The sequence below is a fragment of the Nycticebus coucang genome, chromosome 3, assembly GCF_027406575.1.
Source record: "Nycticebus coucang isolate mNycCou1 chromosome 3, mNycCou1.pri, whole genome shotgun sequence".
Lineage (NCBI taxonomy): Eukaryota > Metazoa > Chordata > Mammalia > Primates > Lorisidae > Nycticebus > Nycticebus coucang.
This window is the reverse complement of record NC_069782.1, coordinates 77,309,070-77,453,248: the sequence shown is the minus strand read 5'-3', so window position 1 is coordinate 77,453,248 and position 144,179 is coordinate 77,309,070. Positions and strand designations below refer to the sequence as shown.

The 144,179-nt window shown below is 45.5% G+C and overlaps 3 protein-coding genes across 3 annotated transcripts; all 3 read left to right on the top strand.

Moving 5' to 3' along the window:
- Positions 1-38,243: 38,243 nt before the first annotated feature.
- Positions 38,244-40,695, top strand: SLC18A3 (solute carrier family 18 member A3). Its single transcript, XM_053584777.1, has one exon. It carries the CDS (start codon positions 38,721-38,723, stop codon positions 40,317-40,319), a length of 1,599 nt encoding a protein of 532 aa, XP_053440752.1. The 5' UTR covers positions 38,244-38,720; the 3' UTR covers positions 40,320-40,695.
- A 1,677-nt stretch (positions 40,696-42,372) lies between these two features.
- On the top strand, positions 42,373-100,310 carry CHAT (choline O-acetyltransferase). The gene is made up of 15 exons (XM_053586030.1): positions 42,373-42,445; positions 44,742-44,845; positions 47,874-48,065; positions 48,633-48,751; positions 50,098-50,151; positions 53,854-54,034; positions 56,125-56,302; positions 78,565-78,734; positions 81,056-81,156; positions 81,868-81,996; positions 84,374-84,496; positions 87,383-87,524; positions 87,650-87,712; positions 95,361-95,498; positions 97,356-100,310. Exons 2-15 carry the CDS (start codon positions 44,780-44,782, stop codon positions 97,623-97,625), a joined length of 1,926 nt encoding a protein of 641 aa, XP_053442005.1. The 5' UTR covers positions 42,373-42,445; positions 44,742-44,779; the 3' UTR covers positions 97,626-100,310.
- Positions 100,311-113,115: 12,805 nt separating this feature from the next.
- On the top strand, positions 113,116-135,402 carry C3H10orf53 (chromosome 3 C10orf53 homolog). Its single transcript, XM_053586029.1, has 3 exons — positions 113,116-113,212; positions 134,640-134,759; positions 135,338-135,402. The coding sequence occupies exons 1-3, from the start codon at positions 113,116-113,118 to the stop codon at positions 135,400-135,402; spliced, it is 282 nt and encodes a 93-aa protein (XP_053442004.1).
- The last annotated feature ends 8,777 nt before the right edge of the window (positions 135,403-144,179 follow it).

The following is a 144,179-nucleotide window of genomic DNA, read 5'->3' as shown; positions in this document are numbered from 1 at the left end:
ATTACACTGAATGGAGTAAAACTGAAAGCTTTTCCACTCAGAAATGGAATCACATCAGGTTGTCCTCTATCGCCACTACAATTCAACATAGTGCAGGAAGTTCTAGCCAATACAATCAGGTAAGAGAAGGAAATAAAGGGCATCCAAATGGGTACAGAGGAGGTCAAACTCTTGCTCTTTGCTGATGATATGATCTTATACTTAGAGAACCCCAAAGACTCAACCACAGGACTCCTGGAAGTGATCAAAAAATAGAGCAATGTCTCAGGATATAAAATCAATGTCCATAAATCAGAAGCCTTTGTGTATACCAATAACAACCAAGATGAGAAGCTACTCAAGGACATAATTCCCTCCACAGTGGCTTTAAAAAAGTGAAATACCTAGGAACATACATAACAAAAGAGGTGAAAGTCCTCTACAAAGAATATTACAAAACCCTAAGAAAAGAAATAGCAGAAGATATTAACAAATGGCAGAACATACCATGCTCATGGCTAGGAAGAATCAACATCGTCAAAATGTCTATACTACCCAAAGCGATCTACAGATTCAATGCAATCCCCATTAAAATATCATCATCATAATTTTAAGAATTGGAAAAAATAATTCTTTGTTTTTTATGGAACCAGAAGAAACCCTGTATAGCCAAGGCAATTCTTGGTAATAAAAACAATGCCAGGATATCACCCTATCACACTTTTGGCTATACTACAAAGCCACAGTGATCAAAACATCATGGTATTAGCACAAAAAATAGAGACATTGACATTTGGAATTGAATAGAAAACCATGAGATGGAAGCAACATCTTACAGCCAACTGATTTTTGATAAACCAAGTAAGAACATACACTGGGGAAAAGAATCTCAATTCAATAAATGGTGTTGGGAGAACTGGATAACCACATGTAAAAGACTGAAACTGGACCTGTACCTCTCACCACTTATAAAAATTGATTCAAGATGGATAAAAGATTTAAATCTAAGTCAGGAAACAATAAAAATCCTCGAAGAATGTATGGGGAAAACACTCAAACAATGTTATGAAGACTTCCATGGCAATTGCAACAACAACAAAAATAAACAAGACTTGAAAGTAGGATGTTGGTATTTTAATAGGGGTGGTGTTGAATCAGTAAATTGCTCTAGGAAGTAGAGACATTTTAACAATGTTGATTCTTCTCAGCCATGAGCATGGTATGTTCTTCCATTTGTTAATGTCCTCTGCTATATCCTTTCTTAGGGTTTCATAATTTTATTTATTTTCTGCATTTTGTATGGAACCATAAAAAATCCTGTGTAGCTAAGGCAGTTATTAGTAATAAAAACAAAGCCGGAGGCATTAGCATACCAGATTTTAGGCTGTATTACAAGGCCATAGTGGTCCAGACAGCATGGTACTGGCACAAAACTAGAGACATAGACATTTGGAATTGAATAGAAAACCAGGAAATGAAACCAACAACTTACAGCCACCTAATCTTCCATAAACCAAACAAGAGCATCCATTGGGGGGAGGACTCCCTATTCAATAAATGGTGCTGGGAGGATTGGATATCCACATGTAAAAGACTGAAACTGGACCCATACCTTTCTCCACTCACAAAAAATTGATTCAAGATGGAAAAGGACTTAAATTTAAGGCATGAAACAATAAAAATCCTCAAAGAAAGAATAGGAAAAACACTGGAAGATACCGGTCTGGGGAAAGACTTTATGAGGAAGACTGCCATGGCAATAGCAACAACAGCAATAATAAACAAATGGGATTTAATTAAACTGAAAAGCTTCTGTACAGCCAAGGAGACAACAACCAAAGCAAATAGACAATCTACCCAATGGGAAAGGATATTTGCATATTTTGAATCAGACAAACAATAACCAAGATCTATACAGAACTTCAATTAATCCATAAGAAAAAAACCAACAATCCTATACATCAATGAAGAAGAGAGATGAAAAGAATCTTCTCTAAAGACGACAGACCAATGGCCAAAAATCATATGAAAAAATGCTTATTATCCCTTATTATTAGAGAAATGCAAATTAAAACTACCCTGTGATATCACCTAACCCCAGTGAGAATGGCCTATATCACAAAATCTCAAAACTGCAGATGCTGGCGTGGATTGGAGAGAAAGGAACACTTTTACACTGCTGGTGGGACTGCAAACTAATACAGCCTTTTTGGAAGGAAGTATGGAGAAACCTCAAAGAACTCAACCTAGACCTCCCATTTGATCCTGAAATCCCATTACTGGGCATCTATCCAGAAGGAAAAAAACAAAACATTTATTATAAAGACACTTGTAGTGGGCTGTTCATCGCAGCCCAATTTACAATTGCCAAAATGTGGAAACAACCTAAATGTCCTTCAACCCACGAATGGATTGGTAAGCTGTGGTATATGTATACTATGGAATATTATTCAGCCATAAGAAATGGAGATTTTGCAGCATTTGTACTAACCTGGATGGAGGTGGAACACATTATTCTTAGTGAAGCATCACAGAAATGGAGAAGTATGAATCCTATGTATTCAATTTTGATATGAAGAAAAGAAAATAGTGACTAATTCTCACATAAATTGGATTTAAGTTTGACCAAAGTACATTACTTAAACATTAATTTTTAATTCAACTTGTTAATATGTTGTTTAGGATATTGCATCCTTATTTATAAGTGACATATGTTTATAATTTCCCCTTTATAATAATATATTTTCTCCAATTTTAATATCAGGTGTACCCAGATCAAGTAGAATGATTTTGAAGTATTTCTTCTTTTTCTATTGTCTATAAGATTTGGCATGATCTTTTTTTGAAATTATCTTTTACTTTTATTTATAAATATTAGTTGTCTATTTTTTGAGACTTAAAAAAATAAGAAGTTAACTCATGACTCTGTACTGAATCTCAGAGTCAAAGCACTCTATAATAGACATATTCTTATTTGACAATGTGAATGTTACTTTCTTTGCAATATTATTATTATTGCTCAATATTTCGATGCAGCAACTTTCTGATTCCTTTTCTGTATGTATTTATATTCATTCATTCTTTACGAGGTTTTTTGCTTCTAGTCCTTATTTTAAACATTGTTATTGTTATTAAAATTTAAGCCTTTTTGATTTTGTGAAGGCAAAAAAATGGAAACCTAATAAAAAATAAAAATAAATAAACAAATAGGACTTAATTGAACTGAAAATCTTCCCTTGCAGCTAAGGAAACAACAACCAAAGCACATGGACAACCTTTAGAATGGGAAAAGATATTTGCATATTCTGAGTCAGACAAAAGCTTGATAACTAGGATCTATAAAAGAAAAAAAATTAATCAGCAACAAAAAAACCAACACTCCCATAGATCACTGGGCAAGAGACATGAATAGAACCCTCTCTAAAGAAGACAGATGAAGAGCTAACAAAAATATGAAAAAATGCTCATTGTCCCTAATCATCAAAGAAATGCAAATCAAAACTACTCTGAGCTGTCACCTAACCCTAGTGAGAATGGCTCACATCACAAAGTCTCAAAGCTGCAGATACTGGCATTGATGTGGAGAGAAGGGAACAAACACCTTTATATGCCTGGTGGGACTGCAAACTAATACAATCTTTTTGGAAGGAAGTATGGAGAATCCTCAAAGAACTCAAATTAGATGTCCCATTTGATCCTGCAATCTCATTACTAGGCATCTACCCAGAAGAAAAAAAATCCTTTTATCATAAGGACATTTGCACTAGACTGTTTATCACAGCTCAAATTACAGTCACCAAAATGTGGAAACAGCCTAAATGCCCACCAACCCAGGAATGGATTAACAAGCTGTAGTATATGAATACCATGAAATACTATTCAGCCACTAAAACAGATAGAGTTTTTATATCAGCAGTTCTCAACCTGTGGATTGCAAGCCACAGGAACTGTATTAAAGGGCCACAGTATTATGAAGGTTGAGAACTACTGCTTTACATCTTTAGTATTAACCTGGATGGAGATGGAACACATTATTCTTAGTAAAGCATCACAAGACTGGGAATGTAAAATTCCCAATTTGCCAATGTACCAATTCTTTTCAAAATCTTCCCCCAAAATTGGGGAAGAAGGGACACCTCCTTACTCACTCTATGAGGCCACATACCAGAAAGAAGAAAGCTACAGACCGATATCCTTTATGAACATAAAAGCAAATATTCTCAATAAACTAACTAACAAACCAAATCCAACAGCATGCTAAAAGGAGTATACAGCATGACCAAGTACAGTTTATTTCAGGAATGTGAGGATGTTTTGATAAAAGAAAATCAATTAACGTAATATACAATATTAAGAGAATGAAAGGGAAATAAATCTGACACTCTACCATGACAACGACAGTCAGAAAACTTCCTAGAAATAATAAATGGCATTTACAGAAAACCTAAATACTCAATGATGATAAGCTGAAAACTTCTTCCCTGCTATGTTTTGAATGCATGTGTCTCTTTCAAATTCATATGTTGGAAGTTAACCCCAGGGGAACAGTATTGATAAGTGAGGGCAGTGATTAGGCCATTAGGGCTCCATCAATTCGTGCTCACATAAAAGGGCTTTAGAGAGAGTTTGCCCTTCCCTTCTACCATGTGAGGACACCGTGATCCTCCACCCTGAGGACAAGCAAGCAAAGCACCTTCTTGGAACCAGAAAGTGAGTTCTTATCAGACACAAGTCTGCTGGTGCCTTGACCTTGGGCTCTCAGCCTCCAAAAGAGCAAGAATCAAATTTCTGTTCTTTATAAATTGCATAGGTAATATATATATATATATATATATATATATATATATATATATATATATGTTTGTTTGTTTGTTTGTTTTTGCAGTTTTTGGCCAGGGCTGGGTTTGAACCCACCACCTCCAGCATATGAGGCCTATGCTCTACTTCTTTGAGCCACAGGCACAGCCTACATAGATAATTTTTTAAGGTATTTTGTTATAACAGCAAAAATGGACTAAGATATACTCCTTAAGATCAGGACCAAGGCAAGGATCCCCCCTTTCACCACTGTCACTCAACACTATCCTGGAATTTCTAACTACAGCAAATAGGCAAGAAAAGAAGTATCCAAATAGAAAAGGGAGAAGTAAAACTATATTCATAGATGACATAATCCTATATATAAAAATTCCCAAAGAATCCATTTTTACAAAACCTACTAGAACTAATAAATAAGTACCATAAAGTTGTAGGGCATAAGATCAGCACACACAAATCAATGGTGTTCATTAGCAATGAACAATCCCAAAATGAAATTAAGAAAACAATTCTGCTATAATTTGAATGTTTCAGTCCTCCAAAACTCATATTGAAATCTTCCATGTAACAGTATTAGTAGACAGGGCCTTTATTTTTTTGTTTCATTTATTCATTATTTTTTTGAGACAGAATCTCACTCTGTTGCTCCAGGCTAGAATGCCAAGGTATCACAGCTCGCAGCAACCTCAAACTCCTGGGCTCAAGTGATCCTCTTGCCTCAGTCTCCCAAGTAGCTGGGACTACAGGTGTGCACCATCACACCCAGCTAGTTTTTCTGTTTTTAGTAGAGATGGGTTCTTGCTCTTGCTCAGGCTGGTCTCAAACTCCTGGGTTCAAGCAACCCAACTGCCTTGGCCTCCCAGAGTGCTGGAATAACAGGTTTGAGCCACCACACCTGACCTAAACTGGGCCTTTAAAAAGAGGTGATTTGGTCATAACCACTCTGTCCTCATGGATGGATTAATCCATTCATGGACTAGTGGGTTAATGGATTAGTAGGCTACAGAGTGTTTTAGTTATCACGAGAGTGGGTTTTTCATAAAAGGCAGTTTGGCATGCTCAGCTCCTCACCATGTGAGCCCTGTGCTGCCTCAGGGCTTTGTGGAGAGTCCCCTCCAGCAGAAAGGTCCTCACCAGTTGTAACCTCTAGCCCTTGGACTTGGCAGCCTCCAGAACTGTAAGAAATAAATTTCTTTTTAAAATAAATTATCCAGTCTCAGATGTAGTATTTAGTTTTAGCAACAGAAAATGGACTAAGACAGGAAGGAGGCGGAGCAAGATGGCAGCCGAGTAACAGCTTCCTTGCATCTGGGCACCGTGAGTCTGGGGAGATAGGACTTCAGGCATCTCTAGCTGGTGGGATCTGCCTACCATCACTCCTATGAGGATACAGGGAGTCAGCGAGAGACTTCTGGACCCCAAGAGGAGGACTAAAACAGTGGAAAACCGGCAAGTGGTCGCGTGTGTTCAATCCGTCTAAACCCGCCCACAACTGTAAGTTCAGTAGCAGCGAGACTGCAAACCAGAAAGGCCTTACCTGTGAACTGTTTTGATGTCCTTGGACTTGGCACTGAGTTGAACTGCCTTGGGGAAGGCCTGAGCGGGAGGGTGGAGAACTTTGGCCGTTGTCTAGGGCCCCAGTCTGAGCCGCTGAGCCAGACGGAGCTAAAACTGTTTGGCGGTGGGTCACACGGAACCATTGTCAGTGATCTGCCCCGGCAAGCTCCGCCCTCAGAGTCGCAGAGCTAGAAACCAAGTAGCCTAAGGGTTGGGTCTGAGCCGCCTTGCAGCCCTAACCCTCAGGGGCAGAGTGAGACCGGTTTTGGCACACTGAGTAAGTGGATAGCCACTTCAGCAGTGATTCCAGCGAGAAAGCTGGGAAAGCTTCTGCTCAGCAAGTTTACAAGTTCAAAGTGCCTTTTAAGTGGGCTGAAGAGAGATTTAGGGTGTCTACCTGCTGAGGTTTGAGAAATCAGCAGCCTCCAGTCGTATCAGAACTGTGACTAACATCTCATACCCCAGAAGACCACGTGTTGCCCAGACAATATTCAATAACATATACAAACTGCTTTGTTTTTGGTTGTGTATTTTTTTCTTTCTTTCTTTTTTTTTTTTTTTTTGTTTGGTTGTGTTTTTTTTGTTTGTTTATTTTGACGTTGTTGATGTTCTTTTGTTTTTTAATTTCAATCTTTTCCATACAGATCCCTTTTTCTTTCTCAATTTTACTGGTTTAATTATAATTTCCCATTGCTGCCTTTTTTAATAACTACAACTTCATTTTTGCTAGTGTTTCTACCACTATCACTTGGTTTTTCACCCAATTTTATCCCTGTAAAGTTTTCTGTTTGCTTGTTTTGGTTTGATTTATAGCATTTTTGTCTTTCCTCTCTACTTGGTGGAGGTGGGGTACTGTGTCTGATCAGGTTAGCAAAGAGCTGCTGACCTCAAGGGAACCACCCCACTGGCCACCCCCAGAAGGTGGGGGTTTTTTAAGGTTGTGTCAAAGTACCCTACTGTACACCTATATTGCCCTGTCTCCCTCTTTCTGTGCCTCTCTTCTTTTTGTCAATATTCCTTATCCCCACCCCCTCTCCTTTCTCTATCTTTCTTTTTTTTTCTTATCACTCGGTTCTCCTTTCTTTCATCCCCTTTTTTGCTCTTCAACCTTCTCACCCTTTTGGTCCTGTAACCCTTAGTCCACAGGCACAAGAACTTAAAGAGCAAGAGGAAGTGAAAGGAAAATTAGGGCAAGGAAACAGATAAAAGAAATCACTCATGAGGAAGAATCAGCAGAAAACTCCAGGCAACATGAAGAACCAGTCCAGAACAACCCCGCCAAGGGACCATGAGGTAGCTACTGCAGAGGATTCCACCTATACAGAAATGTTAGGAATGACAGAAAGGGAATTTAGAATACACATGTTGAAAACAATGAAAGAAATGATGGAAACAATGAAGGAAACTGCTAATAAAGTGGAAAATAACCAAAAGGAAATCCAAAAACAGAATCAAATCAGAGATGAACGATATGAAGAATATAAAAAGGATATAGCAGAGCTGAAGGAAATGAAACAGTCAATCAGGGAACTTAAAAATGCAATGGAAAGTATCAGCAACAGGTTAGACCATGCAGAAGAAAGAATTTCAGAGGTAGAAGACAAAGTTTTTGAGATAACTCAGATAGTAAAAGAGGCAGAAAAGAAGAGAGAGAAAGCAGAACGTTCACTGTCAGAATTATGGGACTTTATGAAGCGTTCCAACATACGAGTTATAGGAATTCCAGAAGGGGAAGAAGAATGCCCCAGAGGAATGGAAGCCATACTAGAGAATATTATAAAAGAAAATTTCCCAAACATCACCAAAGATTCTGACACACTGCTTTCAGAGGGCTATCGGACCCCAGGTCGCCTCAACTCTAACCGAGCTTCTCCAAGACACATTGTGATGAACCTGTCCAAAGTCAAGACAAAAGAAAAGATTCTGCAAGCTGCCAGGAGTAAGCGCCAGTTGACCTACAGGGGCAAATCCATCAGAGTGACCTCAGACTTCTCTAATGAAACTTTCCAAGCAAGAAGACAATGGTCATCTACCTTTAATCTACTTAAACAGAACAATTTTCAGCCCAGAATTCTGTACCCTGCCAAGCTAAGCTTCAAAATTGACGGAGAAATCAAATCATTTACGGATATACAAACATTGAGGAAATTCGCCACAACAAGACCAGCTCTACAGGAAATACTTCAACCTGTTCTGCACACTGACCACCACAATGGATCAGCAGCAAAGTAAGAACTCAGAAATCAAAGGACAGAACCTAACCTCCACACTGATGCAAAGGATAAAACTAAGCAATGGACTCTCACCAAATAAGACGAATAGAATACTACCACACTTATCAATTATCTCCATAAATGTTAATGGCTTGAATTCCCCACTGAAGAGACATAGATTGGCTGACTGGATTAAAAAACACAAGCCATCCATTTGCTGTCTGCAAGAAACACATCTGGCTTCAAAAGACAAATTAAAGCTCCGAGTCAAGGGTTGGAAGACAATTTTTCAGGCAAATGGAATTCAGAAGAAAAGAGGAGTTGCAATCTTATTTTCAGATACATGTGGATTTAAAGCAACTAAAGTCAAAAAAGACAAAGATGGTCACTTTATATTGGTCAAGGGAAAAATACAACAAGAAGACATTTCAATTCTAAATATTTATGCACCCAATTTAAATGCTCCCAGATTCTTGAAGCAGACCTTACTCAGTCTGAGCAATATGATATCTGACAATACCATCATAACAGGGGACTTTAACACACCTCTTACAGAGCTGGACAGATCCTCTAAACAGAAATTAAACAAAGACATAAGAGATTTAAATGAGACCCTAGAACAACTATGCTTGATAGACGCATATAGAACACTCCACCCCAAAGATAAAGAATATACATTCTTCTCATCACCCCATGGAACATTCTCCAAAATTGATCATATCCTGGGACACAAAACAAATATCAACAGAATCAAAAGAATTGAAATTTTACCTTGTATCTTCTCAGACCATAAGGCACTAAAGGTGGAACTCAACTCTAACAAAAATGCTCGACCCCACCCAAAGGCATGGAAATTAAACAATCTTCTGTTGAATAACAGATGGGTGCAGGAAGAAATAAAACAGGAAATCATTAACTTCCTTGAGCATAACAACAATGAAGACACAAGCTACCAAAACCTGTGGGATACTGCAAAAGCAGTTTTGAGAGGAAAATTCATCGCTTTAGATGCCTACATTCGAAAAACAGAAAGAGAGCACGTCAACAATCTCACAAGAGATCTTATGGAAATGGAAAAAGAAGAACAATCTAAGCCTAAACTCAGTAGAAGAAAAGAAATATCCAAAATCAAATCAGAGATCAATGAAATTGAAAACAAAAGAATCATTCAGAAAATTAATGAAACAAGGAGTTGGTTTTTTGAAAAAATAAATAAAATAGATAAACCATTGGCCAGACTAACGAGGAATAGAAAAGTAAAATCTCTAGTAACCTCAATCAGAAATGATAAAGGGGAAATAACTACTGATCCCACAGAGATACAAGAGATCATCTCTGAATACTACCAGAAACTCTATGCCCAGAAATTTGACAATGTGAAAGAAATGGATCAATATTTGGAATCACACCCTCTCCCTAGACTCAGCCAGGAAGAAATAGAGCTCCTGAACAGACCAATTTCAAGCACTGAGATCAAAGAAACAATAAAAAAGCTTCCAACCAAAAAATGCCCTGGTCCAGATGGCTTCACTCCAGAATTCTATCAAACCTTCAAGGAAGAGCTTATTCCTGTACTGCAGAAATTATTCCAGAAAATTGAGGAAGAAGGAATCTTCCCCAACACATTCTATGAAGCAAACATCACCCTGATACCAAAACCAGGAAAAGACCCAAACAAAAAGGAGAATTTCAGACCAATCTCACTCATGAACATAGACGCAAAAATTCTCAACAAAATCCTAGCCAATAGATTACAGCTTATCATCAAAAAAGTCATTCATCATGATCAAGTAGGCTTCATCCCAGGGATGCAAGGCTGGTTTAACATACGCAAGTCCATAAACGTTATCCACCATATTAACAGAGGCAAAAATAAAGATCACATGATCCTCTCAATAGATGCAGAAAAAGCATTTGATAAAATCCAGCATCCTTTTCTAATTAGAACACTGAAGAGTATAGGCATAGGTGGCACATTTCTAAAACTGATTGAAGCTATCTATGACAAACCCACAGCCAATATTTTACTGAATGGAGTAAAACTGAAAGCTTTTCCTCTCAGAACTGGAACCAGACAAGGTTGTCCTCTGTCACCTTTACTATTCAACATAGTGCTGGAAGTTCTAGCCAATACAATTAGGCAAGACAAGGAAATAAAGGGAATCCAAATGGGAGCAGAGGAGGTCAAACTCTCCCTCTTTGCTGACGACATGATCTTATACTTAGAGAACCCCAAAGACTCAACCACAAGACTCCTAGAAGTCATCAAAAAATACAGTAATGTTTCAGGATATAAAATCAATGTCCACAAGTCAGTAGCCTTTGTATACACCAATAACAGTCAAGATGAGAAGCTAATTAAGGACACAACTCCCTTCACCATAGTTTCAAAGAAAATGAAATACCTAGGAATATACCTAACGAAGGAGGTGAAGGACCTCTATAAAGAAAACTATGAACTCCTCAGAAAGGAAATAGCAGAGGATTTTAACAAATGGAAGAACATACCATGCTCATGGATGGGAAGAATCAACATTGTTAAAATGTCTATACTTCCCAAAGCAATCTACCTATTCAATGCCATTCCTATCAAAGTACCTACATCGTACTTTCAAGATTTGGAAAAAATGATTCTGCATTTTGTATGGAACCGGAAAAAACCCCGTATAGCAAAGGCAGTTCTTAGTAACAAAAATAAAGCCGGGGGCATCAGCATACCAGATTTTAGTCTGTACTACAAAGCCATAGTGCTCAAGACAGTATGGTACTGGCACAAAAACAGAGACATAGACACTTGGAATCGAATTGAACACCAAGAACTGAAACTAACATATTACAACCACCTAATCTTCGATAAACCAAACAAGAACTTACCTTGGGGGAAAGACTCCCTATTCAATAAATGGTGTTGGGAGAATTGGATGTCTACATGTAAAAGACTGAATCTGGACCCACACCTTTCCCCACTCACAAAAATTGATTCAAGATGGATAAAGGACTTAAATTTAAGGCATGAAACAATAAAAATCCTCAAAGAAAGCATAGGAAAAACACTGGAAGATATTGGCCTGGGGGAAGACTTCATGAAGAAGACTGCCATGGCAATTGCAACAACAACAAAAATAAACAAATGGGACTTCATTAAACTGAAAAGCTTCTGTACAGCTAAGGAGACAATAACCAAAGCAAAGAGACAACCCACACAATGGGAAAGGATATTTGCATATTTTCAATCAGACAAAAGCTTGATAACCAGAATCTATAGAGAACTCAAATTAATCCACATGAAAAAAGCCAACAATCCCTTATATCAATGGGCAAGAGACATGAACAGAACTTTCTCTAAAGACGACAGACGAATGGCTAACAAACACATGAAAAAATGTTCATCATCTCTATATATTAGAGAAATGCAAATCAAAACATCCCTGAGATATCATCTAACCCCAGTGAGAATGGCCCACATCACAAAATCTCAAAACTGCAGATGCTGGCGTGGATGTGGAGAGAAGGGAACACTTTTACACTGCTGGTGGGACTGCAAACTAGTACAACCTTTCTGGAAGGAAGTATGGAGAAACCTCAAAGCACTCAAGCTAGACCTCCCATTCGATCCTGCAATCCCATTACTGGGCATCTACCCAGAAGGAAAAAAATCCTTTTATCATAAGGACACTTGTACTAGACTGTTTGTTGCAGCTCAATTTACAATCGCCAAAATGTGGAAACAGCCTAAATGCCCACCAACCCAGGAATGGATTAACAAGCTGTGGTATATGTATACCATGGAATACTATTCAGCCATCAAAAAAAATGGAGACTTTACATCCTTCGTATTAACCTGGATGGAAGTGGAAGACATTATTCTTAGTAAAGCATCACAAGAATGGAGAAGCATGAATCCTATGTACTCAATCTTGATATGAGGACAATTAATGACAATTAAGGTTATGGGGGGGAAGCAGAAAGAGGGATGGAGGGAGGGGGGTGGGGCCTTAGTGTATGTCACACTTTATGGGGGCAAGACATGATTGCAAGAGGGACTTTACCTAACAATTGCAATCAGTGTAACTGGCTTATTGTACCCTCAATGAATCCCCAACAATAAAAAAAAAAAAAAAGGAAAAAAAAAAAAAAAAAAGAAAATGGACTAAGACAGAAAATTGATACTGGGAAGTGGGATTGTTGCTATACAGATACCTGAAAATCTGAAAGCAGCTTTGGAATTGGGTAATGGGTAGAGGCTCGAAGAATTGAAAGGAGTAGACTAGAAAGATACTGGATTGCTGTGAACAGAGTGGTAAAGGCAATTCTGGTGAGGACTGAGACAAGAAGAGCTGTAAGAAAATCTGCAACTTCTTTTTAAAAAGAATATTTGATTTAAATATATATATTATATATACATATTTTAATATAAATTTTTTTTTTAGACAGAGCCTCAAGCTATCGCCCTGGGTAGAGTGCGGTGGTGTCACAGCTCACAGCAACCTCAAACTCTTTGGCTTAAGCAATCGTCTTGCCACAGCCTCCCAAGTAGCTGGGACCACAGGCACCTGCCACAACGCCTGGCTATTTTTTGGTTGTAGTTGTCATTGTTGTTTAGCAGGCCCAGGCTGGATTCAAACCCACCAGCTCTGGTATATGTGGCTGGTGCCTTAACCACTTGAGCTATAGGCACCAAGCCAAAAAATACATGTATGTTTTTTTGAGACAGAGTCTTACTCTGTTGCCCCAGGGTTGAGTGCTATGGTATTATCGTAGCTCTCAGCAATCTCAAACCCTAGGGGTCAAATGATCCTCTTGCCTCAGTCTCCCAAGTAGCTGGGATGACAGGCACCTGCCACAATGCCAGGCCAATTTGTTTATTTTAATTTATGTATGTATGTATGTATTTATTTGGGACAGAGTCTCACTTTGTCACCTTTGATAGAGTGTTGTGGCATCATAGCTCACAGCAACCTCAAACCCTTGAGTTCAAGCGATTCTCTTGCCTCATCCTCCTGAATAGCTGGGACTACAGGTGCCTGCCACAATGCCCAGCTATTTTTTTCTATTTTTTAGTAGAGATGGGAGTCTCACTCTTGTTCAGGCTGGTCTCAAACTCCTGAGCTCAAGTAATCCACCCACCTTGGCCTCCCAGAGCGCTAGGACGTCAGGCCAGAGATTCTTCTTTTTTAATGAAGTTGTTAACAGCTACACATCTCTCTCTGACCACTGTTTTGGGGGCATCCCATCAATTTTGACAGGCTGTGTTTATGTCTTCATTCACCTCTAATTATTTTTTAGCTTCTTCCTGATTTGGAGTAATCTGCAGTTTTTTAAGAGTATGTTGTTTGCACGTATTTATGAACCTTTCAGTTTAACTTCAATTACTGATTTCTAGCTTAATTCCATTGTGGTCAGAGAAGACATTTTGTAGGATTTCAAACATTTTAAGCTTCTTGAGGGGTTGGTTCATCACCAAATATGTTCTATTCTGGAGAATATTCCATGTGCACTGGAGAAGAATGCGTATTCTGCTGTTGTTGGGTGGAGTGTTTTGGTCCAGTTGAGCATTAGTGTGGTTCAAGTCCTCGATTTCCTTCTTGATGCTCTATACATTATTTAAAGTGCACATTCAAAGTTTCTGGCTATTAGAGAACTATTTCTCCTTTTAATCCTGGGTTCTGTTGACTGATGTATATGTTTATTATTATTATATATCCTTGATTCATTGTACCCTTTACTAATATGCAATGACCTTCTTTGTCTCTTCTTGTAAAAAGATTTTTTTTTTGTACTGATATTGGTGTAGCTATCTTAGCTCTGTTTTGATTATTATTTGCATAGAATTTCTTTTTCTGGGCTTCTGTGTTCAGTCTATATGTGTCTTTAGATCTAAAGTGATTTTCTGTAGATACTTATATTTGGATCATATTTTCTTAATCTTTTCTGTCAATCTCTATCTTTTGATTGGAGAGTTAATCAATTTTCATTTAAAGTAATTACTGGCTTGGCGCTCAAAGCACAGTGGTTACCGTGTCAGCCACATATACCGAGGCTGGCGGGTTTGAATCCACATCGAGCCAGCTAAACAACAATTGACAACTGCAACAAAAAAAATAGCTGTGCATTGTGGCGGGCACCTGTAGTCCCAGCTACTTGGGAGGCTGAGACAAGAGAATCGCTTAATCCCAAGAGTTTGAGGTTGCTGTGAGCTGTGATGCCAGGGCACTCTACTGAGGGTGACATAGTGAGACTCTGTCTCAAAAAAAAAGGTAATTACTGATAAGGAAGTCATGATCAATATGTCCTCACATTTTGACATTTTTTTCTGTATGCCTTACTTTTTTTTGTTTCTCATTTCCTCTATTACCGCTTTCTTCTGCTTAATTAATTAATTGAAGTGGGCAGTGTACTGTTTTTAGTCTCTTCTATTTCCTTTTCTGTATTATTAAAGGTTGTTTTTAATGCTTACAATGAAGATTACTACCAATATCCCAAATTTATAACAATCTAATTAAAATTTTTTTTATTAAATCATAGCTGTGTACATTGATATGATCATGGGGCATCATTCACTAATCTAATTTGAATTGATAACAAGTTAGTTTCAACACCGTACAAAAACTTTGCTCGTATACACACGCCTCTGTTGCCTCCTCTTATGTTTTTATTGTCACAAATTGCACCTTTAAACATTGTGTGACCACTAACGTATTTTTATAGTACTATTTTAGGCATTTGTCTTTTAAATCATATAGGAAACAAAAAGAGCAGTTGTATACCAAAAGTACAATAATACTATTTTATTTTTAGCTATTTCATTACCTTCACTAGAGATTTTTATTTCTCCTTGTGGCTGTGAGTTACTGTTCAGTGTCCTTTCATTTCAGACCGAAGTACTCTTTTTAGCATTTCTTGTAGAGTGGGTAAAGAGTGACAAACTTTATTATTTTTATTTATCCAGGAATGTCTTAATTTCTCCTTTACTGTTAGGATGTTTTGACTGCAAATAGAATTCTTGGTTGACAGTTTTTTTTCTTTCAGCACTTTAGATGTGTCTAAAACCTCCCCCTGATGATTTTAATGTGCATTCAAGGTTAAAATCAAGTTATCTGTATGGTGATGGAGAACTAGGATAAAATGATCCTCAAACCCTGAATAGCCATGTGAAACAGACCCTCCTGTTGACTAGTAACATTCACTTGGGACCTATGTGTGAGAGAGAAATGTCTCTGTTCTTTAAGTCACATAATTGTTGATGTTCTCTTTAGAGCAATTTTAGCCCGCCTGATATAAGACTCTACAAGGATAGGACACAGAGTCAGAGGTTCACCTTGCTCTGCACCAGTATTTCCAATTTAAGTCCCCTAAGGTGGCCTCTCCACCCAAGATTAAGTTCTTAGGCACAACCCCCAATCCAAGCCTACCTGCTCTACCTCAGCTACCATAAGAAGGGCTTCAAACTGAGAGAGTGACTGATACACTAGGAGACAAGTGAGGGCTACAGATGAATGGAGAAGCAGGTGAAACAAGAAAGGAGTAGGTAAACCCAAGAAACTGGAGGTCCTAGTCAGAGACTGGGAGAAGGGCTGGTTCCAGAAGTAGAATGGCACGGGTTGGAGTGAGCACATGACAACGGCCATGGCTTTGAGCAGCCACTACTTGGTAAAGGAGGGAGCCATGGGGAAGTCAAGCTGCTGTGAAGCAGTAAGGAGGATGACAATTTTCTCAGTTTAGTCCTGTCTCACACCACTCAGCCCTTCCCCATTGAGTATTCATGGCCCCACAGAAAGAGGGACAATACAAGCAGATTATAAAAAAGGAAAATTTCCTGGCTTTGAGATTCAAAAGCTAAGAAGACCCTTAGATTCTGCATGCTGCCATCAGGGAAAACTTCACAAAGGAGGAATTCATTGAAAAGTGAATAGAATTTCATGGACAAGACGGGGTAAGGTGAGCAACTCATCATCAAAACACAGGAGGAAAGGCTCTTGGGTCTTGAAACTGTACAGCAGGGGCCATGGTGCATTTTTCCCTGGGTTCTCATTACCCAGAAGAGAAATTGACCCAAGGTAGACACTTGGGCAGACAAATGTGGGGAAATGCCTTGATAGATGAATGAATGTAGCATGGCCATTTCGAGCAAGGTAAAGATGACTCAGGGAACCCAAGAAGCAAATTCAGTCTCTAATACAGTCAGCGTAGGCTCAATTCATCCTTGTCTCACACTGGTCTCTCTATATGTAATGCCCAACTCCAAGGCTCGGTGTGATGAGCTCCAGTCTAGACTAGAGCCCATGTGCTATGGTGGGTGCACCTCAGCTCAGCCCAGCCTCCACCTTGCACCATCACACTTGCTCAACTTTGTGTGGGTCTCTCACTGGCAGGTTCCCTCTCACATGGGCTGTCCCTCCTCCTGGAAAATTGGTGCCCTCTTCTCTACGTCCAATTAACTCTGATTTGCTCTCAGGTCCATTTGGGAACACAAAAGGGAGTCTCCAGTCCTCTGTATGGGCTTCCTCCCCCTGTCACTGCCCTGCTGTTAAAAGATTGCTTCTCCATCTTTGTATTTTGTCTCTCCCCTCCCCTCCAGAACATGTGAGGGATACTCCAAATGCCAAAGAAACAATCCCAACCAAGGTCTCTCAGGCAAGAGAAACAGCATTACCTAAAACCACAGATTTAAATGTCACAATAGGATACACTCACATATCAGCTGAAAACAGGATCCCAACAGAGGTGAATGGGGGTTGCTTCTCTGCTTCTCCATGTCTTTCTACAGCACCCACCCAACTCACCCCACCCAGTCCTGCAGTTCAGCCCTCCCCAGCCCAGCATCTCACTCCCATAGTGCCTCCAGGAAGCATAATCTGGAAATGCATTATGTTGTTGACATGATATACAGCCCTCAATTTCCCAACTCCAGACCATTGTCATCACTTCTGTGGAACTGGGTAACTAGTGCCTTGAATGCTCTTTGGCCCGTACTCACTAGTCAGCATGAACTTGTAGTCCAGGTGCTCCTCCAGCCCTGCAATGAGAGGGACAGCACTGGCTGTTGGTTGGGCCTCTGTCAGGGCCAGGCATGGGCCAAGTCTGGGCTGGCTTCTATCTGGCCTTTTGTGGTTCCAGGGACCCCAAAGGTTGTGCAGGGAAGGTCTAGGGAATTGAGAGTATCAGTCAAGCCCAAGGTTGGGACAAAAGAGCAAATATAACAAGCTTATCCATGTCCTCTGAAACACCATCCAATGTTTGTATAGAACAAGGAACAGGGATGGCTCCTGGACTACAGAGGGCATTGCAAGAGGTCTCAGTACTAGGGAAAAGGGCCACCGTGGAATTTCAGAAGAAAAATGGCAGCCTTAATGTGTGTGTGCACATGTGTATGTGCGCACATGGAGATAAGGAATGTGAGTGATTACACACACCTGAGGTAAGGACCTAATGCAAGCCTCTAGACCACATCAGTCCTAGACTTGGCTTAAACATCATTCCTTAAGAAGCCTTCCCTGTTCTCTTCATATTTGTCCTCTGAGGCCCAATTCCTGATCTTCCCCCATAGGGTCAAAGCTTCCCCAGAACTCCTTCAAGAAACTCCAGAAGGGTCCAGAGTAAATCCTCACTGAGACATGCTATTTTCCTGTCCACCTCCATCCCCAAGGCATTTTTTTTGGGGGTAGAGACAGAGTCTCACTTTATGGCCCTCGGTAGAGTGCTGTGGCCTCACACAGCCCACAGCAACCTCCAACTCCTGGGCTTAAGCGATTCTCTTGCCTCAGCCTCCCGAGTAGCTGGGACTACAGGCGCCCACCACAACACCCGGCTATTTTTTGGTTACAGTTTGGCTGGGGCCGGGTTTGAACCTGCCACCCTCAGTATATGGAGCCGGCGCCTTACCAACTGAGCCACAGGCGCCGCCCTGGCATTTTTTATTATAAAAGACCAACCCAGTGTTTGTCAAATTTTTAATTCCTTAAGATGATCCTCCAGAGGAATAAAAGTCAAATAACAAACTTAGAAAAACATTGGGTAAGCCAATTGCAATTTCAGAGAAGTTCTGCAGTAAAACACAGCACAACATCAGTAACAAATCCCCCAAGGTCAAACGTGCTTCTCTGTGTTTAAATGTAACACAAGTTACTTCCCTTTATCCTGATCTTTTATCAGTGTCTGAGATATGAGTAGCTCCATAGAAATCAATTTAAAAAAATGATGCACCCACTGACAGAAACTGAACAACTTGGAGAATTAGAAATAAGGTAAACCAAAGTCAAATTTTATTTTTTTTAATTTATTTATTTTTATTATTAAATTATAGCTGTGTAGATTAGTGCAATCAAGGGGTACAATGTGCGGGTTTCATATACAATCTGAAATATTCTCATGAAACTTTTCAACATAGCCTTCATGGCATTTTCTTAGTTACTGTATGTAGACATTTGTATTCTGCATTTAGTAAGTTTCACCTGTACCCATTCTAAGATGCACTGTAGATGTGGCCCCACCCATTACACTCCCTCCAACAAAACAAAGTCAAATTTTAGTCACTTATTAGTTTGGCATTTGGTGTCAGCACTTCCCCATGCATAAATAAAAATAATAATGCTGTTTCTTGCTATGGTCTGAGCATGTTCTCTCTAAAATTCATGTTGAAACTTAATCTTATATGCAAAAGTGTTACCAAGTGGAGCCTTTAGAAGGTGATTGGACCCTGTAGGCTCTGCCCTCATAAATGAGATCAGCAATGTTATAAAAGGGATAGCAGGAGTCAGCTTGGCTCTCTCTTGGTCTTCTATCTCTTCCCCCATGTGAGGATACCTAAACGGCACCAACTTGGAAGCAGAATGGGCCTCACCAGACTCCAGATATGCTCATGCACCTTGCTCTTGGACTTCCCAGCCTCCAGAACTGTGAGAATAAATTGTCGTTTATAAGCCACCTACTCTATGGTGTTCTGTTCAGCAGCATGAATGGACTAGACACACTTGAAGGAGGCCCAGTGCTGAGCACCACTAGGAAGTGACTCTCCCTCTTTGGGGGACAGATGGACTATAGATTATGTCATTGTTTTTCCAGGAAGCACACCAAGACCCCTGTGTGTCTTCTGAAAGGTTAACCCAGTCTGAGGGAGGAGAATATGTATTTTCTGCCTCAAAAGATCGTTCAAAACCCCTTTCTAAAAACATTCCTGCTCATTCTATTCATGGGCCAGTTCAAATAAATTACATAATAAAGACGTGCAGAGTCCATTTTTAAAATCCTCCTTGCTTACTCTTTTGATCAATATCTCAATAAATAAATTGAAGGGGAAACTTCTCTCTTAATGCCCCACATAAGACTAAGGAAATGGTTTATGGCTGTCACAATGGGTCCACAATTTTATTCTACAATAGGTGATAGAGATCAGAATATTTTTCACCTTTTGATGAAATACCTTGCCCAATTATCTTCAAGGGGCTTGACTAAGGCTACAGGAAAATCCAACATGTCCCTGCCATTGCTAGGCAAGCCCCCAAGCTCCATGACAGGGCCATATAGATCACCTCCAACCTGTACTTGCAACCTGGATGTTGTGTGGGACTGTAAAGATCCAGCACAAAGAAAAAGTAAAACCCTCAGATTGCACTCAGCCTCTGCTATTTCTATTTCAGGGTGAACAGAGCATCAGAATACAGTCTAGCCTGGAGAGGGGACAGACCATGTCTTTGCAGGTCCTAAAATACTTACTATATGCCAGGGGCTTTGCAGTTACTATCATACTTGATCCTCAGGAGAAAAAAAATCAGTAACTCACTCAAGATCACTTGCCAAGTAACAGATCTTGAATTCAAATTCGGGTCTTCCAACTTTGATGATTTCTCATTTACTGGTTCTTCTTGGCTTCTTCATGGAAGTCAGTTCTTAAGCCTGAAGCAACCCACAAAACAAGACATTTGACCCTGCTGTTTTAACACCAGTGACATTTGACCAAATTGCATGGGTAGGAGGGAAGAGAAAAATGCATTAGAAATAACCAGCACAGGCCATGCTCAGTGGCTCACACCTGTAATCCTAGCTCTCGGGGAGGCCGAAGTGGGTGAGTTGCTTCAGCTCACAAGTTTGAGACCAGTCTGAGCAAAAGCGAGACCTTGTCTCTACTAAAAACAGAAAAACAGAGGCAGGAGGACCACGTGAGCCCAAGAGTTGGAGGTTTCTGTGAACTATGAAAAATAAAAAATAAAAATCAACACAGAATATAATAGGTAAAAAAGCATAGATAAAACTATTAATTGATAGTAAGAATAGTCTCTAAAGAAAACTCACAAAGGTAGTAGTACTGTCAAAATTTGGCGTGGATTTTTAAAGCCCAATGTATAAATCAAATATTTAGTGAGAAATCTATAAGGAAAATAATTTATCCTAGTAAGGATACTTTTGGTGAAATCAAAATTAAATTGGACAACCAGAAGGATGAACATATAATTGGCACAAGCCAGAGGTAGAGCATGTCATTCTCAGGAGTGGCCAGACGGTGGCAGCAAAGACCAGTGATGGAATTGACTCAGCTGTGGTTCTGGAGGTGTGGTCTTCCAACCAGCACACGGAGGGAGAAAATAATTCCAGGCAAGGGCACACAACACCCTACTGGGAACTTTAGAAATGCAAATCCAAACCCCACAGAATCAGAAACTTCTGGGAGTGCAGCTCAGTAATCTGCATTTTAACAAGCTCTGAAGGCGGTTCTGATGCACACTCTGTTTTAACTACTTTGGCAAATCGCTGTAGCCAAGCACAGGGCTGTTTTCTCCAAAATCAGCAGGCACTGCTGTAGGAGTTGATTATATGGTGGTTTGGTTTTTTTTAATTTAGCCAAACAGCAAAATAAAAGAACTAAAATGCAGCCAACTCTGTGCAGACTCAGGAGCCTGTCACTTCAGGTAAACCTGTGTCCACCATCGCTTGTGCTGTGGCCTGTTGCAGTCTGCACCCTTGGCTACCTTCCTGGGGGCCAGAGAGCAGGACAAGGCGGGAGGCAAGGTCAGGGCACTGTGTCTGCAAGGTCAGCACTGTGGCCCCCTGCCTGCAGCCCCGCCCTAGCTTCCTTTCCTGCCTTGACTCTTCTCATGCTGTTTCCTGGGAGGAAGGATTTTCCTGGTTGTCTTGAGTCTCCTGGGAAGAGACCTGGTGATCTATCCCAGGGAACAGGGTCTGCATTTCTGAGTCTTGGCTCCTCCCTGGCCCAGGAACTGGAGGTAAATATTGTGCACCATGGAGTTCTCTCTTTCCATAGTTCCCCAACTGACAAATCACAGGGAAAATCCAAACCCCACCCTCATTTTCTACCGGCTCTGTCCTGATTCCTCCAGTGAAAGCCTGGGTGGCACCCACAGCCACACCCTATGAGGGTATCCCACCAGTGGTGACTGAAGGGAAGTGATGAGATGATGACATTGCCCAAAGGAAAGCCTTAGAGCAGACGTCTGTTTGCAGCATCCACCAGAGCATGGGCTCTGGAGGAGGGAAGACCTGGTCCAGTCTCACCCCATCACTTTCTGCAGGGTTTGAGCAAGCTGCCAAACCTCACCAAGCATTCATTTCTATTGAGGCCTCAATGGGCAGATCTGTAAAATGGAGCCAAAACTACATTTCTCACAAGTTCACTAAGTGATCAAGCATATAAATACCTAGCAGTGTGTCATACCTAGCAGGCCCCCAGCACATGGAGATATTCTTCCCTTCCCTCGAGAAGTTGTGAGTTTCCTGTGCCTGCAGTTTTGGAACAGAGAGGGTTGCTATTTTGTCAGAAACACTGTAGAGCAAAGATCACAAACTCCACTGCCTACAGGATGCAGGGGACTCACAGAAAACAGCGCAGTCACTGGAGGGGGCTGTGAGAAACTAGACGAAGATGAGAACGTTGCTACTTAGCTTTGCAGGCTGTTTCCAGGTGGGAATGGGGTCTGTGTTGTCAGATTTTTCTTATTACTTAAGAGACACTGGGAAGATTCAACTGCTTGAGGTGAAGCCCAGGCTATGACTAGCCACTTAAGGACTCCAGCAGAGGAGATCCATGCCCAGATCGCTTGTGCTGTGGCCTGTTGCAGTCTGCACCCTTGGCTACCTTCCTGGGGGCCAGAGAGCAGGACAGAGCCTGGCTTTGCAGCTTCACGCCAGCGCTCACTAAGGAGAGATCTTGGAGCCTCTTCTTCATCTGTGAAAGGGAGCCAATCACCAAAATGATTTTCCCTGGGAAATGGCAGAGGTGAAGGGGGCTTGTTCCTCTCAGCTGCTGAGAACAAAGCTCATCTGATAAAGACTAGGAATGAGCCCTTAGTGCCCAATGAAGTCAGGTTTGCCCCCTTGCAGCAATGGGGAAGACTGCACACTGGGGAGCTGAGGAGCAGGTGGGGTGTCCCCCCAGAAGAATGATGGGGGAAGACAGATGGGCAGTACAGGGGTGAGGGTGAGGACAGAGACAGATTTACCTAAAGCAGGGCAGCAGGTAAGTGCTGTGTGTGTATGGACCTGGGCTCATGTCCTTGGAAACTACAGTTAAGATCAGTGTAGAAGGCTGTCCTGAAACTCCCTACCTGGAGCTCTCTCTGCACCTGGGCTGGAAATGGGGACTCTTTGAGCCACAGTGACCCCACCCACCCCCCACATGGGTTCTCCAGAGAGGACTGGCACATCTCATTCTCACCCATGATTCCAAGACCTCCATCTCTGGCCGGCTATGATTTTAGGGAACAGATTTCTTAGCGCTCGCTGTCCTTTGTGCTCTCAGATGACGTCCTAATGGCAGCAGCTGTCCCTCCAGGCACTGCACAGGCTCAGAGCCCATTGCTGGAGCCACGGAGCTTAGACCTGAGCCCAGCTCTGCCGCTTTCCAGCTCTGTGATCTTGGCTTATCCCTTAAATCCTCCAAACTTCAGTTGAGGGATAAGTACAGACCTACAGTTTTTCATCTGTAGTTCCAAATTCTAAAGACCACTGAAAGCCTAAAGAGTTCTTGTAACCTATATGGCTCCAAACCCTGTCCTGACCTAACTCATCTGGTGGCAAAACCGGACCATTTCTATTGATGGTCTTTATTGATCCTGCAAAGTATGAATATTTGTACAATTTTCTGCAGAAAATATTAATATGTTGGATCATGGGGCGCTGTCCCAGGCCCTGTGGAACGTTAGAAAAGTATATGCACCATCTTATTTTCCTAAAATATTTAAGATTCCAAATTCCAAGAACCATAAGGAAAATAAGATACAAGAACTCTTTAAGCTTTCAGTGGTCTTTACAATTTGTAGGTTCAAGGAAGAACTAGATCAGCAGGTCCCATCCTCAACAGGTGGGTGACCATAGGCCTTCAATGTCTGGAGTCAGCTGTAGAGGTTGGGGTGGGAAGGTGGAAGCTATAAATCTGTTTCAGATATGGATTTACTGATCTTCAGTAGCTCATAAGGTGGCCAGGGGCATGAATGTGACACTGAATAAGGCTGTTCCATACAGAGGCACCGGCAAGTGCTCAGTGATGCTGAGGGCTACCCCTGAATGTGGCGAGTACTGAGTACGTCCTCCCCCTTAGAGCTCACTGTCCTCTTCAGGGTTCCTGGGCTCTCACCCTCTCGTTGTCCCTCATGGCCTCTTCTGGGCATTGCTTGTCCTGTGCTGTCCTCGTGGGGTGAGGCCACCCCCAGATCCCTCCTTCATCTCTCCAGAACCCAGGTCCTCCTCCTGCTCCCCAAGTTCAGAAGCAAGCCAAACGGATTCTGTGCTTGACAACTTTCACCTTCCTAACCCAACCTCTACAGCTGACTCCAGACACTGAAGGCCCATGGTCACCCACCTGTTGAGGATGGGATCTGCTCGTCTAGTTCTTCCTTGAACCTACAACCTGGGTTACCCAGGGGGAGGCACGATGGCTTCTGGGCAGCTCTGGGTTGTCTCCTGGGATTTCCAGGCCTCCTGAACAAGCCATTTGGAGACCCTCTGTGCTCCCTTCCCTTTGGACCCAGCCTTGCCAGCGAGTAAAGCTGGGATAAATATTTCCCTTCCAGAAAGCCTGGCTTTCTCCCATCCAGAAAGTCCAGCTGCTGTGGGAGGTGTGGGCTCTGATTTTTACCAAGATGGAGCCCACCCAAGCTTCACACCCTGGTAGCTTTCAGGTCCACTAGGGCCAGGCCCCTTCTAAGGAGGCTGTGGCCTTTCAGCCATCAGGGTCTCAAGCAGGAGAGAAGAACTCAATAATCCAGGAGGGCACAGAACCCCTAGGCACCAGGGCCATAGGGACATCTTAGTCAAGGCTTTATTGAGACCCTGGACAAACTAAAGCAAGGCTTGCAAGGCCAGTGGCTACAAGGTCAGAGGTCAGCCTTCCTGGGCTTTCATGGCTGGGGCCACGTGGGTCCTGCTTTGGCAAATTCACAATCCCAGCAGTGGGCAGATGCCCTGAATCCTCCTCCTCACCCACCTCTCTGTTCCCTTTTGCAGCGTCGCATGCGACTGGCTCAGCCCATTCCTTCCTTCCCACCCGGGTCTTCCCACCTTCATTATACGTACCCTGCATCTCTGGGCTTCCCCAGACGCTGGCCTTCTCTGGGCACACTGTCTCTTTCCTGCCCCCCCTCTGGGTTAGTGGGGGCAAAAAAGCCCTTCAAGGGCCTTTGAGAGCCAGCACCTGCCACTTCCAGGCCCCCATGGAGGGGGCCATGTATCCAGTCACCCAAATTCCAGCTAAGGCAGAGAGAACCCAGAGGCTGCCTCTGTGCTAACTTTCAGCAGGTCGGTAGGAGTGTTATTCTCCTCCCAAGATTAGCAGAGCGTCAGGAGGCACCCCTGTTATTCTCCATCCTCAGGCCCTCCTCCACTCCAGCTGAGCAGCAGGTGCTGGGCCCCAGGCAGCTGGATTCTCTCCTTTCCACCTGACAGCTGTACACCTCCCACATCCCCCTCCTCCCCACGTGGACCTCCTGGAGCGTCCATTCCAGGGAGGGGAGACAGATTGTAAACATAATCCACAAACTATGCCACATGTCAGGTGGGGACACACACACACACACTGGGAAATAATGAAGTGGCCAAGGGGAGTGAGGTTTAGATGAGGTGGTCCGGGAATGTTTCTTTAACAAGGGTGGATGGCAGGGAGATGAGGGGATGACATGGGCAGATGGATCCAACACCATGTAGACTGAACATCGCACAAAGGAGTCTGGAATTTGCTCAGTATCTGGGATTAGATGAGAACGTTCCAGGTCATCCAGTCTGCTACCAGGTGGCATCTGAGACATTCAGGTAAGAATCTTTTGGTCGTTTACAAACCATGACGGTGCACTCTGCCAGTCTGGTGGGGCGAGGAGCCTACAGTGGTAGGACATCCTGCTGGGGCCTCACAGTCCAAAGGAGACAAGTACGCACCCTTACAGGGGATGTATGTGTGCGTCATCAGGAATCTAGTATGAAACTAGCTTTAAATACAGTTTAATTAATAGCATCATAATTACCCAGGGAAACAATGCTCTGGCTATTCTTGTTGACAGTCAAAGCAGATCACGGTTTCAAATGAGTCGGAATGCCTGGGCAACATTCTCCATGGCCACTACCCCTCCTGCCCAGTCCCCACACATCCGTGGAGAGATGGAGGCCACACCCGAGTTCCTGTCTCCAGCTCCACAGTCTCCAAGTCCCAGTCCACATCACCAGCTGGAGCTCTAGGTATATTCAGGGTCTTCTCTGCCCCTGTTCAGACAACAGTCAGGCCTTGCTGTAGAACCCGACTGACACAGCCAGTATGTCAGAGGTAGGGTCACTCAAGTGTGTCCCTCGAACCTACCCATACCTCAATGGTCCAGTTCTTTCCATCAAGATATAGGCATTTTGGGCGGCGCCTGTGGCTCAGTCGGTAAGGCACAGGCCCCATATACCGAGGGTTGCGGGTTCAAGCCCAGCCCCGGCCAAACTGCAACCAAAAAATAGCCGGGCATTGTGGCGGGCGCCTGTAGTCCCAACTGCTCAGGAGGCTGAGGCAAGAGAATCGCTTGAGCCCGGGAGTTGGAGGTTGCTGTGAGCTGTGTGAGGCCACGGCACTCTACAGAGGGCCATGGGGTGAGACTCTGTCTCTACAAAAAAAAAAAAAAAGATATAGGCCTTTTGCCAGCCCCCCCCCCCCACCATGACATCCCAGGAGTCTGGGGGTCAAGATCCCCTCAGGCTCTCTCAGCTCAGCAGCCTAGACTTTTTCTCTCACAGAAACACCCTCTCAGGGCTTCATCTTGCCATGTGGCCACTGTGTAGGCCAGCGAGGTTCTTCGGGTGTGTTTTAACATCTTTATATCTCAACAGGAGGCGATCAGAACTCTGGTCACTTTCCTCCTGTGGGAGTGTCCAAAATGAGCCTTCTATGATTTGTTCCTTCCTCCTGTGTCAGGCTGGACAGCTCTCAGTGGGTCACAGAACGTGTGTGAAGAATTGGCCATTGTCGGTGCACATTCTCCAGTGGTGACTGGGATGTCCTCGTCCTGAAGCCTGCTGTCCACTGCTCAGTACTACCCATGTGACTTCCAGCCCTCCTGGATAATGCTCTGGTCCCCTCCTTGCTCTGCCAAGTACACATTCTGCCTATTGTCCTTGCCCCAGCCCCATGATGGCAAGTGAGCAAGGGGTCTCTATACCCCTTGCTTTAGCACAAGCTGCTGTCCCTTGCTCCTGGGGCAGCTCTGGCCAGAGCCACCTGCAGCTATAGCTGGACTCAGCAGGAAAGGTGGATGCTTTAGCTCTTTCTGTCCTGCTGTCCCTTCCCACAGTTGGATAAGAGCTGGAAGCCACCCCTTGTGCTGAATCACCCACTACCCAGAGCCCTCATCAATCATCAAAGTCACTCATCATCAAGAGTGACGAGAGCATAGGCTGTGAGACCTGAGTTCAAATCCTGGCTCTGCTGCTTCCTAGGGCTGTGACCCAGAGTAAGTTGCTTTATCTCTCTGCATCTTCATTTCATCACATATTAAATAGGAGAGGATAACAGTAGGCATGATAAGGGTGTCCTGAGCAGCTGCAGGTAATAAAACCAAATTGGTAGGCTGTGAACAGCATTTAACATGAACACAATGGATGACAGAGTGCACCTCAGCTCAGAGGGGTTGTGCACACATCTGTATGTATGTGTGACTCAAACCATTCCAGGTGTTTTTCTGCCTGAGGTCGCATGGTGGGCTGGGGAGATGTAAGATGGATCAAACAAACATAGGTCAGAAGCCCTTCGTGATGATGCGTGGAGTATCCACATGTGGGCCAGCTTTCCATGGTGAGAAAAACTTTGGCTGGGAAAGGGGTAACGAGAACACAGTTAGCAGTGGGGCTGGGTCCTACTGACCATCGTGGGCAGGCAATGTCCCTGTGGCAGGGAGTGGAGGAGAAGTATGAGGGAACAGGACCCATACACCCAAGGCCTCCACAGCCAAGCTGAGCTGGTGAATTTGACCCCAAGCAGTGGGAATTTAAAGCAGGAGGAGGATCAATGTAACAACTAACTAATGAGTTCCTATAATGGAAAAGACCTATGTTTTAAAAAGTTGACTCATAGGCGGTGCCCATAGCTCAATGGGTAGGCTATTTGGCTGGTTCAAACCTGGCCCTGGCCAGCTAAACAATAATGCAACTGCAACAAGCACAACAACAGCAAATAGCCAGCTACTTGGGAGACTGAGGCAAGAGCATTGCTTAAGCCCAAGAGTTTGAGGTTGCTGTGAGCTGTGACGCCACAGCACTCCACCCAGGGTGACAGCTCGAGACTCTGTCTCGACAAAAACAACAAAAAAGTTGACTCATGGAGCAGTTTGGGGGATAAGGAGCCGGTGTCGACAGTGGGGTCAGGAGGACCTACCCGCCAACAGGCTATTGCACCAGTCCTGGCAAGAGCTAATAAGGACAGAGGTGAGAATGTCTGAAAAAAAGAAGAGACAAAAGGCCTGGTCCCCACAACCAGGGAGGATGGCAGCATTGACCCTGCACACGATTGAGAGACCGTGAAAACAGCAGGGCTTTGAAGCCCACAGAAGGAATTCCACAGGCCCCCAAAGCACCAAAGCCACATGACTAAGTGGATAAACACATGAGCCTGAGTCAGATGGCCTGCGACCTTGGCATATTACTCACCCACCCTGCGCTAAGGATTTTCAATTGATAAAATGAGGCCCAGAAGAGGACTTACCTCACAGGGGTGTTAAGAGAGTGAAAGCTACTGACAGTGAAACCTTCCACTGCATCTGGCATCGTGACTGCTCCTGACCTCTCTGTCACATCACAGACTCTAGCTGGCAGCCTGAGAAAGGCCTGACTTCCAGTCACATGGATCTATGTCATTGGAACTGGCTGACTTTGCAGACTCTGCTATCCATCTCCGGGCCCACACTTACCACCCACCCTGCCTGCAGTGACAATGGAAGCACAATGGGCACGCTCAGCCTCCCCACTGGATGGGCCTTCACCTTGCATCTCCACTGTCCGCACCCAGGGACCCTCCAAATGGGAGCCTATTCTCAAACACTTTGAGACAAAAGATCTTGAACCTGTGGCCATACTAACCAAGTACATGAAACCGTCCTTACAGATTGATGAAGGGGTGCAAGGCAGAACCAGAGTAGGAACAGGCCTAGCTAAAATAATGATAATCGGTCACTGTCCCCTCTGTAAATAACACCACCTGTTCAGAACCTAGGGGCGTTTTTTGAGGTATCTTCCAGATCCTGCATTCTAGTGGATTCATTGACCCACCTAGACCAAGAAACTAACTCAACTGGCCTTGGACCCCCACTCAAGGAACTGCCTTCTGGTAACTGACCCACCCAGACAGTAGCCCATACCAAAGGACTACTGATTCTGCTCTGAAACCAGCTGACTAACAGACTACCAAGTGGTCTTTAAAAATGCTGTTCCCGGCTTGGCGCTTGTAGCTCAAGTGGCTAGGGCACCACCCACATACACCAGAGCTGGCGGGTTCGAATCCAGCCTGGGCCCGCCAAATAACAATGACAACTACAACCAAAAAAAAGTGATGTGTGTGGCGAGCGCTGTAGTCCCAGCTACTTGGGAGGCTGAGGCAAGAGACGCACTTAAGCCCAAGAGTTGGAGTTGCTGTGAGCTGTGATTTCACAGCACTCTACCCAGGGCAACAGCTTAAGACTCTGTCTCTAAATAAATAAATAAATAAATATGGTGTTCCCCCGATTCTCAGGGAGTCAGATTTGAGAAAAGTCTCCCATCTTTTCACTTCATGCTGTGCTGTGTGGAATAAACTTTCTCTGCTGTAAACCTTGCCGTCTCCACATTGCCTTCCTCTTGCACAGCGGACATATGTACCTGGCTGGACAGCAACACACACAGAGTTGATGGTTACTATCTCCCCATTCAGACTGGTTGACTCCAAAACGAGCATCTCCCTCAGATTTTCCCTGAGCCTTTCATGTGCCATGGTGTGCCAGGTATGGGGGCATACATGTACAACAGATCACAGCATGTGTCCACGTGTACCTTCTCCTGAGGCAGTCCCCTCCACATCATCCTCTGCACCAGCATCCTGAGTCCCCTTCCTAAATCTACACTTTTTAAGTCTGAACATGGAAGTGACCATGGCTAATCAGTGCTGCTTTCAGACCACAACAAGCTTTGGAACCCAGGGGAGAGGGCTGGCAGCCTTCATCTATCTCACTGGTTTTCCTACAACAGCCAACTCTAACTGTAAAATGCAGTTTCTCTGAAATAACGTTTTTTCCTACCTGATTAGTCGATTTCTTGGTTCTCCCCCGGGTGCATCTGGGGTATTCTTCAGAAATGTCTTCGGTTTTTTTCCTAAGTGACACTTCATCCCTCCCAGGCACAACAGAATTTTAGCACAATGAGGAAGTCCTACTTCCATTTCAAAGTCATGGATGCAGGGTGTTCTGTAGCAAGCAATGAGATTCTCATCCATCTCAGCCCCTAACTCAAGGGTTCACACCCTAGTACAAGAAACAGACCCACAAACACATCGTCGCAACATCGTGTGATATGGATGATAATAGGCACGTGGTCATGAAAGGAAGGAGGGAGAGCTCAGTTTTCATTGGGGGGAGAGTGGGATGTGGCAAAAGTTTAATGTGATATAAAAGATGAGAGGAAGTCATCTGGGTAGACAGAAGGTGGCATCATCAACAACAGTATGTATCGACTTGCTCTACAGGTAATTTCATTCCATCCTTACCAAACTCTACGCGGTATTGTCAACACGCCTATTGTATAGAAGTGTAGGTAGGGTTTGGAGAGATTAAACAACTTGCACAAGGCCAGAGAGTTTGAAACTTGCAAAGGAGAGACAAACTCTGTAAGGTTTTAAAATTGACAGACCCTAGAGAAAAAGCAAAACTAAACTGAAGCATTAGACTAGATTTGCTCAAGGTTAGAGAGATAGAAGGTGATGGAATCAGGAATCAGAACTGGGCCTCAGGTTGAGACCACGGAAGTAGATGGATTATAGAGAATCTTTTATATCAAGCTAAAGAATTCGAACTCTGCCACTGATGAAAAAGACTATCAAGCGTTTTAATTGATGCAGCAACCTCACATCAATTCTAATGTAACCTGCTCAGTAAGTATTAGCCATAAAATCTTATTAGTGAAGAAATAGCAATAATTTTCATCCACAATGGACATGGCTGGGGCAAAGATATTCTATTTTAAAATGTTGAGAATTCTTACAACTCAGGAAGAAAAAGACAAACTACCTGATAGGAAAACAAGGAAAGTAACAGGCAGTTCACAAAGAGAAAATACAAATGGCCAATAAACATATGAAAAGGTACTCAGCCAATAAAACAATTAAGTAATTAAAATGATAATGAGTGCCATTTCTCTCCCAAAAAGGAAAAAGACGGATGCAAGCAAGTGTTGGCTCAGGTATAGAGAGTTTTGTACAGATATTCCCTGCATTCATATGATTCTACTTACAATTATGGTACATTATAAGGTGCAAAAGGGTATGCATCCAGTGGAAATGGTATTTCAAATTTTAAATTTTGATGTTTTCCCTGGGCAGTGATATGCGGTAGGACGCTCTCCCACTGTGGGGGCAGTGGCCATGAGCCCCAGATCCCAGTCAGCCATGTGATCACCAGGGAAACAACCAGGAGGTAATCCACTGGAGACTGTGTTGCCAGATGATTTTGCCTAACTGAGTTCTAATGTAAGTATTCTGAGCATATTTGAGGTAGGCTAGGCTGAGCCATGGTGCTTGGTAGGTTACATGGATTAAATGTATTTTCGATTTACTGGTGTTTCCACTTTACAAATTACAGTGGGTTTATCAGGATGGAACTCTGTTGTAAGCAGAGGCAATCTGTACTTCCATACAATGCTTAGGGGCTGGGAGTATACATTTATATAGCCATTAGGAGGGACAATCTGGAAATTTCTTTGAAAGTTTAAAACGTGAGCAGATTGCTGGAATCCGCCCACCACTCCCCGTTGTCAGTGTTTTGGTTGGAAAAGTATCTACACAAGCATGAGGAAATTCACAGCAATACTGGAATATCTAAAAATCAGAAATAACCCAAATGTCCATCAATAGGGAAATAGTTAAAAGTATGGTGGTATGTTCATAACAAGAAATATAATTTAAAAATTACAGCCCAAAATTGGCAGAGTTGATTATAGGCAGGCCACTACCATGAGGAGTGATAACAAAACAGGGATTGTCTGAGCCTGGAAATGGAACAGCTTTAGCTTATATGGACACAGCAAATCCACATCTCTCAATAAAGCAGCAAATTAAAGCAAAAAAAAAAATACAAGAAATAAGAACAATTGAGCTATTTCTATAAAGACTAAAGTGGCTGTAACGAGCAGGAAATGAGAGAACTGCAGAATGATACAATATAACATTTATATTAAAATATACTTGTTTAAGCCTGCTATTAATGTTAAATTTCATATACATGTATGGAACTCATATACATGTATGGAAAAGAGCTTGGAAAATACAAAACAGTAAGCATGATAGCATCTGAGAGGTGGCAGAGGTGAACAAACATTCACAATCCTCTAATTTCTATGAGAAGAATGTATCTATAGATACATATGTATTACTTATATGATTAATTTTTCTTGGAATAAATGTAGAATTGGATTTAAAAACCACTGACATGTCAGTTCCTATGCAAAGTACTGTGGCCAGTGCTATGCAGAATGCCTAACAAGCAAAATACAGATCTTGTCTTCAAGGAGCTCTCAGGCTTGTGGAGGACGGGGGCAGCTCCAATGCCATGTGAGATAAATTTCAGGGGAATGTGTGTGTGTGTGTGTGTGTGTGTGTTGGGAGTGTGTTCACAATATTTCAGGAATCAGGGAGGAGTTACAGCTATCAAAGGGAGGCAAAATGGGCAGGAACTGAGAAAACGCTGATTCAAAGGTACGGAGGAAGGAGCTCCTGTAGTCTGTCAGGGAAGACAGTGCTGGCAATTAAGGCAGGAGGCATTGTGGAAGTCCGTCGTGCTGGGAAAGGGGGCTGAACTCTAGTCATAAGAAGCAGGGTTCCCTGAGAAGTCTATGAGCAAACTAGGAGCTTGCCTGAAACTTTACAGAGGAAAAAAGTTAGTATCCCTATAGGAGTAGACTGGCCAGGTCAGGAGGCAAGGGACAAGTAGGAGGGGATTGACTGCCCCAGCGTGGGGGAAGATGTAAAGTCTGAGCTGAGCAATCAGAGGGTGATAACAACGGAGGGGAGAAATGAACCTGAGACTTTCATTGGATCAGTATAAAAAATAAGTGGGAGGAGCAGAAACCAAAGGGGTTTTGATACTATGCTGCCAACCAATGATTTGTAGAAAGTGTGTGTGTGTGTTCCTCTGATCAGAGGAAATCAGAAAGAAAGCAGGTGAGCAAGGACCCCTTCCTGGGACCTCATAGAGGACCCCAGGGGCCCACTCGCAAAATAGGAGCTGCAGTGCTTTTCTTTCCCCCACTGAAGTCCCACTATGTTGTGCATAAGGCAGGCCTGGGCCCAGAGGACAGGCTGGCCAAGGGCAGCCAGGCAGACACGTAGTCCTCTGGCTTCCAGCCATCAGACTCATAGGTTTCCGGGAAAGGCTGACAAAGGGCCACTCTGTTCCTTTGAATCTCAGAATATGTGACTGGGGAAGCCTAAATTAATTAAGTGATGCTGAGGCCCAGAGGCCCTCCCAAGGAAGCGCAGAGGGAGGGGCATAGAGAGGCCTGAGCAAATTGCACCCCAACCCCCAGTGCTGGAATCCAAAGAGGCTCCTGAGCTTCAGTGGAGCTAAGCCTGCACTTAAGTGCTTCCAGGGAGACAAAGAAATAATAAATCAGGAACAGGCACCCGGCCCACATGCTCTACCACCAAACGCAACCTCCTTCTCTTACAGAAACATGGTCGTTTCACTTCTCTGGGACCAGATGTCTTAGTGAGGTGACAAATGGCAAAGCCCTGGAATTGACATAGTCCCATGACCTGCTCAGAAATGAGGCCAGGCTGGGCTGGTACCTCCATCTGCAGCATCACACACCCACCCCCTGCAACCTGCCCAAGACCCCCCATATACACTCCAGACCTCACCCATGCTCCTCAGAATAGCCATCCTTCAACCCCTTTCCCAAACTCCCGTAAACCATGGCTCCCCATTCCCCATGGCTCTCCAAACCTCCCTTATGGCACTGGTCCACAATGGAACAGATTTTATTCTATCAAACTGGGGACACAATTGTATCCAGTGGATAAAATAAGAAGAAAGTTTATCAGCCAGAAATCACCAAGCTGTCTCTATCTACACAAAATAACAATAAATAACAATAATTAACAGCTTGGAACAAAAGCAAGACCCCCGCCTCCTCAAAAATTAGAAAAAACAGCCGGGCACGGTGGCAGATGCCTGTACTCCTAGCTATTTGGGAGGCTGAGAATGGAAGATTGCTTGAGCCCAGGAATGTGAGGTTGCAATGAGCTATGATCATAGCACTACACTCTAAGCCAGGCAACAGAGCACAATGCTGTCTCCAAAACACAAAACAATAATTAAGTTCATACTAAGTATCAAGAATTGAGTTTGAAGCTTTCCAGTAAGTTATCTCATTGTCCTCAGCAGGACAGGATAGCTGAGAGCTGGATGCTGGAGCTAGATCACCTGCAATGCCGTCTCCACCACTAGTGAGCTCTATGACTGTGGATAAATAATTTTATGTGATGTCCTCACCTATAGAAACATAATATAAAGGATGGTGAGAGTATTAAATGAGCTAATATATTTTTTACAATGCTTAGAACAGTGCCTGGCCATTGAAAGTACTTCCATATGTGTAATAAAAATAAGTTCCTTCCTTTGCTGATTTAACTTACATTGAGTACCAGATATGAACCCTGTATGTAGCAACAGTTGCTATGTCTGGTTGGGAAAAGGAGGAAAAAGTGCTTCCATTTTCTGTTACAGGATTGGATGGGAAGTTTCTTTTTGCCTGTAAGTTATGCAGGAAAGTTATCTGAGATAGGGCAGTCTTGGAAAAGGAACTTACCAAGAGTTCAGGTGAAGAGGAAGCCGCAGATGAAGGAAGAAAAGGGACAAGTTTCTTGTGGGAGGCTGGTTGGCAAGCAGCGGAGCCTGAGCCAGCACCCTGGACAGCTCCCCGCAGGCCTGAACAGCAATGGAGGTTGTTGCCAGGTCCTTCCTGCCTCAGCTCAGACCCTACACAGATTTTTGCTGAAGGGATCTGTCACCTCTCTGCAACCCCTACACTCGGTCCTTAGGGGTGATAATGAATGGGGGGGTTGCCTTCTGATCTGGAAGTTTGGGAGTGAAGAAGGTTAGTGTCCTGGGGCCTCCTTAGGGAGCTAGCCCAGGACCTTCCTCCTCCCAGGACCTGCCCCTCTCCCCTTACACTGCCAGGCCATGGCCACCTTGGAGAGGGAGCAGCAGAAGCACAATGTGGCCCAGGGACTAGGGAGGCAGCATGAGGATCACAGGAAAGGTCCCACAGCCTGGCAGCTGGGATATTAGGCATGCGACGCAGCTTCTCCATGGCCAATAAGGCCAGGGAAATAGCTCCCACACTGTACCAGGACTGTGGAAGGGTGAAGCAAAGCTGTACACACAATGCCACTGGCATGAAGCAAGTACTTAAAAATGAGTCTATTTCCTGGAGAAAATAGACTGGAGAGTTAGGTTTGAGTCCACAGGTAACTTGGCTTCAAAGCTCATGGACAACCATGAATTTTGTTAGCCAGAGGGCTGGGAGAGGGGGTCTTCACTTTGAAGTCCCTGGAAAAGTTTCTTTTCTCTAAGATTTCACTATTCTTCAGCCACTAGACAGAAAACTTCTGCCTCAAATCCTTCTCCTGCACCCTCCTTAAAAAAAAAAAATGAAACAGGGAAAACACCATATACATAAATAATAATCGCCCTACAGGCTGGGAGACTGACCCTTTAAAAACATAATGGGAGAGTCAGAAGAGCCCAAAGTTCTCAAACTTCAATGACTGGAGAGCCAGGTGAGTGACATAAATGTGTGAAGCCAGCAGAGGGAAGACTGGGGTGAGTCAGAGAGCCTCTGTGTACTGACTAAAGGGCATCAAATAAAATATAAGTTTCCCATCCCAAAAGAGCCATTCTGAGCACACACTTCTGTTGAGGTGGGCAGTGAGTGGGCCCTCACCTAAACCCTTACTGGACAGAGGCCAAGGCTGGGGTTCAGAGCCGGGCTGTGACTGAGCCAAGGTGATCCAGACCCAATCTCCAATATGGGGGCTCTTTACCCCCATCAGACAGAGTACAGTTTAGCCACTGCAGGGCTGGTGCCAGCAGCTCAAGCAGATGAGTTTCTTCCCCTTTCCTGGGGTGGCCAGGTGGGTGGAGGGTTGAGCAAAGGTGGCAAGGCCGCTGCCTCTCACCCTCACACCCTGGTCTCCATCATCTCACCTCACAGTCATCTCAGGGAAAGAAGCCAACTTTTTAACACTTTCTGGGTCCTCTGTCAACCCACACAGAGCCCCGGCTAACAATGCCCACCCAACCAGAGGAACCAGCCCAGTGGCCAGGTGTTTCCTGTGGCTTTTATTTCTTCTTCACAAGACCCACAACTGTGAATTGAGGGTAAACCCACACATTTTACAGATGATAACAACACAGCAAGTACTTACATTGCTCTGACTATGCGTTGGACACTCTAAACAGTAGGTACTATTATCATTCCTTATTACAGACAAAGTAACTGAGGGGAAGAGAGGTGAAGTCGTGTCCCTGAGGCACCGTAGGCAGAGCTGGGAGTCATCCTAGTTGGCTGCCTTTGCAGGTGTTCTTTGCACTGCATCCTGGCCCCCTGTATGGTAGGGGTCATGGTGGGAGAAGCAGCTGAGTCTAATGCTAGTTTGCTTCTGAGACTAAAAGGATGGGAAGGCACCTCTCTCATTCTGGAATAGAGAGACAAACTGTAATCTCAGAACACACAAGTCTTTCCCAACCTCAGCTGCCCTGGAGCCTCTCTCTTGCCAGTCCCCAGACTGGAAAAAAAGGCCCGATATGTCATTCAGGGTCAACACTCTTCTTGGGGCCCATCAGGCGCAGTGGACAGCCTAGGCAGTTCAGCCTATCAGCTGAGAACCCCAGGCCTCAGCAGGTGTGGCATTCTTGGAAGGTGAGCTTCCCCTGAGCCTCTGGTGGCAACAGAGCTCCTGGGCCCTGTCCAGAGAGTGGGAGCTGCACCCACGCAGGATTGCTTACAGCTTCATAAGAGGACCCAGTCATATTACTCTCGAGCCCTCCCGGGTCTTGGTGGCGGCTCTGGAGATGAGGAGGGGGTAGTAGAACAGCGGGAGGAGGCTCGCAGTAGCAGAGGAAGGGCTCTGTCTGAAACCAAGAGGGTTTGGGAGGAGTCAGAGTGGGGAGGGGGTGAAGAGGAGCGAAGAAAGAAGAGGCGGAGCTGGGGGACCTGGACAGTTAAAGAGGAAAGGGGGAGTCTAGGCAGCTGGAGTGTGGGGAGGCAGTGCGGCAGGATGGAAGGGGCTGGGCTGATACTCCAGACCTCGGGGGGGGGGGGGCAAAGCAACTTCTCCCCTCAATTCCCACACGCTCATAGTCGCAAATTTGCTACTGTAACATTCTACCAAAGTGCCAGGGTCGCAGCCAGGCCCAAGAGTCTGTGAGCCGCCCCCTCCTTTCTGGGGTGGGGGGCGCGGGAAGGGGCGAAAGGAAGGGTTGGGGGTCTCCGCCCAGCGCCTCTGGGATCGCGTGGCTCCACAATCCAGCTGCGAGAACAGATGGACGCAGCCGCGGCTCACCTCGGGGGCTCCCTGCCCGCTGTGCACCGAGATCTTGGCTGAGGCGGAGATTTCAAGCCCCCGGCTCCCCCCTCTGGCTACCCACTCTCCCAAGGGGCCGCGGGAACCTGCTGCGGCTCCCCCTTCTCGGGAGGAGACAAGCCAGCACTGAGCCCGCAGGTCCAAAACCAGGAGGTGGGGGCCGGCAGAGGGCCTGCTCCCAGCACCGGGCACTCATCCCCAGGGTCCAGGACTCTTCCTCACCAAAACCCCTTCCTCTGGATTCCAGCCCTGGCTTATCTGGGGAGCGGACCCCAGCCCGGCCACGCCCCGCCCCCGGTCTCTGCCCCGCCCCCAGCCTCCTCCCCGCCGACGTCGCATTAGCTTGAGCGACGCAAGTGGCCCGGGCACCACTCGGGGGCTGGGACTCGCCGCGTCACAGCCCCGAGTGGAAGGGAAAAAAAGAAGCAGCAGCGGAGGAGGCAAGAGCCGACGCGAGGGGAGGGGAGCGCGGCGGCGGGGCGAGCGGGCGGGAGGTAGCAGCATGCCCCTCGGCCAGCGCGGGCGGCCTCTCAGCGCGGCGGGGGCTGCTCCGGGCGCGCCCCGGGCGCAGTGCGCCCAGACTCCCGCTCCAGCCCCTTGGAGCGCCCGCCTTCCTGGCCGCCCCTGAGCCCAGCAGCGGCAGCTCCCGGGATCGGCTAAGAGCAGCTGCGGCTCTTCGCCAGACGGAGTCCTTGCCTTTCCCGGGGCGTGGGGCCATGAGTCCCGTGGCCACCTGAGGCACAGGGGCCGCCTCTCGGGCAAGGACCGCGCCCCCGAAGTCGCGTGTCCTCGTCTCTGCGCTGCAGGACGCCCGCACCCAACCTCGGTGGAGGCGTCCTCGGAAGAGCCAGCGGGGTGAGGGCATGGAAGCCGAGGCACAGGCGGCCCAGGCCCGGGCAGCGGCCACCAAGCTGTCGGAGACGGTGGGCGCGGTGCTGCAGGAGCCACGGCGGCAGCGGCGCCTGCTGCTGGTCATCGTGTGCGTGGCGCTGTTGCTGGACAACATGCTATACATGGTCATTGTACCCATCGTGCCTGACTACATTGCCCACATGCACGGGGGCAGCGAGAGCCCCACCCCAACCCCCGAGGCGTGGGAGCCCACCTTGCCGCTGCCCACTTCAGCTAATGCCAGCGCCTACACGGCCAACGCCTCGGCGTCCCCGACGGCTTCGTGGCCTGCCAGGTCGGCCCTGAGGCCCCGATACCCCACGGAGAGCGAAGACGTGAAGATCGGGGTGCTGTTTGCTTCCAAGGCCATCCTGCAGCTTCTGGTGAACCCTCTGAGCGGGACCTTCATCGACCGCATGAGCTACGATGTGCCGCTGCTCATCGGCCTGGGCGTCATGTTTGCCTCCACGGTCATGTTCGCCTTCGCTGAAGACTACGCTACTTTGTTCGCGGCTCGCAGCCTACAGGGCCTGGGCTCGGCCTTCGCGGACACGTCCGGCATAGCTATGATTGCTGACAAGTATCCAGAGGAGCCGGAGCGCAGTCGAGCGCTGGGCGTGGCGCTGGCCTTCATCAGCTTCGGAAGCCTGGTGGCGCCGCCCTTTGGGGGCATCCTCTACGAGTTCGCCGGCAAGCGCGTGCCCTTCCTGGTGCTCGCCGCAGTGTCGCTCTTCGACGCGCTGCTGCTGCTAGCTGTGGCCAAGCCCTTCTCAGCTGCTGCTCGGGCTCGGGCCAACCTGCCGGTGGGCACACCCATCCACCGCCTCATGCTAGACCCCTACATTGCCGTGGTGGCCGGCGCGCTCACCACCTGTAACATTCCCCTCGCCTTTCTCGAGCCCACCATCGCCACGTGGATGAAGCACACGATGGCAGCGTCCGAGTGGGAGATGGGCATGGCCTGGCTGCCGGCTTTTGTGCCGCACGTGCTGGGCGTCTACCTCACGGTGCGCCTGGCCGCGCGCTACCCACACCTGCAGTGGCTGTATGGAGCCCTGGGGCTGGCTGTGATCGGCGCCAGTTCATGCCTTGTGCCCGCTTGCCGCTCCTTCGCGCCGTTAGTGGTCTCGCTCTGCGGCCTCTGTTTTGGCATAGCGCTAGTGGACACAGCACTGTTGCCCACTCTGGCTTTCCTAGTGGACGTGCGCCACGTCTCAGTCTACGGCAGCGTCTACGCCATCGCCGACATCTCCTATTCAGTGGCCTATGCCCTCGGGCCCATAGTGGCTGGCCACATCGTGCACTCGCTGGGCTTTGAGCAGCTCAGCCTCGGCATGGGCCTGGCCAACCTGCTGTACGCGCCGGTTCTGCTGCTGCTGCGCAACGTGGGCCTCCTGACGCGCTCCCGCTCCGAGCGCGACGTGCTGCTGGACGAGCCGCCGCAGGGTCTGTACGATGCGGTGCGCCTGCGGGAGCGCCCGGGGTCTGGCCCCGACGGCGCGCCTTGCAGCCCGCCTGGCCCTTTTGATGGGTGCGAGGATGACTACAACTACTACTACACCCGCAGTTAGCAGCCCTGCTCCTCCTCCAGGCGCCCCCCTCCCGTGGGTCAAAGTGACTGCTGCTCTGCCAGCGCACTGGCCAGCTCAGGCTCCGGGCCCGCCTCCTCTAGCGATTACCCCAGCCCTCCTCAGCCTTGACTCCCCCTGCCCGACTCCCTTCCCGGTGACCCATTCCGTGTCCCCTCCCTCTTGTCCTTTGGGGTGTGGGGCACCCAGGCAAGCCGAGCCAGTTGTGTTCCTTGCAGAGGGGAAGAGGCGCTCGCCCCCTCCCTCGGGGCTCCCCGTGTACAGCAGTGCGTCTGTCCTTGCGTTCCTCCCAGTGCCAAACAGACCGTTGCACCGCGGTGCCTATGGTCCGAATCAATAAACTATGTCTATCCCGGGAGGTCGAGTCTCTTTACTGGTGGGGGAGGGGGGGGTGGGCAGCCGGGCACATGGCCGGGGCAGAGAGGACGGTGAGTTGCATCTTCAAGTCCAGTCCCAAGCCAGGCCTGAGCCTAGCGGGCATGCAGGGGGCCTGCGGGACAGGAAGGAAGCAAACCCAACAAGAAAGCCTATGGTCACCATGGAGCACACACTCCCCTCAGCTCGCTACAAACCTTCCTTCCCAGCCCCAGGGCAGCGCCCGGGAGTGCCGCCCGGGGGAACCTGACGACCGCTCCAGCCGGAAACGCCAGACCCCGCCCTGGGAGGACACGCCCGGCTCCAGCCACAGAGCTCTGAGACGCCCGAGCTGAGCTTCCCTTCTGACCAGCATCCCGCCCCGTCCAGCCTTCGAGAAAAGAGTAGGAGCCGAGCTGTTCCGGGCAGAGGAAGAAAAACAGACCCCACCTTTTCAGGGTCCGATCTCTGGAAACGCGCGCGCGCGCGCGTGTGTGTGTGTGTGTGTGTGTGGTGGTGGTGGTGGTTAGAGAGCCTTGCTCTATCCTAGGAGAGGCGTGGGGGAAGGTGTCTGCCGCTGTGTCCGGGTCCTGCGGGTCTGAGTCGTGAAAGGAGGGGATGAGAGTGTGCGAGCTGGTGTCAACACTCCCCCAAGCCCACGCCGCTCAGGGCTCTCAGAAAAGTTTCCCATCCTTGAATCCTGGTCCTGCGATCCCTTAGCGTTTGCGCCACCCTCCCAGTTCTGGAACTGGCGGTCTGATGACCGCAGCAGGGTCCTCCAGTCCCAGCGTGGAGGGACAGCTAAGGTGCGGTAGCCTGTGTGTTGGAGTGCATCTGAGGGGTCTGTACCTATGATGTGCGTGTCTGTCCTCAGTGTGGGGGTGGGAGATCTGTGTGTGTCTGGGCAGGGTCTTTGTGGTCTGTGTGTATTCTTGTGTGGAGATCTATATGGGGGGGATGCTTTTGTGTGAGAGAAAAGTCTGCCTCTTGCCTCACGTTTCTAAGCACCCCCACGTCTGCCATGAGGAGGGCCCGGTAGAGTCTAGTGGATTCCCCCACCTCTATCTTCCCCACCCCATAGCCCGGTGGGGACGGAGTGGTAACAGAAAGGGAAGGGGGTCCCTGCAGTGAACAATAGATATTATTATTATTATTATTATTATTATTATTGAAAGATGGTGTAGGAGGGCTTGAGACTGGCCGCCTAGACGGTGGGGAGGAGTACAGGTATTTCCTGAGAGCTGGACCTCTCCATGGTTCTGTGCTAGCAGCCGGCGCGGGTATTACGGGACTGGAGCCGCGCAGGGACCGGGAAAGGGTGGGCTGGGGTCTATGGGTATGGGCGGGGCAATGTTCTGCCGCCCCTTCTCGGGCCTGGGTTTGCTGCCTGTGCCCCAACTTGTCCGGGAGCCGTCCAGGCGGGTTCCGGGGGACCCGGAGGTTGGAGGGGGATGGCGGGGAACAAGGACTGGGATGAAAAGAGACAGGGGAGGGGCTGGGAGAGGGAGGAAAGAGAGAGGAGGGAGGGAGGAGAAACAAGAGGAAGGAGAGGGGAGGCGCGGCCAGCTCGCTGGTACCAGTCGGGCGGCCGCGGGGACCTGGAGACGTCCGAGGCTCTACCAAAGACCGGGGTGGCAGCCCCCACCCCGGCGCTGCTGACGCGCCTCAGTCCCTTCCGGCCCACGCCCCCACCCCCAGTCCTGCTTGGTGAGTGCGGTGCAGCGGTGGCTGAAGCGGCAGAGCCAGGAGAGCAGGTGAGGAGGGCTGGACTGGGCTGGGCTGGGCTGGCGGCGCGCGGCGTGGGAGCGGGGCCCAGGAGCCGAGGCCGGCAGTCGGAGGCTCTGTCCAAGGACAGTATCCGAGCCCAGAGGCCCCGGGACTCCCGGAGTCTTCAGAGTCCTGGACTGCAGCAGCCGTCGGGGACAGCGGGGAGGGTGCGGGATTCCGCTGCTTGAATGCCTGGGCTTGGAGAAGCTTGACTCGCAGGCCTCTGGGACTCCACACATGTTCTCATTTCACCCGGGCCCGCACCTGCTGCGAGCCTAAGTCTGCGTTTTCTGTGTGCAGTGGGAAGGTCTGAAGGTCTCACTCATGAAAGAGGGTGCTGGGGCACCCTCCTCTCTCCAGACCCTCCAGGGAACTGGGTGTAGGGGAAGAGGAGCAGGTGCAGGGGCAAGTCTGAGCCATGCTGCAGCGTAGAGACACCCGTGACCCCAGACTAGGCTGGGGTTGGGCCTCCAGGGCAGAGCAGACACTCCTCTGGCAGTCTTTGACAGCTAGACCAGAATGGATGGGAGGTACAAAAGGATAGAAAGTAGTATATACACACACCCTCTAGGCATGGCCCAAAAGGCAAGGACTGTAGGGACCACCACAGTATCATCAGGGAACCTTTCCCTCTTTTGTCCCATCCTCCTCTCCAAGACTCTGGGTCCCTGAGCCTGACTAAAGTCTTCCTGCAGCAGTGGGGCCCCAGGGTCAGAGCAAGAGGAGGCACTGGCCACACCATCCGTCTGTCAGTTACCAACCTGCCCTGGTCCTGACTTCTCTTGAAAACACCACCACCTTTCCCAGGATGCTGCCTCTTTTGTTTGCAGTTGGGGATAGCTCTATGGTCCAGTGTCCCTGGGGGATCTGAGGACCACCCAGGTGCCCCTCTACTATACCAGCAAAGCCTTTGTGTTCTCTGCCCAGGCTACAGGGCAGCCCCAAGGCTCCTCCGTCCTTGGGCTTGGTTCATCCATCTTTCCAGATGCTCTGCTCCTGGGGCCAGCTGTGCCAAGTGCTGACACCTGGGCTGTGCTTGCCTCTGAATAAGGGTGGCATTGGGGGGAAAGGGGGCCAAAACATCAGCTTTAGGCTCTTGAATGAGAACTGAGGGTGGACTGGTGGAAATCACGGATGTGTGCCTGTGTACATTTAGGTTTAGGGGGACTTCAGAAGGTACCAATTATGTCCCACAGTCTTATAAAACGGGCTTTTCCCCCTTGACCTGGCTGGGTTCTATTGCACCTTCAAAATCAATGTTTTTCTCCCTAGCCTAAGGTAGGTGGCTCCTAGGGGCCCTGGCTGGCCAGCTTCCCTGTACCACCTCCCTCCGTATTCCTATGGAACTTACACTGGGAGACTGTAGACCAGATAATGCCTACGTCACAACCTATCCAGTATGCCTCCCTGCCTTGGTCACAGGCCAGCTTCCCATCAGCACAGAGTGCCTCTTGGAACACAGGCCCTTAGAGGATCTTGGTGTCACTCATGCACACATTCACTTACACACACATGTATACCTTGTCCTCAGTTAACTAACACTCACCCTACTCCAAGCCAGGTCCCTGGCAAGTCCCCAGCAATGAAGCACTTAGCATGGCAAGTGTAGGGTCTTGACCTTGAGAAGATCACAGTCTAGTAAGAAAGAGAGCTTTTTTTTTTTTTTTTGAGATACAGTCTCACTCTGTTACCTTGGGATTGCCCTGGGATTGCGTGCTTTGGTGTCATCATAGCTCACAGCATCCTCAAACTCTTTGGACTCAAGCCATCCTCATGCCTCAGCTAGGTAGCTAGGACTATAGGCACCCACCATCATGCCCAGCTAATTTTTCCATTTTTAATCGAGACAGGGTCTCATTGTTGCTTAAACTGATCTTGAACTCCTGAGTTCAAGCAATTGGCCTGTCTCACCTCCCAAGAGAAAGATTTTAATCAACAAAGCACATACCTACTGGGTTCCAGGCAGGAATAAAACAAGAGCCCTGCCAGAGATGGGTTTGGAGCCCTGCACTCTCAGTGCTGCCCTGGAGCATCAGTTGGCCTGGGAGCAGCATGAGAATAGGTCCCAGCTGGAGGCTCACTTCAAGAGCTACCCTCTCCCATCTGGAGTCCCATAGAGGACACTGTGGTCAGGGGTTGGAGATTGGTGCCAGGCATGCAAAGAAGCCACTATATACTACTGCCAGGTTCTGGCCTCCTCATGGGTGGGGTGGGGCCAGGCTGAGGGAGATGAAGTGACCACGGAGGCCTAGGTGGTGATATCTACCCTGTTTTGGTCCTCAGGTCTACACTGCTGCTTCCTTGGACTCAGAGTCACCAAAATGCCCATCCTGGAAAAAGACCCTCATAAGATGGCAACAAAACCCTCAAGCAGTGAGGAGGAGTCTGTGAGTGACTTTTGGAACCCCCTCTCATTTCTGCTCTCCCCACTCGAATGCCCTTGCTTCGAGAACAGTCCTGGCCCTGGAAGGGTGGGACTGGCCCTCAGCATTGCCTGATCTCCAATCATGTACTCTCCTGCATGAGGACCAGGCTGGAGCCCTGCCCTGAGCCTGCTGAGGAGCCTGGGAGGGCCTTGGAAGGGCTGGAGGTGGCCTCAGAGAGTTCCAGGGGAATGCTGTCAGCCACTCTTCTGGTCCCAAAGCCAGAAAGAACCCTTGACCAGGCCAGGTGTTCCACTCAAGTCCCACCACAAGTTCCACTTCTGATATCTTTGAGCTCAGTGGGATTGCCTAAAGGTGCGGCTGAATTCCCTGCTGTGAGCCCTGCAGCATCTCTGCTCTAGCTGCTATCACAAGCTCAGCCCAGGAGCCTTGGGCACCATTTTCCCCACTGGCTTGAGACAATGCCTTTAAGTGACAAAGTAACACACCTAACTTCAGGTAGCTGCCTATTGGGCCCTCACCAACACATCTTTTTGCCACCCTCTCTGTCCTCTCCCCTCAGTCTTCATTTAAAACCCTGATCACAACTTCTGGCTTCTCCTACCATGTTGCTCACTACATTGTCCTGACCTCTGGGGCTGACAGTCTCCTCTGTTGTTACCTCTGGTCTGTGACAGGCTCCCACACACCCACCCCATTGGACTGTGATTTCTTTGAAGGCAGCTCTGTCTCTCCATCGTCTCAGAGTCCAGCCCAGGGCCTGCCTCCCATGAACTGCCCAGGAAACGTGTATTGACCTGAGACTCCAGAGTCCAAAGACCTTCACTAGTACAGGGCCAGAAGTCCAGGGGAGTCTGGGCAAGAGCCTGGGGAGGCTGAGCTGAGACTTCTTGCTTCACTCCTTTCTATCCATCACTGATTCCCTATTACCCAGACTAAGCCCTAGCACACTGTCAGAACCCATAAGAAGGGTGGCAGCTTCTAGCAGGGGCTCCAGCCAGACCCACTGGACTGAACTTTCTATAGGTGCTTGCTTACCTACCCACCACACAGACTGCCACCCCCACCCCAACCCCCACCCCCACCCCACCCCCAACCCCCCCGAACACACAGGATGAAAGAGCTGCAACAGGGGCGGGGGAGGGCCTGGCTCACTGAGAATGGGCTGGCCACGTGGGGTGCTGTCCAAACCCATCCTCCATCACTCCCCAGGGCAGAAGCAACCTGCAGTTGGCACTGATGCCCTGCCAGAGCAGTGAACTCTAGAGACAGGATCAGACAGGTGGAGGAGCGTCATTCATCTATCATTGCATACTTATATGAGGTCGTCCTCCTCTGCTTTGGGTGCAGCAGCAGCAGCAGAGCAGGGGGTGCTTTGGGGGGCCCCCTCCCTGTGCAGCCCACCATGTTGGGGATGGACCCTTGGCTGCCTCATGGACACTCACCACCCCACAGAGCAGAAGCCCCTGAGGGAAGATGGCCCACTGTCCACCAATTTTGTATAACTGAAGCAGTAACATTAAAAGTCCTGCTTCCCTATTGCCACCAGCTAAGTGAGAAAGAAGGAAAGGAGGGGATGGAAAAGGGGATGAGGAGGAATGGTAGAGAACAACTGGGGGAAAGGAGCTAAGTGGACCGTAAAGGCCTAGCTCAGCTCCCATCTCTGCCACCAGATTGTGGTGTGACCTTGAACTATTCTCTTCACCCTGTGGGACTCAATTTCCTTATCCATAAATAGGACAAAAATTCCTGCCATGGCAAGTCACAAAATTGAAGATACACATGAGACCTCTGGGTAAACAGAATTGGTGAACTGGGAGGCACAGGACCCATATAGGGCAATGTGGTGGAGGGTTCTGACTAGACTCTAGCCACACTTTGGGGGCCACAAAGATTACGGGTTTCCTATTAGAAATTCCTCAAGGGATAAGGACAGCAATGTCATAAGCTTTTCTATGGGCCTGTTTGGGGTCAGTTGTTTCTCCCATTCAGTTTGCTATGTGTCCCTCTCAGGTGGGAATTGTTATTTATTTTCTATGGATAAGGAGCTGAGGCTTAGGGAGATTTAGAGAGGAGGGACTTCCACTGTATCCCAGTCCCTGCCCCTAATACCCACATGGAACAAAAAAAAAAAATAAAAAAGCCCTTCCTGGGTTTTATAACTAGGAGGGACTGACAAGGAGCTCATATACCCAGGAAACATCTTGCAGAATTCTGGTCATTGGGATCATCTTTACCCTTCCAAATCTCTCCGTGAAAGCAGAACCCTTCAGATCCAGAGATCAATCAGACTCTGGAGCCCCAGCTGGGAACAAGTCTATCTTATTAAGAGTGACCAGCAGCTAACAATATTAACGACAGGACTATTTCATCTTAGACCCATCCTTAGAAAGGGTTTATAAACACTTTCATATCCATTGTCTCTTTGATCTTATGACAGGTAAGGGTTGTTACCCCAATTTTACAGGGGAATAAACTGAGGCACGGTGTAAGAATGACTTGCCAAAGGTCACAGAGCTGCTGAGCACCAGGATTGGGGATGACCCAGGCCTGTCTGGTGCCAACATCATGGTCTTTTCTTGTGCACTTTGGGCCCTCCTGGAGGCAGAACACGGAGTGGGCTGGGACAGCAAAAAGGAAGTCCCAGGGAGTCTGGGCAAGAGCCTGGGGAGGCTGAAATGTCTGAGCTGAGACTTCTCTGCATCTCTGCTCTAGCTGCTAACACAAGTTCAGCCCAGGAGCCTCAGGCACCATTTTCCTCACTGGCTTGAGACAATGTCTTTAAGTGCAAAATAACACCTGATCCCTGAAGAACAGGGGAATTATGATTTCTTAAATTCATAATCTTCCTGAGTCGAGCCCTAGACACAGGTCTCAGGACAGACAGCAGGATGGGGCAGAGTGAGACAGATACTAGGGCCACACCTGAGACAGATACTAGGGCCACACCAGAGCAAGACGGATACGAGGGTCACACAGATACCAGGGCCACACCTGAGGATAGGCAATGCCCGTGAACCTTCTTTTCCAGGCACTGCCCAAGCTGCCGGTGCCCCCCCTGCAACAGACCCTGGCCACTTACCTGCAGTGCATGCAGCACCTGGTCCCTGAGGAGCAGTTTCAGAAGAGTCAAGCCATTGTGCAGAGGTTTGGGTCCCCTGGCAGCCTCGGTGAAACCCTGCAAAAAAAACTCTTGGAGCGGCAGGAGAAGACAGCCAACTGGGTAAGAGGTCCTGGGGAGGCAAAACACCCAGGGAGGGGGCCAAGGGGCAGACGTGGAGATGGACAGAGGCATTTGAATAAGAGGCAGACGGGGCAAATACAGGTCAGATGGGGCAAAGGGGACAGGAATAGGGGAGAGATGGAAACAGACAAGCGACGTGGATTGGGATATAGCCAGGGGCCAGGGTAAGGGGCAGGCAGAGAAGGGGGGTGGGGAGATGAGGATAGAGAAGAGGTCAGGGAGGCAGAGAGGGAGACATGCATAAGGAAAGACAGGGGACTGAGGTGGGAATGCTAAGCCACCAGGATGGAAGACAGGAGCTAGCGCAGGGTGAAGATGAAAGACAGTTGGGTGGCCCACGGCACACTGGGCTCTAGAGTGTAACTGGAGCTCAGTGTATGTTGTAGAATAAATGAATGAATGAAGGGAATGTTCCGATGAAGTGTCCCGATTTTCTCTCCGGGCTGCCAGGATGGGTCTAGTGTCCTCCACAGCCAAGGCGCCCCTGGAGACACCTTGGGGGACTGTCATGGTGTGCCTCCACTTCCCCACCCCCACCCCTGGCAGGTGTCTGAGTACTGGCTGAATGACATGTATCTCAACAACCGCCTGGCCCTGCCTGTCAATTCCAGCCCAGCTGTGATCTTTGCTCGGCAGCACTTCCAAGATACCAACGACCAGCTAAGGTGAGGCCCTGGTGCTCCTGGCTCCCAGTCTGGGGAGGCCAAGGCGGGGGGCCTGGCCTCAGTGCCAGTGAGGAAAGGCCAAAGCTCATGCCTTGGCTAAGCAAGACAGTGACCTCCAGACCATCGGGTCAGGAGGGAGGTCAGCTGTGGCTGTACTCCAGCCACAAATGTGTGGTCTGCCTCAGAATATATTTATTTGCTATGAGGTGGTCACTAATTAGAGGTCGTGGACCTCAGATGTCCCCACAGCAGTTACGCTCTGGCTGAGGCCCTGGAAGGAGGTGTGTGTCCTCCAACTGGTCAGTACTTGTTGCTGAGAAGCACGGCCCTAGGCTGTCTGAGCTTCTCTGCTGCCCTTCAGAGCCCCCAGCTGTACACTGAGGCCCCAGAGGGGTGGAAACGATTCCTCCCTGCCAGCCGCCAGAGCCTGTGCCATCTGCTGCAATTTCAGAGCTCACTGAGCCGCTGGAAGGGTCTCTGGACCTACTGATGACGATATGGGGGGGGGGGGAAGGCGGGGCTGTGGAAGAATCTCCCTGCTGGAGGGCCTCAGAGTCTCTGGTCTCAAGACCTGAATGGGGCAAATGGTAGGGACAGTTCAAAGGGAGAGGTGATCCAAAGTGGCATGAGGAGAAAGGCAGCGCCTACCTCTCCTCCGGGCAGGATGCAGCCACACTGGGAAGGCCTCTTCCTACCCCTGCCTCCCTAAGACCAGCCTGACTGGCCTGGGGGCAGGCCAGCCCCCTCCTCCTGCAGCTGGGGCCTCCCCTGGGCAGAAGGAAGGTATGATAGATGATTGCTGAGAACAGTCATCAAAATTGCATCTGAGGGGCTATTTTCTTCCTGATGCAATTAAGCCAGGCCTCATCAGCCATGGACAGTTAAGATGACACGGTCCCATGGCACAGTTTTCTGGCATCTTTTTCCCCAATCCTCACTTTCCTTTTCATTAACACTAAGGGGAACAAATTACTGGCTTTTCCCAGGAGACCACATTTTTCAGAACTCCAGGGACCCCGGCCCTGCCCAGCTCCAGGACTAACCCTGACCAGGAGGAGCTTCATCCCTCCCCATCCAGCCTTTCCTGCCTGCTCTGTGCCCTCTTGTTCTCCCACTCCGTCTCTTCCTCTTCCCCAAGGTGACCCGAGTTTCCTCTCTCCCCCAGAGCTGCTCCACCCCAAGTTTTCACCAAAGGACCATTTTAAATGCAAGGCCTGTGATGGATTTAGGAACCATGTCATGTCCGACTAGCGCCCCATTTGGCATATGGTGGAATGAGCAGAGACTTTGGGTCGGGGGAGCCTAGGCCCAGGGAAGAGAGGGTTAGGCCTCACTTGTCTCTGCAGGTTTGCAGCCAGCCTCATCTCTGGTGTGCTCAGCTACAAGGCCCTGCTGGACAGGTAGGAGTGGGCCCAGCCTGGGAAGGGTAGTGCCCTGTTCAAACACAGTCTGCCTGTGTGTCTCCCTCCCTCCCACACCAGACAGGGAGCTCTTTCCCTGATCTGTGTTCCTGGCTCCAGTCGCAGAGCAGGTGTCTTCCCGCCCACTCCCCCAGCACCAGACACTGAAGGTCTGACCATTAACTGTTCCTTTTTGTGGGGTAACCATCATCCTCCCTCAATCTTTTCAAAACGCCCCCTGCTGCCACACTTCACATGTGCACACATGGTGTGAATTAGTTTGAAGCTCAAGAGCACATCAGAAAACAGGGGAGGAAGAGTTCCCAGAATAAGGTGATGGTGAGTTCCACTTTGCCACATGGTAGAATGGTTTCCCCATGCCAATCCTCTGTTTCCTCAATCCCACCAAGATCAGTGAACAGGAAGGTGTTCTGACAGATGGACAGAGCTGTTCAAGCAGCATGGACTAGCTTTTATTTCTAGAAGAAAGCCCCAGGGTGCTGGGGGTAGCCAGGAAAGGGAGAGGGTCTGTGGGATCCAGGTTCCCCAAGGCAGGGGTTACAAGGACATCAGATTCTGGAACAAGAGAAGGGCGCAAAGCACTGTCCCTCATACAGAGAGGAAGCTGAAGCTCAGAGAGGTTAAGTAACTTGCCCTTGGTCACACAGCTGAGAGGTAGCAGAACAAGAAAGGCACAGGAGGTGAACTTCACTCTGTCTAACTTGATCCCACTCGGTCTTTACCCAACCTTGGGGCAGAAACTCAGACCCACAGTCCCTCCAGGTTAGGGCTATTCCCTCTGGAGAGAAGTAGGTGGGGCTCCGAGACCCAATGGGCAGAGCAGCTGAGGGCTTGGGCCCCTGGGACCAGCACCCCTGAATTCAGACACCCGCGATACTTGGTGTGTTGATCTTGGACGATGGCATTCCCTCTGTCAATAGTAGCTGCTGTGGGGCTGCTGTTCCTGACCTGTGGGATGATGCCTGCAAGCTCTGACCCCTGGCCAGGCCCATAGCAGACCCTCCAGCACCTCTCTGTGCCAGACACTCCTGGCCACTGCCTGCTTTCTCCTTTCTAAATGCCATGGTCATGATCACTGTACCATTCTTGTGCCAGGGGTCCAGACCTGGGAGCTGCTGTCTCCTTGTATGTGTCTTTGTCTGCCTCCTACCAGAACTCACCTGTCCAGTTCACAGCACAGTTTCTGCTTTCAAAGAGCCTCCCCCTTACCATTATCCAGGGTGGACAGTGGAGGAGGCAGGGTAGGGGTTCTGTCCTCTGGGCCTGGGGACATGTGCCCGTCCATCACTGATAGTCTTGATCCCAGACTCTCACGAGTGTGTGCTGCACACTTACATGGGCACCCGTGCATATCTACAGGAAGGTCCCACGTCCTCTGATTGTAAATAACTTAAGGCTGGAACGTTTGAACCTTTAATCCGCTCATTCACTTATTTATTTTGCAACCTACTGATGCTGAGAAGATGAAGAGAAATAAGGCCTCATCCCTTCCCTGAAAATGTTCCCAGACTATTGGACAAGACAGACACATAAACGGACACAAGAAAGGCACAGGAGGTGAACTTCACTCTGTCCAACTTGATCCAACTCAGTCTTTATCCAACCTCGGGACAGAGGCTCAGACCCACAGTCCCTCCCCTGAGCCCCACACTCGACCATTCCAACCCCCAGACATCCTCTCTGGGGTGGCTCTGGTCACTGCAGACAAGCCCAGCAGAGCCTTACAGCTCCCTCCCATGCCCGCCAGGTCTCCCCTTGTGTTGCCCTCTGAGTGAGTACAGCAGCACACCTCAGTCGGTGAGTCATGGCACCTAGATTGCCTTCAGCTCCTTTCTATGTCACACCTGCATCTAATCCAAGGTGTTGACTGAACACATCCCTGACCCCCTCCTCCTTTCCTCCCCCCATGGCCCACGTCACTTTCCATCTCAGCTGCAGCCTGCTTCTTTGTTCTTCCTGTGACTCACTTTGGTCCATTCTTCACATATAACCATTTAAAAAGCAAAAACATTAACCAAATCATGCTTCTGCATGGTAAAGCCTTTGAGGGCTTCCACTGCACCAAGAATAAAACGGCAGCTCCTGGCCACTGCACTGCAGCCTGCAGGATCTGCCCTGTCCAGCTCTCTGGCCTTCCCTTCCCTCGGCTTCAACCCCACCGGCTTCCTTTCTGCCTTCAACCAGTGCTTCTCAAACTATCTCTGGGGAAGGACCAGGTTTTGTTGTTTCTTTTCTCAATTTTATAAACTTTTAAGAAACATAACAAAAAATTACTAGAAAAATGGCATAAAGAAAGAAAATATAAGACTACATGTTTTATTAGATTCAGCAGACTTAAAATTACTTCACACTGCTGCAGATGTTTCTGGATGCAGGCATTCACCCTGTCACGGGTCAGTCATGACAGTTCAATGTGATGCCCACACTTGGAGCAGCAGTATTGTGGGCCACTCCACCCTGCTCTCTTCTGTGGTGGTCTCACACCCTAAAGGTCCAGCTCAATCTATCAGATCTCAGTGAGACTGCTCCCGGCAACCTCCTCCCACCTCTATCTCACCACCTGAAAGTCTCGTGTTTCATCAGTTTGTTGTTCATGGTCTACTTCTTATACATCCCAGAACCTGTACCCCAGAGCAAGAAATACATGTCTTGTATTATATCCCTAGACCCCAGAATAGTGCCAGGCACAGAGGAGAGAGAGGCCCAGCAAGTATTTGTTGGCCAAAAGCGTGGAAGGATGGATGGATGGGGGATGCATGGTGGTTGGATAGATGGTGAAAGGTGGTTGGATGGATACATGGATGGTGGATAGATGGGTGAATAGTGGATGGATGGGTGGATAGTGAATAGATGGGTGGAAGGTGGATGGATGGATAGATTGTAGATGGATGGATAGTGGATGGATGTATGGAAGGTGGATGGATGGATAGATGGTAGATGGATGGATAGTGGATGGATGGATGTATGGAAGGTGGATGGATGGATAGATGGTAGATGGATGGATAGTGGATGGATGGATGGATGGAAGGTGGATGGATGGATAGATGGATAGATGGTAGATGGATGGATAGTGGATGGATGGATGGAAGGTAGATGGATGGATAGATGGTAGATGGATGGATGGATGGAAGGTGGATAGATGGATAGATGGTAGATGGATGGATGATGGATAGATGGTGGGTGGATTGATGGAAGGAAGGGAGAGAGAGAAAGGATAGACACGAAATATACTAAGATCACCGGGGAAAGAGAAACTTCATGCCTTGACCCAATAGGTGGCTTCTAAAAGAGATGATAAAGAACTAGGCTCTTAAATGAGGAGGAGGGATTTTATCAACAGAACAGTTGAGTTCAGGGATGGCAGCAAAGGTTTGCCCAGTGAAGATCAGTATAAGCAAAAGTGCAGAGGGCTACACAAGGTTTGCACACGCAGTACATAGGGAGGGGTGGGGTGGATTAGTGGATATTAGAGAAAACCCTAACAGTCACTCCATGGGCCATGGAAATGGGGCACTCCACTACCTTAAAAAGTGAAGATTTGAGCTCTGTGACTGACGTAGTGATGCAGTTTTGAGTTTCATTCCCTCTTTTGCCTGATGAAGTTATAAAAGAACTAGTTTTGATTCCTTGTCTCCCCCATCCCCTCTTGGCTGCCTGCTCCCCTCCGTGCTCCCCTTCCAGCCACTCCATCCCCATGGACTGTGCCAAGGGCCAACTGTCAGGGCAGCCCCTTTGCATGAAGCAGTACTACGGGCTGTTCTCCTCTTACCGGCTTCCTGGCCACACCCAGGACACACTGGTGGCCCAGAAAAGCAGCATCATGCCTGAGCCCGAGCACGTCATCGTGGCCTGCTGCAACCAGGTAAGCGGCCCTTTGTCTTGGGCTTGGGGAGGGGCATGGGCCATGCACCCATTCCTGCTTCTCCAAGGGTGCTCAGCCCACTTCCCTGAGTTATTGGTGAGCTGGGGCACAATGGCCCCAAATTAGGGTGTCCTACTCCCAATCAGTCCCATTTCTCTCCATCAGCTGGCTTCTAAGAATGAGGAGAATCTCCAGTTTGAGAATACACTCATTGGGCTCTCGTTTCAGCCCTGACAGGCCAAGGGTTATGAATGAGACCAGCATGGCCTCAGCCCCCCACCTGCACGTGTTTGTTTCCATGCAGTCTCTCACTCAGGTTCTGGCCTTTCTGAAGACACACCCTGACGGGTGGACCGAGTTATGGAACCTCCCGTGTGTCAGACCATGGACATAGTACTTATACACATGTGCATCCCATTTAATTCTTATAGACAAGGACATGAGATTTAGAAAAGTCAAGCGGTTTGTCCAAGAGTGGGATGGACTTCTATCCCCTGCAGCTCAGGCTTCCAACTGGGTTCCACATAGCCAAAAAAGGACCCCCTGGGGGTTGAGGGCATGAGCTTGAGCTTGAAGGCTTCTGAACACTTCCCAGTGACCACCACACACTATAAATTCTGCATAGTGCATAGTGAGGACTCCCATCAATATTGCATCTCACAAAAGTTGTTTTTTGTTTTTTTTTTTTTGCTTGGAGTTTTCATTTTTTGCTAAGATCCAAGTTTGGTGACCATCCCAGGGACTCCCCTGGTACTTGATCTACAATATGTTCTTGGGCTATGTCACATTTTGAGTGAATTGAGAGCTTAGTGGAAGTCTGCCACCTCGGGGTGGCTGCAACTCCTGTTCCCAGGATTGAAGGCCAATTAGGAGACATCACAGCCCACCTGGCACTCTGCCTGGCCAGCCACAAACCAAGAACCTTTCTCCTTTTTTTTTTGACCCAAATTTCCACTGTCGCCCTTGATACAGTGCTATGGCATCATAGCTCACAGCAACCTCAAACTCTTGGGCTCAAGCAATTTTCTTGCCTCAGCCTCCCAAGTAGCTGGGACTATAGGCCGGTTATTTTTGGAGATGGGTTCTCCCTCTAGCTCAGGCGGATCTCCAACTCCTGAGCTCAGGCAATCCACTCACCTGGGCCTCCCAGACCCCATTTTCATTCAAAAGCCAAAGCCAGCACTTCTCAACCCCTGCAGGCGGCAGTCTACACCCCTTTCAGAAACACTCCTGGCTCTAGCCCTGGATCAGACCACAGGGACATTGTTCAGGGTGGGGTGACCAGGTATGACAATCAGCTGAAAAGAGCATCTCAACCTGGGCCTAAGACTAGACCTTTCACAAAGCCAGAAGCTTTGGAGTCAGTGCTGCAAAGTGACAGCACCACAGGGCTCACATACAAAGCACATGTAGGTGCACACGTGTCGGTGTAGATGTCTGCGTGGAGCATGTTGGATTCCATTTTAACCCTCCTCTGCATATGATTCGCTAGCTTGCTGCTTTTCTCCACTCACCGTGTGTATCCCCGTAGTTCCATCTAGAGCTAGTTTGGTCTTTTTAATGGCTGGATAGACATGCACTGGATAAGGACACTACATTTTACTCAGCTACCCGCTTCCTGGAGAACCATTTTGCTATTGCCAACAAGGCTGAGGTGCACATTGCTCATGTCGTCCAGTGCGCATGGGTATGTTTCTCTGAGCCTTAGGCGAACACATGCATTTATAAGGGCAATTGCTCAGTCACAGCTATGCACATGTTAAATTTTGATAGACACTGTCCTCCAGCCGCAGTTGTACCATTTTATATTTGATTCCCTACAACATAATGGTTGTACATGAACTAGGAACCACAAAGCAAGTTTTCTTTTGGCTAAGTTTAATCTTACCTTCTTTGATTGTGGGCAGCATGGAAGGAACACAGCACAGTCAACAGCACTAGGTTGGTCCCCAAGTTGAGACCACTGGGAACTACCCAATGCCTTGGAAACCTTGGACCTGAGCACCCAGTCTCCCCTGCAAAGGGTGAGTGGAGGCCTGCCACCTTGGATCATACCCATGAGTGACATGTTTGACCTGTCTCCCTTACAGTTCTTTGTCTTGGATGTTGTCATTAATTTCCGCCGTCTCAGTGAGGGGGATCTGTTCACTCAGTTGAGAAAGATAGTCAAAATGGCTTCCAACGAGGACGAGCGCTTGCCTCCAATCGGCTTGCTGACATCAGACGGGAGGAGCGAGTGGGCAGAGGCCAGGACAGCCCTCATGAAAGGTTAGCAGCAGTGCGTCTCCACATCCATCTTCATCCTCATGCCCATCTGCTTCCCTTCCATGGGGTTGGTGCCATGGCTTCATCTGCATCAGCCCAGCCAGCAGCTCAGGACCCATGGCAGGTCCTGTGGTCAGCTGAGACATCTTGACACGGAAGTCTGACAGTATTACAGCTTCTGGTGAGAATAACTAGCGCTGGGATTGTGAGATGTCTGGGAATGTTGAGGGATGGGAGGTTCTGGCCAAAGGAAGGCGGCTGGAGGGGGCAGCTGCGCCTCACTGGTGGGATGGGCAGGTGCTCACTGAGAGTCTGCGTGCAGCCAGGTGTGGGTCTGGGGCAGAGCCTGCCTCCGGGAACCTGGTTAGCTGCCTCCTTCATGTGATGTGTCTGTCCCAAGACTTTTCCTCTTCAAGCTGGCCCTTCTCCTTCTTTCTGGCTGCTGTCCTTGTGAAAATCTCCAAGCATTTCCATAAGAAAGCCAGCAATATTGTTAAAATTTGTATCATCCTTCCATAAACTACTTTTCAAAACCAAAGCCAAGGGCTGGATAGAATGCCTTCCTTCCTTGCCCCCATCAAAGATCTTGTGAGGAGAAGCAAGAATTCTATGAGTCCCCCTCTGCTCCTTGGACTTCCACTGGGTCAGGCAATTGGGTCAGACTCTCTGTGTGTCTGTGACTGAGGGCCAGGGCTGGGGGGTGTGAGACTCAGAGGTGGGTGAGGCCCCTGCCTTTGAGCAGCCCAGGCATAGGGGGAGGAGCTCCTAACACACGGGGTGGGATGTATACAAGGCCATAGAAACAGCAGGTGTCAGATACGTGCTCCAGAGCTTCAGAGAGGGAGAAGGTCCTCCCAGTTGGGATTTTGAAAGGCCTTATTGAAGAGATGGGAATGGATCAAAGCCCTGTGCTAGGAGTGAGGAGATTTGGAGGGAGGGGAGGAAGGTGGCACTCAGGCAGGTGAATTAACCCTGGACACAGCTGGCCACTCAGCAGGGAGACGCCAGCCTGGACCATTAGGACCCCAGCTGCTGGCAATGATGGCCACTCTGGACCAACAGCGACTTGGCTGTCTAAAAAAAACAGGCACTTACATTTTCTGGCCCCTATCCCTAGAAGGTTCTTCCTGCAGAGCTGGCTGGCTCTCTGTGGCATGCAGAGCTCAGCTTAGGTGTGCCAGCTCCATGCCCTCCTTGAGCAGCCCTCCCTCATGTCTGCACATGCTGTCCCTTGCCCTATCCCCCATCCTGAGTGTGCTGCTCCCTCTCTGAGGGAAGCTTTGTGTTTTGGGATTCCCCCTGCACTCTGTGAGGTCCGGGAGGATAGGGGCCTTGCCTGTTTGATTTAACTCCTGCACCTGCTGTGCCAAACATGGCAGGGGCCTGGTTACATGGGTTACGTAAGAGAACGAGGGTGATGAATGATACCAAGCCCCAGAATTATTTCCCACTTAACAATTAACTATTCTTTCATCCAATGATTGGGCACCCTCCAAATGCTTGGTCCCAAATAGGAGGCTATGGGGGCTGCAGGGAGGTGAGGGCCAACCGTCCTCAGGGACCTAACTGCCACGTTGGGAGATTAATAAGTTATCATTCAAAAGTGAGTTAATTCCCTCAGGAAACAACAGTGTAATCAAATCCCACTCCTCTCCCCTCCAGGGACAGAGACAGGCATCAAAATAACCGCCTCTGCTTCCAGCGTCACTTCCACTTTATTACCAGGCCTGGACACCTCCCTCCAGGCCCGGCGGGATTGCCTTGAGGTCTAAGTGCTTTAGCTGCGCTGATCGGAATTAATTTGTTAATGGCACTTGATCTGGCTTTCTGAATGGAAGTGCTGTTCTGAGGAAGCAGGACAGAAGGGAGGGGACATACACCTCCCTTTGGACGACCTGATTAATCCAGTTAGCACTGGTTAGTCTGCACAGCTGGAGACCCAGATCCTTCATGGAACCCTCCAGCCCCCACCCCACGGAAGGGAAGCAGAGCCACCATTTAGGAAATGAAAGATTATGGCAGCTTGGGCCAGGGTTGAGAGCAATGATGGGAAGACAGGTGGGATCTGGATATACTTCAAAGCAGAAGCATCAGGAAAGAGAAGAGAAGCAAGCGAGGTTCGTGGGGTGTGGTTTGAGCCACTGAGTGGATGGCGGTACCATTTACTGAGATGGGAAACAGGATGGAGAAGGGCACAGAATGGAGATGTCCCTTCTGAGGTCATTGTATCTGAGATGCCTTGAGTCATCTGAGCAGAGATGTCGAGTTTGATCTATGTGTTTGGAGCTCCAGGGAGAGGTCAGTACAGAGTTAGACATTTGAGAGCCATGAGCACATAAATGATGTCTAGAGCCATGGACTTGGATGAGATCATCTAGGAACAGAAAGAAGAATGAGGGCCTGGAGGTCAGGTAGAGAAAGACACCAACGGGACTCAGAAAGAGAAGTCGATGAAGCAGAGGGAGACCAGGAGATGAATCACAACGTTTCATCCTCGCCCGTCCACGTGGAATTCCAATGAGGGCCGGAGGAAGAACAGGACACAGAGGAGACATGGGGTTGGCAGTCCTGGCGTCCTCGGTGAGCTTGCCAAGGGTCAGACTGAGTAGCAGGAAGAATGAATGGCTATATGCTATGGACATTGTCCAGCCCTGGAGATTGTTAACATGGTGGTCAACAACAGTAAGTACGGATGACTTTTTCCAGAGATTTTGGTTTTACAAAGAGCACAAAGTGGAGGAGCTGCTGGGTGAGGATGGGGCCAAGGGACATGTTTTCAGGAGGAGAGGCAAGCATGTGGAAGGAATTCAGTACAAGGGATTGGTGAAGAGAGAGGAGATAAACTGAGGGAGGGATCCTCGCAAAGCCAGAAGAGGCTGGAACCCAGAGAATACGAGACCTTTTGTTGGTACACGGAGAAACAGAAAGCGTGGGCCTGAGGCCCGAGGGACTGGGGCTGTGCTGGCAGCAGCATGAGAGGATCCCATTTGGCAGTTCCTGGTCTACGACCATCAGAGTTGCAGGGTGAGCTGGGGGAGGCAAGGAGCGGGGTTCTGCAGGCGAAGGGAATGTATGAAATTGCCTCCTGGAAAGTGGGAAAGAGAACTTAGGAAACATGATAAGATTCATGGACTGTGTCAGGCTCTCATATGAGGGTTGGTGATCACAAATTTTAGGAGAAGACAACTAGCATTGTTATGTAATACCCCCCCCCGGCCCCACATACACAATGTTCAGTCCTCAGGTTCAGATTCAGCCAGAGTTGGTGGATGTAATTGAAGGATGTAGGCCCCTCAGGGAGGCAGAGGAGATGGGAACACTTGCAGCAGAGGTGAACTGTGCAGGGCTCTGGCCCGTCCTCAGGCATGTGCTATGGAGAGCTTAGGAAGGAGGGAAGGAGAAGGGTGAGGATGGAGTGTACTCAGGGCACACGGGGAGGGGTGGTGGATGGGAGAGCTCACGAGCCCCACGGGGATGTGGTCCACTGCCAAGATGCTCCCAAATCCTTAACTTTTAGAAAGATGTGGGTGTCCAGCTGTGGTGTTGGGGCTAAGGTTCTTTCTGGCCCACAGCAGTATCCCAATTAACACTGCAGAATTGCGCTCAAGCTGAAGCCCTGAGGTCTCCAAGCCCTTCCCAGGACCTGGGTACAGAACAGTGCCCATGGGCTCTGGGCCAGTCAGGGGCTTGCCAGCACCAGGCCTCGGCCAAGCCAAGCTCCTTTCATCCTGGTGGAGGTCTGGACTGAGGAGCCTGAGCTCAGACAAAACATGTTCCTGGGTTCTCATGAAGTCAACCAAGGCCCAGCAGGGCAGGGGCTTATCCACCTTGTGAGTTCCCAGGCTGTCCTGCCCGACCCTCTGCTATGACACTGAGGGGACAGAGCTCGAGGAGGTCTAGGAACCACCAGGGTGGCACAGCTTGCATGAAGAGGCACCAGGATGCCTCCTGCATCCCCACAGCCCCCACGTGGGGCTTGCCACACAGAGTTGCTCAGGCACGGCGCAGGAGTATGTGCAATGCCATCACTGAAAGCAGCCTGGTCACCCACAGGCCTCTGCCATTGTCCTCCTGGGGCCCTGCTACCAGGGCATGCAGGGTAAAACCCGAGGAGCACTTTCAACAGAGTCCTGAGGGATGAGGAAGCAGCCTCGCCAACCCGCCATAACTCAGGAGGGCTTCCTGTCCAAAGCCAGGTGGGTTGAGGTCAGTGTGACTCAGCCCTAGCGGCCGACTGGGATTGTTGGCTGACGACATCAGCATCGTCTAGGGCCTTCCTTAAAAAAAAACAAAACAAAACAGATTCCTGGGCCCCAGTGATTTTCCAGTGGTACAGGAGTGGGGCCAAGGATTCTATTTTTAAAGCGTCCTGGTATTTTCACTTGCAGACTAGGCTGGGACCCACTTACCCTGTTGTTAGAAGCTGCGGTGTGGCCTGGTCTCCCTTTGGGCTCAGCCCTGCCCAGGTGTTTGCAGTCCCTTGTTGTCATATGTCTTCACTGTGTCTGTGAGGGGGGATTTCATCCCCACTGAACAGAATAGGCTGCATCTCCCACAGGTTGAGCAGTTCCCCATCCTTAGAGGTATCAGCAGGGAAGCAAGGGCTAGCACCAGGTCCCTGTCCCTCCCCAGTAGCCCTCAGATAGGAGTGGGAATCCAAGATGAGTGGAGGTCTTAGAAGGGGCCCGCTCATCCCCTCAGGGCCTCCCTCCACACCCAGCCTGGATGCTGCAGCCTTCCAGAACCCAGGAGAAGCCAACACCGTTGTCCTGGTCTGAGAATTTAATTAGACATTTGGCCCTGAGTCTGGAAGACTGCAGCGCTTGTCAATTTGCAGAAGAAGGATGGGCAGCTCGGAGAGCCCCCAGCCCACTGGCTTTCCTGGGTGCTGCCGTGGAGATCCTGAGACCAGACCTCAGACACAGATGTTCTCCGTTTACACAGTCCCATAAATATTTATCCCCAGCAGCCAATTAGAGCTGAGCCACTGCTTTCAAGGAGGGAACTGACAGAAGGCGGCTGCAGCTGCAGAAGGCCACGGTCATGGTTTACAAGAACCACTCAGGATGGGGGCATTTTGCTGTTTAAATATTGTCATTTTGAGCTAGGCAAGTCTGCTGATTTTAAAACCAATTACACATTAGTGCTTAAAGCCTCTCTGATTTAATTGGCCCAGAAATACCTCCTGAGAAATGTAATTTCTTGCTCTGGGGAGGGGCTGGGGCCAATGTCTCCCTCCCACAGTAAAAGCATGAAGGTCTTTATGGATGAGAGCATCAACAGGGAGAGGAGAGTGAGTGGTGCAGGGCAAAAGGTCTGGGCTTGGCCCACCCCTGCTGCTGTAGCCTGAGCCTGGGCTTCCTGGTCTGGGGTATGGGGATAGCAGCTCACCCTGTGGGTAGGACCGAGCGGGTGGGCCATAAGCAGATGGCCTGGTGCCTGGCACACAGAGGTTGTGGGCTAAATGGTAGCTCTTATTAGATTTAGGAAACACCCAGGGGAGCCTTCGCCCTAGGCCCATAGCCTCTCTGTAAAAGTCTGGTAAACTTGAAAATGGGCACCTGTTGAACGGGCATTGTACACATGGTCAGAGTCAGGAGCCCATGGGCCCCAAGGCTGATGGCTTTTGTTCCTTGCATAAATCTTAACCTTTAGTAACTCTGCGGTGTATTTTGCCTCCCCGGTGATCTCCAGCATACACCAGACTCTTGTCTTTTTTACTTCTCCCCAGTTACCATTTCTCTGGCCTTCATTCTCCATTTTTTATGTACAGCAAAATTATATTTGCGCAGCCAGAGGATGTTTTTTTGTATCCCCTGCCTTTCCTCACCTGCTAACCCCCCTCCACCGGTTCTAGAAGCATGATAGTTCTTTTTATCCTCTGGTTTCATGGGGGGTGTTTAGAACCCAGAGAAAAGAGCATTTCTTGGTTCTTGCATTTTTAATTAATTTAAATTTATTTTGGGATAATTGTAGATTAACATGCAGTTGTAAAAAATAATACAGCGATCTCACATGTATCCGTTGTCCCTCAATGTAACATCTTGCAAAACTATAGTTTTGTCAGAATATTGACATTGATATAGTCAAGATATAGAACATTCCATCACCTAGGGATCCCTACTGTTTCCTTTTTTATCACCATACACACTTTCCTCCCACCTTGCCCCCCCTTAACTCCTGCTAACCACAAATCTAGTCTCCATTTCTGTAATTTTGTTGTTTCAAACATGTTGAACAGATGAAATCATGTATTGATAGTACGTACGATTGTTGGGATTGGCATTTTTTACCTAGCATAATTCTCTGGTGATTCATCTGAGTCATAGCATGTGTCAAGTTCATTCCTGTTTATTGCTGAGTAATGTGTGGTATCAGGTGTCACAATTTCTTTAACCAATTACCTATCAAAGAACATCTGAGTTATTTCCCGTTTTGAGCTATTACAAGCTACCATGAATATTTGTATACAGGCTTTTGTGTAAACATAGGTTTTTACTTCTGGAGAAATGCCTTAGGTATGAAATTGCTAGGTCACATGATTGTTGCATGTTTAGTGTTTTAAGAAAATGTTTTCCAGAACGATTGTACCACTTTGCATTCATCATGACATCAGCAGTATATGCATGATCCAGCATTTGGCTTTTTTTTTTTTTTTTTTTTGAGACAGAGTCTTGCTCTGTTGTCCAGCTAGTATGCAGTGACATGATTGTGGCTCACTACCACCTCAAACTCCTGGGCTCAAATGATACTCCTATCTCAGCCTCCCAGTATAGGCCTGCACCTCTGCACCTGCTAATTTTTTCTTGCACAAGCTGGTCTTGAACTCCTGAGCTCAAATGATCCTCCTGCCTCAGCATCCCAGAGTGCTAGGATTATAGGCATGAGCCACCACACCCCATCTACGTTAGCCGTTTTTTTATTTTTTTCTGAATACTGGAATTTTATTTATTTGTTTTTTTAAAGAGAATGTGAGAGTGCAATTTTATTTTTTATTTTTTTAAAGGCTTTTAAATTTTATTTATAAAACTTTTACAAGTTTTTTTTATTGTTAAATCATAGCTATGTACATTAGTGCAATCAAGGGGTACAATGTGCTGGTTGTATATACAATCTGAAATAATCTCATCCAACTATTCAACATAGCCTTCGTGGCATTTTCTTAGTTATTGTATGTAGTACGTTAGCCATTTTGATAGGTGTCTAGCAATATCTTACTGTGGTTTTGATCTACATTTCCCTAATGACTAAATGATGTTGAATATCTTTTCACGTGCTAACTTGCTATCTGTGTATCCTCTTTGCTGAGGTATCATTTCATGTCTTTTTCCCATTTGAGTTTTTTTTTTTTGCAGTTTTTGGCTGGGGCCAGGCTTGAACCCGCCACCTCCGGCACATGGGGCTGGCACCCAACTCCTTTGAGCCACAGGTGCCACCCTTCCCATTTGTTTTTTCAAAATGGCAATCGTGGTTGTCTTCTGGTGATGGGATATTCTGTAAAATGTTTTTTATTGTTGCTTCTCTACATTTAAAAAAATTTTTTTTCAGACTATTACGGAAGTACATACATTTGAGTTACCAAATTTTACTAAGGTACATTTTAAGTTAAAGTTATAAGTAGGCCCTTTACCCAGAATGTGTGCATTGTACCAGTTAAGTGTGAATTAACCCAACCGCTCCCTCCCTCTTCCCACCTACTTGATTCCCATTAAGTTTTACTCACATATGTGCGGGTGAAGTGTTGATCAACTAGTTCCAATTTAGTATTGAGTACATGTGGTGTTTGTTTTCTAGTTCCATCCACATTGTTATAAAAGTTACTAGATCACCATTCTTTTTTGTGGCTGAGTAGTATCCCATGATATACATATACCACATTTTTTTTTATTGTTGGGGATTCATTGAGGGTACAAGAAACCAGGTTTATACCACATTTTCTTAATCCACTCGTGTACTCATGGGCACTTGGGTTGTTTCCACATCTTTGTAATTGTGAATCGTGCTGCTATAAACATCTGAGTGCAAGTGTCTTTATGATAAAATGACTTTTCCCCTTTGGGTAAATCCCTGGTAGTGGATCAAACGGTCGGTCTAATTTTAGTTCCTGAGGTGTTTCCATACCCCTTTCCATAGAAGTTGAACTAGTTTGCAGTCCTACCAACAGTGTATAAGTATCCTCTCCCCAACCACACCAGCACTTGCTTTTTTGAAACTTTTTGATAAGAGCCATTCTCACTGGAGTTAGGTGATATCTCATTATAGTTTTGATACGAATTTCCCTGAAGAGATTTTTCATGTGTTTGTTGGGCATTAGACTATCATCATTTGAAAAGTTTCTGTTCATGTCTTTTGCCCACTTTTTAATGGAGTTGTTTGATCTTTTTCTTGCTGAACCTGAGTTTTTCGTAGATTCTGGTTACCAGCCCTTTGTCAGATATATAGCATACAAATATTTTCTTCCATTCTGTAGGTCGTCTGTAGACTCTATTGATCATTTCCTTGGCTGTGCAGAAACTTTTTAATTTGATCAGGTCCCATTTGTTTATTTTTTTGTTCTTGCTGTGATTACCTTGGGGGTCTTCTTCACACTTTTTTCCCTAGGCTAATGATATCTATAAGAGTTTTTCCAAGATTTTCTTTTAGAATTCCTACAATTTCATGCATTAGGTTTAAGTCTTTTCGCATCATGAATTAATTTTTGTGGGTGGTGAGCAGTATGGATCCTATTTTCATCTTTTTCATTTTTCCCAGCACCATTTATTGAATTGCGATTCTTTTCCCCAGTGTATGTTTTTATCTGCTTTGTCAAAAATCAGATGGGAATATGAGAATGGTTTCACCTCTGAGTTAGGTTCTGGCCTATGTCTCTGTTTTTGTGCTGGTCCATGCCGTTTTAGTTACTACAGCTTTGTAGAATAGCTTGAAGTCTGGTAAAGTGATGCCTCCTGCTTCATTCTTATTGCATAAGGTTGCATTAGCTATTCTGGGTCCTTTCTGATTCTAAATGAAGCATAAAACTATTTTTTCTTGATCTGTGAAAAATGCCCTTGGTATTTTAATGGGGATTGCATTGAATCTGTAAATCACTTGGGTAATATGGCCGTTTTAGCAATGTTGATTCTGCCTATCCATGAGCATGATATGTTTTTCCATTTATTTATATCCTCTGAGATTTCTTTTCCTCACTGTTTCATAGTTTTCCCTATAAGGTCTTTTCACCTCCTTTGTTAAGTATATTCTCAGGTATTTTATTTTCTTTTTGCTACTGTGAAAGGTCTATATCTTTGATTTGATTCTCAGCTTAAGTTTTGTTGGCATACAAGAAAGCTACTGATTTGTGCACATTTATTTTGTGACCTGAGGCTTAACTGGGTTTATTTATCAATTCTAGGAGTTCTCAGTTGAATCTTTGGAGTTTTCTAGGGATATAAGATCATGTTGTTATCAGTCTTTTCCCCATTTATTGTAGATATTATTTTTTATTGGATATGTGGTTTGCAAATATTTTCTCCTAGTGTCTAGCTTGTCTTTTCATCTTAATAGAGCATTCCACTGAATAAAAGTTTTTAATTTTGTTGAAGTCCAATTTATCAATTTTTCCTTTTATGAATTGTACTTTTGTTGTCAAGTCTAAGAATGCATAGCCCTAGATGCCAAAACTTTTCTTCTATATTTTTTTCTGAAAGTTTTTTAGTGCCACATTGTACACTTAGGTGAGTTAATTTTTGTCTATTATACAAGGTTGGAGATTTATGTCAAGGTTTTTCTTTATTTCTCTTCCTTTATCTCTTTCTCTCTCTCTCTCTTTTTTTTGCCTACTAATGTCTAACTATTCCAGCATCCAGCAACATTTGTTGAAATTACTATCTTTCCTCCATTGAATTGCCTTTGCTTCTTTGTCAAAATTAGTTTGGCATATTTGTGTAGGTCTATTTTTGAGTTTCCTATTCTGTTCCATTGGCCTATGTGTTTGTTCCTCTGTCTATAACACACGTTCTTGATTATGTAAGCTGTTTACTAAGTCTTGAAATTGAATATACTTTTTCCTCCAACTTGATTACTTTTAAAAATTATTTTAGCTATTCTAGTTATTTTGGCTTTTTTGCATAGATTTTACAATATTCACGTCTATATCTATAAAAAAAATCCGCTGGGATTTTGATGAGTGCTGTGTTAAACCTGTATATTGATTGAGGGAGAACTTATCAACTCATTATGTTGAGTCTTTCAATGCATGAGCGTGGTAAACCTCTCCATTTACTTAAATCTTCGATTCTTGCATTAGTGTTTAATATTTTTCAGCATACGAGTCCTACATATTTTTGTTAAATTTCTTCTGAAATATTTCATTTCTTTTGAATAATTGTGTCATTATATTTTTAATTTTGGTGTCCGCATGTTTGTCACTGGCTTATAGAAATAGGATTGATTTTTGTATCTTGCAACTTTGCTGAATCTATCTATTAGCTCTAAGAGTTTTGTTTCTGGTTTTGTGGATCCTCAGTATTTTCTACATAAACAATCATGTCAGATAAAAATAAGGACATTTTTACTTTCTTCTTACTTATCTGTTTCCTTTTCTTGCCTTATTGCACGGGTTAGAACTTCCTGTACTATGCTGACAGAAATGATAAAAGTGGATATCCTTGTCTTATTCATAATTTTAGGGAAAATCATTCAAAATTTCACCTTTATTTATTTATTTATTTATTGAGACAGAGTCTCATTATGTCACCCTCAGTAGAGTGCTGTGATATCACAGCTCACAGCAACCTCAAACTCTTGGGCTAAAGCAATTCTCTTGCCTCAGCCTCCCAAGTAGCTGGGACCACAGGTGCCTGCCACAACGCCCAGCTGTTTTTTGTTGCAGTTGTCGTTGTTTTGGCTGGCCCGGGCTGGGTTCAAACCCGCCAACTTCTGTGTATGTGGCTGGTGCTATAACCAGCATGCTACAGGTGCTGAGCCTCAAAATTTCACCTTTAAATATGATGTTATCTATAAGATTTTTATTAATATTCTTTATCAAGTTGAGGAAGTTCCGTTTTATTTTTAGTTTTCTAAGAGATTTTTATTATGACTGGGTGTTGAATTTTGACAAATGCTTTTACTGTATCAATTAATATAATTACGTGGTTTTTTTTAACCTGTTAATATGGTGGATTGCACTGATTAATTTTCAAATATTGAACCAGGTTTGCATCTCTGGAATAAGCCCTACTTAATATTTGATCATTATGATGTATGTATGATATTTTTTAGATATTGTTCAGTAATTGCTAATATATTGTTCAGTATTTTTATATCTATATTTATTAGGGACATTGGTCTTCAGCTTCTTTGTCTTTTTGTTTGTTATTTTGTATTGTGTTTGTCTTGTTTCGTTATCTGGGTCACACCAGGGTTCATAAAAATAAATTAGAAAGTCTTCCTTCCGTTTATGTTTTCTGGAAGAGATTGTGTAGATGTGATGTTCCTTAAATGTTTGGTAGAGGCTCGGTGCCTGTAGTTCAGTGATTAGGGCACCGGCCACACATGCAGGAGCTGGCAGGTTCATAGCCAGCCTGGGCCTACTCAACAACAATGACAACTGCAAAAAAAAAAAAAAAAATAGCTGGGGATTGATGTGGGCACTTGTAGTCCCAGCTACTTGGGAGGGTGAGGCAAAGAGAATCACTTAAGCCCAAGAGTTTGAGGTTACTGTGAACTGTGATGCCACGGCACCATACCAAGGGTGACATAGTGAGACTCTGTCTCAAAAAAAAAAGAAAATGTTTGGTAGAATTCTTCAGTGAAGGCTCAGCACCTGTAGCTCAGTGGCTAGGGCACCAGCCACATACACTGGAGCTGGCAGGTTCGAATCCAGCCCAGGCCTGCCAAACAGTGACAACTATAACCAAAAAATAGCTGGGTGTTGTGGCAGGCGCCTGTAGTCCCAGCTACTTGGGAGGCTGAGGCAACAGAATCACTTAAGCCCAAGAGTTTGAGGTTGCTGTGAGCTGTGACGTCATAGCACTCTACTGAGCGCGATATAGTGAGACTCTGTCTCAGGAAAAAAAGAAAAACCAATTCTTCAGTGAAATCATTTGAACCCAGAGACTTCTTTTTGGTGGGGGGTGTGTGAGTTAATTTTACAAATTCAATTTCCTTAATAGTTATAGGACCATTCATATAATCTATATTTATACTTATATTTAGTTTGTATTGTGGTAATTTATACTTTCAAGGGATTGGTCCATTTCATCTAAGTTGTCAGATTTGTGTGTGTAGAATTATTCAGAGTATTCCCTTATACTTTTGATCTGCAGGGTCTATAGTGTGATACCCCCTGTTTTTCATTCCTGATATCAGTGATTGTACCTTCTCTCTCTTTCTCTTTTTTTCTTTGTCAAACTTGCTAGAAATTTTTTTACTTTGTCACCCTGGGTAGAATGCCATTGTGTCATAGCTCACAGCAACCTCAAACTCTAGGGCTTAGGCGATCTTCTTGCTTCAGCCTCCCAAGTAGCTGGGACCACTCGCCTGGTTAGGTTTTTTTTTTTTTGTAAGTAGAGATGGGGATCTCACTTTTGCTCAGGCTGGTCTCTGGACTCCTAAGCTGGAGCAATGAATCCACCTCCCTCGGGCCTCCCAGAGCACTAGGATTACAGGCATGAACCACCACACCTGGCTGGTTGGCTTTTAAAAGAAACAACTTTCTTTTAATTGATTTTCTTCTCCCCTCCCCCATTTTCAATTTCATTGATTTCTGCTCTTTATTATTTCCTTCCTCATGCTTGTTTTAGGTTTATTCTGCTCTTCTTTTTCTAGGTTCTTTTTTTTTTTTTTTTTGAGACAGAGTCTCACTTTGTCACCCTTGGTAGAGTGCCGTGGTGTCACAGCTCACAGGTCAACCTCCAACTCTTGGCCTTAAGCAATTCTCTTGCCTCAGACTCCAGAGTAGCTGGGACTACAGATGCTTGCTACAACATCCGGCTTTTTGTTGTTGTTGTTGTTGTTGTTGTTGCAATTGTCATTGCTGTTTTAGCTGGCAGGGGCTGGGTTCGAACCTGCCACCCTCAGTATATGGGGCCAGTGCCCTACCCACTGAGCCACAAGTGCCACCCCCCTTTTCTAGGCTCTTAAGATAAGAACTTACATTATTGATTTTAGACATTTACCCTTTTCTAATATGAGCATTTAGTGGTACAAATTTCCCTCTCATGAATACTTTAGCTATGTGTGTATCTCACAAATTTTGATAGAGAGTATTTTCAATTTTTTCCTTATATCTCCCTCCTTGACTCATGATTGTTTACAAGTGTGCTGTTTGGTTTCCAATTGTTTGGAACTTTTCCTGTTATTTTCCTATTATTGATTTTTACCCTGATTCCACTGTGGTCAGAGAATACATTTTGTATGACTTTAATTCTTTTCAACTTGTTAAGTGTTGTTTATGGCCCTGAATATAATCTATCTTGGCATACTTTCCATGGATACTGGAAAAGAATGTGTGTTCTGCTGTTATTGGGTGAAATGTCCTATAAATATCAATTATTAGATGCTGTCAACTAATGATAGTGTTAAATCTTTTTTTTTTAATTTTAATTTATTTATTTTTATTGTTAAATCATAGCTGTGTACATTAGTGCAATCAAGGGGCACAATGTGCTGGTTTCATATACAATCTGAAATATTCTCATCAAACTGTTCAACGTAGCCTTCATGGCATTTTCTTAGTTACTGTATGTAGACATTTGTATTCTGCCAGTAGTAAGTTTCGCCTGTACCCATTCTAAGATGCACCATAGATGTGGCCCCACCCATTACCCTCCCTCCACCCTAACCTCCCCCCTCCCTTCCCCTTCCTTGGCCCTTTCCACATAGTCTTGTTCTATAGTTGGGTTATAGTCTTCATGTGAAAGCTATAATTTAAATTCATAGTAGAGCTGAGTACATTGGATAATTTTTCTTCCACTCCTGAGATACTTTGCTGAGAAGAATATGTTCCTACTCCATCCATGTAAACATGAAAGAGGTAAAGTCTCCATCTTTCTTTAAGGCTGCATAATATTCCTATACACATACCACAATTTGCTAGTCCATTCGTGGGTCAGTGGGCACTTGGGCTTCTTCCATGACTTAGCAATTATGAATTGGGCTGCAATAAACATTCTGGTACAGATGTCTTTGTTATATTGTGGATATTGTTAAATCTTTGCTGAATTTTTGTCTAGTTGTTCTGTCAATTGAGGTTGAGGGGAGTTGAAATCTGCAAGTACATTTGTGGATTTGTCTGTTTCTCCTTTCAGTTCTGTCGCTTTTTGCTTTACATATTGGGTGGCGTGTTTAGTACATACGCATTTATAACTGCTGTATCTTCTTGGTGGATTTGCCCTGTCATGCCCTTCTATGTCTCCTGTAAATATTCTTTATTTTAAAGTTTACTTTCTCTGATGTTAAAATGGTCATTTCTGCTTTCTTTTGATTAATATTTGCATGGTATCTCTTTTTCCTTCCTTTTATTGACAAGCAACTGATACCATTATATTTGATGTGAATTTCTTGTAGACAGCATATAGTTGGGTAAATGTTTTACTTCATATGTTATATTCTGACGAACTGTCTTTTACCTGGTACATTTAAATAATTTACATTTAACGTATTTTTTTTACATGTTGGGACTTAACTCTGCCATTTTATTTTTTGTTTTCTGTTTTTCAGTTCTTCCTTTTTTTCCTTTTGCTTTCCTATGGGTTATGTGAACATTTTTTAGAATTCTATTTTGATTTATCTATAATGTTTTTTAGTGTTATCTATTTGTATAGCTTGTTCTAGCAGTTTCTGTAGGTATTACCATAAGTACATAACTTATCACTGTCTATTGATATTGAAATTTTATCAGTTCTAGTAAAATGTGAAAAGCTTACCATCCTTTCTTCCCTTTACTGTCGCCTGTTTACAATAAGGTTGTCTTAAATAATTCTTTTATATATATTTAGAACCTCGGCAGGTAGTATTATAATTTTTGCTTCAAACAGTGAAATATAATTTAGAAAATTCAAAAGGAGGATGAAATGAATTTATTTACTAAGATTCTTCTTTCTTCCTTTGTGACATTCTAGTATTTCTTTTATAATTTCTATTGTTCTTTCTTCCTTTGTGATGTCCTAGTATTTCTCTTTTATTATTTCCTTTCTTTTTAGGAAAGCTGTTCTTTTAGGGTAGGTCTGCTAGGGATAAATTTTTCTTCAAATGAGAATATTTTGATTCCTCCCTTCATTTCTGAAGGATATTTTACAAAATATGAAATTCTGAACATGAAATCCTAGCCTGACAGTTCTTTTCTTTCAGCACTTGAAAAATATGCCATTTCCTTATGACGTTCTTGATTTCTGATGAGAAAACTGCCATCATTCTGATTGTGGTTACTCTATAGATCAGCGGTTCTCAACCTGTGGGTCATAACCCACAGGAACTGTATTAAAGGGCTGTGGCATTAGGAAGGTTGAGAACCACTGCTATAGATAAAATGTCAATTCTCTCTTGCAGCTTTCAATATTTTTTCTTTGTCTTTAGCTTTCAGAGATATAACTATAATAAGTCTTATTGCAGGTTTCTTTGAATTTATCCTCTTTAGGGTTAACTCAACTTCTTGAATGTTTAGGTTTATGTCTTTTGCTAAATTTGCGAACACATTTTATCCATTATTTCTCTGAATACTTTCTGTTCTGCCCTCTTTCTACTCTCCTTCTGGCAATTTGATGACATAAATGTTAAGTCTTTTGTCTCACTAGTGCCCAAGGCTTACTTTCCCCCTGGTCTGTTTTCTCTCTGTTGTACAGATTGACTGATTTCTGTTGTTCTGTCTTAATGTTCACTGATTCTTTTCTCTACCCCATAATTCTGCTTTTGAGTTTATCCATGGAGCTTTTTATATTGGTTATTATATTTTTCAGTTCTAAAATTTATATTTGGTCCTTATATCTTTCTTTTTTCTATCTCCTTGCTGAGACTTTCCGTTTTTTCCACTAGTGTCAAATGTGTTCAAACTTGCTTTTTGAAGCTTTTTTAGGATTACTGATTTCAAAATATTTGTCACATAACTTTAATATATCTGTCTTCTCAGTTCTGGCATCTACTGGTTGTCTTTTTTTTTTTTTTTTTTTTCATTCAAGTTGAGATTTTCCTAGTTCTTGGTAGGATGGGTGATTTTCCATTGAAACATGGACGCATTATCTTATGAGACTGCGTGGCTCATTTCCACCTTCTATTTTAGCTGGCTTCCTCTGACACTGCTCCAGCAGGGGAAGGAGTGAGGTTATAGTCAGGTGGAGCTAGAAGTACAGGTTCTTTACTGGGCTTCTATTGACACCCTAGGGGGAGTTATTCCTTACTGCTGGCTGGAGGTGAGAGTTCAAGCTCCCTCCATGGTCTCTGTAAATGTGGGAATGGGTTGGGGGGCTGGTTACTGCCCAGTGGAGATGAGAGTCCAGCTTCCATCTGAGATGCCTTCATTTATATCTTCAGAAGTTGAAATGCCTCATTACAGACTAGTGATGCTAAATGTCTAGGCTACCCACTCAGCCTTTGCTATTGTGGCGGGTGAATAAGGAAGGATATGAGGGGATCATGAAACAGGTTTTTTTCTGTAGTATTTGGCTGAAATACAATGATTATCTCAAAGTTTTATGTCTTGAGACTCTGATCTTTGGTTAGAAAGAGCAGGCTTTTGTTGGGGTTTTTTTGTTTGTTTCTATACCAATTTATGTTTTAATGTTGCTGGTTTCTTCAGCTTCAAGTATGGAATATTTTAGCTTAAACAATACATCATGTATTATTATGCTAGGGCTACCATAACAAAGCACCACAGACTGGGTGGCTTAAATAATATAAATGTATTCCTTGCAGTTCTGGAGGCTGGAAGTCTGAGATCAAGGTGGCAGCAGTGTCAGGCTTCTCCCGAGGCCGCTGTCTTTGGCATGCAGATGGCGACCTTTTTGCTTGGTCCTTATGTGTCTTTCTCTAAGCACATGTGCTTGATGTCTCTTCCTTGTCTTATAAGGATACCAGTCATATTGGATTAGAACCTCATTCTTATGATTTCATTTAATTATTTCTTTAAAGGCCTTATCTCCAAATATAGTCACATTGAGGGTTAGGGCTTCAACATAGAATGTTCAGGGGACACAAGTCAGTCTATGATGTCCAACGAACTTGCCACCATGAATGGCCTTGGGTCCTAAGGTTCCTAGCTGCTCTGCCTTCCTTTCTCTATCTTTCAGAGTCTTCTCTGACAAGCAGAATGTTTTAAGTATAATGTCCAGGGTTTTTAATAGGAGAAATAAGGAAAAGTCAACTTCATCTTCCTGGAAGCAGAAGACCTCTCCCTCTTTAGCTCTTTAAAGGAGGCCTTTGTAACTCAAGTCAAAGCAGTTTTAATTTGTAAGAATCAGATCTCATTATGTGAAAAACATTTTTGTCAGATCCTCATAGTCTCCAGGGACTGGGAACATAAATACCACCTCATAGACCACAGAGTAGGAAAGAATATGGGATGTGTGATAGCTTTACCACCCAAAAGGAGATACAATCCCTTCATTTGGGGAGGAAAGATACTCAGATATAATTGGCAAAGGTCTAGAAGCTCTAAGCCTCTAAGAAGGAGCTCAGTGCATTCATCCCCCCAGATTATGTGAGAGAGGACCAGCAGGGCAGTAGCAATCTGACTCACTCCAACTTCTCAGGTAATAGATCAGGGAAGGCGAGCATTCCAGAGAGGGCCGTCTGTGCCTGCGTGTGCTATGCACAGGTGTGCCTGTTGGGGAACAGCACCTGAGAGTTCTGCAGCCTTCCACAGGCAGCAGTACCAGGTGTTTATTTTATCTTTGCTCACCTGAATCACAGTCTGTACGTTTCTAACCCCTAACTCCAGCCCCAGAGCTCCCCAAGGCCTTGTGGCCTCTGGAATTTCTGCACCACTGAAGCTGTCAGCTCCCCAGGCATGGGTGTCAGAGCAAGCTCCTCTTATTACTCAATTCCCACCTCTCACTGTTAAGCAGGGGCTCCTTGAGGAAGATTTATTTACCACTTTAAATGAGCCTTGATGTGCTTGAGGAGGATGCTACAAGACAAACGGCTCCTGCCGTGTGCCTCCAGTCTGCTGCCCCGTGTTTCCATTACATTTGGGCCAGAGTCATGGTGGATGAGTTTGGGTGTAGTTCATTTTCTGCTTTACAAGATAAACTTGTCAGCATTTGACCGATCAGCTACTTATATGCAGGGAGTTCATTTGCAAGGCCACCTGGCTTCCAGCTTTGCTGTCCTGCTCCCATTTCACTCTGTCTAATGAGCCAGGACCTGGTTCCTGTTGGGTGATGCCGACTGAGCTCCTGGGCCCCCCAGGTGGTGCCTACTTGTGATGCCAATCTCAGTCCTTCCTCAGGGATCCTCTTTCCTGCCTGGAGGTGGCCAGGGCACTGATGCCCAGGGAGTTATCTTTTCCTGCCGCCAGCCTTGCCGTCCTTGCTGTCCTGCCCAGAGGCTGCATCAGGCCTGCTCCCAACCTCCTGGCTGGATAGGCTTGCTGTAGGCTTCCTAGGCAGCTGCAATCTGGCCACTCCACGCTGGCCTCAGGGCTGTTCTTAAGGAATGTTTGGTGAAGGCAGCTGCCAAGGCGTTGCCAACAGAATCAAGGTGTTCTAGCTGGCCATGGCCCCTTGGCCAGCCTCCAAGCCATGCCTTCCCTGAGCTGCCAGGTATTCTAGACTCTGATCTGACCACATCAAGCTCTGCCCATGTTCCTTCAGTGACTCCCTATATTTGCTGGATGAAGTCACCTTACTGAGCCAGGCATGACAGCCCTTGCGGTGAACGTAGGCATTGAGCCTGGGATCAAACCCAGTTCCCTCCATTTACTGGATGATTATTACTATCATCCCCTCTCTATAAATGAAGCCTTGTAGACAGCCTCATCTGTGCATGCTCCTCTCCTGCTCACCTGTAAATGAGTCATGATAGCAATGCCTATCTCATGGGCATCAATATGCCTGTTCAGATTGCCACCTGGCACGTAGTGGGTGCTCAATAAAGATTAGCTAATAACATGATATCATTGTGTTCTTCCAGCCTCACCTGAACCTGCATGCCATACCCACAAGCTATAAGTCAACCAGTCATTCACAATCTCCACCTCCAAGCCTGGGAATCTGCTCTTGGTCAAGCCTCCCCTCCCCTGCACTGTAACATCCCTCCTGACATGCCTCTCTCCCTTCTTTGCTGCTGATGTGAACCTGACCGGAGCCTGGGCAGGACTTCTCCATTCCTTGAAGGTGCCAGCTAGCCTGGGCACCTGCATGGACCCTCAGCTCAGTGCAGGGCTGAGCATCAGTCATCTGCAGGGATACCTGCTGCAGAAGAGAGGGACAGAGGAGGAAGCCTGCAGAGGCAGAGAAATTCCTCCACTGTTCCAGCCTCACACACTCCCCAACTCTCCCACCATGGATTGATGCTCCTTGCTGCAAAAGTTGTGGATTTTGTCCCTCAGGAGGGTATGGGCCTTTCCCATTAGCCAGTGGGCACATCTAAGCCCCATCTCGGAGCTGGGTGCACCAACCCCAGCCTCACCTAGGCCACACCAACAGAAGCACACTGAAGTCCACGGACACTTTCCTGAGCCCACCATGTGCTGGGAACCCAGGCCCTGCTCTCAGCAAGCTCATAGACATCAGGGGAGAGCACCAGATTGGGGCTCCAAGGTCTGTAGGTGCCAGACGGGCAGTGACTACCTGAAGCGTGTATGTCTGGGACTGTGGTGGGATCATGCACTGTGCAGGATAGGGTGGTGGGTGGAGAGGGGCATGTCCAGCCTTGGGCTCAGGTTCTGTGTGAGGCTGGCCTAAATGGACAGAGTGAGGTTCCCCATCTGTGCTGAGCAGGCTGTGAAGGTGCCATGCTCTGGGAGGGCTTCGACAGGCAGAGCAGGAGAAGGGCCCTGTCCTGGGAACAGGAAGAGAAATGTGCACAGGTATCAGGGGGCGGCAGGAGGTTTCGAGAACTGTGCAGGGATGCGGGGAGGGTGGATGGTGACCTGAGGGGCAGTGGAGGAGAAGTTGTGGAGCCCAGGGTGCTGTGTTTGGATTCTCCCTTGTGGGCAGTAGGAGCTGTTCTGACATGGTGACAGTACCACATTCACAGAGCTTACGGGAAGGGGCCTCACTCTCACTTACCTTAGACTCTCAGGGCATGGCCAATGCCTTGTGCTGGTCAGACTGAGGCAGAAAAGCCCAAAAGGCTCTGCAGAAGTGAGATGGCATCCTGGCCTCCTAAGGGACCTGAAGGGGTCCTGAAAGCACAAGACTCTCCACAGCCTCATCCTAGACAGGAAGGAGGAACAGATGTCCCAAGGCTGGGCTGGCGCCCAGAGTGAATAGCCTGCTATGGGAGATACCTCCTGCCCCCAGGATTTGCAATAAGTATGAGGAAGGGAAAGGATTGGGGCTGAGGGTCCTTTCAGGCAATGACACCAGTAGACATCTCTTGTGGACCTGGAGAAATCACCTGGGAGGTACAGAGACCAGCACAGGTGGCCTTAGTATCTGTGTACCCAGCAGGCACTCACGACACACACAAAAGCATCTTGGGGCTTGGCTGACCACACTGGGAGGGGGAGCTCTCCATGTGCCCAAGGAAGGCAACATGGAGGCAAGAGCTCCAGCCATCACACTCGCGTTTCAGGCAGCAGGCTGGAGGAAGGTGGAAAGAACAACAGCACATGCTAGTTATCAGATCTTTAATGAGATTCCCCAGAAGCTGTCATATAGTGTTTCTAGATCTTATTGGCAGAATTTAGACACCTGGTTACCCCAGCTGCTGTAGGGAGGCTGGGAGATAGAGCTTTAGTTTGTTGTGTATATACCAAGATAAAAACCAGGAGTCCTATGAGCAAGGGGAGAAAGGATTCAGCATGCAGCAACCAGTCTCTACCCCTTCAGCTGCAAATATCACGCAGAGACAGATAGTAGGCAGAGGACACTCTCACCCCTCCCTGGGCTGGAGAGTAACTGTGCCTTGTCCTCCTGTCACAGCATCCAGCCCAGAGGTCAGGATCTCTGGGTCACGTGCAGCCATCACTAGTTGGTCTCCATGTGACTCTTTGGAATTTTAAGCTAAAATGTTAAACTTTGATTTTGGTTGACTGTTTAACTTTTGGTGAACTGTAAGCCAAAAGGCAAGCTATCTGCTCCCACACCTGGTAGCAGATGTGGGGAAAGCACTCTGTCAGCAGGACAGATCCCTGTTTGGAAGCAGAAGAAACACACACCAGGAGCAGCCCAGTCCATGGTCAGGCCCCACTGGGTGGGGTCTGCGAACCTCCCTGAGCCTGGGGAGGAGGCTACCTGGGGCATCCTGTCTGGGTGGCAGGTCTGTTTCCCGGGGGAAATATGTGTGGCCCCAGTGGAGAAGCCAAGTCCTCTGTGCTTAACTCCCCCTCCTGAAAAGCCATCCTTGTCTGTATTCCTCTAGTCCACTGGGCAAAGCCCCCTTCCTATAGGAGCGGATCCCTGAGCCTGGGACTCATGAGGGGGTAAACGTGAGAAGCAAGCTGTGTCCAGACCTGGGGCTCCCTTGTGACACGTCCCTACACACCTCGGTGGCTTGTAGTCTTTGTGCTGACGAGTTCCCTGTGCCTAAAACAGCCCCTCTGAGCTCATCCAGACCTGTACAGGGCAGCCCATCCCTCCTGCCTGCAGCTCGGCCTCTAAGCTAACATGGGGGCAGGGCGAGTAGTGCCCTTCTTTTAGATTTTCATGTGAAATTGCCTAATTTTATTTCAATAGCTAATTTAAATGTTTGAAAATCATAGTTCAGAACAAACACACATTCCTATTCATAGATGTGGCTCATAGGTGCCAGAGTGCACGGCGCTGCTGCAAGGAGGGAGGGGGGCCCCTCGGCTGACGTGGGCTGGCCTCGGGATCCAAGCACCCCCTTCATCCTGGTGGGAAGGACCAATGACTCCCACGTCGGGGGGCAGAACTGGCTGCAGCTGGAGGGCAGGACTCTTGGAGGGCTGCTGAGAGTGAGCTGGGCCACTGGGTAACACAGAGGTTTGGGACAGTCTGGCTGACTTCACTGCCCATCCACGGCAGGTCAGGGCTGGCTCAAGATCTGAGTCTCTGTGCGTGTTCCCAAAAAACAGGGCTGCCCTGCCATATGTGGGGCTCTGTAGAGGGGACCCCAGGCCTGGGATGGGATAGGTGCTCAGGCCATGCTTGCCTGCCCTGCAGACTCCACCAACCGGGACTCGCTGGACATGATTGAGCGCTGCATCTGCCTCGTGTGCCTGGACGCCCCGGGAGGTGTGGAGCTCAGCGATACCAACAGGGCGCTCCAGCTCCTTCACGGCGGAGGCTGCAGCAAGAACGGGGCAAACCGCTGGTACGACAAGTCCCTTCAGGTAAGCCCCACTTTGGAGGCCCCAGAAGAGCATGGTCACGCTTACAGCCAGCACGTGCTCACTTCCAGCTGGAGTCAGCTGCCCAGGATCTGGTAGGGTCAGGGGAGCCAAAGGGGGTCCGAGTGATGCTGTTGGTGTCAACCTCCTGACTGGCCAGAACTCTTCTCAGGAGCAAATGGGCAAACCTAGTTCAAACTTCCTAGCCTTCCTGCAGCCTGTGCCAGAAAGAAGGTCCAGGTCACACTGGAAGGTGGGGACACGCCGAGGGCAAGAGCATGCACCAGCCCACTGAATGCATCCCGAACACATTCAGCAAGAATCACATCTGATGCCCAGAGCTGTCAGCCCTTCTAAATGCCCACCACCCAGGCTTGGCTACCTCAACACATCTCCCTCAGTCCCTGAGTCGGACACCCCACATCTCCACAGAAGGAAAGTCCAAAAATGAAATGAAATCATTCATATTTCTTCATTCACATGACATAAGCCAAGAAACAAGACATTTACTTTGATCTATAGAAGGATACCCATGCAGACAGGATGACAGCACAGTGGGGCCATTAATTTCCATTCCTTCATCCTTTTCCCCTCAACATGCCCTTCCTGAATCTGGTCTTGTTTATTTTTAAAGTCACTGCACTTTCACAATGATCAAAGAAAAACACAGCAAACCATCTCCACTCTGGGTTCGCTTAGCTCACAAGCCCGTCTAGGCAGCACCTCATTTTCCCCCCATCTGTGCCTATGATCTGTAGGTTTGCCTTTTTATTGGCTTACATATTGATTCTGTTACTTCTGATGAGTTCTCTTGCTTCTGTGCCAACTGTTTTAGCCTCCACAGTGGTGCTAATGTCTTGTCATCTTTCATGGAGCAGCTGCGGGGGCTAATGAGGGAAGGGACGGGGGTGCAAGCCCTAGAGCATGGTAAGCCTGGGTAGCCGTTTCCAAAAGACACCGCCTCCCTCCCTTCCTTCCTTTTAGAGACAGGGGCAGAAAAGCATGTATGCAGAGTGGGCACACCTTCTCCACGCCCCCACCTCCTGTGGGTGAATCTGTACTGACCTCCAGGCTCTTCCCAAGGACAGGACAGATTCCCCTGAGGCTGAGGTGGAGAAGCCAGCAAGGCACCCGGACCTGAATTCAAGAAGATGGAGAGCTGGTCTCAGGACAGAAGGGCAGGGGACGCTGGGGAGAGGGAAGAGCCTGCAAGGGCTGGGTTTGGGAAGCTCTGTTGGAAGTCTGTTTGTTTTAAGAGTGTGAGTAAAGATCACAGGCCTCTGGTATGTGATGGGAGAGATGGGGGCGAATGTGGGGAGAGGCAGCTCAAGGCTAGGGGTGGTGTGATGCCTTGGAAGAGACGTCAGTAAAGCCCTCAAGGGCTGGTTGTTTTGTTTTGTTCGTTTGGTGTGAGGACTAGGATCTCTTGAGTGTGATGAGCTACAAGGCAGCCCTGCTTTATCTGGGTTACACTTTAAGGACCAAATCCTTGTCCTTCTCATTATTTTCTCCCAGTACTTTCATGCATGCTGGATGTTCCTTTTCCTGTTCTATAAATAGTCTTTTAAAGTCATAGGTGATCCCTACTGGTCCTGTGGGTCCTTCTACACTCCCCTCATTTCCTCATCTCAGCCCATGCACTGGGCCTCATTGGGCCATTTTCAATGAGAGCAAACTGAGGTCCACAGAGCTGAAGTATCCTCGATGCCCTCCCAGTGCCTGGCACCAAGAGAACCAGGAGTTGGGTCCCTGACTCAAGGCACAGGCAGCACCTCATGGAGCAGCTGTCACTTATTGTGGGAGGCCATTTTATTTCTCCCTGGGAATCCGCTTAACATTCAAATCAGGTCTTTAGTTTTCATTTTCACTCATTCAGCAAAATTATTAAGCATGTACTTTGGAGTGGACTCTGGTCTAGGTCCTGCAAATAAAGCCAGTGGTGGCCGAAGCAAACAGGGTGCAAGAGCCAAACAGTCACGCAAGCACCAATGCAGATGATGGCTGGGAAGGGGAAACAGGGCTGAGAGGTGGAAAGCTTGCCCACGCCCCTCGGATGCTGTGAGCAGACTCAGACCGAGCTCATTAGGAATCCCTGCACTGCCTCAGCCAGGGAACTTGGGGCTCTATCTTCACCACCCAGACCTTCATGGGAAGGAGGTGGCACAGTTTTTAGAAGTGTCTTGAGACTTTCCTGTTCTCAGGCTGCTGCAGTCACATACAAGTGTGTTGGTGTCCTTGCAGGAGGGTGCCCCTGAGAATCTGGGGGACCTGACCTGAAATGCTGGCTGTCCCAGGTTCCACCCACTCCCTCTTCCCTGTTGCAGTTTGTCGTGGGCCGAGACGGCACCTGCGGTGTGGTGTGTGAGCACTCCCCGTTCGATGGCATCGTCCTGGTGCAGTGCACGGAGCACCTGCTCAAGCACATGTGAGTCTGGGGGCAGGGCCGGCTGCCAGGGCCACCGTGCTGGGCTGGAAGAATCAGGATGCTCTCTGGGGGGCTGTGTCAGTCTACAGTGTGTCTTAGTGCAGGGTGGACTTGAAACCCAGCTAGAACAAGAAATCATGCAGTTCCTGGGCCATGGGTAGGAGACACAGGCCTTAAGGCTATCAGGAAGAGGCATGGTGAGGAATTCCCTGGAACCTCTGCCTAAGCAGAGGGGAAGCCCAGATTGCCACCTGTTATTTGTCCTGAGTCAGGACTGGGATAACTGCTGACATGGCATGGGGTCCCCAGGGCTGGGTCACTTTCTAGCTTCCAAGTTGGCCAGACTGAGGCTTTCCTGGGCCATAAACACACAGTGTTCTTCCTCCAGTCACAAACGTGCCCATTCACTCCGAGGATCTTCTCCCTGCACCGAAGTCCTTAGTCTCTTCCACACGACTCTTTAGGGTCACTGAAACTCAACCCCAGCTGGCGGACAGAACACAGCTTGCTCTCTAATGTCCTTCCAAGTGTTAAGTGTTAGTGCTCTAACGTGATCTAACAGGAAAAAAATGAAAAGAAATAATCGCCTTTGGAGTTAGGTGGAATAGGATGGACCCTAATAGGATGGCCACACCGACAGCTCAGATGGCTGCAGACCCCTGGGTCTTCGGTGGCAGGGGCCTCACGCAGGGTCCCTCTCTGTGCCCGCAGGATGAACAGCAGCAAGAAGCTGGTCCGAGCAGACTCTGTCAGCGAGCTCCCTGCACCCCGAAGGCTGAGGTGGAAATGCTCCCCAGAAATTCAAGGCCACTTAGCCTCCTCAGCAGAAAAACTTCAACAGTAAGGACAGGCCAAGTCTCCTTTGAGGTGGTCCTCTGGGGGCCAGCTGTCCCCATCCCCAGCTGCAGAGGCACCCTGCAAGTTTCCAAAGACCCCACTCCTCTGCCTGCCCTCGCCCCCAACCCATCCTCACCCACATGGAAATGTAGTCAAACCAAAGAAGAATTAGAACTCTCGGGGAAATAACCTTGCTGAAGTATCTATTATTTCCATAAAATGCAAACGTGGAGCTATTTTTTTTCTGGCAGGTTTCACCTGACTGAGCAGAGTCAAGCCAAGAAACCATTCCCTGCTTTCAGGGAGTAATAAACAACTATTTTGACTAGGTCATTTGAATCCAAGCTATTTCAATTTGCTTGAATTTACACTGCAACTTGACAAGGGGTCCTTTTTCCCCAAGGGGTGGGGGTGCCATTCAGGCCCTAATGGGACCCAGGCAGAAGGACCTGGGATGGGTGGGAGCCAGTCTGGGTAGGCCGGTGGCAGTATCCAGCTGCAGTGGGGGCTGGGCGACTGTGGCCGTTCATTCCCTCATTCAGTAAGTAAGCATGAATACTATCATTCATTCACTCATCAAACACATGCCGGCCTCACAGCAATGTCTGTACCTGGGGCAATCACTCTATGCTTTAATGGGAGTAGACCCCAGACCAAAACATGTGATGCAATAAGATTAGTGCCATGAGAAAAGTGCAGAGAAAGTGCCAGAGAAAGCCATGCAGATCTGAATCCACAGAGAGATAGGAGCTAAACTCTGCCAGGAGAATGATGGATGGCTTCGTAGAGATGGGCCTTGTAGGATGGATAGGAGTTCATGGTGCAGGCTGATGGGGAAGAGGCAGAAAGCAGCTTTTTCAAGTCTGTATAGGTTCATAATAAGCCAGGCTGGTTTGGAGCACAGAAGGGAAGTTGGGGGCCACACTGTAAAGAGCTGATGGGACCTGCTAGAGCCTGCCCTGTGGGTGGTGCAGCGCCCCTGGAGGATTCTGTGCCAGGGCTTGGAGGGGAGCCAGTGAGGAGACTATGGGGATAGCTCAGGTAAACAGAGAGAGTATGGCCAGACTGGGGAGGAGGGTGGAGAGTAGCTCTCCACTGACAGCTGCTGGGGAGGGAGACACCTTGGCTTTTCTACAAAGTGAAGCTGGCATCAAAATTTTATAATCGTGTTCAGGAGAAAGTCAGCTGCTAGAGGAGTGAGTTGATGGGCCAGGGAGTCCCGGGGGAGGAAGGAGTCTGCTCACTTTCAGGGACCTCAGCAGACCCCACATGCTCAGAGGCCACCAGTGATAAGGGGAGTCCAAGAGGCCTGCAGGTGGTGACACAAGAGGAGCCTCAGGGTGCTGAGCAGCCATGGAAAGGGGTGGGGTCTGAGCAGACACAGCTGGAAAGAGGTCTCCAAAGGGCTGTGGTGACAATGGGCTCAGTCTGTCCAAGGAGTCTGTCAGCAGGTGGGACTGAGAGAACTAGGCCCCCTCTGAGTCCCTAGCACCTGGTGTGGCCCACAGAGACCTGAGCTCCTGTGAGGTAAGAGGAGTGATTCAACGAGAGGCAGGCAGGGAGCATGGAGTCCTGAGGGAAGGGGCTCTGCGCTCACACATGGCTGGAGGGCAGACAGGTAGACCCTGGTGGACACTGCTCCAATGGGCAGTCAGCACGGACCCCAAGCTCATTTTGAAGGAGGAGATCTGTCAGCATGGGGGCAGCCAGTGCTCAAGAGCCTCAGTGTAGACTCAGGGTTTTCCTGCTGCTCTGACAATGACAAAGGCCCTCATGTCATAGGCTCATCAACAATTTCTGAGTAAAATCGGTTTCCAGCCACTGGCAAAGCGCCAGATGAGCCACTCTCGCTGTGGTGATGGTGACAAACAGCTAGGTCTCAGGCCTTCCTTCCCCCAGCACTGCAGGGATGAGTCTCTGGAGATGCTGCTGTGACCATCTGAGCTCTGCTGGGAGGGCCAGATGCTGAAGGAACCCATGGAGAGCTAGGCACATCTGAAGCAGGCTGGATGAATGGCCTCTGTCAGGCCTGCTGCACAGGCAGTGGGCTCGGAGTTTGTCTGTGGGCAGCGTTCCCTGTGTTCTCTGTGCAATGCCTCTCGCCCCATGCCCTTCCCTGCCCTGCACTGCTGCAGCCAGGCCCGCCTCCCCACCCAGCATCCGAGCATGGCCACCCTGCCCAACTGAGCTCATCTTCAGCACAGAGTAGACCAGGGCCGGCGTACTTTCCGCCACTTACATGGACCCAGACATGTCTCTGAAACCACGGTGCACTCCTGGAGGGCAGGGACATGGACTAGCCTCAGGAAACCCGATGGACTCTGTGGTGCAGGCGTTCTATTTTACATGCAGTAAAAGCTTCTTTTTTGTCCTCCCACAGAATAGTAAAGAATCTCGACTTCACTGTTTATAAATTTGACAGCTATGGGAAAACATTCATTAAGCAGCAGAAATGCAGCCCTGATGCCTTCATCCAGGTGGCCCTGCAGCTGGCCTTCTACAGGTGAGCCAAGGCAGCGTGGACCTGTGCCCGGCTGGGCTGGCTGACAGGTGCTCTAGATTCTGGAGTCCAGAGGCTCCCTGGACAGAAGTATGACCTTCACTGGACCGAGAGGACTGGGGAGGGAGTGAGGCAGGCTGTGAGGAAGGAGGTGCCACCCAAACTGGGTTTCAAGTATAAATCCAACCTCATGAAAGAGATGGAAGGGTGTGGCCTCAGGGAACTGCCTGAGTGATGGGCCAGGGGCACTGAGCTCCAAGGGGCTGCAGCACAGACCTGGGAGGGCCCCCCTGAGGACCTCCACGGGGAAGAGGCTGCTCTTCCTTCCACCAGAGCCCTGTGCCTATAGCCTGTTCCTCCCTACTCTTCCCAACCTGCTAAGGAAATGGGTCAGCAGCCCTTGACTGGTCAAGTCAAAAATTCTGGCCTCCTCCCGACCCACACCTCCCTCTCATCCCCCAGCCTCCACATCAGCTCTCTCCCCAGGGCTCTCGAACTGTCCCAGGTCCTCCTGCTTCACCACCATCAGCCCCTCCCCAGGCAGCCTCATCTCGTGCCTGGGCAACTGCAACACACTCCCAGGATGTCCCCTCACTGCCCTGACTTCAGGAAACTTGAACTTTGAAACATGCAAATGGGACTACATCACTCACCACAGCCAACCTCCGGGTGGCTTCACAACGTACTCAAAGCAAAGCCGGGCTGAGCAGGGCCCCTGTGCGCTGGCCCTCCCCACCCTTCTCTTGCCTCCTGACCTCTGCCCCACCTCTGCTAACACCCGCACCCCACACCTGTCCCACAGGCTCCTGCCAGCCCTGGTCTCACCCAGATCTGTCCTGGACACCCTTGTCTGAAAGTACAATTCCCATTGTACTTTCATTTTCTTTCAAGGCAGCTGGTATTCCCATGAAGTACTTTGTTGATGGATTTGTTGACTTTGTTTTCTGCACAGTCCCCCAACCCTGACACTCTGGGTATCTTGGCAGTGTCTCCAGTGCCTGAACCATGCCTGGTACAGAGCAAGCTCTGGGACTGAATTATAGATATGAGGCTTAGCCAGGGCCAGCCTGGCCAGGGCTGGGATTTAGAAAAAGCTGTGCAGAGGTAGCCCTGGTCTCTATGTGTTAGGGTAGAAACACGAGGGTGAAGGCTGGGACGAGGTGGGGGGGTGGGTGGGAGGGGCAGTAAGCCTTCCTAAGAGGTGGAGACACCCAAAATGCAAAATAGATCTTCCATGCCCCTTGCCCCAGGTTCCAGGGCTCCAGGAGCAGCAGCTCATAAACTGCCCAGTCCAGACAGCACAGTGCTGTCCCTGGAACCTGCTTTTAGTTTGCAGCATCCATGGCAGACTGCAAACCAGGTGATCCTCCAGTAAAGCTGGGGTGAGGAGTCTCACTCAGGACCAGGCAGTGCCATTGCAAACACTGCACCCAGGGTTCCCTGTGGGACTGACTGGGCCTCTCAGGGAGGTGAACACAGCCACTCTGGGCAGCCGTCCTGTCGAGATACCTTGGGGAAGGCTGATGTCACCGCTTGTGAGGACTGGGTTTGTGGGAGACACAGATGTAAAAACCTCGCCAACACTGAGACACGGCTGCTCCTACCTGCCACTGGAGCCGTAATCAATATTCCTGACACTCAGAGTGCACCAGGCTGAGATGGGCCATGATGTCAGCATCCTGTGGGAGCCTTGACTGAGGATGACACTGAGACCCTTTGCTGTGAGCACTTCAGATCCACAGCTGGAGGGGCCTGCACAGCGCTCTCCTCCTCACCTCCGACACTGTCACTGGACAAGGCCAAGAATGGACATAGTCAGAGATCCTGAGCTCACTGAATAGCCAAATAGGACCTGCTTCCCACGATAGCATTCTTTAGAGTCTAAGCTGTAACATGAACAATTGCTTCAATCTGCTTCTAGATTCAGCAGAAACCTAAATAGGAAGGGTTGGTCAGTGACTGGGCAGCGATGGTGTCGCCTCCAGGGATCATAGAGACACAGCAGGGAGCTCCTTGCCGGTGTTGGGGGAATAATATAACGAGCTTATTTCCTTGTTCACCAAGCACAATGGTGCCATGTATGGTGCAGAGTCAGACACGGCCTCCCCCTCCAGGAGCCCACCCAGTGCCCATGGAGAGCTGAGACGCAGGGCCACGATGTGCTGTGTGACTCTGGGCGGTCACTGCCCCCTCTCTGAGCTCTATGTCTTATTTCCCCTATTGCTGCACCAAATACTGACTGGTGAGAAAGGGGGAGCACCAGCCAGGTGTACAAGCCTAGACTTGCCAGGTGAGGAGTCTCACTCAGGAGCAGGCACCTCTTCCCCCCTGTTCCCATGCGGGAGAAAACGGGCTTCCCCAGCCTGGCCAGGCCGTCAGACGTCAGGGAGTGCCCATGGGCTGTTGGAAGCCCGCTCCTGGAAGGGTGGCCTGTGTGGCAGCCCAACCACCACCAGTAAGGTCCCACCCCTCCTCCAGCCAGGGGTCACGCTTGAAAGGTTTTAAATAAAACAGGCTCCCCTCAAGGGTGTGAATGATTAATGGAATGATTAATTCCATTGTGTGCTATTAATCAAACACTCGAGTCTCACAGAAAATTCTAGGTTTCCCTTCAGACTAGGAATTCTTTTTAAGAGCTACCAGTGTCCTCTTTATTTTCTATCAACGCAGTGTCCCCAGTGTATAAAAGTGCACGTGGCATTCCATATTAGAGACTCCTGCGTCCATCTTGGGAATTCCTCTCTAGAACTCCATTAGCATTAAAATGAAATACTATGCCAAGGAAAGCCAGGACTGGGACAAGAAAGGCTGCTGAGGCTATTTTTCTCTCAGCATATTATGATTCCCTGAGAATAAATTATGACTTTCTACCCATCCATCATAATGCAGGATCCACCGAAAACTGGTGCCCACGTACGAGAGTGCATCCATTCGCCGATTCCAGGAGGGACGAGTGGACAACATTAGATCGGCCACTCCAGAGGCGCTGACCTTTGTGAAGGCCATGACTGACCACAAGGCTGCTGTGCCAGTAAGTCCTGCCCCTTGCGAAGGAGCCACAGGAGGATAATGAGGCCGCTATGGGTTTCTTTGGCTCTGTTCGTCCCTGAGCAGCTTCTGGAAGCCCTGTGCACTGCCCTTCTGCTCTCTTGATAGGCTTCAGACAGGCTGCTGCTTCTGAAGGATGCCATCCGGGCCCAGACGGAGTACACAGTGATGGTGAGTGGTGCCACACAGCCTCGCAACCACAGCATCCGAGCGTGCCCAGGGCCTGCAGAGTCGGGGCCCCAGCACAAGAGCCTGTGTGAGGGCCCTGCCACCAGCCACCTGGTGACTTGGCAAGGCCACCACACCTCTCAGCCCCCTTTTTGTTATTTTTAGAACCCAAGTAATAGGCCATTCTTGCTTTTTGTATGGGTTTTATAAGAATACGATGAGTGGTATTGGAAACTCTGAAGCAACCATAACAATAATGATAGCATCTAATATGTACAGCACTTTACAGTTTAAACAAGAGAAGTCAGATGTGTCCGATCTCAGTCCTGGTGGTAGTTATTCCCACTTGGAGCTAGTTTTGCCTCTTGTTCTCTATGTATTTATTTATACTTCCTGTGAATAAAGAGTCTTTGCTGAAAATTAATAGTGAAACCAAAATCATAAGGGGAATGTTTCCCTGGCTTAGGGAAATCGTTTATTTTCTGGCACTGAAACAATAGAGAATAAGCAACTACTTGGGCCAGTGAGCAATACATTAATTGCAAATCATTCTAATACAGTCTTGGAAGGATCATATAATCTATGAAAAGGAGTTGACCAAAATTTACTCTTTATACTTGAAAGTAAGTACAATATATTTTGGGATTTTAGAACTAATCAATGCAGACTTTTCTCCAATTCCATTGCTAGGTCCCTAATTCATCTAAATAGATAAATGTTTTTCTGCTTGGGAAAAATTAAGCACCCTCTCATGTATTCAGTGGGCATTTTTTGTCTTCCTGCTGTATGCCAGGCAAGGTGCTGGGTGCTAGGAAGCAAAGAATGCAGTCCTTAAGCCCTATGCTTAGGGAGCTGACTGTGTAGTTGGGAGAAGGGGCCCACTGACGTGAAGCCCAACTCCATGAAAATAGCCCTCAGGTAGCAGCAGAGAACGTGCTATACAAGCTCATTTCTGTGGTTGGGAAAGCCGGGGAGACTTCCCTGGGAAAGTGGTGCTTACGATGAGACATGAAGGCAGGACAGAGGTTTATCAGGCACACACAGAAGGGAGACACGGCCCAGAAGGGAATAGCATGTGCAAAGGCAAAGAGTCTTGAGAGAACAGGACACACTCAAGGAAAAGCAAGTAATGCAGCTCAGGAAGGAGGGGAGGAGAGGTTGGATTTCCCCATCACAAAGCATACTCCGGTGACTGGGTACAAGAGGGACTGGTTGGAGTGGAGGATGGTTTGCTGAGAGGCAGAGCCACTAATAGAAACCTTTCTGATATTGACCAAAAGCCAATGTAGGGATCAGGGTAGAACAGGGCAGGGTGAAGAGGAGAACTCCTACTCAACATCACGAATAGAACACAGGGTCCCCATCACTCTGAAACTCCCCAAGACAATAGCCAAGGAATTGTTTTCTAAACCATATTCACATTAGGGCAAAGAGAATGGGAAAAGAGGTGGCCACAAAGTTCCAGAGCTGGCAGGTAGAACACACAGCGACTGACATAGGGAATAGTGAGAGAAGCTTGGGAGCCCAGTGAGCCACCCTGCAGAACCTCAGGATGGCCCAGGCACTGGGCCACCCATAAAAAGTGGAGGTGTGGGGGACTGAAAAGAGAACAGTTGCTTGATGTCTAAGTCTGTTTGTACTGCTGTAACAAAAGGTCTGAGACTGGGTAAATTTACAAAGAACAGAAGTTTACTTCTCACAGTTCTGGAGTGGAGGCTGGAAGTCCAAGATCAAGGCCCTAGAAGGTATCTGATCTTAACTGTCTGGGAGTAGGAGCTGTTCATCTCCACCTTTAAGATGGTACCTTGATGCTGTGTCCTCCAGAGGGGGTGAGCACCATGTCCTCATCTGGCAGAAGGCAGAAAGGCAAGAGGGCCGAATGCTATGTGAATCTTTTCTTTTTTTTTTTCTGTATTGTTGGGGGTTCTTTGAAGGTACAGAGAGCCAGGTTATTCTGATTGTATTTGTTAGGTAAAGTCCCTCTTATAACTATGTCCCACCTCCAAGAGGTATGTCACACACTGTAACCCCCCCGACCCCCTCCCTCCTTATATGAAGCTTCTTTCACATGTATAAAGGCCTTGTTCCCCCTCATGAGGCAGGAGCCCTCCTGACCTAATCACCTCTTAAAAGCCCCTCTCCCCAAGAATACTATCATATTGGGCATTAAGTATCCACACATGAATTTTGGAAGGGACCAAAACATTCAAACCATAGCAGTTGATGATCTATGTAAGAAGCAGTTAGGCCCTCAGACCCTTTCCACCACCCCCTGCAGCCAGGCTGCTGCCCCTGCCCTTTCTGATGATGGGCTGAAAGTTTATTCTCTGAAGAGGCTGAAGCAGAAGGACTCTAGATTTGAGGATACCAGGCATAGCCGAGGGAGCTGATACTGTACTAAAAATAGGGGCATTAATCAAAGCCTGCTTCCTCCCTAGCAAACCTTCCAGCCACAGCTCCATATACACTGGGAACCACCTTATTACCACCCCTCCCCAAGCAGAGATTAGATTATCTCCGTGGTGAAACTGAGCAAGCCAAGAGAGAAGATGTAGAAATAATAGCCCAGTGAAAGAGCCCCATCAGTTCACCCCAGATGAAGCACACAGGCTAACATGTTCTCACAAATCCAGTCATATTTTCAGTGCTTTATTCTTCAATATAAACAGATAGCCAGAGATCACCAGACAATGAGGAGAGCTGCTAACATAAAAGACTAAAAGCAACACAAGCACTTTTGTTACTTTTAAAAGCTGTTAATTTAAAACATTTTAAGGCCAGCTGCAGTGGCTCATGCCTAAAATCCTAGCATTTTGGGAGGCCACAGCAGCTGTTCACCTGAGCTCATGAGTTTGAGACCAGCTTGAGCAAGAGTGAGACACCATCTCTACTAAAAATAGAAAAAGCTAGCTGGGCATTGTGGCAGGCACCTGTAGTCCCAGCTACTCAGGAGGCCGAAGCAAGAGGATCACCTGAGCCCAAGAGTTTGAAGTTGCTGTGAGCTATTATGCCATGGCACTCTACCCAGGACAGTGGAGTGAGACTCTGTCTCAAAAAAAGTAAATAAATAAAATAATTTAAAGAAACTTGAAAATAATACAGGAAAAAGAGAACATATTTTAAAAATGATCATTGGGACTCTCTGAAAGAGAAGAGAAGTTATTACATTTTCATATAAGAATAGAAAACTCCAGGATGGCACCTGTGGCTCAGTGAGTAGGGTGCTGGCCCCATATACCAAGGGTGGCAGGTTCAAACCCGGCCCAGCCCAACTGCAACAACAACAACAACAACAAAAAGAATAGAAAACTCAGCTCAGTGCCCATATGTAGCACAGTGGTTATGGCGCCAGCCACATACACTGAGGCTGGTGGGTTTGAACCAGGCCAGGGCCAACTGCAACAACAAAAAAATAGCCAGGCATTGTGGCAGGCACCCGCAGTCTCAGCTACTGGGAGGCTGAGGCAAGAGAATCACTTAAGCCCAAGAGTTTAAGGTTGCTATGAGCTGTGACGCTACAGCACTCTACCTAGGGCAACATAGTGAGACTCTGTCTCAGAAAAAAAGAATAGAAAACTCTATAAAAATGTTCAGGATATGAAGTTTACTCTGAAGGAAACTATGGTAGAAAAAACTTCAGTGGAATGATTGGAAGATAAGCAGGACCAATATCCCCAAAACCATCAAAACAAAGAGACGAAGGATAGAAGAGAAAAGAGGATCAGTCCAGGAGAACAATATTCTACATAATAGATGTTCAGAAAGAGAAAATGGTAGAAAGTGCATCATTAACAAAATAATTCAAGAAATTTCCCTAGAACTAAAGAACATGAGTTGTCCTATTGTAAGAATTCACCAAGTACCTTAGTAGATGAAAAATACTTATATCAAAGGAAATTTCATAACACTAAAGACAAAAAAGAAAATTCTAAAATCTCTCAGAGGAAAAAAAATCAGGTACAATAATCCCCTCCTTATCCAGCACCCATGGGGATTGGTAGATTCCAGATAAATGTGGTTTCTGGTAGCTTGAGAGTTATTATTAAAAACCGTTCTAACTGATTCTATCTACCACACCATACCATACCATAAAATTTGTATTGACTTGATATTAATTTTGAAATGCACTAATTAAAAGCAAATTATGACAAATAAAGACAAACTTCACTTACTATAACACAGTTTTACTGTATTATAAACAGCTTTATGAATGCAGTGTATGTTTTAGTTAAATGGAAGTCAGTATATTTTTCAACTTCACCACTATATTTTTTTAACTTCAAGTAATACAGATTAACATGTAAAACTGTTACAGAGGGGCAGCGCCTGTGGCTCAGTGGATAGGACACTGGCCCCATATACTGAGGGTAGTGGGTTTGAACCCAGCCCCAGACAAACTACAACAACAAAAAAAATAGCTGGGTCTTGTGACAGGCACCTGTAGTCCCAGCTACCAGGTGTTGGAGGTTGCTGTGAGCTGTGACACGATGGCACTCTACCGAGGGCAATAAAATGAGACTCTGTCTCAAAAAAAAAAAAAAAACTGTTAAAGAGAACACATGGGAGCTGCGGGAGTGATTCTCGAAGCGTCAGCTACCTGACAGCATGGTGTACCAAGTTTAAACTCTGATTTTTCATTTTTGTCTGGGTTGTGTCCTGGTTGCTCTAGTTCAGGATAACATGGAGTTTACTGTATAGAGATCATGAATAAACATGGCAGTTGACTTCTCAATAGCATCATTGGAGAGTGAAAGATAGGAGAGCATGCATTCAAATTCTGAGGAAAAATGACCTTCAGCACACATTTACATACCCAGATAAATGGTCATAAAACTTGAAGGTAGAAAAAAGACATGTTTAGACAAAGAAGGTGTCAAAAATTTTATTTGTTAAGCATTGTTTTCTCATAAAGTTACTGGAGAATGTACACTGCTAAAGTGAGAAAATAAAAACATACTAGAGGAACTCAAAGGCTCCCTGAACCAGAAGATTTAATATAAGAAAGAGGTAGTGGGATTTCCTCAGATGACAGTAAAAGATCAGACATTGACAGCTGTTCAGCGGACTTAGGGAGCAATTAGTTCATACAGGAGTAAGAAGTAAGAGGAGGAATGAAATTCTGGCTGACCATTCAGGAATTAAATAGAAATAGATTACATAGAGAGCTAAGCAAGTGGAAAAGACATGATTTCATAATGTAAAATTTGTTAATTCTAGGGAAAGCACAAAATTCAATAAGAACAGAAATCTAATCCTAGTACACTACATGACCCAGCTATGAACACTTGCTTAATTATAAGCATGTATATTGATGTCTATGTGTAATTATACTGCATATTGATCAAATAAGAAAGAGTTAAAACATAATTCTATTGGGAGTATGGGAGAGTAGAAGCGTGTTGAGGCGTGAAGGGCGTAAAGAGCTAAAGTCTCACCTTCCATGACAAGAAGGTTACAGGTAAACTAAGAAATGCAGGAATGACAGTCTAAGCATGTGTATGGAACAACGAAAGTAAATGCCAAAAAGAAACAGCTAAAGAGGGCTACAAGTAGTTGCCTCTTGCCTCTGTGGAGTGGGAATCAGTGCTTGGCAAAGTGACCCAAGCGTTTGGCTTATTTGGATTTGTAAACCATATAAATATGTAACTTTCGGGCTGCGCCTGTGGCTCAAAGGGATAGGGCACCGGCCCCATATGCCAGAGGTGGCGGGTTCAAACCCAGCCCTGGCTTAAAACTGCCAAAAAAAAAAAGTGTAACTTTCACAGCAAATTTAAACATATGAAAATTTATGGGAAAATATCCTCCAAAGCATTACTATAGAGCTCTGTTGTGCTAATGATTTTAACTTGAGAACAACTGAATCAGAGAGATGGGGAAAGGAGAGAAGAAATATGAACTTGCTCAGGAGAGGAATCTGGTGCCTGGTTGGCTGTGGGGTCAGAGAAAGGGGAAAGAACCAAGAAAACCTCTGGATAACTAGCAAGTATATGAAAGAGGGGCAGGCAGGGTGGTCCAGATGCCCTGTGGACTCCCCTAGCTTTTCTTTCCTAGCCCTTATCTCTGTTAACGATCATATGTTTATCTGCTTGGTTGATGAAAATCTGTCCCAAACTACACCATAAGCTCCATTGAGAACTGAACCTATGATGTCTTGTTCTCTACTGTGGCAGAGACCAGAGACCCGGCAGCATCAGGCCTATAATAGGAACTCAACTGAGATTCCCTAAATGAATGAACGAAAGACTGAATGCTGAGTCAACTTACTCATGAGTCCTATAGCTCTAAGCCAAATGATCTGTTAAAGCAACCCCTCTTGCTACAGTTCAGAGATGGTGAAAACAGGGGTGAGCTGGCCGCTGTGCAAAGCAGCTGCTTCCATGGACCTACACAAATCAGGGATTAAATAGAAGTAAGCAGAGAAATTAGCAGAGTGTTCTACTTCATACATGGACTCACGGTTCTTCCCCTCCATCCTAAAGGGGCACATCTAGATCTTTCCAGCCTGTAATTAGGTGTGTTCAGAGAGACAGCGGCCTCTGAGTTAACTTTATGCATTTATTCTCAACTGAACGAGAACAGCTGTCAAATCCTGAAACGTGCCTTGTAAACCAAAGCCAAGTGCATTGTGATGGGAGGTTTACTCCAATGTGGGGCTTTAACAGCAACATGGCCATCTTCTAGAACTGTAAAACACCAAGAGTTACTCCCAATTACCCTGATGTTCACCTAAAAATTATTGCTATAGATAATTATTGCTCCAAATAAACACATAGTCCAAAAAAATCAGTGTGCATACTACACGCCCAGCCGTGCATGAGGGAGATGGAGCATAGGTACTCTGGCTCCTCTTCCAGACACACCACTCCCCGTAAGCCCTTCCTACGCTGAAATTCTGCAGCCCTCACTGATAGAATACTTGTATAATCCTTGGACTATCCTTTGATAAGAATTTAAATATTTTATGATAACAAGAAAAAGACCCTTCATCATCCAACTAGCTCTTTCCCCCTTGAAACCATCAGCTGAGCCTCTGCTAAAATGTCTAGCTCAAATCAGTTTCTCAGATTATGAATCCAGTTTAATCAACTTGATCTTGAGCCTGCAAAATAGCGGCCAAGATTGAGGAACAGATATAATGCTGTCTATCCCTTAGGCTCCTGCTGGAAGATAAAGTGTTGGTTGGTGAGAATCTGCCCAGAACAGCCTGGGATGTCTTTTCTGACGCATGGACTGTTGAGCTCAGCACTCAGCCCCCGCCCAGAGCCTGTCCCTTCCCTGAGCAGGCTGTAACAAGGATGGCCATGCCAGCCCTATTCTTTCCACTTACCACACTGTATGGATATGGTGTGGGTATGCAGGAGGCACTCAGACTCGCTGGCCTTTAACTCAGATGTCTTCAGTTAGAGCCCAACCCGCTCTGGCCTTATTCTCTGCTTGTGGAAATACACAAGGGCCCAAGAGGCAGAGACAGAGTGGTCAGTCCTGAGAAAACCTGACTGGCCCCTCACACGTATTGACAGTGGCAGGCACTGGGCAAGCTCGAGCTGTGGCCAGTGGAGTCACTGTTAGTCTTGTGGACTAGGGAGGTGGGGAAGAGGAGCTGTGGGGGAGCCCTCATCTCATCTCTTGGTTTTTGTCCCCAACAACCCAGGCCATAACAGGGATGGCCATTGATAACCACCTGCTGGCACTGCGGGAGCTGGCCCGGGACCTGTGCAAGGAGCTGCCTGAGATGTTCACAGACGAAATGTACCTGATGAGCAACCGGTTTGTCCTCTCCACCAGCCAGGTACAGCCCGTGTGTGGTCATCACCCAGGAGTAGCGTGACCAGTGAGTTTTCTAAAGAGCTCTTGGCTGGAGAGCTCGACAAGTCCTGCCCCTGCTTCTCACAAGCTGTGACCTTCGCCAAAATGATCTCAATGCCCATTGGAAGGTGATCTCCCATCTTCTAAATGGGAATAATCACAGACTCCATCTTAGCCCAAGTGGAGACAGCATGGGAACATACCCCTTCTGGCCCCCCAAACCATTATACGGTCCCACCTTTCAATGTGTCACCTGAGAGGTGGTATTCCACCATGGGGACCATGGGCTGTGATGCCCAGCAAGTGCCGAGTGGCATCTTGGCTAAGCCAGATGTAATGCAGAAGGGAGAAAGCCCAGCTCAGGGCCTGGCATGGACCAACCCTCCAAACAGGTCACAGGTTATTATTATAAAGGGCCAAGTGGCCGCAGCAGGAGCTTAGCTACTAGCCTAATGTCTCCTAACCATTACTACTCATTCCATTGGAGGACCGCTGTCACAAAGACAGAGCAAAACCCACCAGACAGAAGTGAAGGGAGGAAATACCCAACAATTGTCAATTTATTAAAACTTCACCTCATGGGCGGCACCTGTGGCTCAAAAAAGTAGGGCACCAGCCCCATATACTGGAGGTGGTGGGTTCAAACCTGGCCCCGGCCAAAAACAAAACAAACAAACAAACAAAAAAAAAACTCTACCTCCTCTGTGAACAGCTGGACACGGGCAATAAAAGGGGTTGATAAAGCCATGTGTGAGGATAAAAGCCCACTCAGTAATTTGATTTTGTCATTATGGCAGTGAGCATGCAGGCATGAATGAATGAGGACAGAACACAACAACATAAATTCTTCAGGAAACCATCCATGGGCAAAAAGTGCTTTGGAATGGCATTATGGCCTTCGGCTATTTGCGCGGCAAATTTATCTGACAATGCAATGACTCTATTAGTAAGACTAATGGTTTGTTCTGCCCCATTAAAATGGCCAGTGTCACTTCCAAAGTCCTGAGTACATAGCACCAGAAACCTGTGGGTTTAAAACAAATCAGTCTCTGCACCTGCACAAGAATCCTTTCTATTTTTCCCCTAGGACCAGCTAATAAAATTAATTGGGGTACAGAGGTTTTGTTGCTGTAGTTTTCCAACCGGAAAGTAGCATTTATATCTCGAATACCTTTAGAAACACACTTTCCTGACCTATGATCCAAATTACAAAATCTCGCCATTCTGAATTCAAAACATATTAGGCACATAACTAAAACTCCAGTTGATGGCAATCTTTGAAACTCACAATGCTGGGTAATTGTGCATGGCCAGGCTGTGGGGAGCAAATCAGAGCATCCAGGCGATACTGACAGTAATTAAGGATCTGGGGAAAATCAACAGAGAGGATGGGCCAGATTTCCTCCAGTTCATAAATTACTCCCTCTGGGATGCATCTAACTGTTGGGTGCCACCAGGGGTGCCATTTAGTAAATTACTCTGATTGCCTCTGTGCCTCAAACTGCCCCCAGGTGAAGGGGAGACTCAGCCTGAGACCCAGCACATGGTCATTCTGGGAGCGTCTAACTTCACAAGTAAAGCAGATTGCACACCCGGGAGTGAACTTGTGACCCACCTCCCTCCGGTACCTGCGGTTGGAAGAGTTTGTTTTTATGATTCTGGCTGTGGCTGTCCATGCTGAAGCAATTGGTCAATTTGGTTAATTCTGTTAAACCCCCAGGTGAAAAACAGGGAAGCAAAGCCACAGTGAAGGACTGGGTATTGGAACACCCCACTGTAACAGGCTCATGGGGTGCATGTTGGAGCAAGCAGTTCCTGACCTGTCCTCTCCTCCATCCAGGTCCCCACAACCATGGAGATGTTTTGTTGCTACGGCCCTGTGGTCCCCAATGGGTATGGTGCCTGCTACAACCCCCAGACAGAGACCATCCTCTTCTGCATCTCCAGTTTTCACAGCTGCAAAGAAACCTCTTCCACCAAGTTTGCAAAAGCTGTGCAAGAGAGCCTTGTAGACATGCGAGACCTCTGCAGTCTGCCACAGCCTGCCCAGGGCAAGCCACTGGCAACAAAGGAAAAAGCCATGAGGCCCAGCCAGGGGCACCAATCTTGACTCTTGCTGCTAGGGCTCTTCTCCCAAGCCCACCTTCTGAACCCCCACATCCTGCCAGTTCCCCATGCCTGCCCCTCACCCCAGCTTTCTGCAGCTCCCCGGCCTCAGGGCCCAACCGACAGACCACGTGGAGGCTGGAGGGTGGAGAGGAAAGCGTCCCCTGCTATGCCTAGGAGGTACACTGGGAGGTGACACCAGCCTGGCTCAGAGGTGGTCTGGGTGAGGTGGGGAGCCGTGCTGAGGACCTCCCTCTGAGAACCTCAGAAGCTTACTGTTCATGTTCACTTCCTCAGCAAGACTTGGCATGTTCAGGTGATGCTTCTGCCCAACAGATTAATGAGTCACCCTGACATGCAGTGCACCTAATGAATCATGAAGGAAGAGGCTAGCTCCAGGTCATCACCTCTCCTTGTTGTGGGGAGCAAGAAGCTTTGTTTTCAGATTCAAAGCATTTTGATCACAGTGTTCAGTGCCTCCCCTGAGCCACACGGCCCTGCCAGCACCCACTCCCTGACACACACCAGGCACAGCCCATGTTACTTAAAATGGGTTGGCCCCAAACTTGTTTCTCCCTTTGCTCCCAAGGGCAGCCTTCTTCTGAGTTCAGAAATTTGTGTCTAACAATTTTGAAAGGGGAGAAAATTTATCTGCAAATGTCCTGGAATTGTTGTCACCTCTACTTCCCAGGTAGCATTAGAGAAGATGGGTAAACCACACAGCCTGGAGCAGGTCGGTCATCTCGAACAGGTGGCTGTGGGAGGACTGGACCGGTCCCTGGGATCCCACTATTTGCATTTCTCTGCATCTTTTTCATTGTCCTCCCTACGGTATGTGCCGAAATAGGTGGAGAAAGGGTTGCTTTGGTTTTTCTATTGTTGTTTGCTTTGTTTTTAAGAGACAGGTTCTAAAGAAAACCACCCTGATATTAATTTCAGAAAACAATCTCAGTGGCCCAAGCAGGACACCATTACACAGCTGGGCTCCTTGAGTTAAGGGATGCTAGCCAGAGATATGAGTAAACCCCAAATAGAAGAGCCCACAGCAGGGCTCTCCACTGGCCTGGAGATTGGGAGGACAGCTGGCTGGCAGTGAGCTGGCTGAGAGGAGGGAATGGCTGTGTTCAGAGCCTGTCTGGGCAGGACAGACAGCACAGCAGGGTGGGAGTTGAGAGCATCTTGCAGCCCCTGGTACTGGAGGCGGTGTGAGGGGCAATTCCCCTCAGGGCACAGTTTTATGGAAAGTCTAAAAGGGCAAGAGAAGGGAAAACAAAAAGCAGACAGCAGCACAGAGCTTGGCTCCCTGCAGCTAGTGCCACTGTGCTCCCCACCAGCTGCTCTTGGGAAAGCTCCCTTTGCATCACGCCCCACCCCCCAATTCCACCATGCTCTATCCATTCTAAGCACTCCACTCTGGCCCAGGGGCCCTGCAAGTATCCCTTCTTTGGGGGCACTATTGAAAGCTCTTCACACTGTGAAAGTAGGCAAGGAGCTGACCTTGGCTCAGCTTTACAAAAACATGAGCAGCCTCAAGCAGTGAATTCCTTGATCCCTGGTTTAAATGGAGGATTTCTCCTGGACAATGTGGGCAATGTAGGCAAGCCCGTCCAACAAAGTCAAGTCACTGGTCTATAGGGGCACACTCCTTCCCTTCCACGGCCTCCTTCCTATTTCCCTTGGGAAGCTGCAGCCCAGGGATCCCAAGGGTTTCTGGGGATAGGCAGTCCACCCTTTCCCAAAGCCACTTTTCTGTTCTCACCAAACGGCCACTGTGCAGATCCAAGTGTTCCTCTGGATTTCTGGGCAAGCAGAGAACTCTGGCTTTGGGGGTCAAACAGCCCTGCTAACCTTGTCCAAATGACTTAAATGCCCAGGAATGCAATTCCCTCCATTGTCAAATGGGAACAAGAATGTCCCCACCTTGCAAGGTTATGAGGATCAGAGAGATTGTAAAGGACCTTGCATGAGTAGGTGGGCAGCCTACTTTCCAGAGAACATTACCCTATTGGGTGTTATTGGGGTGATTTTTTTTAAACTATTTACAGTGATGTGACAGACCCAAATTCATACCTGCTATTCTCCGAGCATAGGGAAAGGTAACTCACTGTGTACACTCAGATATTAAGCCATGCACTGTCAGGGTGTCAAGAAGCGTGAATGGCAGATGCTTGGCAGTAAGAAACATCTCCTCTCTCTAAGGAGGGGTTGGAAGCTGGTCTTCCCCTTCCAAAAAGAGATGAGTGCCCTGAGACTTTATGCAAAGGCAACACTGAGCCATGGCCATAGGCTTCTCTGTGGGGACCCTGGGAAAAGGAGTCAGCTCCAGGTGTCCCCCATGAGATGGAAAATGAGACAGTCATTTGGAACAGTGATGCATAATAAAAATGTATGTGGCCACCTTACAATACTGCTAAGTTGCTAAAATATATAAAGTTAATATTTGAGTTCTATTTTTATAAAATAGTTCCAGATTTATGGCAATATGTATATGTATATAGCCTTTCAATTTTAATTTATAGTTTTGTGCTTTGAATAAATATATGTATGATTAAAGACCTATGTAATGAAAGCATTATATAAATTATTTAAAGACTATAACTCTGTATTCAATAAAAAGTAATGCCAAGAAAGATGATGTTAGCCATTGTTTCTACCCAGAAATACTATAAAATGTAAATTGTAAATTCTCTGAGCTGGGTCAACAATTCATTTGTCTTTGTCTAGAGTCTGCCAGCAAGAGCAGCCGATGTCTAAGAGATACAGAGGCCAGGATGGAAAAGAGAGGAGGGAACTAAGTCTCCCTCAGAGTATGGTGTCCCCCCATGGGCAGGGATAAGGAGCAGGGAAGTGTCATGGGACATTTGTGATCAGGTTGGCAGAAACCTGGGTGTAGAGATGAGCATCTCCTCTTAAGCCAGTACAAACATGCCAGGCAGTATCGGATGGAGGGGACAGCACCAGGCTCAGAGGCAGGGGCCTGGACAACCAACCCAGCTCTATTTCTGACTTGCTGTGGACTTTGGGGAAGCCACTCCACCTCTCTAGTACTTTGTTTTCAATGGGAATGTTGACATCAGCACTACTCACTTCTAAAATCGTGGAGAGATGATATGACATGGTCATTATCTGAAAACTTAGGAAGTGGTGAAAACCTAGCACTCTAGTTGCAGGCTTCCAGACACATGTACACATAGACTCCTTTGCACTGCTCAGCTCACGGACATACTCCAAGCTACAAGATGCCCTGCAAAGCCACAGAAATCCACAGCGTCAGAACTGAGGTTCCTCCAAATGGAAACCCAAATGCTTTTCAATTAGAGCCTAGAAAAACCCTTAAAGTGTATGATTTGCAAGGCTGGAATGTGGGAAAGACACCACTCATAGAGATAATGGCTAAGAACATCCTAGGAGAAGTGGAGGGTAAAAGGAAGAACAGGCTCAAAGCAATGAGGTTTGCCCTTATTTATCACATATATTACGGGTGGCCCCAAAATAACCAGAAGTGATAAGACAGACACCACAAGAAAGGGGCATAAATAGGCACCAACACAAGTAATGCCACCCCACTTTATGGTCACCAAAGCTCTTGGTGGGGTTGATGTTGGGACAAAGGCGGAAAGAGTCCCGTGTATGTTTTCAAGAGGAACTGGGAGTTTCCAAATTACTCCTAAGCAATTTTCTTTGGAAAGGAGAGGAGAAGGGTGGGGAGAGAGAGAAAATTTAGCTGATCTCTTACTTTAGTGTTTCTCTGAGTTTTCCTTTCAAAGAAGTTTCTTGAGTCTGCAGGCTAAACAATGTGCCAACCCTGGGAAAAGCTGGCCTCGTAGGATATAAAAGAACATTTCTAAAAGCTCCGTTCTCTCTTGGTTCCCAAGGACCAGCTTCTTCCTTGTTCTTCTCCTACCATTTGCTTCTTCCATCTTCTTCAGGGATTTTTCCTCCTATTTCTGTCCCTTATATGCCAGTGGACCTCAGTACCTGTCCCTGGTCTCTGTTTCTTATATTAAGGAGCAGCAAAATGGCAGGCTGAGTTGATTCAGAAGGGCCCTCTACCTACAAAAACGTACACACAAAGGGGAAATTGTCTTAAACATATAGTCAAATTCCAAAGAAAGAGAACAAATCCTCATATTCCAGAAAAAAAAAAAAAGATAATGTCCAAAACACATCGGATGTACAAAGGTATATCCAACCAGGCACAGGAGCCAGCGGCCCCGGCTGGCCTTACTGTCCATGCAGGTTGAGAAGGCATAACAGCCCATGCAAGGAGGGGGAAGCAGCTAACTTCCTGCACAGAACCAGACTTCCCAGAGGTGTCACAGCCACATGATGAGGACTAGGAAATTTTTTCTCATCAGCCCAGGAGAGGAATGGGGAAAGCTGCCATCCTCTCAGGGCTATAGACAGGGGGAAAGACATATATCAAAAATTAAAACCAGAAACTTAATACCATGTGTCTGAATTTATACAACTTCTATAAGCAGGACCTCCAAGCCAATAATTTTTAAAAGCCAAATTGGTCTGAGTCAGTAAGACCACAAAGGATCGCAGCAGAATTAAATACAAAACCAACTTTCCACCCTGGACACACCAAACACCCAGAGGGGGAGAATCCTTCCTTAAAGGTGAGTTCACAGTCAGAAAATACAAACAACACAAGAAATGACTCACACCGAGGGAAAGCAGCAGGGAAAGCAAACAGGAGAATTAATATCACATAGATAGATCAGAGAGAAACTATCAAATAGTACCGTGATAGTTACGAGATTCAAAATAGAGTCTCTGGCCCAATTCATAATTGCTAAGTCATGGAAGAAGCCCAAGTGCCCATCGACCCACGAATGGACTAGCAAATTGTGGTACATGTATGCCATGGAATATTATGCAGCCTTAAAGAAAGATGGAGATTTTACCTCTTTCATGTTTACATGGATGGAGCTGGAGCATGTTCTTCTTAGCAAAGTATCTCAGGAGTGGAAGAAAAAGTATCCAATGTACTCAGCTCTACTATGAAGCTAAATTATAGCTTTCACATGAAGGCTATAACCCAACTATAGCACAAGACTATGGGGAAAGGGCCAAGGAAGGGGGAGGGAGGGGGGAGGTTATGGTGGAGAGAGGTTAATGGGTGGGGCCACATCTACAGTGCATCTTAAAATGGGTACAGGCGAAACTTACTAAATGCAGAATACAAATGCCTACATATAGTGACTAAGAAAATGCCATGAAGGCTACGTTGAACAGTTTGATGAGAATATTTCAGATTGTATATGAAACCAGCACATTGTTCCCCTTGATTGCACTAATGTACACAGCTATGATTCAATAATAAAAATAAATTAATTAATTAAAAAAAAGCAAGATAGAGTCTCTGGTGTCAAACCCTGGCAACATGGAGCTGAAGAAGGACACCAAGGGACAGCTCTCACACAAAATTTGCTTAATGACAGAAACTATGACGAGAAATCTTTCCAAACTGCAGCTTACTACCTATGTCACAGAAGAACAAGAATACCCAGCAGCACAAGGAGCACTCACAGCACAAGGACAGCCAGCCCCTTCTATGAGAACACTTGCCTGGTCTCTCAAGCCGAGCCCAAAACCCCAAGACCGTGTCTCCTACCCAACAACCACTGACACTTGCCAAAAGTCACCAGCTCTTGTTACTGTCAGGGCCAAAGAACTTGTTCTCACAGCAACTGGTGGAACCTCTTCTTTCCCCAACAAAATCTTTTTCCTTTGCTCTCTGGGCATACGAGAAGTCACATTGTCTATGTATGTCTTAGATGGCAATCAGACATTTTTACTTAGAAATTTATCTCTGTATATTTTATGTTAATAATGTGTCTAATATTATTAAGGGAATTATCAAAGAAATACAGGGAAGATTATATTTGAGTCATGACAAAGTTTTGAGATACTCAAAAATTAAGAAATATAAAATCTGGGTGGACGGAAACAAATGAAGCCCTGCCGGCAACAATGATGAGCCAAGCAAGTTGAAATTTGCCATCAACTGTGTTTCTTGGAAGTGAAATAATGGACAGTCTCTCCCAAAACTTTTGTAGTGACCCATGACTGAGAAGTTCCAACATATACATAGGAGTTTGGGACAGAGATAAGAGATAGTTGGGAGAAAGTGGCTACAAATACTCCAGAATTGAAGAAACACATGACTCTAAATCTCATAAGTCAAAGAATAGATTATAACGGAAATTTAAATACTTTGAGCAGAATGATAAAGATCTATCAAAACTTCTGAGAGATAGCAAAAGTGGGGAGGGGAACTTTATAGCTTTAAATAATTATGCATAGTATCAGAAAGGAAGAAACACTGAAAATTGATGAGCTAAGTATAACTTAAGAAGAAAAAGAAACAAACAGTAAACTCAAAGAAAGTAGAAAGAAGAAGATAATAAAGGTAAAAACAGCTATCAATAAAAGAGAAAACAAAAAACAATAGAGAAGCTAAACAAAGCAAAGTCGGGGGCAAGTGGCTCATAGCTGTAACCATAGCCCTCTGGGAGGTGAGGCAGGGGTGGGGGTTGCTTGAGACCAGTTTGAGGAAGAAGACCCTGTCTCTACCAGAAATAGAAATAGCTGCTAGTCCCAGCTACTTAGGATTGCTTAAACCCAGAAGTTTGAGGTTACCGTGAGCTGGGCTGATGCCACAACACTCAATCCAGAGCAACAGAGTGAGACTCTCAAAAAAAAAAAAAAAAGAAAGAAAGAAAAATGGCAAAAGTTAGGTGTTTCAAAAGACTATCAAAATAGACAAGTGTGGTAAAACCAGTCAAGAAAAGAAGGGAAATGGAAAGGGAAGAGGAAAAAAAAGAGAAAAGAAAAGTCAGAAGTAAATATCATTACAAATAAAAAGTTGACATAACTTCAATAAAGCAGACATTAAAACAAGAATACATTAACCACTTTATGCCAATAAATTTAAAAACATAAATACAAATAGAAAAATTCTCAGAGAAATGCAATTTATCAAATTGATGTAGAAAGAAATAAAATTTCTGGGTAGTCTTATAAATCTCAAATAAACTATAGCAGTAGTTTAAAATCTTCCCTCAGAGAACATAAAAGGAGTAGGAACATAAAGTTTTACAGACAAGTTCTACCAAACTCTTCTTTCAAGAAAGTGGTCATTTCAATCATATTCTTAATAAATAAGGGTAAACATTCTTCTTTCTATACTCCCTTATTTATTCTCTGAGGCTAGTTCGACTTTAATACGTAAACCAGACTAGTACATACAATTTTTCAAAAAAACTACAGGTTTATACCACCCATGCATATGTATGCAAAAATCTTACACAAAACATAAACAAGCAAATTCTAACAATATATAAAAAAAGATAAGACTCCCTATGACCAAGTTTGGTTTATCCAAGAATGCAAAAGAGTTTACTATTAGAGAATGGCTACATGTAACTTACTCATTAACAACATAAAAATAACAGGCTCTTTCCAATCATTAAAATGTATTGAATAAAACAGTCATTCATAATTCTGTTTTTTAAAAAAACTCATTGTGGGGCTTCAAGAAGTCTAAATAGAGGCAGCTAGTACTTGCCTCCTCCACAAAGAACCAAAATAACAAATAGATAATCATACTTTGAATAGAAGAGAATACGGGAATTCGACAGAGAAGTGACAGCAAACAACCAAAGCAAGGAAGGAGAGTGAAGAAGGGCAGCCTGCTGGGTTCCCCAGTGTACGGAAAAGGAGGTGAGAGGCCCCAATAATCCACATCTTCACCATGGACTCCTGCAATCCTCGCCATGGGAAAGCCCTTTGACTTTCATGGGCCCTGAAACCAACATAGGAAGCTGACTAAAGACCACACAATACCATTGCTCCAGAGATGGAGCATGCAGTGAGTTGTACACATCTGCAAACTCCTAAGCAGCTACAGCCAGGCGCCATTTTGAGAGCCTAGCCCCCACCAGAATGCATCCTGCCCTGGGGACCAATAGCAACTATATCTCCACATCCCTGGAGCCTTGACATCCCCCACCCTCAGCCACTGTTGCCACCAGGGCTAAAGCATGAACCATTGGCAGTGAGCCTACTGCCTCCAGCAGTGGGATTACAGTCCATCTACAAGAACCTTGAGGACAGGCTGTCCTGCCAATGGCCAAAGCAAGTATACCTCAGTCACTTGCCTATAGCTGCTGCCTCTGAAAGCAACTCCACCCTCCCCAGTAACATGGCTGCAGTACAGCAGCTGGCATCCCCATCAGAGCACTCTGCCAGGGACCTGGGGAATGTCCCACCTCTACCTACCATAATGAGTACCCATATCGCCACTGGGGGGCCTGAAAGACGAGACTACTCATCCTGGCTGCACCACTCACCTCAGTGTCCAAGCATGCCATCCAAGGGCTTTGGGAGTACCTCGTCCCATCCACTACCACTGGCACCTGGCACTCATGCCAGGAGTCTTAGGATGGGCCCACCGACCCTGGCACTTACCCAACATGTGCCACCTGTGGACCTGGAGCAACCATTGCCAACACCAGTGTAAATCACTTGGAAGCCTGAGGGTTGTCTTGCTACTACTACTGCCATCACCCACACCATACCTGCTGCCTAGTGACCTGAGGACTCTCCAATATGTCCAGTCCACCACTGCCACTGCCAGCACCCAAGCAAGTTGCTTGGAGATCAAAGAATCAGCCCTCCTGGACACACTAACACCACTGCCAGCATATACCATTCTGGGGCCCAAGGACAGGTATGTTCAGCCTACTGCTGCTGCCACAGGGCCCCAAGGACTGGTCCACCTGGTATCCACATCCCCAGTAAAACATTGCCACAGCCTCCACCAAAAACTGCACATTAAGCCACTGAGGAAAATGGCACAACTGATGCTATCTACAGCTGAAGAAATTATACAGATACTAAACTACTGCATGCACCCAGAATCAGAAGTACCCTACCCAACCAACACCATAGACATATCTTCAAGAAAAATCCCACCCCCCCACCCCTGGATGAAAGCAAATCCAAAATGGTGGAAGAAGCAGCTATTACATCAGATGTGCAGATATCAAGGTAAAGACACAAGAAACATGAAAAAGCAAGGAAATATAGCAACTTCAAAGGAGCACAATAATTTTCCAGCAATAGATCCCAATCAAAAATAAATTTATAAAATGCCAAGGAAATAAAAATATTAATATTAAAGGAGCTCAAGGAGATTTGAGAAAAAACAGATGAAAGATACAAACAAATCAGAAAAACAATTCAGGATATGAATGATAAATTTACCAAAGAGATAAAGATCACAAAAAGAGATCTAAATGGAAATCCTGGAACTGAGGAATTCATTGAGAGAAAAAAAAATGCATTCAAGAGTTTCAACAATAGACTAAAACAAGCAGAAGAAAGAAATTCAGAATTTTAAAACAGATGTTTTGAAATAACTCCATCAGACAAAAATAAAGAAAAAGGATTTTTTTAAAATAAGCAAAGCCTTTGTCACATATGGAACAACATAAAGCAACCAAATATTTGAATTTTTAGTATCTCAGAGGGTGAAGAGGAAATTAAAGGACTAGAAACCCTATTTTAAAAAATAGTAACTGAAAACTTTCTGAGTCAAGTAAGAAATTTAGACATCCAGATACAGAAAGGTTAGAGCTCTCCAAATATAATAGATAGAATTTTAAAAGGTCTTCCCAACAGCACATTATAGTCAAAATGTCAAAAGTCAAAAACAAAGAAAGAATTTTAAAACAGCAAGTAAAAAACATCTAATCATGTAAAGGAACCTCCACTAACTAAGAGTAGATTTCTAAGCAGAAACCTTACAGACCAGGAGAGAATGGGATAATATGTTCGAAGTACTAAAAGGAAAAAAAAAAAAAACCCGATAATGAAGGATACTATATCCAGCAAAGTTATCCTTCATAAATGAAGGAAAAATACATCTTTCCCAGATAAGCAAAAGCTGAGGGTATTCATCACCACTAGAGTGACCCAAGAAGAAATTCTTAAGGGAATCCTACACCTGGATATAAAAGGATAATATCCCCCATCATGAAAACATATGAAAGTATAAAGATCACTGGTAGAACAAACCCACAAATAAGGAAAAGAAAGGACTCAAATCATAAAACTACAGGAAACCACCAAACCACAATGATAAACAGTAAGAGAAACAAGAGAGCTAATAAGAGGATATATAAAACAATGAGAAATCAATTAATAAAGTGAAAGCAATAAGACCTCATGTATCAATAATAAACTTGAATGTCAACAGATTAAACTTTCCACTTAAATAATATAGACTGGCTGAATGGATAAAGAAATATGATCCAACTATATGCTGTCCTTACATGAAATTCACCACACCTATAAAGATGCATACAAACTGAAAGTAAAGGGATGGAAAAAGATATTTCAGGCAAATGGAAACCAAAAATAAGGAGGAATAGCTATATTTAAATTAGATGAACCAACTTTAAGTCAAAAATAGAAAAAGAGACAGAAAGATCCTTATACAGGGTGTCCATAAAGTTGGTGTGCAATTACTCACGAACTTTATGGACACCCTGTATAATGATAAAGGGATCAATCCCACAAACAAATGGGACTGTATTAAACTAAAAAGCTTCTGCACAGCATAGAAAACAATGAGTGTCATGAAGAGACAACCTGTTGAATGGGAAAAAATAATCACAAACTGTTTATTTAACAACGGACTAATAGCCAAAATACACAAGGAACTCAAATAATTCAACAGTGAAAACAACAACAAATAATTCCATTAAAAAGTGGGTAAAATAAAGTGGCCAACAAGTATACGAAAAATGCTCACCATCACTAATCGTCAGGGAAATACAAATAAAACCCTCCATGAGATATCATCTTACCCCAGTTAAATGGCCATTATTAAAAAAAAAAAGACAACAGTTGATAAGATGTGGAGAAAAGATCCTATACACTGTTGGTGGCAAGCAAATTCTGTAGCCACTATGGAAAATTGTATGTAGATTTCTCAAAAACTTAAAACAGAACTACTATAAAATCCAGCAATCCCACTACTGGGTATTGATCTAAAGGGAAAAAAACATCATTACATTAAAGGGACATCTAAACCCTTATGTTTATTGCAGCATTACGCACAATAGCAAAGATATGGAATCCATCTAAATATCTCTCAATGGAAAAATGGATGTTAAAATGTGGTGTATCTACACAATGAGATACTATTCGGCGATTAACAAATGAAATCATGTACAACATGGATAGAACAGGAGGTCATCGTGTTAAATGAAATAAGTCATGCACAGAAAGACAAATGTTGCATGTTCCTACTCATATGTGGGAGCTAAAAAGTACAGAGTAGAATGATAGTACAGAGGCTGGGAAGAGTATTGAGGAGGAGGTGGGGATGAAGAGAGGTTGGCAAATAGACAGAAGACAGAAGAAATTAATTATAATGCTCAATAGCAGAGCAGGGTGACGATCGTCACAACAATGTATTATATGTTTCAAAATAGCTAGAGGAAAGGACTTGAAATATTTCCAACACATGGAAATGATAAATACTTCTAGTGATGGATACTCTAAATACTCTGACTTACTCAATACACGTTCTATGCATGTAACAAAATATCTGTGTACTTCACAAATATGTACAAATATTATTTATCAATTAAAAAACTCATCGTAAAATGGAATTTGAAAAGAATCAGCTTAGCCTAACAAAGAGCATCTACAAAAAACCCTACAATATGCATCATACTAAATGATGTTAGAGGTGTTCCCTTCCCTTTAGAATCAGGACAGAGGATAGATACTCCCATCACTTCTATTCATCATTGCACTGATTCCAGCCAGTGCAATAGGAAGGGGGGAAGAGGAAGGCTTAATAAAGAAAATAAAACTGTCTTAATGTACATGGCTATGATTTAATAAAAAATAAATAAATAAATAAATAAAATAAATAAAAAAAAGAAAACTCACTGCAGACAATGTGATTGTTTACACAAAAAACTCAAAAGAACAAATAAATTAATAAAAATCATTTTTAAAAGTCAAAGTACTTATATAATATCATATATAAGAGTCAACTTCATTTTAGACACCAGCAACAAACAATAAAATGACAGTTTAAAAGATATTTACACTAGTGTTTAGGAACAAATCTAACATGAAGAACTATGTGCTGAAATTGTATTGAAAGACACTGGAGCCAGTCTAAATAGAAGAGAGGTATTCCAAGTTCACCAATAGGAAGGCCTCAGAAAGACGTCCGTTTCCCCATCCTGATCTCTAGATTTAAGGCAACTTAAGCCAAATTCTCAACAGGAAACTTCTGCTTCTGGTAATGGCAGACTAGCTAATTCAAACTAAGTTTCCTACAGAAGAGATCTTCAAAAATCTGGCATATATCTTTTTTGAATCTTCCTTTTTTAATTTAATTTTCTTTTTTGAGACAGAGCCTCACTATGTTGCCCTCGATAGAGTGCCAGGGCATCACAGCTCACAGCAACCTCAAACTCCTGGGCTCAAGTGATTCTCTTGCCTCAGCCTCCCAAGCAGCTGGGACTACAGGTGCCCACCACAATGCCTGGCTATTTTTTGTTGCAGTTGTTATTGTCGGTTAGCTGGCCTGGGCCGGGTTTGATGTACTTCGGTGTATGTGGCTGGGACCGTAACCACTGTGTTACGTGTGCTTAGCCTGAATCTTCCTTCAAAAAAGTATAAAAGAGCTTATTAGAGCAAAATCAAGGAGAGGGCAAGAGTTAATAGGGGTAGCCTTGAGGCTGCTTTTACCCCAGTCAAGACGGGCAGTGTCATTTTCATTTCACTAGTATGTGAAACTAGAGTCCAGTACCACCAAGGAAGGGGAAACCCTAGTAACCCACCAGCCTCGTTAGGCTATGATCCAAAAAAACTTACCTATAGGAATGTGGAGAAAAGAGAAACAAGCTAATCTCCACACGCACTCCAGCCCAGTTTAAAGTCATTTGATGGCTCAGAAAATCTCAAGCCCTGAAACTGTATTAAGATGATCCTGGGTTGATGGTATAACTAGGAGTAAATTTGAAAAATCATCTACAGGGGAAGATAATATCATCTTCAGCCTCAAATTGTTTCTACAAATAATTTTTTCTTAGTATAATGACCAGTACACAATTGAACAAACCAGCACTCCGGGAGAACAGGCAAAATGCACGGAAGAAGAAGAAGAAGAAGGCCGTAGAAATCATGAACTGCAGAAGCAGAATGTGTTCTCCAACAGTGCATTCTCAGAGACTATGAAGTAACTACCTTTACCACGATGAAGGCAAGAAAGCCAAACCTAAAAAACGTGGCAAGAAACTGGTTAACTATAAAAAGTGGCACTGCGGATTTGAAAAGAGAACAAACTAGAAATTCTAGAATTGAAAAATAAATAACTGAAATAAACTACCAAATTGATAGCTTTATTGTCAGTTAAGAGAGAGCTGAAAAGAAAATTAGTAAACCATATTACAGTAAAAATGAATGGATGCATGCACACATATACACAACCCCACAAGAAGCATGGAAGGAAAAAAACCACAAAAGAGAAGAGACATGGAGAACACAAGGAGAAGGACTGACATATTTAACTGGAATCTGTGAATGGCAAATGAAATAGATGCAGTAGGTGAGAAAGTAAAGGCCCAAACTTCCCCATAAACTGAAGAAGGACCTTAACTCACAGTTTCGAGAATCTCAACAAATATGAAGCAAGATAAATGAAAGAAAGCTATACATAGGCAGCTTACAGTGAAACCACAGAAAATAAGAGAAAACATATGCAGCCTTGAAAACAACAATCCTTATAAAACTTTTAGCAAAGTTAAAGTTAAATTTCTAATAAAAGTATGGCAAATAGGCTTGGCGCCTATAGCTCAGTTGGTAGGGCACCGGCCACATACACCAGGGCTGGTGGGTTTGAACCCGGCCCAGGCCAGCTAAACAACCATGACAACCACAACAAAAAAATAGCCGGGCGTTGTGGCGGGCACCTGTAGTCCCAGCTACCTGGGAGGCTGAGGAGAGAAAATCACTTAAGCCCAAGAGTTTGAGGTTTCTGTGAGCTGTGATGCCACTGCACTCTACGCAGAGCAACATAGTAAGAATCTGTCTCAAAAAAATATATATATATATATATGTGGCAAATAGAAGATTTTTGCCTTTTAAAATGTGTGGAAAGTTTAGGGAGAACCAGAAAATTAGTTTTTTCAAGGCGGACATGTGGCAACATTGAAACAAACGGAAGGACAATGACATCCTATATAGTCCTGGTTTCCTCTAGAGTTTGCCAGTTCAGCTGAGTTGATAGTTCCAAGGTTTTTATTTGCTGATGCGTAATACTAATGCACTGGGGGCAATTACTTGTGACCCAAATAATGTCAAAATTCTACTGACATCATTCCTCTATTTATTTACCAATCACATATGAACTAATTCTCATCAAAGAAATATGTATCATAGCAGAACATATTGTACAAGTGGAGAGAATTAAAATAAACAACAGCAGCGTGTGTTGAGAGAATTAATCGGAAGGGGATTTTTAAATCCTTCTTTTCAAAGAGGGTAAAAATATCAACTACAATTGGATTTTTAGAAATTAAAGATCTGTGTTGTAATTGCAAGGGTATTAGGTTTGTTAGGTTGGACTAACTGCTACGTTAACCCCCAGATTTCAGTGATTATAGAATAATGTTTCCTTTTTGCTCTGTCACCAACGAATGCAGATGGGTGATCCTCTATTCAGGAGTCCAGGTTCCTCCCACGTTTTGGGTCTAGCATCCCCCTGGGACCTCCGGTCCTCCCTGAATTCTGTCTGGCCACCGTCGAGGAGAAGGCGACAGCAGGTGTGGTGGAGACTTTTTTCCAGGCCAAGCCTAGAAGTGTGGACGTCCCTTAGTCCACATTCCGATGTGCAGAACGGAGCAAATGAAAGGAAGCTCATCTCTACCAAACAGTCTAACCAGTAAGAGAACAAAAATGGAATACTGAACAAATATCCTGATTCAATACAAAACATAGGCAAGGGTTTCCAATCCACACTACCTGCCTCCCTTGGGAAGGTTATTTGGCCTCTATGAGCCTCATTTTTGTAAACACACCAAATACAACGTACTTCCCAGAGGTGGTAAAAAGTTTAAATGAGATAACATATGGCAAGTGCTTAGCATGCTGCGTGACACAAAATTGCTGCAACATTTACTTCCCGTAAATGTTGGGGGTTTTTTGGTTGTTGATCATTAGCACTTTCCACACCAGGTTGAACTCGCGTGTTTACCCGGCGGTGAGGGTTGCGAGAGCCACTTGGGCGCAGGATGGGGAGGATCCCGGAGCTCCGCCCCCGCCCCGCCCCGCCCGGCGGTGGCCACGCCCACCTCGACGGAGGGCCTACCCCAACCCCCGAGCGTTGCCTGGCAACAAGTGTTGCTTTGCTGCCCCAGCTGCAGGTTGAGGTGGTCGGTGGCCTGGCCATGCCGGAGAAGGCGGTGGTCTCCTTACGCTATGGGCCGTACAGCGCGGTGGGCCTGTCTGTGGAGCACCGCACCTTCCGCCTGGAGGGCCTGCAAGGTGGGCCACCCTGCCGCGTGCACCCTTGTGCTCCCCAGCCGCCGAGCATCCACGCGCTTTGCGCCCTGGGCCTCCTTCCTCAGACCCCGATCAAGTGCCACTTCCTCCGGAAAGTCCTTCTAGAGCCCCCGCTACCCAGAATGACAGCATCCTCCAGCTTCCACAATTTGGATATGAGGGCAGGAACAAATGAGCTGTAGGCTGAGTGTGGAACAGGGTACACAAATATTCTCAGTAGAAAACGTTACATAACCCTGCATTATGAACTGGGAAACTGAGGATCAGGAATATCAGGTAATTTTCACAACTCAAGAGGCTGGAAAATAGCAGTGCTGAAACTCTTTTAGTCATTCATGCACCCAACATGAATTGAGCATCTGGTATGTGTCAGACACCTTTCCAGGTATTGAAGACGCACTGTGAGAAAATGATGTATGTCCTGGAAGTGACCTTCTCATTGTTGACCAGTAAGTCACAGCTGGGCCAAAGCTCTGAGAGTAGAGAGCACCGTGGGAATGTCACTATAGTGCAACCTGTGACTGGCCATAATTGGATAGGAGGAAGAGGTCTGGAAAGGCTCATTTGAGAAAATTACATTTGAGAGAAATGAGTAAAAACTAACCACGTAAAGAAAGGAAAGAGCCTTCCAGAAAGAGGGACTAATGCCTGTAAAGGGTGGAGGCATGTATCTGTAGAACTGAAGGGGTCATAAGGCTGGAGAGGTAGACAGAGGCCAGATTTTGCAGAGCCAAGAACAAGTTTTACGCAGGGAGATGAAAGCCCAGCTGCCCTAGGAATCACGACCAGAGGGGGCCACGATTGGGAGCAGGAAAGACAAGTCAAAAGGCTATCGTTAGCTTGGTCCAGGGTTGAGATGAGAGTAGTTTGGACCGGGAAATCCATAAAGGGATTAATGGATCAAAGTAAAAACAATATTTTCCCTGAGAGGATGGATATGGGTGGCAAGGGTAAGGAAAATGTCACCCAGGTCCAGTCAGCATCTGGTTTGAAACAGTGCTGATGGATGGAGGTGTTCTCCACTAAAATTGAAAACACCAAAATGGACTTCAATTTGGAGGAATATGTTCCATTTTATATACAGTCCCAAAAAATGATTTTTCAACTTTACGATGTGTTTATTGGGAGGCAACTCCATTAAAATGGAGGTGCATCTGGACTTATAGTGGTTGCACTTACGATTTTCCCACCTTACGATGGGTTCATCAGGGTATTAAATGCACTTTTGACTCACAATGTGTTTGTTGGGATGTAGCCCCCTCGTGAAGTCAAGGACCATCTGTATTAAGCTTTGCATGTGCTTTCAGCTACCTAGATGGATGTACCAAGTCAGCTCCGCAAAGGTCAAGAGGCTGGGGGCAGAAAGAGGATGTAAGAAGGCTCAGAAATATATGAGTCATTGACTTGGACAGAACATATAGATTGAGAAAAGAGCCCAGGACTGAGCACTGATGAACTCATTATATGACCCAAACTGACACTCTGCTGGGTAAAATGCTGTAGGGATCCAGAGTACACAAAAAATCAGTTTTGACTTGCCAATCAGGCAAGGCCTCCTGGAGGAGATGGGAGATGGCATTTGAGTTCGAGTTTGAAGGATGGGTAGGATTTCAACTGGCAGAGAATGTTGTCTTCTCTGGGAGAACAGTTGATAAAACTTCCTTCTGTAAGTAGCTCAGTATTTGTATTTAGCCTACCAGGGCTGCCATAACCAATATCATAAACTGAGGGGCTTAAACAATAGAAATCTGTTTTGTTTTGTTTTGTTTTTCAGTCTGAAGACTAGAATACCCTGATCAAGGTCTAGCAGGGGTGGTTTCTGGTGAGGGCTCTCTTCCTGGCTTGTCCTCAGTGGAGGGTGGAGGGGGAGTGGGCAAGATCTCTGGTGTCTCTTCTTATAAAGACACTAATCTTATCAGATTAGGGCCCCACCCTATGAACTTACTTAACTTTAATTACCTCCTAAAGTACTTATTTCCGACTATAATCACAATGGAGGTTAAGGCTTCAACACACGTCTGGGGGCACAATTCAGGCCATTAGCAGTGCTGTGTGGTGATGCTCACAATGTCCTGTAGTCTCCGCTAAGGATGAGAAAAGTCATTTTTCTTTTCTTCTCCCTCTAATGAGCCCCACCCACTGTCACCTCATAATTCACCTTTAGCTTATGTTTACATCCTCTAAAAATAAAATGGAACTTAGCCTAATGAGAAAAAAAAAAAAAAACTTACACTCAAGAGATCTCTGAGCCTTTTTCCTTTTTCTGTCCCCAGCCTCTTGACCTTTGCAGACACTTTCCTTTTTTTGCTCCAGACTTAGGGTATGTGAGCTTCCCTCCTCCACAGCCCACTCTGACATTTTCTGTCCATTCAGCTATTTCTTTGCTTTTTATTTTCACTATTTGTTCTATTGTGATAAGATATGTATAACAAAATTTGCCATTTTAACCATTCCAAGTGTACAATTCAGTGATATAAATTACATTCACAGTTTTATGGAAACATCAATGTTACCATTTTAAACAGAAATTCTGTACCCATTAAGCAGTAACTTAATTCACCCATTCCACTCCCCACCCCAAGTCCTGGTAACCTCTCATCCACTTTCTATCTCTATGCATTTGCCCAGGCTAGATATATAAGTAGAATCATATAATGTGTGTCCTTTTGTGGCTGTTTCACTTAGCATATTTTCAAAGTTCATCCATGTGTAGCAGATATAGTACTTCATTTCTTCTGTGGCTGAAGAATATTCATACACAGAGAGAGAGAGAGAGAAATGGTGCTGAAAAAATGTGTACACATTTTAAGAAAGGAAAAACTGTATTAAAATTGTAATACTTAATTCACATTTGACTTCTGCAAATTACAAGAGGTAGAAGATACACTATATGAGATAACAAAGTTTATCAGTATATACTGATAAATTCAGACCTCAATATACATGTATACATATGTATATCTAAAAATGTCTGACAATTAAGTTTGCAAACTGATCCTAGAAAAAGTGCTACATTCCTTGTTGCTGAACATCACTGTAGTCATCTTTGAAGTCCTCCCCTTGGGAAGCTGTGTACTGACGCCAGTGCCTAGTCTACCCTTCGAAGCAACTTTGAAACTCTTTTTCTGGAAAGGCCATCAGAGCTGTCTGTTGTATTACCCTGGATGTCTTGAATGCCATCAAAATGTATTCCTTTTAATATTTTCTTTATCTTCCAGTAAGGAAAAAAAGTCACTGGGGGCTGGATCAGGTGAGTAGAGATTGTGTTCCAATATAGTTATTTGTTTACTAACAAAAAATTCCCTTATAGACAGTGCCATGTAAGCTGGTGCATTGTTGTGATGCAAGAGCCATGACTTGTTGAAACTTTTAGGTTATTTTGTCTAACTTTTCTAGATTTTCAACATTTCCAAATAGTAAACTTGGTTAACTGTTTATCCAGTTGATACAAATTCATTATTCATAATGAATAATACCTCTGAAATCAAAAGAAGTTAGCAACATTGTTTTGACTCTTGATTTGGACTGATGAAACATTGTTGGTTGTGAAGAATTGACTGAATTCCATTGTGCACATTCACACTTTGTTTAAGGTGTGAACCCATATTTCATGGGTATATTTGTACACCCATGTTTCATCACCAGTGATAACAGGGCCCAAAACATCATCTTGCCTCTCCAAAAGGTCTTGGCAAACTTTGACTCTTTTTTGTTCAGTGTTGAGCTCCTTCAAGACCATTTTGTGCACATTTTTCTCATGCCAAGATTTTCAGCTAAGACTTTCCTGTTTCTCTACTGACGTTTACTTGGCCTGCAGTGCTTCTCACAGTCAACTGATGGTTTTGATGCACAATGTTTTGTCAGTTCAGCTCATTGCTGGTCACCCTGACTGCACTTCATCAGTGATGCTTTCTCTCTCCTCAGAAAAAAAACGTTTAATCCATTTGTACACATTTTGTACACTGCCATTTTCATCATGGCATTATCCTTATAAACTTGGACTAACATGTTCCCTGATTTCACTTCTACTCTTGCCAAGGTAGCAAGAAATTTAATGTTTGTTTGTTGCTCTAAGTCAAGCTCTGATATTCTCATGATGGCACACAAAAACATGCAACAATAATAATGAACACTACTCAGCAAGACACAAACACAGCTGTGAGATACTGATATACCAAGGTTATGAAACCTTACCATGTTATCTGCACAGGGCTTCCAATGAAAGTGCATGATGGAAAGTTGGTGACCTTAATTGTCAGACCTCGTGTGTGAGTGCATATGCACACACACACATGTGCACATGCACACATATCTTTTTAAGAGACAGGAACTCACTGTATTCTGATCTCAGACTCCTGGCATCAAGGGATCCTCCTGCTCAGTCTCCCAGGTTGGGATTATAGGCACAAGCCACTGTGTCCAGCTATATATCCTGAATACTAGTCCCTTATCGGCTAAATGATTTTCTCCCATTCTGCTGATTATCTTTTCACTTTGTTGATAATGTCTTTTGCTACACAAAGTTTTTAATTTTTTTTTTTTTTTTTTGAGACAGAGTCTCACTCTGTCACCCTGGGTAGAGTGCCCTGGCATCATAGCTCACAGCAACCTCAAACTCTTGGGCTTAAGGGATCTTCTTGCCTCAGCCTCCTGAGTAACTGGGACTACAGGCATGGGACACAACACCCAGCCAGTTTTTTTTATTATTATTATTGTTATTTTTTATCATTCTTGCTCAGGCTGATTTCAAATTCTAGAGCTCAAATAATCCACCCACTTTGGCCACCCAGAGTGCTAGAATTACAAGTGTGAGCCAGTGTACCCAGCCCAAGATTTTTAATTTTAATGATGTGCAATTTATCTATTTTTTTCTTGTGTTGCCTGTGCTTTACTGTTTAAGAAACAAACCCTTGCCAAATCTGAGATCATACAGATTTATCCCCATGTTTTCTTCTAAGAGTTTTAGAATTTCTAAATTGTTTTGTGAAACTTCCTTCAAATATAATTTCTAAATTTAGATCTTTGATTCATTTTGAGTTAATTTTTGTATACAGTATAATGTAAGTGCACAACTTCATTCAAAAGATATTCATGTGGATATCCAATTTTCCCAGCACCTTTTGTTAAGAGAGACTGTTCTTTATCTATTAAATGGCTTTGGCATTCATATCAAAAATCAATTGGCCATTCATTCACATTAGTCAGTGTGAAGCTTTACTTATAAGCTCTCAATTCTATTCCATTGTTCTGTATGTCTATCTTTATACCAATAACACATTGTTGTGATTATTGTAGCTTTTTAGAAGGTTTTTGGGTTTTGGTTTTCGAGACAGAGTCTCACACTATTGCTCAGACTACAGCGCTGTGGCATCAGTCTAGCTCACAGCAACTTCAAACTCCTAGGCTCAAGCAATCCTCCTGCCTCAGCCTCACAAGTAGCTAGGACTACAGGCACCTGCCACAATGCCAGGCTATTTTTTCTCTTTTTAGTATAGACAAGGTCTTGCTCTTGCTTAAGCTGGTCTCAAACTCTTCAGCTCAAGCAGTCCTCTATATTAAGGTTTGAAATCAGGGAATGTGAGTGCCCGAACTGTGTTCTTTCTTAAGACTGTGTTCTTTCTCTGTGACTTTTGTGGGTCCCATGAAATTTCTTATAAATTTTAGGGAATTCATCTCTGCATAAAATACCATTTGGGTGATGATAGAGATTGTATTGAACATGAATAATTATCTTTGTAGTATTGTCATTTGAACAATATTAAGTCCTTCAGTCTATGCATACAGGATACATTTTCATTTATTTAGGTCTTCTTTAATTTCTTTTAGCAAATTTTGTAGTTTTCAGTGTACAAGACTTGCACCTCACTGCTTAAATTATTCCTAAGTGTTTTGTTCTTTTAGATGCTATTATAAATGGAATTATTTTCTTTACTACCATTACTGGCCATAGAAATAAAATTACTTTTGTGTTCATTTTGCATCCTTCAATTTTGCTGATTTAATTTATTAGCACTAACAGGTTTTTGGTTTTTAGAAAACTAGAGTTTTGTGGATATAAGATCATGCCTTCTGCAAATACAGGTGGTTTTACTTCTTCCTTTCAAATTTGGATGTTATCTATTTCTTTTTCTTGACTAATTTCTCTGGCTAGTACTTCTTTTTTTTTGGGGGTTTTTAATGCAGTTTTTTGCCAGGGCCTGATTTGAACCCCCCCAGCTCCAGTATGTGGGGCCTGAGCCCTACTCCCTAAAACACAGAGTTTTTAAAGGGGAGGACATATTGTTATTCAACTTACAGTTAATGATTTTTTTTTGTTTTGTTTAAAATAGAGTTTCACTATGTCCGCCCTCAGTAGAATGCTGTGGTGTCATAGCTCATAGCAACCTCAAACTCTTGGGCTTAAGCGATTCTCTTGCCTCAGCCTCCCAAGTAGCTGGGACTACAAGTGACCACCACAATGCCTGGCTATTTTTTCTTTGCAGTTGTCATTGTTGTTTAGATGGCCCAACCCAGGTTCGAACCCGCCAGCCTTGGTGCATGTGGCTGGTTCCATAACCACTGTGCTACGGGTGCCGAGCCTACAGTTAATGATTTTTATTGTCCCATCTACTGTCTCCAACTCTGCTGAAGACAAAACCTTGACCTCCACCTACCTGGGAGGTGTCAACACCACCTCCAGCCAGCCCTAGCCTCCAGGATCTTCTTCTGTAGTGTAAAGAAATAACAGCACTACATTGAGCTCTAGAGCACCACCCAAGGGAAGGATTCAGACTTCAGCTTCCAAAAAGGGTGGGGGAAGTCCTTTTTATTTTTTTGTATTTTTGTTTTTGGAGACAGATTCTCACTTTGTCACCCTCAGTAGTGTGCCATGGTGTCATAGCTCACAGCAACCTCAAACACTTGGGCTCAAGTGATCCTCTTGCCTCAGAAGAATGCCCCAGAGGAATGGAAGCCATACTAGAGAATATTAGAAAAGAAAATTTCCCAAATATCACCAAAGATTCTGACACACTGCTTTCAGAGGGATATCGGACCCCAGGTCGCCTCAAATCTAACCGAGCTTCTCCAAGACACATTGTGATGAACCTGTCCCAAGTCAAGACAAAAGAAAAGATTATGCAAGCTGCCAGGAGTAAGCGCCAGTTGACCTACAGGGGCAAATCCATCAGAGTGACCACAGACTTCTCTAATGAAACTTTCCAAGCAAGAAGACAATGGTCATCTACCTTTAATCTACTTAAACAGAACAATTTCCAGCCCAGAATTCTGTACCCTGCTAAGCTAAGCTTCAAAATTGATGGAGAAATCAAATCATTTACGGATATACAAACATTGAGGAAATTCGCCACAACAAGACCAGCTCCACAGGAAATACTTCAACCTGTTCTGCACTCTGACCACCACAATGGATCAGCAGCAAAGTAAGAACGCAGAAATTAAAGGACAGAACCTAACCTCCACACTGATGCAAAAGATAAAACTATGCAATGGACTCTCACAAAATAAGACGAATAGAATACTACCACACTTATCAATTATCTCAATAAATGTTAATGGCTTGAATTCCCCACTGAAGAGACATAGATTGGTTGACTGGATTAAAAAACACAAGCCATCCATTTGCTCTCTGCAAGAAACACACCTGGCTTCAAAAGACAAATTAAAGCTCCAAGTCAAGGGTTGGAAGACAATTTTTCAGGCAAATAGAATTCAGAAGAAAAGAGGAGTTGCAATCTTATTTTCAGATACATGTGGATTTAAAGCAACTAAAGTCAAAAAAGACAAAGATGGTCACTTCATATTGGTCAAGGGAAAAATACAACAAGAAGACATTTCAATTCTAAATATCTATGCACCCAATTTAAATGCTCCCAGATTCTTGAAACAGACCTTACTCAGTCTGAGCAATATGATATCTGATAATACCATAATAACTGGGGACCTTAACACTCCTCTTACAGAGGTGGACAGATCCTCTAAACAGAAATTAAACAAGGATATAAGAGATTTAAATGAGACCCTAGAACAACTGTGCTTGATAGACGCATATAGAACACTCCATCCCAAAGATAAAGAATATACATTCTTCTCATCACCCCATGGAACATTCTCCAAAATTGATCATATCCTGGGACACAAAACAAATATCAACAGAATCAAAAGAATTGAAATTTTACCTTGTATCTTCTCAGACCATAAGGCACTAAAGGTGGAACTCAACTCTAACAAAAATGCTTGAGCCCACCCAAAGGCATGGAAATTAAACAATCTTCTGTTGAATAACAGATGGGTGCAGGAAGAAATAAAACAGGAAATCATTAACTTTCTTGAGCATAACAACAATGAAGACACAAGCTACCAAAACCTGTGGGATACTGCAAAAGCAGTTTTCAGAGGAAAATTCGTCGCTTTAGATGCCTACATTTGAAAAACAGAAAGAGAGTGCATCAACAATCTCACAAGCCATTTTATGGAATTGGAAAAAGAAGAACAATCTAAGCCTAAACTCAGTAGAAGAAAAGAAATATCCAAAATCAAATCAGAGATCAATGAAATTGAAAACAAAAGAATCATTCAGAAAATTAATGAAACAAGAAGTTGGTTTTGAAAAAATAAATAAAATAGATAAACAATTGGCCAGACTAACGAGAAATAGAAAAGTAAAATCTCTAGTAAACTCAATCAGAAATGATAAAGGGGAAATAACAACTGATCCCACAGAGATACAAGAGATCATCTCTGAATACTACCAGAAACTCTGTGCCCAGATATTTGACAATGTGAAGGAAATGGATCAATATTTGGAATCACACCCTCTCCCTAGACTTAGCCAGGAAGAAATAGAGCTCCTGAACAGACCAATTTCAAGCACTGAGATCAAAGAAACAATAAAAAATCTTCCAACCAAAAAATGCCCTGGTCCAGATGGCTTCACTCCAGAATTCTATCAAACCTTCAAGGAAGAGCTTATTCCTGTACTGCAGAAATTATTTCAAAAAATTGAGGAAGAAGGAATCCTCCCCAACACATTCTATGAAGCAAACATCACCCTGATACCAAAACCAGGAAAAGACCCAAACAAAAAGGAGAATTTCAGACCAATCTCACTCATGAATATAGATGCAAAAATTCTCAACAAAATCCTAGCCAATAGATTACAGCTTATCATCAAAAAAGTCATTCATCATGATCAAGTAGGCTTCATCCCAGGGATGCAAGGCTGGTTCAACATACGCAAGTCCATAAACGTTATCCACCATATTAACAGAGGCAAAAATAAAGATCAGATGATCCTCTCAATAGATGCAGAAAAAGCATTTGATAAAATCCAGTGTCCTTTTCTAATTAGAACACTGAAGAGTATAGGCATAGGTGGCACATTTCTAAAACTGATTGAAGCTATCTATGACAAACCCACAGCTAATGTTTTACTGAATGGAGTAAAACTGAAAGCTTTTCCTCTTAGAACTGGAACCAGACAAGGTTGTCCTCTGTCACCTTTACTATTCAACATAGTGCTGGAAGTTCCAGCCAATACAATTAGGCAAGACAAAGAAACAAAGGGAATCCAAATGGGAGTAGAGGAGGTCAAACTCTCCCTCTTTGCTGACGACATGATCTTATACTTAGAGAACCCCAAAGACTCAACCACAAGACTCCTAGAAGTCATCAAAAAATACAGTAATGTTTCAGGATATAAAATCAATGTCCACAAGTCAGTAGCCTTTGTATACACCAATAACAGTCAAGATGAGAAGCTAATTAAGGACACAACTTCCTTCACCATAGTTTCAAAGAAAATGAAATACCTAGGAATATACCTAACAAAGGAGGTGAAGGACCTCTATAAAGAAAATTATGAAATCCTCAGAAAGGAAATAGCAGAGGATATTAACAAATGGAAGAACATACCATGCTCATGGATGGGAAGAATCAACATTGTTAAAATGTCTATACTGCCCAAAGCAATCTACCTGTTCAATGCCATTCCTATCAAAATACCAACATCGTACATTCAAGATTTGGAGAAAATGATTCTGCATTTTGTATGGAACTGGAAAAAACCCCGTATACCTAAGGCAGTTCTTAGTAATAAAAATAAAGCTGGGGGCATCAGCATACCAGATTTTAGTCTGTACTACAAAGCCATAGTGCTCAAGACAGCATGGTACTGGCACAAAAACAGAGACATAGACACTTGGAATTGAATTGAAAACCAAGAAATGAAACCAACATCTTACAACCACCTAATCTTCGATAAACCAAACAAGAACATACCTTGGGGGAAAGACTCCCTATTCAATAAATGGTGTTGGGAGAACTGGATGTCTACATGTAAAAGACTGAAACTGGACCCACACCTTGCCCCACTCACAAAAATTGATTCAAGATGGATAAAGGACTTAAATTTAAGGCATGAAACAATAAAAATCCTCAAAGAAAGCATAGGAGAAACACTGGAAAATATTGGCCTGGGGAAAGACTTCATGAAGAAGACTGCCATGGCAATTGCAACAACAACAAAAATAAACAAATGGGACTTCATTAAACTGAAAAGCTTCTGTACAGCTAAGGAGACAATAACCAAAGCAAAGAGACAACCTACACAATGGGAAAGGATATTTGTATATTTTCAATCAGACAAAAGCTTGATAACTAGGATCTATAGAGAACTCAAATTAATCCACATGAAAAAAGCCAACAATCCCATATATCAATGGGCAAGAGACATGAATAGAACCTTCTCTAAAGATGACAGACAAATGGCTGACAAACACATGAAAAAATGTTCATCATCTCTATATATTAGAGAAATGCAAATCAAAACAACCCTGAGATATCATCTAACCCCAGTGAGAATGGCCCACATCACAAAATCTCAAAACTGCAGATGCTGGCGTGGATGTGGAGAGAAGGGAACACTTTTACACTGCTGGTGGGACTGCAAACTAGTACAACCTTTCTGGAAGGAAGTATGGAGAAACCTCAAAGCACTCAAGCTAGACCTCCCATTGGATCCTGCAATCCCATTACTGGGCATCTACCCAGAAGGAAAAAAATCCTTTTATCATAAGGACACTTGTACTAGATTGTTTATTGCAGCTCAATGTACAATTGCCAAAATTTGGAAACCAACCAACCCAGGAATGGATTAACAAGCTGTGGTATATGTACACCATGGAATACTATTCAGCTATTTAAAAAAATGGAGACTTTACATCCTTCATATTAACCTGGATAGAAGTGGAAGACATTATTCTTAGTAAAGCATCACAAGAATGGAGAAGCATGAATCCTATGTACTCAATTTTGATCTGAGGACAATTAATGACAATTAAGGTTATGGGGGGGAGGAAAAGCAGAAAGAGAGATGGAGGGAGGGGGTGGGGTCTTGGTGTGTGTCACACTTTATGGGGGCAAGACATGATTGCAAGAGGGACTTTACCTAACAATTGCAATCAGTGTAACCTGGCTTATTGTACCCTCATTGAATCCCCAACAATAAAAAAAAAAAAATCTCTGTATACACACACACACACACACACACACACACACACACACACACACATACAGGTAGTCCTTGACTTAACAATGGTTGAACTTAATGATTTTTTTTTTAACTGGGGCTGAGTTTGAACCTGCCACCTCCTGTATATGGGGCTGGCACCCTACTCCTTTGAGAGGAGTTCACTACCCGAACTTAATGATTTTTTTGATTATATAATTATGCTTTCAGCTATGTACATTAATGGTGAGCAGCCAGCCAACCATTCTGTTTTTCACTTTGAGTAAAGTAGTTAATAAATTACATGATATATTCAACACTTTATTGCAAAATATCCTTTGTATTACATGACTTAACCCAACTATAAACTGGGTAAGTGTAAGTGTTCTGAGCACATTTAAATTATATTAGGCTAGGCTATGGTGCTTAAAGTATACTAGACTAAGCTATGGTGTTTAAAGTATACTCGGCTAAGCTTTGGTGTTTCTATAGGTTAAGTACACTAAATACATTTTCAATATGTCCAACTTAAAATGGGTTTATCAGGACATAATCTCATAGTAAGTGGTGGATCATAGTAAGTATGTGTCAAATATACATATCTCCTGTTGGTTTCATTTCTCTGGAGAACTCTGACCAGAACAACAGATTTTGAGGTTTTGTTTTTTTCTTTTCAGCACTTTTAAAAACACATAAATAAGAATCCCAACAGCTCTGGCCTCCATCGCTTCTGATAAGAAATCGTCAGCTAATATTATTAAGTGTCTCTTGTACATGATGATTCACTTAATTCTCACTGCTTTCAAGACTCTGTCTTTGTCTTTATCTTTTGACAATGTGTCTTAATGTGGATCTCTTTGAGTTTATCCGGCTTAGAGTTAGTCGAACTTCCTTGACATGTATTTTCATGTCTTTCATCAAATTCAGGAAGTATCAGTCATTTCCTCAAATTTTTTTTCTGCCCCTTTCTCTTTCTTTCCTCTTCTTCTAGAACTTCCTTTATGAATACACTGTTATACTTGAGAGTGTCTGCAGATCTCTGGGACTCTGTTCATTTTTCTTCATTCTTTTTCCTTTATGCTCCTTGGACTGGGCAATCTCATTTATCCTGTCTTCTAGTTTGCTGATTCTTTCGTTATCCTTACTCAAATCTGGTGTCAAACCTGTCTAGCGATTTTTTTTTATTCTAGTTATTGTACTTTTCAATTCCAGACCTTGTTTGGTTCCTTTTTAAAATTTCTATCTCTTTATGGATATTCTCATTTTGTACAGACATCATTTTTTTCTGATTTCTTTTAATTATTTGTCCATAGTTCCCTTTGGTTCTTTGAGTATATTTAAGAGAGTTGATTTAACATAAGCCCAATCACTGTCTGGGCTTTCTCAGAAATAGTTTCTGTCAATTACTTTTTCCTTTGGAAAAGGCCAGTCCATACTTTCCTGTTTCTTTATATGCTTTATGATTGTTTTTGTTGAAAAGTGGACATTCAGATGCTATAGTGCGTTATCTCTGGAAATCATATTTTCCTCTTTCCCCAGATTTTGCTGTTCCTTCTTGCAGGAAGCTCAGCTTGTGGTTGATGTTTTGACTAAAATTTCCTTGAATGCCAAGAGCTTTAAAACCAAACAAAACAACTTCTCCCATTCTTTGCATATTTGCTCTATGTTGAGGCATTCCTTTAACATTCAGCCAGGCTGTTTACAGTTCTGCCTCAGCCTTCAGATTAGCCAGTGGTGAAAGCTTTGGATCTTCATGGTCTTTTCTGAACTTGCGTCATCATGTTCTAATCCTGCCCTTGGCCTTCTAAGTTCCCCAGTATACATACATGAGTGATTTTGAATGTCCTAATTGCCCAAAGAAACTCTCTCTCCAGATTTGCCTCTTAGGCTTTATGATATCTATTATGTGTTTCAACTGCAATTTTTCTTTCTTTCTTCTTTCTTTTCTTTTTTTTTTTTTTTGCCCAGGCAGCTGTGAAGTTCTTCATTTGCCTTACAATGTTTTTAAGCACTGCCCACGTCTTTTCCACTCTGTGTGAATTCCACATTAGAAAAAGACAAATGCCTTGCTTCAGTACTTCAGGTAGCCCCTATATGGGTTAGAACAGAAAAGCACAAGACTTTGCAAATAAAGTCTGCTCTGTTGCCTCTGGAATCAACAACCAGGGTGCCATATTGGGAACATAGGCACCGTCACTGAGATTGCCCCCAAGTCGGGGAGAAGGTAGGGTAAGGGCAAAGGAAAATTCCACAAAGTTCTTCTGCTATTTTAAAAGGTGCCTTTTCCTTAATTTTGGTAGCTGCAGACCTTTGACTGTTTTCTAGACTTTTGACAGAGTTGGTTCTGACAGTTTCTGGTTCAGGGTCTCTGTGGAGGGATGGGAGTTTGGAGCTGTCCACCCTGCCATCTTGCTGATGTCTGCAGACACTTGTAATTGTAATTATGTTCCTTACTGCTGCTACAGTCAGCATGACAGTAGGAGTTCCATTAGATCATTTACTCAAAATTACAATAAACAGGATGCGTAAATGAACATTTTGCTATGATATACATCTTGCAATTATTGGGGGGACCCCCATCTAGTTTGTCCACAGGTTCTGTCAGTTTTACTTATCACCTCTCCCTGGTCACTTGCCTCCAGCCCATTTTCTTGGCACAGGTGGCAGGGAGAAGCCATGAGCACAGGTTAAGCCCAAGGTTTTGAAATCCAACCAACCTGGTTTGAATTGGACTCCACCATTTGGTAGCTTTATGGCCAAAGTCAAAATCAAGTATCTTAACCTTTGTGAGCCTCAGATTACTTGTTGTTAACAGTGAGATATGAACCCCTACCTCACTGATATGAGATTCTGATGAGGACATGCATGCAATGAACACCATGCCTGTACTTATTGGGGAGGGAGGGTCTTTCGGAAGGGAAAGAGGGGAAACCTTGGAGCACATCTAGGGAGCAGCAAGCAGTTGGGTCTGGTTGGAGAATGGTGTGCAACAAGGGAGTCAGGCCTGACTCCCGTGGCACACGGGATACCCGTGGCAACAAGGACCCAGCAAAGGTTCTTAAGGTAAAGAACGATGAGACCAGGGATGTGCTTTCAGAGTCCAATTCTGAAAGAAGAGATTTAGGGAAGAGAAGTGAGGAAGAAACAAACTATTAAGAAATATTAATGGCAGTGTGTGGTATAACTCATGTTTGTGATCATAGCACTTTAGGAAGCTGAGGCAGGAGGATCATTTGAGGCCAGGAGTTCAAGACCGGCCTGAGCAAAAGCAAGACCCCATCTATGCAAAAAGTAGAAAAATGAGCCTGGCATCATGGCACACACCTGTAGCCCAGTTCCTCCCCCTCATTTCTTCTTAGTGCTCCAGAGTATCTAACAAAATGTACATTTCACCTATTTGCTGGTCGTCTCCCCAATGTGTGCAGGTGCATCAGGGGAGCAGGGAGTCTCATCTGCTCTGTTCTCTGCTAAGACCCTGCCTGGAACCGTGCCTGGCTTGTTGTGAAGATCAAGAAATACTTGGTTAAGGAAATTAAGCAGCATAAAGCTGAGAGTCAGAGCCACAGAAAGTGAGACCACAGAGGAAGCAAGGGAAGGCAGGGCTGGCAGATGGCGGGAGGTTGGAGGGGGTCCCTTCAAGGGGCAGAGAGGGTTCAGGGGAGCAGCCGGAGGAGGAGAGAACCCAGAGACACAGGAGGCAAGTGAGGTGGGATTTCAGGAGAATTAAGTAGGACTTATCTCCAAAGAGGGATGAATTAGTGGCTGACAAAGAGCTTAGAAAATTAATACCCTTGTACCCTTTCTATGGGAGGGTAAATTGAGCGGCTGAATAAACAGCAGCACATGGGCAATGTGGAGCACAGTACCCGAGTGAAAAGGACCGCAGCAGCTCCGGGCGTGCAGGGCTGGGGCGCCACAGTGCAGGGCTGCACCACGATCCCACCGCCACTGAGAAAGAGAGAGGAAGACTTTTAAAATTTTGCCCTCTTGTATCATTTTTAAAGTTTTAAAAAAGTCACTAGTCTGTATTACATTTGCAATCTGATAACATGTTAGAGTTTGTAATATGCATATTTTCTTACCAACAAAAGTATGCTCTAGAAGCAAAACAGAAGATAGGTTGGAGAGGGGTGGGGGGGTGTGAGGCAGGGAGGCCGTGCAATGTGTGGACACCTCTCCATGTGGGGAAGGGCGTCTCCGGAGCATGCTGCAGGGTTCCCCACGGGAGTGAGGACGTGGAGGACACAAGGCAGCAAAGAGTAAAGGCTGCAGGTACAGGCAGAGGCTCTTCCCGCAGCAGGGGAGGAAGGAGTGTTTCGATAAGACTAGGGGGAACATTTTTATGGTTGAAGGAAACTTGAGGATTGCAAGGGATTAGCAGGTGGTTGATTGGTGAAGTAAGCTGTGTGTGGCAGCCAACATTTCCTGAGGACCGGTGGCAAGGACCAGGGTGTTAGCAGCAAAGCAGGGAACATCTGTCCAACACACACACACACACTTTCAACCCGACACTAACATCACAGCCCTCAGAGTGGTACCCTTGCAGGGCCTCCTCTGCAAAATCTCCATCCGAATTTCGTGTATTTCCTTAAAAATTACATCCCTTTATCCTTTCCTGAAGCCCTGCTGGCTTTGAAAATATGCCTGATGTTTTCTGAACTTACTATGCCTTAAGCAAACAGAAAATTGTTGTTCTTTCTTATTTAACCACACATCGTAAGAGCTCAGCAAAAACGTCTCCACTATGGTCTCGATACTGATGAAGCTAAACTAATGCCTAACAAACAGTTCTAAGCAATTTCTCTGGCCATGGTTGCTCCTGGCCTGCTGCTTAAGTCTGTCAAATGACCCCCTCCAAGGAATTGGAAGCAACTGAAACCAACCCTTAAAAATAAAATCCATTCCTATTTAGCTAAGACACCCCGTGTACTATTCTCCTGTCCCTAGCTCTGAATTAATGGTGGTTGGCATGGCTTCTGTGCATGTAAAGGGGGGAGAGGGGACTGTCTGTGTACCTTGACTTCCTGAGCAGCCACATTTAAATCACTCGCGGATGGAGCACCATTCCACCTGCCCTGAGAAGGGAGAGGCTTATCTGCATCCCTTCGGTTTATCTAGATCCCCCTTGAAGAATGAGGTGCCACTTCAAAGAGGTGGGTGTTCTGTGGGTGGCCTTACAGCTTCTGGTTGATTTATGCTGGAGTTTAGCCATTGCCTTTGTAGAGACTTTGTTTCGGGGAGTATATTTATCTGACCTTTCTTTGAATAGACAACCCCATAGCAGCTCATAGAAAAAAATGGGTCCTCCATGTAGAGAAATGGCATTTGGATGAGCTGCAGGCATTCTGGGCCTTCTCTGTCTTTGATCCCTTAAGCCTGCACTGGTCTCCCCACAGCTGGGCTCAGCACATCGCAGACGGACGGGAAGGGACCCGGCATCCTGAGGCTGAATAGATGACATGGACTTGCGGGCAGTTCATTCTTTTATGAAGAATCAGAGTTGGGTCACTTGGGGTCTGAAAGAATCGCAGGCAGAGTTTGGCAACACAGAGAGCCTGTGTTACTGCCTGGGACCTGGAAGACTGTGGGTGGGGCTGGGGTGGGGGACAGCAAGGAAGACACATGCCCTGAGGGACGCGAGCACCAGTGCTGTGTGATGTTGCAGAAGGTAAAGTAAGGGTCGATATGGTCTTTTAAGAGGATTTCTTTCCATTGCCCTTCATTTGCTTACAGATGTTGTGGGTCGCCATTACCCAGCACTCTCAACTCCACAGTGGACCAGATCCTTTCCCTGAGCTACACTATCCTCAAAACCAACTCCAAAACCAATGCCACGAGGCTAGTGAGAAGAGCCCTGCAGGCAGGGCATGGCGGGCAGAAGGTGCTGGCCTCTGGCAGGGACCGTGCCTTGCTTACCTGAGACAGTCCCTCCAGACCCCTCGGTCCTTAGGGATTTGGCCTTGGCTGTGAGCAGGAAAGTGGCAGCACCTTGCCCCAAGGGGCAGAGGTGGAAGGTGGGAATGGAGAAGCTGTCTTGCTCCTAATTTCTTCCTATCAAGTTGAAGTCCACTCCCCAGGAGTTTCTTCACACAGGTGCACCTTCCCCCAGTGAGAGGGCACTGCTAGGGGAGCATGGGATCCCCGAAATCTCTGCCTGCAGGCTGCTTTTATGTCCCCTAGTGGGTGCATGGCCATTGCAGACCATCTGGGCCACTTCATTTAAACAAGGCATGGTACATGCACAGTGTGGAATACTATTCAGCCATAAAAAACAGGGTCACTTCACCTCTTTTGTAATATCCTGGATGGAGTTGAAATGCATTCTTCTTAGTAAAGTATCACAAGAATGGAAAAGTAAGTATCCAATGTTCTCAATACTAATAGGAAGCCAGTATATGATCTGATGCATGCCCACAGAGGAGAAAAACTCATTTCAGCCTCGGCACCTGTGGCTCAAGCGGCTAAGGCGCCAGCCACATACACCTGAGCTGGTGGGTTCGAATCCAGCCCAGGCCTGCCAAACAACAATGACGTCTGGAAACAAAAAATAGCTGGGCGTTGTGGCAGGCGCCTGTAGTCCCAGCTACTTGGGAGGCAGAGACAGGAGACAAGCACATCATTTCTTCTGAACCACATGGGCCTTGCATTTCCACGATAGAGATTAAGCCTAATAATCTTTCCATAGCTGATCTCAGGGGAAGGAGCCCTTGAGTGTAAGTGATAACTAAAATGAAGATGCCAAAGGTGAGCATAAAAACTTAGTTCATTAGACATTTTTAAAAACTTTTTTTTCTATTATAGGATTTTGAGGTTGCTGTGAGCTATGATACCACAGCACTCTACCCAGGGCAATAGCTTGAGGCTCTGTCTCAAAAAAAAAAAAAAAAAACACATTTCAATTCAAGTTGGGGTGAGGGGTGATCCCGGAGGGGGAGAGGTTGGGGTGCTCTCACTGAATGGGCACAGGATGGGAGTGTTGGGCACACCTTTTGTGTGTGGCACATAAGCATAAGAGGGACTCTACCTAACAAAATCAAATATTTTGACCTAATTGTTTGTACCCCCACATTAACCTGAAATAAATTTACTTTAAATAAAAAAGCAAGAAAAATGAACCAGTTACTGGATGGGAAGTTTTAAGCATTATAAAATATTAATTCTTCCAATATTAACTTATAAATACCAATTGGTTTGTAGTCTTAAAAAAATAAAATAAATAAACAAGTAATGGGCCCAAGCTGTGTGCCTTCCTCAAAGATGTTGAAGAGCACGACACTTAAACAGGATATAATATTATAAATGTGCCAATGGAAAAGATGCGGGTGTCCTTGAGAGAGGCATTAGCTGATGCAGGTCGATTAGGGCCACCACTGGGTGCCCAGAGAGCATTATCTTGTTAATGGAGCTCCTCTGCTGCATCTCCCTCTGAAGTTCCTTCCCAGAAGTGAAATTAAAATCACACAATTAAAATGTTCACAGTTGGGGCTGGATGTTCTTGAACTGATTGTAAGATGAAGTGGACACGGCAACATTTTGAAACAGCAATTGTCTCTGTCATTAAATGCAATTAACTGGCACAACTGTCTGCTTTTTCTCCAGTCCAATCAGTAAGACTGATTGAAATGCTAAAAGTTTAAAAACCATGCCACCTATCTGACTTCTCTTTCCATCCTCCCCAAAATTCTCACCACCATCAGAAGAGTGCTGAGGGTGGTTATGAGCACACCCACTCTGGTATCTATACCTTGGGGTGAACATATACAGAAATCGGGGAGAGAGAACATCCACTCTAAGGTTAATGCTATAGGGAGAACATACCAAGAAAACTGGGGAGAAACTCGTTGGAGAAGATAGAGCTCTGGTTTACCCAAGGCACATCATTTCTTCTGAACCACATGGCCTTGCATTTCCACCATAGAGATTAAGCCTAATAATCTTTCCATAGCTGATCTCAGGGGAAGGAGCCCTTGAATGTAAGTGATAACTAAAATGAAGATGCCAAAGGTGAGCATAAAAACTTAGTTCATTAGACATTTTTAAAAACTTTTTTTTCTATTATAGATAATCCAGAAAATGTTAAAGAAAAAAAAGGAGAACGTTTCAATAAACATTCTAGTGCAAATATCCTTATGGTAAAATGGTGTGTTGTTGGGTTTTTTTCCCCCAAAATTCGCCCAAATGCCCATCAACTCATGAATGGATTAATAAACTGTGGTATATGTACACCATGGAATACTATTCACCAATAAAAAAGATGGAGACTTTGCATGTTTTGTATTTACCTAGATGGAGTTGAAGCACATTCTTCTTAGCAAAGTATCATAAGAATGGAAAAGCAAGCATCCAATGTGCTCAACACTAATATAAAAACAATAGATAAACAACTACCTGCCACACCCTAGCCCACACAAGAAAAGAACACATTGAATTCAAATGGGAGAGGAGGGAGAGTGATTGGTGAGCTCTGGCACAATGTAAGGGTACACAGCACACTCCCTGGGTGAAAGGCTCAACTACAACTTGAACTTTACCTAAGAAATGCAAACAATGTAATCATTTGAATCCACTGAAATTTTTTTTAAAAAGGGAAAAGTTTCATATAAACACAGATAATCATTGGGTATTTTCTTCTCCTGTACATACCTATTTTAATTAATATTGGATATATATTTTAATGTTATCCATATTTGTATAACATTAAATATTAACATATTTTTTGCTAGGAAGCATTTTTGTGTCTATTAAAAACTTCATGAACATTTTTAAATGCCCACATAAAATCTCACTATATGGACATATCTTCTTATTATTGGACATGTAAGTTTTTCTATGATAATAGAAAATAGTATTTTTCTGAGAATGCATTTATTTATTTATTTACTGAGACAGAGTCTCACTATGTCATCCTCAGTAGAGTGCCATTGCATCACAGCTCACGGCAACCTCAAACTCTTGGGCATATGTGATCCTTTTGCCTCAGCCTCCCATGTAGCTGGGACTACAGGCACCCACCACAACACCTGGCTATTTTTGTTGTTGCTGTGTTGTAGTTGTCATTGTTGGGCTCAAATCACCAGCCTCGGTGTATGTGGCCAGAGCCATAACCACTGAGCAACAGGTGCCGAGCCCTAGAAAATAGTATTTTTCTATGATAATAATAAAGAAAAGACATCTTTTTTTTTTTGAGACAGAATCTCACTATGTCACCCCAGGTAGGGTGCTATGGCGTCACAGCTCACGGCAACCTCAAACTCTTAGGCTCAAGCAATTCTCTTGCCTCAGCTTCCCAAGTAGCTGGGACTACAGGCACCCACCACAATGCACAGCTGTTTCTTGTTGCAATTGTCATTATTGGTTAGCTGGCCCAGGTCAGGTTCAAACCCGCCACCTTCAGTGTATGTGGCTGGCGCCATAACCACTGTGCTATGGGTGCTGAGCCAGAAAAGATATCTTGTTGGAAAAATATTCCTGTATCTGTTAATTTTTTTTCCTTAGGAAGGCTTCTTTTAAGTGCAATTTCCTGTACCAAAGATCAGAATGGTTTTTTGAAGCTTGAGGTGTATACTGCCAAACTGCCCTCTGGAGAGGTGACCAATTGCGTTTCCACCAGCAGGGTGATCCCCCAGTCCCTTTCATGGCTCAGGCTTGTCTCTATTGGATCAAGCCTCTGGAAAGTTCTTAACAGATCATCTGGTTCTGGGGCAAACAATCAAAAGCTGAATTCCCAGGCCTCTGGCCCTGCCGCCCATCAAAGGTAAGAGAGCAGGGCCCCCACCAGGTAAATGACTGCAAGGTGATGAGTTATACCCATGAGCAACTGGGGGAAGACAAGCTACTGTCATCCTGAGGACAGCTGCCTATAATCTGACCCCAGGTTACCCACCTCCCTCTCTGCCTTTCCAGCTGTGCTGGCCAAGGATGGACACGAGGTCATCCTAGAGAAGATAGAAGACTGGAACGTGGTGGAGCTTATGGTGAATGAAGAAGTCGTCTTCCACTGCAACATCAAGGACCTGGAGTTTGGTAAGTCCTCGCGCGAGGTGAAATGGTCGGTGTGTTGTGTCTGTGTTCAAACTGGGTTTCTTTCTGAGTTTTAAATTCATATGGAAAGCTCTATGCCCTCTGGCACAGACAGAAGATCATCCTAAACCAGGGAGAGGGGAGTGCTTGATCTTCCGGAAACAAAAGAGGAAAGATCTCTAGGGAGATGATGGAATTTAAGGATAATAGGCTTTTGGCCCTTTAATAATGTGTGTTGTATTATTTGCTTTCAAAGCTATTTTTGTTCCATTTGTTTATTCTACCTAGACTTGCTAAGACAATTAGAGTTCATACGCCAGCAGGACATGGCATTATCAGCAGCGTTCTAGGGGATTTCTTTGGTCCGGAGAGTTTCTGGCAGGCTGGCAGCAGGCATGCCTCCCCGTGCTCAGAAGTAAAGGCTTTTTCCATCCACTAACGCTCTGTCGCCAGAGGCTAGTTAACATTTTACACGCCTGTGGCCTTTGAACATGCACTCTGGGTGGAAATATATGTATATCTAATGAGACATTAAATTGTATGTAAAACTGGCCAAAATAAAATTGTATCTGTCCCCCTAGGAGGTGACGGTAAATTAGATCCACTGTGTGAAAAGGCCAGGACAGCCGTGCTACAGGCCTACTGATCTCCTCATGGAACAGCAGCCTTGAGTTGGCAGAACAGCAACTGCCCCCAACCGTTCTGTAATGCAGACAGAAGTGGCCGTGCTGGGGCAAGGACAGTAGACTCTGCCGATCAAGACAGGGCAATGCCAGCCTGTCCTCCAACTCACATACCATCGGGTCTCCCCTGCCTGCACAGGGGCCCGGAAATAATAAAAGCACATCATTTGCAGCATCAATCCATCTCAACCCATAGGGAGAGTCCTCCAATATCAGGTATACATTGAGCTGAAGGAACTAATAAAATGCAATCTAATAACAAGGTGCCATCCCTTACTAATAACACATAGTTGCCAGGAGCATTTAGAGTCCATTCTACAATAAATGAAGAGCTAGGAACAGGTAAGATTAAAGAGGGGCTGGTGGTGGAGGTAGGTGGGAGGGGTGGAACTAGAGGTCTTTGAAAGTTTGAACCAAAAGTTAATGTCAATATTTGAAAAGCTGGAAAAAAAAATATTTGAAAAGCTGGCTATTCCTACACATTTATTTCTGGCTCCTGGTTGAAAAAATATTTAAAATTGCTAATATCAAATTTGCTGAAATTAAATTTTCAGTTAAATTAAATTCATTTAAATTATCATTTAAAATGAGAAAATGACCTGCCTTTTTCTGCATTAGCCAGCCCAACAGGATGTTCTAAGAAGGACCCGAAAGTGCCTTGGACAGCACACAGAATGGCCACCCTGTCCCTTTGGAGGAGAACAGAGTCCAGTAGAGTTAAAGAGGCCTTTAGCTACAGTTGGGGTAAAAATCAGTCGTGTCAAAATAATTTTTTTCATACTTTCAGGTCCTATGCACCAAACTGCAGCATATATTCTCTTTTTTAAAATTTCAGATTAATGTGAGAGTACAATTAGGTTACAATGTTTGTGTTTGTTAGGTAGAGTCCCTGTTGTGCAGTATACATTCTTTTTTTTTAATATATCAATTCTTAACTACAGAGTAAAGGAGAGGGAGAAATGCAGATACTGACCTAATGAGTTAAATGTGAGGTCTTGGTGAGAAGGCCTCATGCTTTTAGGAAGAAAGCCATCCTCCCTAACACCAGACCCTGGAGCCCTGGGGACCTGTGTGAAAAGCAGGCCTTTCAGAGCCTTCTAAGAGCCTTGGGCAAGCTCTGAGAGCCCCCCTGCAGCCTGGCCACACCCGGGAGCAATCCTAACAATCCCCTAGGCAACCTCAAACCCTCCTATACCCCAGAACCTCAAAGGTGGACAGGGGTGAGATGAAACCACTTAGATTAATAAGAGTTCTCGCTCACTGGTGATGAAATACAGAATATAATTTTAAAACTCTCTCTCAAGCTTCACTTTGCAGAGTTGACTTGGAGACTGTGAATCCCTTAGAACTCTTTGGAAATATTTAATCATCTACTAAGAAACTGAGGTTTATACAAGTTCTCCCTCCCAGTATCTGGTGCTGGTTTTCACACCTCTTTAATAACCCTAGATTGATTTAGTCCCTTTTTGTCAAAGGCCAGCTTACGTGACTATAGAAGTAACAGTCTGTCTTTGTTTCAATATAAACATCTTATTACAGGAGAAATCCATTTGCATTAAAGAAGAATGAAAAAATAAGGTAATGATAAAGTACAAATTCAGTAACATTTTGGTATCTTTGAGTTTGAGTTTCTTCTACATATGTATGAATAGTCACAAAAGGATAGACAAATACTGAAATTAACTTCACCCCTTCCAGGTCACATTATCTGTACACAATTTTGTACCCTTTTTAAAACAACATTGTATGTTGAGCCTTTTCTCATGATACTAAAGCATTGGCTGACAATCTGAGCGGTCTGCCTTGGATCAGGAAACTTCTGCCTCCTTGAGTAGTGATTCCTATTTTCACTGCTAAAGCTTTTTCTGTCGAAATTGCTAGCTTTTTCCCTGTCTGCAATCTGTGTGGTAACTTCAGCTCCAAGGACCAGAATTCTGTCCTCTCTGACTCTGCAAACCTGACATTGAATTGTAGTGAGTGCTCCCCTAGGCAGCCCCCTTGCCCTTGTCCACATCCTCCCCCACCCCTGGTCTGACTGTGCCTTCAGGGAAGCCCACCACTGCCAGGACCCACCCTTCTTCCTTCTGAAGGACCAGAGCTGAAAGGCAGTGAAGGCGAGATTATACATAGATCCTAAGAAAAACCTCAGATGCCTGTGCCCAGAGCACTGTGTCCCAATTTCAATAGGTGAACTATGTCTGAATTAGCATTAGTGGGAAACGTCCCTGGGTTACCTCTGGACAGTGGGATGGAGAGGTAAGTAGGGTGGGACAGCAAGAGGCGGCCTACAGGCTTATCCTATTTTCATACCATAAATGTTTGCAGTGGTGGAATTGATTTTTATGTTGTGAGTGTGTGTAAGGAGTATTTCTCAAATAAACACTTACATCCAGATTTTAACATAAAGGCCACCTGTTTATGTGGCTCAACTCTCCTCTGTCATTAAGAACTTTCTCACTGAAAATGTCTGAAGAATAGTCTCCTTTACCTCCCTCTGTCTTCTTGAACAAATTCCTCCCTGCAGAGAACCGGAAATCACGGCTTGCTTCCTATCAGAGGTAGAAGTGCTCTGTGATTCAACAGGCTAGACATTTGGGTGCCTTTCAATGCTTTTAAAACGCCACTTAATTAAATCACATTTTAAGTTTTATAAAATACCAAATAGCAAATCAATGTCTTTGCAATCACACATACAGAAGGTGTGATTTTTAAAATAAAATTACTAGCATAACCCCATCCTGATGGTTTTTAAACAAAATTTGGAATCTCTAAGTTTTTTCTCTCTCTAGTTTTAACACTGAAAAAGAATAGGTCTTCGGGGGCTTATGCCTAGGGCCTCCCTCCCTTGGTGGATTTACCCTTAAAAACCTTGGCAATCCTTTTGAGAAGGCCATATGTAATATTACACAACTGTGTAAAAGATCAGTTCCCAAGGTAAGTTGCTGGGACATTTCAGGAGTGAGGGGACAGAGAGAGTTTATCCTCAAGGGACCCTCATACCCTCAGTTACAAAAGCTACTGCCTCAGACACACAGCCGGGCAAAGTAATACTGGGCTTTGAGACTCCAATACCCCTGCTCCAGATGTGCACCTCTAGCTCGTAGGCTCTGCAGGCTGATTAAAGTGTTATAGGGGGAGAATATCTCAGGTGACAGTGGATGCTCTGACCATGCCAAGTTTCCAGGAGAAACACATCAATTAGCCAAACACAGATAAAAGACAAGAAGATGCCAGTCCAGGTCTCTGGCATCAGGCATGGAGAAAGATTCTTCCAAAACCGCATGAATATTGAAAAGGCTGACGGAAGAGAGCTTATCAGATAGTGGTGCTTAGGGGCAACTGGAGGTCTATCCCAAGCAGCCCAGAGCCCACACAGCATCCAGGCAGCAGCAGGCTAGGGGCCACCATGCTCATGTGGGAAGTCAACCGGGCAGATGGCGTAGGGAGGGCTGGAGATGCTGCCTTGCAGGGAGCAGGCACCCAGGATTACAGGGGTGCCGCCACTCAGCTCCAGTGAGTTTCTCTGCACAAAATAGGTCTGCTGGTATCACGCTTCTGAATATTTCCAGGAAAGCTGGAAATCTAGATTTTTATTTGAAGCTTTTTTTGGTTTTGGAGACAGGGTCTTAATCTGTTGTCCAGGGTAGAGCACAGTAGCATGACAGTAGCTCCTTGCAGCCTAAAGTTCCTGGGCTCAAGACATCCTCCTGCCTCAGCCTCCTGAGTAGCTGGGACTATAGGTGTGTGCCACCATGCCCGGCTAGTTTTTCTATTTTTTATTTTTAGACACCGAGGATGGAGTTGGGGGTGTCCCTATGTTTCCTAGGCTGGCCTCAAGCAATCCTCTTGCCTTGGCCTCCCAAAGTGCTGGGATGATGGGCATGAGGCACCACACTGGCCGGAACTTTTGGTTCAAAAGTGTTGGCTCAATTGTGTTTGTTTTTTAGCCAACAATAAAACTTCATTGAAAGACATTTTTTAAATAGCCCCCCAAAGGCCAAGATTAACCATTTCTCTTTTTTTAATTAAACTTTTAATTTTGATGGATCAGTTTTAGGAACACACACACACACACACACACACACAGTTCAAACTAACGAACAGAACACCCACATTTGTGGCTCATTAGTCTGACGATCACCTGTTCCTGTTGCCTAGGACCATTCCCTTGGTCTGGATGCAACCTTCCCCTTAAATTCCACAGTCACCCTTCTTAGGAGGCCCATGGCCCTCCTGTCCCACAGTGGTGTGTAGACTAGTCTTTGTCCCAGTAAACCACTTGACCCACACATTTGGTTATGCAAATGAAAAGCAAAGCCTCTGTTTGCAGATCTCTGAAATAAAGACATTTGAGAAGCCAAGACCTTAAAAAGCCTATTGTACCCAGGCTCCAGTACAAGGGGGCCCAGTTGTGGGCAGAGCTTCCTCCCTGCCTCCCCCAGATCAGGTTGCCTGATGGGAAACGCCCTGGAGCGAGGTGTTAGACAACATTTGCCTGCATGGATACAGACCTGGTGAGCGTGTGTGTCCCTGTTGGAGTGGCTGTTTGGAGGAGCTCAAGAGCTGAAACGCAGCAGAGGGAAGGAGAATGGTGAGTCCCAACTGCTCTTCAAGAGGAACAAGTCAGGGGAAGCTCGGTCCAGACTACACCACTGATGTCCCCAGGTGGAATATTTGAGACCAAAGCTCTGACTCCAAGGAATGCACTGGTTTTGCTGTCTCTGGTTAGCAGATTCTAGGTCTCATCCCCATGTCCTGATTTAATGGGTCTGAGATGGGACACAGGAATCTGCATCATTTATATGTATGCCACTTTGTTCTGATACACAGACCCTCTGCTGTCTGAAAAAAGTGGCATCAGGGTGTTGGGCAAGACCATGTCCCTGTAGGCAGAGATGGGCACTTCCCTCCAGGGGAGTGGAGCTGCCTTCTGCCAGCCATCCCGAAAGGACAAGGGAGACCACCCCTAGACAGGTGAAAAGGGGTGTCTCTTTCCTCTCAACATCGTGTTCTTGGACCTGGATCCCAGGGAGCATACAAAGGCTCAGAAACCTCCCTGGGGGAAGGTGTGGGAGAAGCTACCTCCAGAGCTTGCAGGTAGGTTGGGGATTCAGCAGGCAAATATCCTATGGCGGGTGCCGCAGGAGCGTGGCCACTCACCCAGATCTTGCTAACAGCTCATTACATCTGGGCTGATGTGGGGAGGTCTGCTCTTCTGCTACGTCTGTCTATTCTTGCGGTGGAGGGAAGGGTCAGGAAGAAAGGAATATGTTCCCAAGGTGAGCACAGTAGCAGCTGTGGCTTTTAAAGCCACTGGCCCTGGGACCTGCTGGAGATGAGTTCAGGCAGTGTGGACCCCCAGACCCCAGAACAGTCAGGGAGACCACTGGGGCACACAATCCCCTTCAGTGCTGTCCAGGAAAGGGGCAGAGGAAAGGTTTTTCCTTCGACCATGGAGAAAACTTGGGATTTCATTGTGAATCTATCACTTGTACCCCTAAACCAAGCAGAACCAGGCAGCACTGAGGTTATACATATAAAAATTATTTATTTTCCTTCTATCCATTTCTGTTTCTCAAAATCCACATTGACATTGGTGGGTCTTTTACCTTGAATATAAAGCAATATAGCCCTGACATAGTGGCTCACACCTGTAATCCCAGCCCTTTGGGAGGCCAAGGCAGGAAAATAGCTTGAGCCTAAGAATTCAAGACCAGCCCAGCAACAGTGAGACCTGTCTCTACAAAAGAAAAAAAAAAGAAGAAGAAGAAAAGGAAGAAAAAAGAAAAATCAGCAGGGTTTGGTGTCACACACCTGTGTCCCAGTTACTTTAGAGCAGATGTCCTCAAACTTTTTAAACAGGGGGCCAATTCACTATCCCTCAGACCGTTGGAGGGTTGGACTATAGTTTAAAAAAAAAAACTATGAACAAATTCCTATGCACACTGCACATATCTTATTTTGAAGTAAAAAACAAAACGGGAACAAATACAATTCACGCCACTTCATGTGGCCCACGGCCGCAGTTTGAGGACGCCTGCTATAGAGGATGAGGCCAGAGGATGGCTTGAGCCCAAAAGTTTGAGGCTGCAGTGAGCTGTGATGACACCACCGCACTCCAGTATGAGTGACAGAGCAAGACACTATTTAGAAAAAAAAAAAAAAGCAATGCAGGCACTCCTCCCTTTACGGAGTAAGTATGCTCCAGCAAAGGGCGGAGATCAAGCAGGGATTCTTGAGAGACAGGAGGGAAGTTGAGAGAGGGAGGGCACAGTTCACCCGCGGAGTGACCCTGCTCCTAACTGAGCCTCCGTCACGGATGTGAGCCTATGCTGAATGGGGGATGTTAACTTGAGAACCGCAGCTAGAAGTTTTGTACAAAGTTCTTTTTCTTTTTCCATTAACTTTTACTTCAGACTTAGTTTCTGAACTGCTACCATGTATACTACAAGTTGTTCCCCAATTCCTTGTGGTTGTTCAGACCTTCTAAGTCCAACTGACTAAGTCCAATAGTCACTGACCCCGACTATTCTACACACATACAATATAGATACCCCAAATTTCCCACACTTCCTTTCAGTAAACCAGGGCCTTTCCTTTCCTACCCCTTTCTTGTGCTGCTTCCTCCTCCTAGAATTCCTATGCTGTGTCCCTGGGTGATAAAATGTTGTTCTGCCTTCAAGTCACTGTTTCCCTACTAGGAGAAGCCCTGAAGCCGTCCCTGACTTCCCTCACAGCACCGGGTACAGGGCACAGGCCCCTCCCCACGCTGCCTGCTGGCCATGAGCTCCTGGGTGAAGACACTCACTTCTCATTGCCCTGTGCTCAGGATGAATAGGAACAAATTCAGCTGCATGTTGAAGGAAAATCCAAAATAACAATGGTTGAACCCAGTTAAAAGTAAGAAGTTGTAATGGTTAACTTCATGTATCAGCTTGACTGGGCCATGGGGTGCACAGACCCCTGGCCAGACATTATCCTGGGTGTCTCTGTATGAGATTAATACTTGAATCAGTGGACTGAGTTAAGCAGATGGGCTTCCTCAGTGTGGTGGGCTCCATCCAATCCACTGGAGACCTGAAGAGAACAAAAGATGGCCTAAGGGAGAACTTGCTTCCTCTGCCTGATTGTTGTAAAGCTGTGACATTGGTCTTCTGCACTTGAACTGAACCCACACTACCAGCTCTCCTGGTTCTCCAGCTTGCGCACAGCGGACAGTGGGACTTCCAAGCCTCCATAATTACAGGAGCCAATTCCACATAGGTATAGACAGATCTAGAGCTAGACATAGATCTTCTATTGCTTCTGTTTCTCTAGGGGACCGTGATTAACAGAAATGGGGAACTGGCCATTCTTCAGTCCCCAGAGGTCCTGACTTCACCTACCTCTCTGCTCTGCCATCTTAGCATGAAGCCTTCGGGTCCATGTTGGCTACTGAGTTCCAGCCACAGATGTGCACTGCAGGTAGGAGGAAGGAACAAGAGAAGGGTTTGCCCCTTCCCCTTTAAGAAGAACTCTCAGAAGCTCCACGTTATCTTCCACTTACATGGCCAAGCCTAGCTACACAGGGGACAGGAATTGGAGATGTTCAGCCAAGTTACAGCATCTTGCTAACACATCTTGTTACCAAAGGAGATGGGAGAACCAGGGTGAGGTGACCTCAGCCTCAGCTTCCTGAGGCACAGTGAGGTGTTCGCAGGACGTCTGCTACACTCAGGGAAGGAAACTCATCACTGAGGGCCTGGTCTTGTGATTAGCTGAGTGTTTAGGTCTGGGAACATTTCTAGACAGTTTCTAAATCCCTGTTATCTCCTTCCTCCTGCTGGATACTACAGGCAGACTCATCAGAAAATATCATCTCCTGAATTAATCTATAAATTTAATGTTATCCCAATAAATGTGTCAATGGGAGTCTTTATAAACGAGACAACCTAATTAGGACATATATTGAAATTTTTAAAATGATAGTAGCTAAAAATAAAATAGAAATCCAAAAATTGACACACAGAGGAATGTAGTGTATGATCAAGAGCTTTTCAAATCAGTGGAGAAGAGCAATTATTGTAAAAATGTTTTTAAGGCCATTGGATCACCATCTGGAGGAACAGCTCTTTTCTACCTGTCCTTGTGCTAAACACCAGATGTAATGATAAAACCACAAACTAGAAATCTAGAAATTTTTTATAAACTTAGAGTGAGGAAGTTCTTTTTAAACATGACTCAAAACCCAAATGCATAAAAGAATGTATGGATAATTTCAACTTCATAAGAATAAACATGGAGTTTTTTTTTAAAGCAAATAATATTAAAAGTTAGAAGTTGGGTCACACCTGTAGTTCCAGCACTTGGAGAGGCTGAGGCGGGCAGATGGCCTGAGCTCATGAGTTCAAGACCAGCTTGAGCTAGATGGAGACCCCATCTCTAAAAATAGCTGGGCACTGTGGTGGGCTCCTATAGTCCCAGCTACTTGGGAGGCTGAGGCAAGAGAATCGCTTAAGCCCAAAAGTGTGAGGTTGCTGTGAGCTAAAACACCATGGAACTCTACTAAGGGTGACAAAGTGGGACTCTGTCTCAAAAAATAAAAAAAGTTAGAAGTTAACATGTATATGAAGAAAGCATCTTTACTCATACCTTTAATTTATATACACACAGAACTCCCACAAATCAATAAGAAAAGGACTAACAGCCTAGCAGAAAAAAAGGCAGATGTGAATAGAAAATTCACAGAAAAGGAAATACA

What these genes read in the sequence shown, in the direction of transcription:
- SLC18A3 (XM_053584777.1), top strand. Translation starts at nt 38,721, where the DNA reads ATGGAAGCCGAGGCACAGGCGGCCCAGGCCCGGGCAGCGGCCACCAAG.
- CHAT (XM_053586030.1), top strand. Translation starts at nt 44,780, where the DNA reads ATGCCCATCCTGGAAAAAGACCCTCATAAGATGGCAACAAAACCCTCA. An exon ending in AGACGGAGTACACAGTGATG is followed by an intron (nt 87,713 to 95,360) that starts GTGAGTGGTGCC and finishes CCAACAACCCAG; the next exon opens with GCCATAACAGGGATGGCCAT. An exon ending in TTGTCCTCTCCACCAGCCAG is followed by an intron (nt 95,499 to 97,355) that starts GTACAGCCCGTG and finishes TCCTCCATCCAG; the next exon opens with GTCCCCACAACCATGGAGAT.
- C3H10orf53 (XM_053586029.1), top strand. Translation starts at nt 113,116, where the DNA reads ATGCCGGAGAAGGCGGTGGTCTCCTTACGCTATGGGCCGTACAGCGCG. An exon ending in CCGCCTGGAGGGCCTGCAAG is followed by an intron (nt 113,213 to 134,639) that starts GTGGGCCACCCT and finishes CTGCCTTTCCAG; the next exon opens with CTGTGCTGGCCAAGGATGGA. An exon ending in CATCAAGGACCTGGAGTTTG is followed by an intron (nt 134,760 to 135,337) that starts GTAAGTCCTCGC and finishes CTGTCCCCCTAG; the next exon opens with GAGGTGACGGTAAATTAGAT.